Raw genomic sequence first — 144,179 nt, 5'->3', positions numbered from 1 at the left:
TCATGACATATGATCATCATGAAACTGTTATTACTATGAGAGACGTTTCAATAGTACACAGCCTGTATTCATTGTAGTTTTCGTGTCATGATTTTGATATTGTGCTCCTATAGCGTATGATAGTGATTGACCCCGAGTCATAACTTTTTTTGTCTGCCAGTATTTATTTTTCTTTACAACAGACTGCTATACTAGTGAAATAAATAAATACCTAAGACATCCAGTTTCACTGAAGACTGGGAAATCTTCTGTATCTGTACTGAAACTTTCAGATGATATTACATTTCAAATCTCTAGGTACAATAAATAAGGAAGTAATAGTACTGAGCAGGATTTCTCAGTTTTCTCGCTTAAATTTACCTTATGAAATTGTTGCATTTTTTATGGGAGCAGCCGTATTTGTTCGGTTTCTTTTTAACTCATGATTACTCTGCTGAAGTTTTCATGGCATCTTGAGGCTAGGAGCGAAAATTTGTTGTAAACAAGTTGTACCTTGAAAGCAAATGATACATCAATTTAATATTTCTTTCCATTCCATACCATTGCAGACAGAACTTGCAGACATTTGTATGAGATGTGAGCGTTATATTGGAACTCAGGGTGGAGGCATGGACCAATCCATCTGCTTCCTTGCCAAAGCTGGAACGGTATGGTGCTAATTTTTAAGTTTTAGTTATCTCATTAAATGGTCATCATCACAAAAATATGCAGAAACAGGACTCAGCATGCACTGCAACCCTGGGAGCTTTGCAATAATAATAATAGTAGGCATTTGTATAGCGCTATCTATCTAAAAATAATCTATTCCGAGGCGCATTGTTATTATTATCATTACTACCCCAGCTTTAGCTTGAGCTGCCTTTCAGCGCTTGTGCATTCAAGGATTTAATCCTGTCGGGTACCCATTCACCTCACCTGGGTCGAGTGCAGCACAGTGTGGATAAATTTCTTACTGAAGGAAAACACGCCATGGCTAGGATTCGAACCCACGACCCTCTGTTTGAAAGGCAAGAGTAACAACCACTAGACCATGACGCGCCCAATTAGTAAATCTGTTTATAAGTTACACATGACCTTACAAACTACTGGAACATGTTTTTGTGCCAAATAATGTACTCAAAATTTCCACAGGTGATTCAAAAAAGTGGTAATGAATTTCCATAGTCTTGGTCAGATTTGAAAATATTAATCTTTGCATATTAAACTTTGAAAATATTACACTTTGCATGAACCTTGTTCCTGGAGCAAAGTTTAAATGATGCCTTGATGTCAATAGCTAGTAAGCAGCTACTGTTCAAAAAAAAAAAACAAGAAGTTTAACCAATAAAGATCATCTTTAAACTTTTGCTGATTTGAAAATCTGCATAAAATAAAGAAAAATGATTCAGGCATTTGTAAAGTTGTGCCCAGCTATAATTTTTGAACAGCTTTATGAAAACAGCCACCTATTTCACCTGTTAACTGCTCTTTTTTTTAATTAATTTTACGCTTTTTACAGGGACCACTTTATTCCTGGAGCAAAGCTGCAACAAACCCTTGATGTCACAAGTTAAATAAAGCAGCTATTGATAAAAAATATTTAGTTTGATTGGTTGAAAAAACTTTATTGTAGAGTATGCAGTTGAAAAGAAATTCAAATAAAAGTCCATGCCATATCGTTCAGTGAGAGTCAAGCTGAACTTTTTTTTTATTCTACTGCTACCATTTAGCATGCACATGTACATAAAAACAAATGGCACGGCTGTTTTGGAAAATGCTGAATATGCATTCCTGTGCAGAGAAAAAATGGCACCAGGGGCTGGAATAATCATCAATCAAGTACCTTAATAGAGGATGGTGTGAATTTAATTCATGTATGGCCCTCAACTGCAGTTATCTCAAGACATAATTTTTTGCTTATACAATGAACTACCTGTGGAATATCACTGCAACTCTTTGATAGTCCTGTTGATCTCCCAATGTTTTCTCTTTAGCTGAAATCTGATGATTAGAATGGAAAAAGCTGTGAGCTGTTATATTGAAAAATTTAATAGAACATCCAAAACTAAAAACAATATTTCAGAAGATGAATCAAAATGTAAATTACAGTATTTACAATAGGATCTATCTCACATATGAGGTCATCAGCAGTTTACTGCATGTACTGTAGTACTAGAAAAATCTACTATTAAAGATGGGCAAGTCAGCATGGAAATGTCCCAACAGTCAGCCCCCACCCCAGGCTTGATGAGATCATGTTTGATAGCCCTTTTGCTATGCTAATCCATCAATTTACATATCTTCTCCCATGTGATTGACATCCTACACCAATTGGCTTTGCTTGTATACCCTTACTCCAGGCAAAGCACATCGAGTTTAACCCCATCAGAGCCCATGATGTCAGTCTCCCAGAAGGTGTGGTGTTTGTGGTAGCCAATAGCTGCGTTGAGTTGCAGAAGGCTTCAACATCCCATTTTAATATCCGGGTAGTGGAATGCAGGCTGGCTTCACAGGTTTGTATCCTTGTGTAAAGGTCATGTAGATGATGTAGGGATATAGTTGTATTGAACTCCTTATTCTTTACCAGTATCGAGAGAAACTATTTCCCCTCTTTTGATAGGATAAGTACTTAATGGATATTTGTTGATTTCTTGATATGGGTTACGAGTAGGGTATTAAGGTTAAGCCCTTATCAGACATGGGGCCCGTTGCAGCAAGAGTTATGATCCAAGGCATCTGGAAAAAAAAAAATCAATACAACATGATGTGGAGCAAATGAAACATGCATATTGTTAGGGACTTGTGCTTCATTTTTTTTTTAAGTTTAAAGGAGAATGAAACCATTGGAACAAGAAAGCTTGTGTGAAAACAGAAAAATCAAAGAAACAGATCAACGAAAGTTTGAGAAAAATCGGACAAATAATGAGAAAGTTATGAGCATTTGAATATTGCAATCACTAGTGCTATGGAGATAGCAAATTGGCAATGCGACAAAGATGTGTGATGTCACTTGTGAACAACTCTCCCCATTACTTTAGTATATATTTCACTAGAATTGCCTCTTTTATCACATCTATCTATAAATCATGTGTTCTGTCTACATGAGGGCATGTAATACATATTTTTTAAGAATACATCATGGATAAAGAGTTTGTATCATCATAAGAAAAAGCAAAAAGAGACATTTTGAGGGTATTTTATAGTCCACCAAAGGGAAAGTTGTTCATCAGTGACATCACACATCCTTGTCGCATTGCCAATGTGAAGATCTCCATAGCATTAGTGATTGCAATATTCAAATGCTCATAACTTTCTCACTATTTGTCCGATTTTTCTAAAACTTTCTTTATTCTTATTCTTTGATTTTTCTGTTTCTACACAAGCCTATTTGTTCCAAAGGTTTCATTCCCCTTTAATGTCTAATGCAACTCTTTCTGCAATAGGCAACTGGTGTGACAAGCCCAGCAACAAACTTTGTATTGTTCAGACATTGTTTGGAAAATCACTCCAACTGTGTGCATTACTCATGTAAAGTCTCAAAAAACTGTCCAGAGTTATTCATGACATGCTATGATTCCTTTGTGATGTCACAATAATGCCATGACTGTGCACATCTTTGTACAAAAGTTCCTGTGAACTAACATGGAAAAGCATATTTTTGGCAAGTCAAGCAAAAAACAAAAGGTCTCCTGCTTGTTCACTATTCCTTATTGCCTCATTATCCCATCTACATTGTTCATATAATGTGGGTGAGATAAATTCTGAGCTTTTTCACATTGGCCTGAATTCACAAAGGTGGTTTTGAAAACCCACGATTGAGTCCATGGTTTATGCAGATTTCCTGAATAAATTATGCTTATTTTACCGCGTATTTAAACAAATGTCCAATGCTTCATCCAATCCAATCACTTCAAATGTGTGCATTACTCATGTAGAGTCTCAAAAAATTGTCCAGAGTTATTCATTACATGCAATGATTCCTTTGTGATGTCACAATAATGCCATGACTTGTACAAGAGTACAAATATCTGTACAAAATTTCCAATGAACTAACATGGAAAAGCATGTTTTTGGCAAGTCAACAAAAAACAAAAGGTTTCCTGCTTGTCCGGTATCTTCATTGCCTCATTATCGCATCTACATTGTTCACATAATGTGGGTGAGATAAATTCTGAGCTTTTTCACATTGGCCTGAATTCACAAAGGTGGTTTTGAAAACCAACAGTTGAGTCCATGGTTTATGCAGATTTCCTGTACAAATTACGCTTATTTTACCGCATATTTAAACAAATGTCCAATGCTGATGCACGCTTTTGTCACAGTGCGCCAAATTGACACCTGTTGCCATGGTTATCCACTTTATTTTATTCATGAGTCCAATGTTTTTAATGAGGCCACTCTTCAAACAGTGGACTCATGAATAAAATAGCGTATCTAACCATGGTAACAGGCATCACTTTGGCGCTAAATTAAGCGTAATTTATACAGGAAATCTGTAAAACCATGGACTCAACCATGGGTTCTCAAAACCACCTTTGTGAATTCGGGCCATTGTGTCTGAACAATATTTGAGGATCATCATGCAGGATAGGGGGTAAACTAATGTAATAATCAAGTGGAGGATGGAAATGTTCGCACCATTATTCTGCGATTACTGTCTTTTTTTTGGAATAGGGTCAGTCTTATAGGGAAAAAAAACCTCCATTCTAAAGAAACCATGCTTCATGCACAACTTGGAAAGCTTTATTGCATTGTATCCGACTTTGTTAGATTCATATATTTTTTAATCTCTGTTCAAAATCTAGACCTTAGTTTTCTGTTGCCAGAATGTGATTTCTTATAACAAAAGATATATATTTATTTCCTCTGTGATTAAGGAAAAAGGCATTTTGAAAAAGATACATGTATTAATTGTAATCTATAAAGGGATGACCAATCAGCTTTTTCAAATTCAAGGTTGACATATATGTGATATTTTTTTATATTTATAAACATCCTATTTTCTATTGTCAGATTCTTGCCAAGTCCAAAGGTCTTGATTGGAGGAAGATGAGACGTCTTGCGGATGTTGAGAAAGCTCTTGGAGTCTCCCTGTCTGACATGGAGGAGATGGTAGACCAAGTCTTGCATCCAGAGCCTTACACCAAGGATGAGGTGTGTGGTATTCTAGGTGTGTCTACTGATGAACTCAACAGTGAGAGTCTGAGTCAAAACACTCTTCATGGTAAAGAAGCATTATTTATAATGAATTCTAACTTTATTTTCTTTCATTATTTTCCTTATTGTATGTGGTTTCGTGTTTCGCTCTTGTTTTCCTTTTTGTCTTTATGTACACTTATTTTTTCCCCATGCTGTCTTGTCCCGTCCTTCCCTCTCTTCTCTCTGTTTTCCATTTATTTGTCTTTTACTCTCTTACCCCCTTTCCCTTTTCTCTCATTCTCTCTCCCTATTTCTCTCTCTCTCTTCTCTCTATCTCTGTTCTGATCTTTCTCTTAACTTATTTCTTCTTGCTTTTCCCTTTGTTTTCAATATCTGTAAATTTTTACTTGTGTGCACTCGTTAAAATGTTGATTTAGATACATTTTTATTCTTTCCATATTTACAGTGCAATCTTTCAAGCTCCACAACCGAGCCATGCATGTCTTCAGCGAGGCAAATCGTGTATTGAAGTTCAAAGCCTTGTGCAATGACTCCAGTGTGAAAGACACTGCTCAGTTGCTAGGCAACCTGATGAATGACAGTCACGCTAGTTGCAGAGACCTCTATGAATGCAGTTGTCCAGAGCTGGATGAACTGGTAGAAATTTGCAAGTAATAACATTTTCTTTTTTTAATTGTTTTTACTGATTTGTAAAGATTTTTGATGACTGTATATACATGTAGATAGGAGAAAATCTGTCAAGAAATGTGTGTCCATCAAGAAAAATGGTGTAAAATGGGTAAATGATGTACAATGTATCTCATAGTCTCTAAATAATGTAACAATGTGTCACAATGATGACAACATTGACAACACAATAACAGTTAAAATTATAGTGATAATGGTCAATAATACCTTGACAACACAATAACAGTTAAAATTATAGTGATAATGGTCAATAATACCTTGACAACACAATAACAGTTAAAATTATAGTGATAATGGTCAATAATACCTTGACAACACAATAACAGTTAAAACTACAGTGATAATGGTTAACAATACCTACACCTTCCCTTGTATCTCCCTAACCATAACCTGTATCTCTTTCTCTGTCTCTTTTATTCTTTCTCTTTCACCCCCCCCCCCCTGTTCAAATCTCACTATTCACACAATCTCTTCCTCTCTCTTTACCCCTTGATACTCATCAGGAAGGCAGGGGCTCTGGGTTCCAGGCTGACTGGAGCAGGATGGGCAGGATGCACCGTTTCCATGGTACCCAATGATACACTCCAAGCATTCCTCAAGCAGGTGGAGGACGAGTTCTACGCCAAGGACCCGAACAGAAGGTCAAAGGTCGCAGAAAGTTTATTCGCAACACAGCCAGGCCAGGGTGCAGTAATATATCAGATATAGGGGGTGTTGCAAGAAAATATTTGTGATCAATTGCAAATATTCTGTTGCAATTTTACAACTGATAGATCAACATTAGTTATAGCATATCAGATTAAACTTCTTGTTTCAAGGAGCAGATTAGCAATCAATCACTAATTTGCAATTAAGTGCAAGACAAATGATTGATTTAGGGACCAAAAATAGACTTGCAATTGATTGCAAGTTTCTTGCAATGCTCCAATAGTCTTTGTATTTGAGTAATGATAAAAATGGTTCTTTGAATGACTCCTCGGTATGTGTTGGCATTATGATCATCTGTGAAGTGTTATCTAAAATGCTTCCCAGGGAGTAGAAAATGTATGGTTATATTTCATTATTCGCAGGCACTCCTGAAAGGTTAACATCATTGGGGCCAATGACTAACGAGCTATTGTAGTTTATATTTATAGATTGTTTAAAGCAAGTAATACAGACAATTATTAATCAAGTGCACCGTTACTGTTCCCAATGCTTTAGTTTTTTTTTATTATTATTCATCAAAACCTGTCTTAAGCTTTCATTTAGGTCCAATAATATGACTTTATACTTGAGAATCATCCAATATTCCAATCTTACAAAATTTAGTGGTAATGAATCATTATTTCTTTGATTCTTAGGAAAAGGTTTTATATGTGAGGATATTGACTGCCCTATCTCGGTAATGTGTTGTTCATACAGGACACAAATAAATCCACCCACCTGACACCTGAAGTTGCAACCTTTCTCTCACACACGTACACACACTTCATCATCCTTCAGGGATGGCGGCAGTGTTTTAGTTTTTTTTCTTCCCTTTTTTCTAATTCATTGAAAGAGTACTTATCCTACTGTGCATTTTTCATCATTTGCAAATAATGCATAAATGTGCAAAGATAACATGCATGTAAAACAAAGTGCAAAATAATCAAACATAGTGAACACACATGTGAAGCATTTCTATGTTTCATGTAGAATAATGGACGATATATAATGGACGATTAGTTACTACTAAAATGCCCGCAAGCCTTTTCCCCATTCTCATTTGAACATGTCCACAGCATTCAAGTTTTGTAATTGTGAATTTTTTTGTAGATATTCACTTCAGCTGCATTAGAATATGACTTGCAGTCACCATCATGTGTCCAGTGTCAGCTTGGTTTGCTTTTTTTTGATCTCCTGAATATGTTTTCCATAGCTGTTACCTCCATATTCCCGGATGATCTATCAGAATTCTTATTACTTTTGTGCATTTCATACCGTTCGGTTTAAGTGGCATCATCCGTATTCTTCCTGCTTTTCTTACACATGCTACATTGCTTGACAGGATACAATGTCATGCACTTTGGATTTTGGGTCTATAACGGTCAGATGAGTCACAATCCCGTTTTTGCTTTAGAAGTCTCTGCGTTGCCAGGTGCCCTCACAAGACAAAGTTGCATGTACATCTTTCATCTCATTTTTGTCAGCATCTCGTCTCATTCCAAAGGATATCAGGGGAGGAAGCAATTTATTGCTTGGTCACGGACAGTTGGGAAATTTTTCTCAAATATAACCAAAAGGGTGCATGAAATCGTTCAATTTCCCTAAAGAAAAATCCAGAAACACCCAAATGACAAGCCCAGTCACCTCACTCCCTTTCATTTTTCTTTGATTTTGTGTGTGTATGTTTGTCTTGCCCCCATCCCCTGAAAAAATTCTGGGCACAGCCCTTTAGACTGTATTTTTGTTTAATCATTCATTTTTGTAAATACCTTTATCGGTGATCACATACTGCTTGAAGGATGACACTGTGCAAACTCCTATTATGATAGTTTGTTGCATGTTGTAGGGGGCAACGATGCATCCCATCTCTCTGGGGAAAGCTCTTCACCTCAAATCCTTTGAGAACTTCAAAGAGAAGCACATTCTTCGGGACTTTGATGAAAAGTGGTACTGATCTGTCAACGATTGCCCTGCATGTTGAATTTACAATCGTACATGCTGAAGACCTTCCAACTCCATAGAGATACGACAATGTTCTAAATTCCACATTTGAAGCTAGCCTCCAAAGAGTGACAGCTTATCTTTTTTCTATGGAGACAGCTTTCCTTTATTTTGTGTCTTGTTTTTGGATGAGATGTCTAAGTTCATGGCACAAAAATTGAATAGTCTCCTTGTTAATTCTGAAAATCTTTGTCCAATAGTTGGTGAGATTATGTTGGACAATTTCCCAAAACGTATCACAATCTGTCTTCTAAACTGTTGCAGTCTTTTACGTCTCTCCTCTTCAATGAAATCCTCAATTCGATCCATCTTGAAAGTTCCTCTGGAATATATATACCACAAATGACAATTTTAAAGAATTCACCGCCGAAAGGAGCAAAAGATTTGGTCAATACACATACACCCCGGGCATTCACCACTCGCGAACGAAAAAGAATCACGGAACAAAGTAGTTTGTATGCAATATTTACCTACGCAGGCAAGAGTCGCTTGTAGCATTGTTCCATGAAACTTTTGACCGCACTGAGAGCGTACCCATAGCAACAAGATCACTTTCCATGAAGCGACCATGAAGTGCTCTCCCCCCCCCCCCTCTTTCTGGGGGCAGGAGGGAGGGACAAGATACAACCCCCAAATGTCATTATCGGCATGTGAAATATTATGTCAGGATTTTAACTTACAAGTGACTCTTGAAAAATTAAAACTTTTTCTGTCCTAAATGAGGATATTAACAACTGTAAAAAATCAAGAATTCAGTATTGCCCCCCTTTAATTACATATATTCCAAAATTATACCTGTATATGCTGAGCAATCAGTGTCATCAAAATGCATAAGTTTGCAGTACGGTATATAACATTATTCTTGGCTAAAACAGGGGCTGAGGGTAATCTTAGTGAAGAGGAGTATATCTTCAAACCTCTCTGACATGATAAGAATTGTCAAATATTTCTTCCATAGCTTGAATTGGTGAAGGACCACAAGGTGACTTTTCTATTGGTGTCCACGAATTAGCAATTCATAATGGTAGGCTGGTAATACTTGTTACATCATTCCATGTCTGTAAAATTGAAAATAAATAGAAAAATAAACCAAATATGGTCTGGTGACCAGTGAGAAGACTATTGGTGTAGAATGTGCAATGCATTCTCTACAAAGTTAACAGAAGCCGAATCCATTGTGGAGTGCAACTCTTCCTCTTCATTCTTCTTTTTTATGGAACAATAACTTGTCTTCATGCCAATATAGATCAAGTAGGGCTTACAAGTTTAAGTATGGCATATTTGTTTTTATGGTAAAACCGGTTCTTGACTGCTGTCTCTGCCATAAATAGATTAAATGAAATCAATCAAATGCCTGAATAAAAAAATAATTGAACTTTTTGTTCGTTTACTGGACAAATCTACTTCTCTTTAATATCCCTTGTTTGTCAAGTGTAGGCAATGCAGTTGAAAACTCTACATAAAAAATATATTGGTCAACATAAATGAAACCTACCATCTCAAGAAGTCCAATGTTAAATGATTATGTGATGTGACCAAGCTGTTACCAAGGTCGTAAACACCCACCTGGATACCAATCCCCCAAACAATTACTTCAGATCATCTGAATGGAGTTCATTAGTTGCACCTATGCCATGAGATTGTACAGTGTATATAATACACAAGCAGCATCTGCAGTCGAGTCTCTTAACAGTGGGTGGCCACAGCATAACATTCGCCCAGCAAAACATCCAGTCTTTGGGATCGTACACAACTAGTCTCATTCATCAAGATGTCGGGGCATGGAAAACGAGGAAAGGGTCTCAGAAGGGTGCACATCGCAAGGTTTTACGAGACAACATCCAAGGTATCACAAAGCCTGCTATCTGCCGTCCAGCAAGAAGAGGTGGAGTCAAAAGAATCTCTGGTCTCATCTACGAAGAGACACGCAGTGTACTGAAGTCTTCTTGGAGAATGTCATCTGTGATGCCCTTACCTACTGTGAGCACGCCAAGCGCAAGACTGTAACATCCGGAGAGGCCGAGGAATGGAATTATAACCACTTTCTATTGTTCTCCTGAGTGACTTGGCTGTGTGATACAGTGGTCTCATATTAGCCATTACCTTCACTCAAGCAAAAACAACAAATTATAATTGAACATTCATGAAAGGACACGATTACACATAATAATCACAAATGCTGAATATCTCTGATTCAAACTGATCTGATTTCAAGAAAAAAAATCAGGAAAATATATAAAACGTTCAAAAGACACATTCATAGGTAGAAATATTGAAAGTCGTTAACGCAACCATCAACACTAACACTGACAAGTACATGTATAGAACTGCTGTTTAAAACAATTCAACAAACAAGAAGCTAAGAATCATGAAACAATTAGTGCACATGCCAGATTAAAACATGACTTTATAATTATAACGTAATATAGTAAGTTTAATAACTTTAAAGCAAAGATAATACACACAAGAACACCATGTAATTTTACCATTAAGGGTGAAAGCAATTAAACGTTAAGGAAATTAAGTACCAAAATTACTAAATTGTAAACAATATAATCAAATACAGTGTTTTCCATACATATTGACAATCATGATAGTGTTACGCATATACATTTCGTTTATAGTATTGAACACTTAGTAAAAAAATACAGGTCTTGTCAATTTGAAGAAGAAAGGTTTATTTTAATTTCTCTGAACATCTACTGTCACGAATGGGTTAACAAAGAAACAAAATTATTTTTAAAAATACAAACCTCAAACATACAACAACTAGCAAGACAGATTCAACTTCGTCCTCTGTATCTGTGACGTTTGACCAACATCGTCCTGATTTTGAATTGTATATACAATGGTTCAATACATATAATAGGTTTTATAATATGATACAGGGTCAACATATAGATTTTCATTAGTTGATATCTGCAATTATTGATCTTTTAGATTTAGATTTAGATTTTATTCATTTTCCGTTCACAAAGCACAACAAAATCAAACAATACATAGTCAAATTCAAAGTACAACATCAATCGAAATAAGGTATAAACAATGAGAATTAATGCAAACTAAAATAACTTTGACTATAATAACTATATAAAACAGAACGGAGGGGCTTGCCAAGAAAAGCGAAGCTTGTATGGGAGGCAAGCCCCCGTAACTTAGTTTCAATACGTATATTACAAAACTATAGTATAAAGGAGAGACGGAAGACAGTTTAAAAGGAGGCTTTGAACTAATGTATCTTATCTCTTATCAGAACATTTATTTAAGGTGATGCATACCATCCTAAACATTTAAGATTACGTTACAAGTTATTCTTGACACTTGAAATTTACCCTACATAAGAGTAGTTTGAGTTCTAAACTTCCAGTGGCGATGGTCACAAAGTTCAAGAAATATAATGAAATCAGAATCTCGAATTACATGTATAGGCTACATTAGCCGACCTGGGCATCTTGACGTGTGTAACTACGTAAAATACATTCAGATATTCTTCTTGTTGCGAATACATGATTTCGCAAAATATCACTTAAACTTTTTGTTCTAAAACTTGATAAAACTGCGACCCTGAAGGCTGACCATGTACTTTATGTATTTCATCAGCTTGTCTTTCTATGGTGATACAATTTTTCCCTAAAGTTTGAAGTTTATGTATCCACTGGTTCTGAAGAAATAACGATAACGAGCAAACTGAACAGACAGGAAAAACATGATTTATGAGAGATGTGTTTATGAACATAATGGAAACAGTTGGATTATCACAAAATTTTGGCAAAAATAATCATGTGCAGTAACAGAAATGGAGGCATCAACTGAAAATATAAAAATGGCATGTACAGTATGGATCCTTTATCAGTGGACTATTCATAATTATGTAACCTGACCGAATAAAATCAAATTACTCCAAGGAAGCGTAAATGAGAATTATAAACCAATGAATTTACATCCGTTAGACCATGGATATGTGTTTAACTAAAACGGTGTTTACAGTGCAGACATGCGTACATGTATGAGGTACATGAATGATCAGCGGGTAATCTTAAGTTATTATAACTTATGGATAACAATGTATTCAAACAACCTGTTATTGAATAATGAACCAATATTTTCTAATCCAGTTTCCATAGATCATAGTTGTTGCTAGGTGGGACAAACATATTGTCCGAGATAACAACTAATGCATGCAACTGGATTCCAAATACTGTAGATCAGCCTGTAACAGCATGAACAGACTGTTTGAATCCTAATGTACCCAATATTCAGAAGTCTTGTTTATCTTTCAAAACTACCATGAAATGGAGTTTTGTATCTGTCACCTTCATTTTCAAGTTACTCGATTGCTGTATCCCTGATCCCAGAAAAGTAATGGGTTCATATTCATAATATCTACACAATACATCGCGGAAATAGAAGACATTTAAATATGTTACCTATTTTTGATACGCAATGTACAGCAGGAGCGCAGGTTACAAGAGTAATAAAAGGAAGAACAGCAGACATGAAAAATTCCCTGCCAACCATATACATTACAACAATGTGAATAGAAACTACTTTGACACTACATCAAATTAATTTGATGAAAGACAAGTTGAGTATCACTATTCCGAAAGTTATAAATTATTTTGATCGTTCCAGAAAAATGTATGTAGAGATAGAATAGAGTCCCGCATATATAGTCAAAAGAAAGCCGTGCAAGAAATAGTTGTGCTTAATGACATTATGATATGAATAATATACCAATCCGAAGGCAACATAAAAATGATCAATATGTATTCAATTGGAGTTGTGAGCCATGCCCCTCAAGAAATCTAAAATTTCTCTTTGGTCATAGTTTGTCACCAGCCTGACGAGTCTCCTGGTAACATCTTGATAGACCCTCCTACGTGGTGGTGGTGGCAATCCCGCCTGTATTTGGCCAATCTGGACTTCGTTGACTGCCTGTTGTCTGGGGGGTAATTGTCCTCCGGGGTAGTTGCCCGGGGGGGTAATCGTCCTCGGGGGAAGTTGTCCAGGGGGTAGTTGTCCGGGGGTAAATGTCCTCGGGGGTAGTTGTGTAGGGGGTAATTGTGCGGGGGTAGTTGTCCGGGGGTGATTGTCCAGGGGGTAATTGTCCTGATACCCCTCCCTCCATCCCTCGTTCGTCGAAATTCGGTCTCTTCAAGGCCCTAAAGGGTCTGTTCAATACCTGGTTAAGGGTGAGCTGGAGCTCATTTGAGGGCCCTATATCCATGCTTCCAAGTCAGTAGAATGTAGTGAAACCTGACTTGATTCCCCAGGGGCGGAAAACTAATCATATGAGAGACGGCTCTGAATTTTTCGTTGAATCCTGTCCCAGGGGTGTGAAGGTTGGAACCGTAAACCACCCCTCTGATTCAATGAGGGCTGAATCTCCACCCTCTCCCAAATAGCTTCCTTTACACACCTTTCTCGAACCACATGGTTTCTCTGTCACCGCGTCCTTGTTATTGAAACAGTGTCCCGTAGGATTATAAAGGAAGATGTACACTGCAGATTCTGGAATAGCCCAGCAACCACTGGATTTTCAGTGATGGTACATGTGAGCTTTCAGTGACTGTTGTTTTTCACCGATGTATGAATCCTGACACCAACTCTGTTCACACCTGATACCATACCAGAGCTGTCTCTCACAGTCAAAGCTCACAACAAAAATTTTTGAAGTGGCATTATCCTACTTAAATTATATTCGCTGGTGTTGTGTATTTGTATGAATTATTTGGCACTACAAAGCTCATCACCAACACATACAAAGATTAAGTCCAAGCTGGTATTAGTGATTCATGTCCAAGGCTTTATTCCGGCACCACCGGTAACTAAGGCAACTTCCATGTTGTACACGTCACAATGCTTTTTACTCATTTCCATAATGTACGATCAATACTGATAATGATATCGATAATTAACAATTACATGACATCCCCTTTCTCTGATAAAAAAAAGAAAGAAACTGGTATCTCTATTTTTTCTAGTAATCACTGTTAACAAACGAAAACTGTTGGGGAAGAAAATTGTACCATTTTTTTTTTAATCGCTAGTGAAAAATATATAATCACATCCTTGTTCTTGCTTTCATATATGAATCATTTTGGTATGTTTGCAACGATACAGTATTTATTGTTCTAGCATTAACAACGTATGAATAGAATACAAACTAATTTCCTTTGTTTCCAGAGCTTTCTTCCCTCTTTGTGAGAAAAATAAAACCTTTTTTTTTTTTAATAGTTACAAATCAAAACAATGCACTTTTAAACATCGTTCATTGGTAAGTATAAGGCAAAAAGAATATGTCACCTTCTATGTTGTCCATCAATTATTCGTTTTCACCAAGAATCACATTTTGTAAAATCTAAACATTTGAGAAAAACTCAATCATAGGCAAACACCAATACAGTTAACGAATTATTAATGGTATTCAAATTACCAATACTTTGAACATAAACACATAAATACTCATTCTTCAATAAGTCGTCGTGGTCGCTTCACATGATAACCACTCCTAGTTCTGTCAATTTGTCTTGCTGTGGTTAGTGTTTTGTCTGGTCGATACACTGTCTTGAAGTCATAGGGCTGTATCTTGATCATCATTCTCTGCAGCCTTGGCGGAGTTTCAGCAAGGTTCTTATGCTGTATGTTTTCAAGTGGCTTGTGGTCTGATTCGATGATGAAGTTGGACCCAAATACATAGGTGTGGAACTTCGTACAGACAAAAACCACAGCAAGTAACTCTCTCGATATTCGCATATCGTTGTTCAGTTGGAGTCAGTGCCTTGCTTGCAAAAGCCACAGGCTCATTGTCCTGAAGAAGGACCGCTCCTAGCCCTCTCTGAAAAGCGTCCACTTGTATCACTGTTGGCTTTGATGGGTCATAGTATCTCAAGGTGGTATACTCTGTTATCTTGTCTTTCAGACGCTGAAATGCCAACTGGTGAGTGGCATTCCACTGCCATTCGCTGTCACTTCGGATTAGGCTACGGAGGGCATCAGTATGCTCGGCTAACCGTGGCAGGAATGGGGACAGGTACTGCATCATCCCGAGAAATCTCTGGAGATCCTTCACATTTTGGGGGGATGGCAGTGCTCTAATACTGGCCACCTTGTCTGGGTCAGGGTGTACACCTTCTGCGTCGTAGTAGCATCCGAAAAACTTCACAGAGGGAATCTTACATTCACACTTCTCAAGGTTGAACACTAACCCAAATTCTCTGGAAACCTTCATGAGGTTTATCATGTTCTTGTCGTGTTCCTTCTCGTTCCTGCCGAACACTACAATGTCGTCTGCAATGCCTATGGTACCACCACAACGCTCTAAGATGAGGTCCATCTTCTCCTGAAAGATGTCTTGTGAAACTTTGAGTCCAAAAGGCAATCGCTGATACCTATAACAACCGTATGGGGAATTGAAGGTCGTTAGCAGACTAGATTCTCTGTCAAGAACTATGCTCCAGTATCCATGTCGGGCGTCCATCTTGGAGAAAACCCTTGCACCACTTAACTTGTGGGTAATCTCTTCGAGTGTTGGAGTCTTGTGATGGGTGCGTCTGCATGCTCTATTCAGATCCTTGGGATCAAGGCACACTCTAAGCTTCCCATTCGACTTTCTGCTCACTGCTAGGGATGACACCCAGTCTGTTGGCTCAGTTACCCTTGTGATAACTCCTAACTCTTGCATCCTGTCAAGCTCTTCCTTAAGCTCTTTCTGTAGATGGATGGGCAATTTCCTGGATGCATGTACTACAGGATAGGCATCCTCCATCAATGTGATATGGAACTCTCCTGGAAATTGTCCGATTCCAGTGAAACAGTCTGGAAACCGCTGCTGAAGATCTCTCTTATCACGGAGTGGTAGTTGCTCCTTCTGCTGTACTGAGCAGTTCAGAATCACTAGCTTCATTGCCTTTGAGCTTGGCAGACCCAGAATAGCTGGACTCTTGGTGTCCACAATGTAGAAGGTTGTATCCATCCAGTCACCATCCTGTTGTACACGTCACAATGCTTTTTTACTCATTTCCATAATGTACGATCGATACTGATAATGATATCGATAATGAACAATTACATGACAGCTGGTGTATTAATATTTAAGTTGGCTTTCTTTAAAATCTTCAAACTTACATCAAATCGTTGTCTTCGGGCATGCTTTGTGACAATCTAAGCCCCCTTCCCTGGCAAATGTGAAAGACATTTCCCCCCACCACATCGTCTGTGTTTCAGCTCTCAGTTCTGCAATCAGAAGTAATTTAGAGAGGAAGCTCATAAAGTTATCTGATTTACATAAATCACTATATGTTAATCACTAATTATGGCACCTTTCATCATGGATGAATCATGATATTCATGGATGATATTACTGACATTTCCTGTAGGAACTGGGTATGATCTTCTTCTGCTCAGTCTTATGTGTAAAAGAGATGGAGTATTATTTTAATTATGTTCTAGGACGCCTTGCTCACACCTTTGCGTTTTGGGGCTTGCATTCAGCTGCAGATTGTTTGAACGTAGACAAATGCAGTCAAAACCAACACAACGCAGTGTTATTAGCTAATGCAAGGTCATTACCCAGACTAACGCAGAAACCTTGCATTCTAGCTGATCGCAACCAACATCGCAAACCAAAAATACAAAACCCAAATTTAGATTCTTGAATAGTCCTTTGTAAATAATCATGGATACACATTCTCCATATTCCACAATGCTAACACAAACCGATATTCAGGAGTCTAAAGGATATACATTGGAGAAAAAAACTCTTCTATGAAAGAACATCTGTTATTGCAGGGGAAAAAACAAAAGTTGTTGTAGTTGTTAATTTTACATTACACTTTTGTAAGATTGGAATGTTAGATGAAAGTACAATCCATGTTATTTTTCTTTGACCAAAGCTTTATAAAGGATTTAATATTAACTGTATGAGTGTACATTTATTATGTAATTTTGAATGTGTCTTTGTAAAATCAATAATGAATGATATATCTCCGGGGTATAATGGGAGAATTTCATGAAGTCTTTAGATGGTGATCATCACTAACCATGTTCATATACACCAATACCATGATATTAATATATTACCAATGTACCTCAATGTGAAATTTCTAAAACCCAATTGATATATGCCCCACAAATATTACTGTGATTTTGCTTTATTCTACCCGAGGCATGTATAAATGGGGTATCAGTCACATGCTGTAGTCAACCCAGCCAAGGTACGTCATTGATCTAAAATAGAGCATCATCCTCTTGAGGTCCAAAAGATGAATATTTTGTTGATTAACATCACTGACAAGCCATTTTGATGATTTTCTCCCTGGCTTTGTAATGAAACCAGTCTTTCATTATTCTTTTAATGCATTCCTTTACGAAAACAAGTGTTTTTGATTTGTCTGTAGAAGAACTGGGAATTTTCTTTATTATTATTATTATATATGATCTCAGTACCTCAATTTGTGTTCTGTATGACAAGAAAATGTTTTCATAAAATTGGAAGAGTATTGTAAACTGGAGCTCTTGAAATGACAACTCATGACTTATTTTGAGCTAAACCTACTTGTATTTTCTCTTTTTTTCTTCTTATTTGCAATCAGAAAATGGTATGATTCTCCTACATGGTGTGTTTATAATATTCTTGTACTCTGAAAATGTATTAAAATAGTGCATATTTTAATATAGGTGTAGACTTAGAGAGATAAAGTGGAATATACTACCATGATCATATTGATTTAAAACTATCAACTGAAATAAATAGGAAGTTTGTATAGTACTTGTATGTGTAAAACTAAGAATTTTTGAATTTGAATGGTAAGACATGTTTTTTCATGTCATTGCCCTATGTCTCCAAACAAATATTTTGTATCAGTGAAATGTGTTCAATCATCACTGCAATAAAAGAAATGGAAGAGGAATTAATACCGTAGAATCAAAGATATATATGGTACTTGGATTGATGCTTCTTTTTTGTCCTTGTATCGTTGCCTCATTCTTGGCCTTCATCTCGGCCTCAAAACAGATTGGCACATGATTCACTGCACTGTCGACACCGTTTACACAGTCCTAATGTCTATTCTCTCATTTCTTAGCTCTTGCTTCTCTACTCAATATGGAAACAAAAACAATAATTCTGAGATAAAAATTACACTTTTGAGCAACATACATGGAAATTAAAAATTATCACAAAACATGAATTTAAACTTTAGTTTTCTTTAGCATAAGCTATATCAAAAAACGTATACTTACTGTGGTACATACACTTCCACCTGCTCTGCCTGCACTTGCTTTTGCCTGTATCAGCAAGTGGGGGTTGAAGATGAAGCATTACCTCCTGTATCTCTGCCTTATATTGTGTGTTCGGTTGCCTTCTCCTTTTCATCCGTCCCCTGTCCTTACCACTGTGGTTCTTGGGGGTAACTCGGAACCATGAAATGGAGAAATAGTTCAGGTGTTTTCTCATTAATTAAAAATACTCTGATTGACCAGAGATGGTCAGAGAAAACCTTTGAATTACTCTATAGCTGAATGATCCATATTAGATATTAAGAAATATTTGCATCTCCCCAGAAATAAGAACTCTTTGCAAGTGTTGAAAAGTATCTGTTAGTTTACTTGAGTTGAAAGAACAATGAGTCAAATTATAAAGATAATGAATATCACCCCCAATGGATACTAGTATCTGCATTTGGTTGTACCTCCATCTTTATCTGGTTTGGTTTGTAGGTGACTAGATTAAAGGATCGAGGGAGTCTACATAAATTTTATTTTTTATTCTGCACTGGAACACAACATTTTCAGAAAGAAGTTGCTTGATCATTCTATTAGGATGTAATTCAAAAGGGAATCAAATAATATATTGAATATGATATCAAGCATGCTTTGATTAATACTGAGAGATGTAAGAAATTATCAATTCAGTCAGATCTCCAAAATTTCCCAAAGATTTTTTTAGCAGTTGACTAAATAAATGTAAGATCTGGAAATGTAACATAAAGAGATAGGCTTTATATTTTTAATCAATTGTAACTTTTGTACATGGTTTGTCATAGATGTACAGTTACACTTTACTTGTACAATTGATTATATCCTTGATGTCTCAGGGCCCAGCTGCCCTCACCATATTGTTTCATAATTATTTTACTGATTCTCTACCAGTGCCTCTTACATGCGTTTTTCATTTGATAGAAAATAATATTATGAACAATCCAATTGTTATATGTATTATTATATTGTTATATGTGCTTGTAATAAAATCTAATCTATCATTCTGGTAAAACATATGCGTATTCTGGTTTCTTTGTTGTTTTCATGATATTTTATAATATTGTAGTTAAATCAGAAAACAAGGAACTTTTGTCCTGGTCAAAGGTATGCCTAAAGCAATTATTTTTAATCATTTGAGTTTATTACACTATACACTCTAAAAATTATTTTTAACCAACCACAAAGTTGTTTAGAATATTAACTGTCCATTTGTTGGTTAAAAAATTGGTTTTAAACAATAGTTGGTAGATTCACATTTGAACCACCTTATAAAGGTTGGTTTAAAAATGTCATTGTATATAAAAAGGGGCATTCCAAAGAACTTGCAATCGATCACATGTCAAATGTGGTCTCCAAAATTGAAATTTCCTGTCATTAGTATGTATTACTGTGAATGCTGTTGGACTATTATTCTTTATTAATAAATTAAGACTTTATCTTTAGATACACCCTGTTTAGTCTTGCAATTAATTGCTAAAATGTTACCAAATGCTGATCTACTTTGTGCAACCGAAAGTGTGAATTAATATGCTACAGTGATCTATCAACAATTGATATTTGCAATCAATTATAAATCGTTTTCTTGCAATATCCTAATTGTGGATCTAATCATTATTCCCATCATGAATTGTAGAAGATATTAAATTAAATTGATACGAAGTATTGTCAGATTGAACAGTTGATTTTCATTAAAGACCTGAAAAAGTTCATTGAGAAGGTAATGTCCCTCAGGTCAGAGAGACTGACAGAGAATTGTGATCATTTCTCTCCCCTTAAGTGAATTGTTTTACTTGTATCAGTGTGATTGGATGACAGTCCCATGCGAATATCAATAGCCAATTACCCCTGGCAAGAAATCAAAGCAATGTTATTTACAAACTAATGGGCAACAATCTGTTTGAGGTGGATTGCTTTATGCCGACCACACAGAAACGCTGTTGGCGCTAACAGTGCACAAACAGAGGCACTGTTACAACCGGTAATTTGGCGCGATGCCTAGTGTTACAACAATGCATTGCTTAACATTGAAAAAAAAATTGACTGAACAATCTGAAAGATGTGACTGAGCTTACTGTTAGCACTCTGTTAGGCCAGCTACGTTTCTGTGCGGTCGGCACAGACCTATAAGTAATCCATCTCAAAATCCATGATTCAAAGAATGTCAAAGAATACATTCAATGAAAATGAAATTAAAAAAAACACCTCCCTAAAAGAAAGACATTTCTCGAATGTCTTAAAAAAAACTATAGAAGAAATACAGTGAAAGGCGATGCGTTGTGACTAGATGTGTGCTTTGGCAAGGGGTGGAGAAAATCTGTTACCCAAGGGAGCAATTAGAATGCTTCATGTCCTTTACTCGGCACAAAAAAAAGATAACAATAACTTTGATAGTTGCATAGCTGAGTCAAAACAAAACCAACTTTTTTAATCACTACTTTATAATTGACAAAAGTGTATTTTTCTTCGTGTATTCTTTCGTTTATTATGACTTATTTGTTTTGTATGTTAATAAGTATTATCAGACAATACAACTATACATAAGTGCAATGGGGTTATGCGGCTGGTTATTTGGAAGGTTGTGGAAAAACCTGATCGTTTTCTCTTTAACTCAGTCTTCATTTTTTCATTGTTTTTCACATTCTCATTAAAAACGTATATGTAAATGTACAAAGCACAACATTATTATTTTTTTTTATTTTACAAAGGAGATTACATTTTTTGAAAAAAAACCTTGTACACATGATCCCAAATCCAATTAACATAAACAAAAGATTAGCATAATAGATAAATTGAGAGAGTTTCTTAAAATCTAAAAGAGGGAAAGGGGAAATAAGGGAAGGGAAGCACAAAGTGTTGCGTCCCACCCCACTCCCCCACACCCCGAGGCCGTTGTGACGATACTTGCTTTGTGAGCTGTGATTTACATGAAATGGCTTAGGCTTGATTTTTATTTTGTTAATCATTGTCAAGCTGGGGATAAGTGTGGAGAAACAAGTATTAAATGAAAATCGAATGTGAGCCAACTTTAGACGATAAAAACTCAGTGAAAATATGCTGGAGTTGTCTGATATGAACTTTTGTTCAGATTCAGTTATGTCCTCAGATCCAGCTAGCACAAAAAGGGTAAAGGTTGTGCTTACCATAGGCGGGGGGACGTGTCCCCCCCCCCCCCTAAATTTTAAGCTGATGACCTTTTTTTTTTTTTTTTTTTTTTTTTTTTTTTTTTTGCTTGTCAATTTTTTTGCCTGTGTCCCCCCTCAATTTTTTTTTTGCTTGTCCAAAAATTGTGGTGGTCCCCCCCTAAAATTTTTGGCTTCCGCCGCCAATGGTGCTTACCAAGTGTTAAAATTTAAATTTCGGCGGCAAAATTGTTACAAAATGCTTGAACGTATTCGTTTTATTTCAATTGACTAAAAGTGCAAGGGAAATGTATGAGAAATGTTCCGCAGGGTAAGTTTGGTTATACGCCCTTTCCCGTTGACACAGCGTGAAAACGAGCATTTCTGCGGGATTTCTGCGCAAGCGGATTTCTGCGAGCTTTAGAAACATGGACAGTGCTCAAGTGTAATATTCTGTCAAAACTTTTACTTTCATTGTATAGATTAGACCTAAACCCAAGATTATATGTGAAAAAATCCCCTCATGTTGTATATTTTTTTATTCCTATAGGGCTTTTTCAAAGTGCAAATTTTTTTTATACAAAATGTATATTGCATTTAGCAATAAATACTCCTTAAACTTTTTATTTTTAATATAAAAAGATGGAACTCATAAAACTCTTTTAATCCTGGTATGTTATTCCAGAGAAGGGGACATTTTCTGAGAGATTTCTGTACCATTTATTTGTTTTGTACAAAGTGACGTGCAACTGAAAGATTGGATTCCCAGTAAATTCCCCTTGGCAATTTTTATTTTGAAGGACTAAAACCATGCATGGAGAATAAAAGAAAACAAATAAGTATGGTAAAATCAAAAGTACCGAAGAGGAAATGTAGAATGAGAAATCAACATGTTTGATAATAGTCAAATATACTAAAAACTTTTTGTTACTTAATTACACATTACAGAACCAGATTTTATTGAAGTGAGATAACTGATTCAATTCAACTTGACTCGAGTTATAAAAGTAATTTTTTATTTAATGTTGACTGCAACTTATGATTTTTTTTATGCAATTCATTAATTAAGCATCATTAAATTGAAAGATCAAGGTCCCGTCTTACAAAGAGTTGCGATTGATCCAATCAACCGCAACTATGGAAAGCCAGCAAAGTCAACATAAAATGCATGCTTGTTCAAAAAGAATTTATAGATATGAATGTATATCCATAAATTCATTGATTTCTTGACAATTTGGTGTATTCTCCTATGTTTACAAAAGACACTGCGAATTTCCTGTAGAAAAAATTATGACGCTGATGGATTTCTATAGAGTTACGATTGATTTGATCAATCGTAACTCTTAGTAAGACGGGGCCCAGATATGATGTAAAAAGGTAAGGTAAAGGGATCTAACATAAACACTGTCTTTTGCAATGGAAGAGCCGTGGTGTAGTGGTTCTGACTCTCGCCTTGTAAACAGAGGGTCGTGTGTTCGAACCCCACCGCGGTCTAGCGTTGAAATGAATCCAATGACCGGGGTAATAATATGCTGTAACGCGCTTTGGGCCATTTCTGGGAAAAGCACTTTATAAAAATTGGCTATTATAATGGAAATGTGAACAGAGTTGCCTCCAAGTCCATTCGTTTTTTCCATCTCTGAAAACAATCATATAACATGATATTTACACATTTCATTCAAAATAACAATATCAATGATGGTTGGTCTTGAAAAGGAGTTGTTTTTAAGCAGGAATCCGGTTTGCATTATCTAAATATTGATAGCTATAGAATGTAACATATTTAAATATTAATTATCACATCACAGTAACCAATATAGATAGACACCCACAATTTCTAATTATTATTTTTTATTCTTCGGCAGATAAATTAATAAAACGTAAACATTTTGGAAAAATATGTAAATATAATCATGTGATATCATAACAAAATTAATGTAAATTAATGAAATTATAACAAGAAAAGGGTAATGATGGAAACTTTAGAGGCACATTTTATTTGCAACCAATGAGCATAAATCGGCTCTCTTTGACACAGAAAAATGACTATGACACAGACGTATGAACATTCCAAAGTTATTTTCCCTTTATTTACCAGTCCTACATACTTAAATGTTTAAAGACAAGAAAACTGATTTTTTTTTCATTAACTAATAAATCTCACACAAGGACTTCTTCTCTGTAACTCACATATGAACTAAAATGTTTGATACTTAATTCAGAGTTCTTTTACATCACAAAAATAGTCTATGGTGTATCTTCGTGTTTTAGCACAAGTCAACGAAACCACCCTTCATAGGCCTATACATCTACCCACTAATGTTAATGGAATCATAAATTGAATAGAACAGGAATACCATAGAATTTAGAAGAGAATCCATTACCATAGAGTGATGGATAGTGAAAAGATATTGTAAAGTCGCACAATTTAGACAGAAAATACCAGCTTATCGTAAGTATATTTGGACAAGAAATTTTGATAGAATAGTTTCTGGGGAATTGACCAAAAATCAAATAGTCTGATACCATGAAAGTTTCTTTTGAAATCTTTTGATGTGATTATGACCAAGTCGAAAAGAACACCATGAAATCCTGTGCACCACTTTCCCCAACACAATGGCATCATGAAATTATTTTATTCATGCATAACCAAACACTGAGGGGTTGTTTTTTAGGATTTAAAAAATGGCTTGCGCCAAAGTGAATGAAATGGACACAATTCAGTCTGAACTAGTTCTCACAAGTAAATGATTGCTCGTTGTAATCATTTATGACTAATTTTGATATCGATTTTATCCAAGAATTTAATTTCTTGTTTGTTTTATGAATGATTAAGAATAAGGCATAATAGCTTAATAAGTCTAAGCAAGAACTTAACCTTTAACTTGAAATTACACAAATGAAGAATTAGTCAGACGCAAAGCACGTCAAGAACAAATATACAATTATAAATCAATCATTTTGTAAACGATTGTCCAATAAACTATCTTCTCACAAAATGTCATTAAAAAAACTTCCCTGCCTATAATTTAGATTTAATTATTTAACGACTCTTATTGATTGATGAACGGCTTTCATTAAAAATGCTGAAAAATTAGTCAAATTCCTAATCACGGATGTATTCATTTTTATGTATTCCCTGCAAGCTCTTTTGGTGTAGATCAGTAGAGCAAAACACCAAATAGAATATAATGACCGTGATAATGTATCGACACATAATTCAAGCATAATCACAAATGAAGTACTGAATTCAGTTTATTTACACCCTCAACAATAAAAAGCGCTGTTCGGTATTGTAAGGGAACTTGTCAAAGATTAGCATTTTGTGTCAATTGAAAGAGAAGATTGTACACCATCATTTTGAATATCAAAAAGTTTCCTTAAAATTAGAAAGCACAATTTTGACAGCTTTTCCAAAATGTTACTTTTTTTAGTGCAGCTTTGAGAGTGCAGCTCTCAAAAACAGTGACTGAGAAATATTGTATGCCTCATCTGGTTATAATAAACTTTGGTTTTGGAGGCTGCCAGAACTCAGAAGACTTTGGAGAATTCATCAAAATATATAGAGCGAAAATTGAGGTCGAAGTAATCCGTTTTAAGAGGATTTGAGAATCAATGGACACCAACAAGGGCAGCACTTTACTCGTTGATTCTAGGCAAATGACATGTTTGCAATATCTCCTCAGCTATAAAACCTTGGACGAAACTGCTGTTCGGGTTCCCCAATTTTCGAAAAAGTCCTCTGCTGCTCTTCGTCCTTGCCATTTGACAATTCATTAACTTTGCTGAATCCTCCGTTCGTCGCAGTGCGAAAACTAGGGCATTTTAGCAACCATTTCGCAAACGGTTTTTATCAATTACGCTGATAATTTTTTGTCCAAAGCTCTTCATAACAAAGCAGCCATTGCCGAAAATAGGTATGTCGTCCTGGACTCTGGACAAACGACATATTTGCAATTTTTCACCCGGTCAGAATCTTAACACGCTAAAGACGATGTACTGTCCGGTCCACAAACTTTCGACAATGACCTCTAATCTGTTCATTGTGATTTGACGGGCAATTGCTACAGATTGTCAAAGTTCCAAAAATCATATGCAAAGTGAAAGTTAAAATACGCTTTACTCTCTAATCGCACAACCCGTGACAGTATATATATAACGAAAACTATGCACTGCATCGTTAACTTGAAACCTCTATTCATTGCACTGGTCTAAGGCCGTTTGCATATCATAACAGTGCTCATGAGACTGACTGTACAGATGCTGTGTTCAGTAAAACCCTTTCTCTACGATTTGGATAATACCACCTCAATCACCTTTTTTTCTACATTCCACTTAAATAATGAATAATTAATCAAGAAAAGAAAAAATATCACCAATCATTGTGAAAGATTTTTTACAACTATTAACATAACCCTCAACCATCAGGATTACCTTTTTTTTAATCTTTTTCAAAAGAAGCCTCGGAGACATTATTATTGCAAATAGTTAAAAAAGACAACACGAATTATGATAAAGATGAGAAAGAAACAATTACACAATGTATATTAGTTCTCATTTGAATGTCATTTCATAAAAGGCATAGATAAAAGATGTACAGATCTACAGAATTACAATTATCATAATTTTGAAATCATTGGGCCTATAAAATCATTACATCAATGTTCACTTTGGCGTACTGTAAATGAATAAGTTACATAAAAAAGAATGAATCCATCATTGGTTGATTTATGAAATGGATTAACGAACATATTATTGAACGAATGAATGAATCCACCAACCAACAAACCAAGTGACAGTCAAATCTACCAGCCAATCAGCACAAAACAACTTCAAACCAACCACAAAACCTACTATACCAGCAAACCCATTTCCCGCCCATTTCATAACATATGAAAAAGAGAACAGTTATAGTGCAAATTTCCTATACACGAAGCAATAAGACAACCATCTACTGAAATACCATGCAATAAACGATACCAACCCACAATCCGAACCGTACTTTACCAACCAATCCATCTACCTAAAGACTAACTATCCAACCATAATGGTAAAAATGGGCATTTGAATAGCGCCATTTATCTAGAAACAATCTATTCCGATCGAGGCGCTTTGTTATTATTATCACTAACCCGGATTTAGCTCGAGCTGCCTTTCAGCGCTCGTGCGTTCAAGGAATCTATCCTGCCGAGTACCCATTCACCTCACCTGAGTCGAGTGCAGCACAGTGTGGATAAAGTTCATGCTGAAAGAAAACGCGCTATGGCTAGGATTCGAAACCACGACCCTCTGTTTGGAATGCGAGAGTCAGAACCACTGGACTATGACGCGCCCAACCATTAAAACATAAAAGCAGTCATGCTTTCCAGGCCTACTCTTAACCTACAAGTTAAAGCCAAACAATCTACCTATAGGTACCTACCATCCAAAATAACCAATTAATACCAACAAAGGAACCATGCAAACAACCAAACGATAAACCAACATACCTCCCTTCCACCTACAACCAACATGACCAACGTATACCTACCAACCAACTTCCCCACTAACCCACCCATCAACCTATCAACTGCACCTCCCAACCAGCCAACTAATCTACTAACAGTCATACGTCTTCAATTATCATCAGGCAACCAACCAATCAATAAAGCTACCTTCCAAAAAATACAACTATACCAAGCACCAGTCGGTATCAACCAATCAAACAATTTTCCAACTAACCTACCCACTATCAACTTTAGTATGTATCTATAGGCCTACTGAGTTACTCATCAACCACTAATCAATCATCAAAAATGAAGCCGACCAAACATCCAACCCATAAAATCATCAACCAACCAACCATCTGGCCACGCAAGGGAGGGATGATACTAGCAACGTATGTGCCGGGTGCCCCCGCCTCTGGGGGGGGGGCAACCTATTGCTGTACATACGCGTGACCAAAACACGTATCTAAAGGGTTTTTCTTTTTTTAGTTTTGGACGAGGGCCGAGCGTGCTTTTTTTAAGGGTATCAAAAACACTGATTTTCAAAAAAGGGTGGTTTTGAAAGGCTGGTCAATCGTGTGGTCAAACGTATATAGGGAAAGTTTTTTTTCCAAACCTTTTTGAAGACTGGCCAAACGTGTTTAGGGTTTTTATTTCCCCCCAAGCTTTTTCCCTGGGGCCTTTTCCTCCTCATTTCTGAAAAGAGTTCGGGTTCTTCCTTATTGTACAAAGCTTGTTTCGGGGTCATATTCTGGCGACGACAACTTGTTTAGGGGCCAAAAGTGGAAATGAAGCTCGAAAAAAACTTATTTAGGGGGTTATTCTGCACAAAGAGATAAACTCATTTAGGGTGTGTTTGGAAATAATTTGGTCACGTATGTGTACAGCAATATATATGACTGCCTCCCCCCCCCCCCCGCCCTGTATAGCACCTCCCCCAATCAACAACATAGGCTGTCAAACCCCTTCCCTGATACACAAGACTTCCCTGCGATATTGATCAGGGATGGTGACTAAATTCTCATTCATATCTTCTTCCGATATGATGAACGTCCTGCTTTGCAGTCTCTCCTTGATTTTAGGTCCTAGTCTTACTTCTGGTAACTCCAGACGATACACAACTCTATGGTAAATTGGGGAGGGTAAGAAGAAGATGAAAAGGAAGGATCAAAAGAAGAACAAAGGTAAGAACATCAATAGGAAGAAGAACAACAATACAAACAAGAGTGACGGATGGAGGGAAAAGGGAGAAGAAAATGGGAAAATCAAATATCGAAATCCGGTTGTATTCAATTTCTTACAAGAAATACAAAGCCATTACATTTTATTGTCACAAAGTGCAAAAAAGGCAATGACTGTTATTGTAATTTTTGTAAGCAACTAACATAACGTGACCAGTCGATGTATGTGGGTGAGACAACGAATTCATTTTCGGGGCGGTGGATTCTTTTTTTTCATTACAATGCACATTTTCTCATCGCCTTTCTTTAGAAAATTTGAAATAAATATTTTATTTGATTGACCAATTACCTTCTACCCCACCCCAATCTTTTGCGTACGACCACGGATGAGGAGAAGAAAATCCGATGAATATATAAACCTACCTAGGATTGTCTTTTGTGATCAATCTTTTGATATCCGAGAGATATTTTCTAAACTTCTTTCGACACATCCTTGGATCCCAGAAACCCTAAATTGAGTAGAAATAGTCAAATCCATAGCAGGAGTTAAGTCAAATCGGAATACATCATCTATCGCACATAAAGATAGTCAATGGATGAGCTATTGGATGAGCCTGCGCCTTTGAATGTTTTTAACAGATAAATAGCGCAATAAAATGCTGTGGATCATCATCATCATCATTGAAGGTCGTTGGCAAAGTCGGAAATCCTAGAATAATCTGGAACTAAGTTAATAAATGTACTTAAAAATGTACATGAAATTATTTAAAGTTCTCATAGCCCTGGGGACGTCGCCAAGAAGAGGTGTTCAGGCTGCCGTAGTAAGAGTTCTGGTATTCATATTCGATCCCCCTATTAAATTGATTTGTATGTCTATGTATCACTAATTAATAAAAGGGATAATACAAAAATAAAAATGAAATTGGAATCGAAATTGAAGAATTAAAACCTACACCAGACATTCCAGGAAGGTCTTCAACCTTCATCGTTTTGACCGATTTGATCTGATGTGCTCTATCATCTCTCATACCACACAATATCTCGGGAACACCTGCTATGTAAGCCTGGGACCACCATCTCATAGTATTGTACCTGCATGAGAAGAATGAAAAATATGATAATAATAAGATGGAGGAGGAAAGGGGGTTGTTGAAGGAGAGGAGAGTTTCATCATGACACATTTAACTCTTTAATTGCTCCAATTGCGATCAAATTTTGATCGCAATTGGGTTTAATGCATATCGAATGGTTGCCTTGGTAGACTTTCTTTTCTAAAAATGATCGCATGCGGAGAAAGCTTTTGCCATCCAACTTCATGGGATAGAAGTGACTGAGGCATCCCTATAACAAAGAGAATAGTCCATCGAAAAGAAGATGATAAGAAGAAGAAGGAATAGGAGAAATGGAAAGGGAAGAGGAAGAGGAAGATGAGGAAGATGAAGAAGAAGAAGAAGAAGGATATGAAGAAGAAAAAGAAATGCAGGAGAAAGATAAAAGAAGCTAAAAATACGAGGGAGAAAGTTGAAGATAACAAGAATCTACAAGACAACATAATTACGGGGCCTAATGGCCTATAGCAATTTCAATTGCTCTTCTCGCTCACATTTTTAATTAATGAGATTTCCTGTTCATGATCATTACCAGACACTGAAGATATGTTTGTTTTTTCAAGTCAATTTATTAAAAAATCGTTAGTTTGCAACGTGAAATACTCATTATGTTTAAAAAATTTACAAAAGTACTGAAACATCCCTATTCAGATCTGAATATGAAGCACATACAGCTCGCGCTTCGCGCTTGAATTTTGTTTTGTAAGATATGTATCCTGATTATGAACTCCTATAACAGTCTTTAAAATGTATATTTTTTTCGATAAAACTTATGTATCAAAAACAACTGGATGTGGTTGTTTTTTAAGACTCAGAACTTTGTCAGACGAGGTCCCCCTTAGAATGTTTGAATCAAATCCGATAGATATATTGACCTATTGAAGTTCATCAAAGCTTTGCCATCAAGATGGGCCTTCTTGGTTCTGAACAACACGCAGTTTTCTGGCGATGTCATAACAGAGTCGCTCCCGTGGCTACGTTCGGCATGAACCTCGTTACTTTGGAGGATGATGTGTTCACCAAACTTCATCTTTGTCACGGTCATGTACTTTGCGTACACATTTACCGGTTCGTCACCGCTAGGCACTCCGCCATCATCAACTTGTAAGAATCAAGAACACAAATAAGAGGCCGTTGTGGGAAGAACCAAATCAATGAATAAATGACAATATGACCAATTATATATTAAAAACAGAAAACAAAAACATTAATATTTTATATATTAAAATTAAGATCTTAAATTCATGATAGGAAATTACAAGATAACAAAATACTACTGTACATTCGGCAAAAAAATATGTAGTCACTAAAATCGGCATAATAGCCCCATATCATCTGATTGCTTCACAGTGGTGTATTCCTAGATAATACCGGCTTCCAAAAATAGCGTCAAATCAAGTGGAACCGTTTGTTTAATTCTGCTTCGCACGTCAAAAAAGTGGCGTAATGAGCCAAAAATTTTAGAAGGTCAGATATGGCGTATCGGGCAAATTTCGACATTTTTAGTCAAGATATCAAATTTTGTGATGGATTTTGACATATTCCAAAAATAATATCATATTTCACACTTTTCTCTTCCATTTCTTTTCTTTTCTCTTCGACTCTTTTTTTTTACTGTATGCCAGTGATAGATAAAATAACGTAAATCAATCTTGCATGATGACTCACTGGTCGTTACACAAGTTGAAAATTTCTTCCCAGCGAATTCTGCTTTTCTTTTCTCATTTGGCTCTGGTACCGTAAGAATAGATGTTCTTCGGCTCTCTCCTGATCTCCGTGCTGGTCTTCCTACTGATCTACCTGCTCGAGCTCCCCTCGTTGACCGTGGTGCTGGTGCTCCTGTTCTTGCTACCGGACGTCTTCCACTGCACCTCATTCGTGGATATTGCGATTGAACATTCTACATAATCATCATCATAATGATAACAGTATTAATAATATGATTATGATAATATCAATAGCAGCAACAACAACAATAATAATAATAATAATGAAAATAATAACGATAATCATCATCATCATAATAATAATAATAATAATGATAATAAGAATGATAATAATAATAATGATGACAATAATATTAATGATAATAGTAAGGAAGATAATAGTAGGCCTAATAATAATAATGCAATAATAATGATTATAACAATAATAGTAATATTTAAGATTAATCATTTTCGTAGTATGAGGAATAACTAGAATTAACATTCAAATAAGAAAAATGTTCATGTTAATTTATTTTAAAATGTAGTTTGTAAGGTATTGTACTGCATAATAACGATTATATTTATATAATGCTAAGAATAATAACTGTAGTAGCATTAATAGAAATTACAATAAGAATTGACACTAATGTGTCTATGAAAAAAAAATTCTCGTTAATTTAATGATAAATGTATTTGGAAAGGATTTTATTTTTGCAACTCTTGTTGTAGGTTTTGACTTTACTGACACCTAGATTCATTCATTGCAGTCATATCTTAGGCTTATTTGGCACAAAGAATTTCATGTCACATTAAAAACATACCTCAAGTTTTCTATCTAATCGTACATACCACATAAAAAGTTATCAAAATTATTATGGGACAGATACTCTCAGGACATATAATAAAGTGTATGTATAAAAATGCTGAAGATATTTCATTATGATTTTTTTTCTTCATTAAATTGACCATTTTATAGGTAATCTTTCTTTTCTAATTCACAGCCCATAAAGCCCCCCCCCCCACCGAACCGCGCCTGCATGTCCCTTCCTATGAGCACCCACGCATTTACCTAAACATACCAGGAGATGTTTTTGACTCACCAATTGCGGTCTAACGTGCAATAGGGGTTGGGGAACCCTGGCCTCCCTCTTTTGTGGGTTCGAACGAGTGCTGGTCTCGATGTACAACGTGCCATGATCACGCCTCACAAGAATCTCTACGAGATCAATGGTTTCGCAAGCCCGGAGAAGAAGGCTGAATACATTTCCACTACCAACGAAATCGACATTCATTCTATATACAGTAGACAAAAAAGAAGGGGATAAGACTACTTAGATATAGGAATAGAAGGACTAAGAGTTTACCCCCAAAAATGATGTCAGGTGTCAAATTAACTTCTAGAAAGTTTGCTTGAAGCTATATTTGGACATAAAACTCCAACAAAGTGCAATGTTATCCAAGATCAGTATATCCACACCCTACCTTATATGGATCCAATCGAAAACCTGAATTAATGAAATTATCTTTAGGCCTAATTACTGTTTTCCTGATCAGAGCTAAAAAAAAAAAAAAGAAAATATCACACACACATGTCTCAATAAATTTCTATCATTTCTAAGTCCATGAAACAATTTGATAACGATTATTCGCATAGACCTCCAATTCATATGCTCAAGAGCGCATGGTGCAAGTTGGCAAGTAAATAATGTGCAGTGTCGATTAATAATAACTATACGATGTTTTCTCACCACGACGCAGAATGCTCCCAAGACAAAGAAAATCTATTGCCAAATGCCTTTCATGGCAAAGGGCAACCAAAAAGTCTTTGTCGAAACTTGGCCAAATCAAAACAGCAGTTTTATTCGTCGTGGACTCTGGAAAAACAATATGATTAGCAATTATTCGTCCTTACCGAAACGAAAGATACTGTTCAGGTTTACCAATATTCGACAAAGACCTCCAAGTTGTGTATTGTTATTTGAAGGGCATTTTCAATGCATTTTTTTTGTTCTTGAAATCGTTCTGTCGCGATGCGAAAACTCTGTACTCAGGTATTAAAAAGAGTAAGGTGCTTTGGGAGTTCGGGATCATTCAAGTTGGGTTCAAAGTACAAACTTACAAAGAAATACTATATGACGTCAGGTAAATTCTTCACCAATGCATGGTCGTATCCAGGCTTTGATAACAAAAGGCCTGCTCTCAAAATTGTCTTGGCATTATAACCTTTACACCTCCATATACTATGTCACTCAAACAGCAATCAAAGATCAAAGGTATTCTCCGATGTCCTCAAGATTATGCCACTTACGGTACCCCCCCCCCCCCCGATCCAGTTTTAGACTGCAGATCGCTTCATTCAACATGCTCATCAAAGTCGATTCTTCAGCGATGTCTTTCTTTGGAGACAATAATTTCTAACCCATTCCATTTCCCCATACCAATGGCTCTTTAAAGTATGGATCTAGATCAGTCATATAGTCTGTACCCCCTGCAGGGGCAGATCCAGGATTTTCCAAAAGGGGGTACATTTTTCGGAGGAAAATTTTGACAAGCAAAAAAAAAGGTCTTAACCAAAAATTAATAATACTTCGTCCCCGAAAAAAAAATTGACAAGCCAACCCCCCCCCCCAAAAAAAAAAGGGCTTTTAACCCAAAATTAAGGATAATGCGTTCCCGAAAAAAAAATTAACAAGAAAAAAAAGATCTTCACTTTCAAAGGGGGGGGCACACTTCTTTTTTAACGGCATTTTTTACATTATAGATTTTGATTTTGTTTCTCAAAATGGAGGGGCACGAGCCGGCTGTGCCCCCCCCCCCCTTCTAGATCCGCCAGTACGTACTCCCAAATAATTTGCGAGGGAGAAGGATGCTTTAAATTCAAGTTTATAAACTAAACAAATTTGAATCTAACTTGAATGCCAACTTACTTTCTGGTTCCTCCTACTTCATTTTCCAGAACTCTATTCTGAATTAGCTCTTCATTATGATCCTGGATCCATTCTAGGACTTGTGTCAGGGGCGAGGATGTAAACTTTCGTCGCTTCCGAGCAATGTAACCATCAATACCTTCAAGAAAGTTGAAATCGAGATGGTCATTAACAGATTCAACAAGAAATCTTCGTTGACTTTTGTCGTTCTTGTAATGGCCCTCTTCGTCGATAGAGAATGCTCCCAGGACCTCCCACTCAGGCTTGCTGCTTGCCATGTTCCACTCGCTAAATTTCTGAGTATAATGATAAAACTAGAAGCTGACAGATAAGTAATGTCAAATGGAATATCATTCAGCTAGTCCATAAGAGGACATTGCAGAACATGGATTAGTATTATGAATATCGTTGTTACAGTTTTCGTTCTTATTTGATGAGGTATAGGTCGACAGGCTGTCTCATACACCAGTTGCAACTGCTGAAGAAAGTACGTATAGATTTCCTTCAAACGCAACGAAATATTTTGGATAAATAATGTTTATTGCTCATGTTAGTCAGGTTGTTGTTCACAGAATTTCATAATGTGATGATTGCCATAATAATTATTACGACAGGTTGGAATTCCCCATACGCGTGGGCTTTCATTATTTGTTTTCGCCTATTTGTGTCTTCATAAGAAACCCCTCAAATTGTTTGCTCATTGTTGTTTTGATGTATCAAATCAATGAACGCTAACAAAAAGATATTGAACGATACTTCAAATTTAAAACGAATTTATGTACATGTAAAAAGTATTAGGAAGATAAAGAAGATTGTGTTCGCTACTGTTGTTTTTATTGTTATTATTATTATTATTATTATTATCATTATTTTATCATTATTATTATTATTATTATTATTACTATTATTATTATTACTATTATTATTATTATTATCATTATTATTATTATTATTGGAATATGTGGAAATTAAACACGGGGTCCACTGAGAGATTAATAATTTATAAAATTAAAATCCAAATAGCGCTAAGAACCATAACTCTGATGTAAATATATCTTATACGGCTTACATAACGAACAAAAAGGAATATGACCGATTACCGTTAAAAAGAATCACCTTCCCTTATTTTATAATTTTCCCTTTGATGGTCATTTCTATTAACCTTGTCACCGTTCGGTGTTTTAATAATAAATTGCACACACACTTTATATGTATCCTCCAATGATTAATTGATTTTTTTTCTCAATATTGCAAAATTATTGCCTAGATGCTATCCCACTGCCTGCATACACTATAATAGACTATTAGAGACTTAATATAGACTGCACGAATATTAACTTTACGGATGCTCATTATCATGACGGCATCAACAGAAACGTCATGGAGTATTAAAATGTTACACATCCTAGGAAATTTAAGTCAAGTAAACCCTGGAAATAGACATCACACGCTCGCTTTGTAATAAAAAAAAATGATTTCACATAGTACATTGTATATTCTATGCATTCGCACATTTTTGAAACGCTAAAAGGATCAGACCTTAGTGGTGCCCTTTTGCCAGTAACTTGTCATCAATGACGTTAAAATTCTTAGCAAAGGAGGGGAATCCCCATGATTTATTTTTGCTTGGAAGTTGACACCCCTATTAGGTGCTGATCTAAATTTATCTCAAGGGATATGCATGACGTCATAATGTTAATGATCTAGACTCCAGAGCCATAATATGAAATAAACAGATTATAATATTTTTCATTAAAACATTATAATTATCCCACGGATGTTTTGCTGCAGTGCTGCAAGAATTATGCCCATACATGTCGGATACCTTTCTCTGAGCATCATGCTATAAATATCAAACATCAAATATGGAATTTCTCAGTTGCTATTTCTTATGTTTCTAGTCAATCGAAATTCTGGAGTGAATAGGTAACTATAATGATAATAATAATAATCCGCTTTTATATAGCGCTTAATCCATCGGAACGACGTGTCTAAGCACTTTACAGATATATGATTACCCCGGTCGTCGGATTCAATCAGTCATTCCAGCACACAATGTGTACACATCCTCCACTCCCTGGGGGAGTATTCCAGTCAGTCGCCTGTGAGGCGCACACATTACTGGACAAGCTACAATGACTTTCACATCCTACCGGGTACCCATTTAGCACCTGGGTCGAGAGTGGCAATGTGTGGATTAACGCCTTGTCAAAGGACGCCAGACCGCGGTGGGATTCGAACACACGACCCTCTGTTTACAAGACGAGAGTCAGAACCACTAAACCACGGCTCCTCCACATAATGAAAGGCCTGTGATTTTAACCTTTCTTACATTTCTATATCCGTTAACATTTTAAGGCCTGGTCATTTGCATTTTTTCATCGTCGTCGGCCCTTGGTGATATCAGTAAAATTTCAAATACACTTTCTAACCATAACTTGGTTTGAATGTATCAAATAGGACCATATGCAACATATTCTTAGATTGGATGGGTAGAGGTGGCTACGCTAGGACGTGGCCATAACATGGTGATTTGGATACTCGTGTAATAAGAAGTTTAAATTTCAGCTAACCCTTATGGTCAAATCGGTTAGAGGCAAGTTACATAATATGACCAGGTTTAATTTGAACTACCAGCTATTGCACAGTAGTAAGAAGTTCCAAATTAATCAATAGCCTATTGCATATATATTTTTTTTCGTCCATCACTGTTGAAAGGGCGAGTACGACAACTTCCGGTTGAATACCCATTGAATATCCCATTTGGCAATTGGTTTCAATTTGGAGTACATGGAAAGTGAAACATTGGTTCCCTTAACCATCATTCCCGACCTTTCGTTTGAGGATGCGGACGCTAATTTACAACGGTATTTGATTTTGGAAGAGACTTTTTGGGCCCGTCGTAAAACTCTGGCCGGCAATGCAAATTGTGTGACATGAGATTTTTTTTTCGTTTCGCATCTGCGACGGAAACGTTCAATATGCGTTTCGTGTGCAAAATTCTGGTTGCTACTATGGTAACAGCGATATATCCGATCGAGGACGACTTTAAAAATCAACATTTGACTCCTCCTAGATCTCGAGAGGCCGCCCGGGGGCCCCACTTCCATTGATTAGTGGATACCAAGAGCGACCACGCGTTAAAGGGGACAGAGTGGGCAAGTACATTACGTATAGACCTATGTAACGTTATAAAGGTGTCAAAACGATGTTTAAAATGCTGAAAAAAGGATACATATCCAATACTTGTAGGGTTTCACACTCGTTAAGAGATGCATTTTCATAGTCTGGAAAATAATTAATTGCTTCCCTTGTTTAGCGGGATACTGTTCGAAACCCCATGGTCGTGCCTGGTATCCACTCATCAATGGAAGTGGTCCCCCCGGAATTTGGATCTAATCCACATTTCTGCGGAAAGTAAAACATAATGCCCATTACATCGTGTGCTAGAGGCATATCGTTTGTGTTGAAGGGGTTAAACAAAAGAAACAAAAGAAACCCGCGAGGTCAACACGTCTCTGGTCAAACGTATTGCATGCTGTGTACATACGTGTATCAACGCATGCGAAATGAAATGTTGGCTGGAGAGGTTGATCTAACCCATGAAATCAATTGCCAGTGATCCACCAATAATCCACATTAAATGCAATATCGATTCGATGGACTGTAATGATCTATATCTAAGCCTTCATTCAGTAAGTTTTTCCTCTCTCAATATGTAGTCGTTTTTTTTTGAAAAACCACTTTCTTATCCATGTCATAATTTATTTTAGGTCCTGCATTTCGAAAATCTCCAGCCATCAGTCGTAATATACATACACATATGGTGCGGGTGTCGCGGGAAAGGATTTTGCACACGAAAGGCAGATCTGTAGGGCCTGTAATCCCCCGGTAACACAAAGCTTAGCATTGATTGTAGAACAGTTTTCTACGTTTGATTCTATTGACTACAATGTACAATCAATCTTAAAAATCAAGTGTATGATTAAGCGTTAACATTTGTGTTAGGGGACCCTAATATTAGCGTCGGTGAGAATTGCGAAAGGTCCCAATTGACTATTGGCATTGGCCCGAATTGGAACCAATCATTGGTTTCAACTGGAAAAATAGCCAATTAGTCTCATTTTGGAAACCAATTAGGATCCAATTCAAACCAACTACAGTCAATTGGTTTCAATCGGAAGCAATGGGAACTTCTAATTAGCAAAAGCAAAATTAGTGGAACAAAATTATCTTAGTTGGAAATTGGGAAATTCCACCAATATCTGCTCATGCTATACCGAAGCTTGATATCTGTCTGCATGAATATCAAGGGCAAAGATATCGTGCAACATTTTATTCCATCTGGTGAAGAGCGTGTGTGTGTATTTGAGTTTTGTCAGACGTGTATCACTCAATCAGATATGATTATTTACGTCTGGGACCGACGCGTCCGAAAGACGTGACCAGTGCTCGAACCTCTGCATCAATTTGTAACTTCCCCACAGCTTGGATTACAGGTGCACGCCAGTAATGGTGAAGAGCAGCTGCTAGAAGCATGTACATGTACCTTATTTTTGTGTGGCTTGGGTACGGTTAGTGTTCTACTAATAAACTTTTAATCGATTGCAATTGAGATGTTTATCATTTATGGGTATTTCACTGTTTGTTATTCATTCTTTACTTGTTTCTTAAACTAATGTATCACTGGAAAATTGTAAATGATTTAGAAATACATTGCAAAACCAATTGAAACCGATTATTTATTTGTCCGTATTGAAACCAATTGGCTATTGGTCCCAACTGAAACAAATTGTGTCCAAGTGGCTCATGCAGTGGGGTTGAAACCCATTATAATTTAATTTGGGACCAATTGAAGACCCATTGAAGACATATTGGGATCAAATGTCCCCATTAGACATCGATGTGTCTTCAATTGGTCCCCCATTGAACTATAAAGGGGCCAGTTTGCCCAATTAAAACCAATTGACCCTATACAATAGGAACTCATATTAATTTGGACACATTGGGCCTATTGAAACCCACTGACACCAACTAAATCCAAATTGAAACCGATCAATGGGTATTGATCTTCAGTTGGTCCCCCATATTGAATTCTAATGGGGCCAGTAGGCCCAACTGAGACCAATTGACCCTACGTACAATGCGACCTCAACTGGTATCTAATTTGGAACTATTGAAACTCATTGATAACAACTGAATCAAAATTGACACCAATTGAAAATTCAGTGGGTGTTCAATGGGTTTCAATTAGAATTTTGGTCTGGGTGGTGTACGTTTCAACTCAGTGTGCTTATAAACTTGTGTAGAGAGCTTATATGGCATTAGAAATGAGAGCTGACTGACAGTATGATGTTAGATCAAAATATTTAGTATTCAAGTGGTATCTAAACATTCAATAGGTACGAGAGTTGTATACCAAACGGTGAAGTATAGATCGGGGCCTAATCCCATCTCGTTGGAACGATGTATATGAATGAATAGTAGACAATGGAATCACTTAATGCTGATTGTGCGCTTAATATGTTATGAAATAACCATGTCATATAGGATTTTGGGTGAAAATAAACCAAGACCTTTAGAAAACCAACCATAGTAAATGGTGAATTCACATAGATAATTGTAAGTAACAAGAAAGAGGTTGTGTATTCCACAAACTGTACATAACAGGCTCTCTTGTTTGTGAAAGTTGAGAAGATCATTTCATCATGTTCATCAGGGTAAATAAATAGATGGTGATTGATATGGTACATGACATGTGTAGAAGTGTAATTATTTGAGTCTCCATAACAATAACGTTGAAGCTCTTTTGTGTGTGTATTATTGCAATGAAACAAAAATTTATTTTGTTCAACGATGTTTGGACAAATTTGAATGCCATGTTTCCCTAGACCTTAATGTCAAATGCTTAGGAGCATCTTCATGCAACGAGTCCGAAAAAATGGGTATTTTTACAAGGGTGGTCGTGTCTGTTGTCACAATGATATAGATAACAAATGCAAAAATATATCGCAGTCTAATGGAAACTTCTTAATCTGCGGCTACAACGATTATGATCAGAGTCCATTCCCGGACAATACTTTGATTGGAAAATCCCAAGTTTGTCAATATATCCGATGACGTCATGATTGGGAACGTAGCAAAGGAGATTCAAACATTCCATCACGTTAACAAATATTGTATAAATGCACGGCACAAGACAGACAGAGAGAGAGAGAGAGCAGAAAAGAGAGAAGGAGAGATGCAGGCCAGGGTATTTTATCTTCCTTAACTTTCTGAAGGCTTCACTTATTCCTACATTTTGTTGATCGTAATCACCGATTACCATCGGTCTTGATACACCCGGAATTACCTGTGTGATAAGCGGAATTGAAAAACAAACATATACTTGTCGTGAACTGCATCTATCTCAGACTTCATTGCATGAATAGTTCTACTCATAGGAAGGAAACAGGAAAACTAAACCTCGAAGAAACATGTCCACGAGAGTATTGATTGGTATCTACTGTATATCCATAATCGCTACACTCTCACGGGGAGACGGTAAGTGGTTCACTGTAATCATTAATATGCACTATACCAGATTATAAATATATCGATAAGCAAATTACTGATATGTCTTCATGGGTATGTTAACTTTGTAGACTATAATAATTGGTTCAAAGATGTATTTATTAGAATAATATGTTGTGTTTGTCATAGTGAGTAGAAATCGTTACTTAGTGATTTGTAAATGATTCATAACTTGATATAGATCCAAATGCTGGTGGACTTAACGCCCACCAGATTGATACTAAAATAACAAATTATTTGTGTATCATTACACTCTTTTGGAAAATATCTGTTTAAGCAGATTAAGCAATATACAATCAACATGTTAAAATGAGTAATGAACATTATCATTTACATCATCAATAGTAGTAGCAGCAGCAGCAGCAATATAGTAGGCCTAGTAGTAGTAGTGGTAGAAGTAGTAGAAGTAGCAGTAGTTTTAGTAGTAGCATCAGTAGTGGTAGTTTCAGAAGTAGTAGCAGTAGTAGTATTAGCTGCATCAGTACAGTACAGTCGTCGTCGTCGACGTAGTATAGTTGTAGTAGTAGTAGTAGTAGTAGTAGTAGTAGTAGTAGAAGTAGCAGTAAGAGTACAAGTAGAAGTAATAGAAGAATAAGTAGAAATGTAGTTTAAAAGTAGAAGAGTCTTCATTTAGTAAAGAATCAAAGTAATAATACAAAAAGGGCTTCTACACAAAAGGTAGGTCGTTTTTGTTACATTTCTCCATTGTGTCACACTTTCCAAATTTCCAGGAAAATATCATGGGTGCTTCAGCACTCCCATTGACTTACCATGGTCATGCAATACCCTTACCATTATTTTCATGTTTATCATCATCGTCGTCATCATCATCAGCTTTATTATAGTTTTGCAAAAACTTTGATATATTGATATATATATATATCTTTTTCATTACCATCCATTCTTTCTCTTTTTCTCATACACCTTCTCCATCTAGAAGGGAATTTTCTCCACATCTCTGATGTTCATTATGACCCTCTCTATGGAAATGGCGCGTCTCCGAACTCTTCTTGTAGCGAGGCCGTTGACTCAGCCCAGTACCCTTTAGGAAGTCATCATTGTGACTCCCCCTGGGCTCTGGTAGAGAGTGTTTTCCAGGCCATGGCTAATACCAAGACAAGCGACACAGATTTTGTAGTCTGGACAGGGTAGGTGGCTCACATACTTACCTATCCCCATAATCGGGGGTAGGCTAACAAAGTTCATAAGAAATATAATAGTATGTATATCCCCCCCCCCCCCTCGAAATTTGCATTGCCTCGGTCCTGAAAGTGAAAGGTGTCATTTCGTTATTATACGTTAAGATGCAAGAATGTGCTCATCTTGTAAACAATTGAGGCAGTTATCTTATTCATCTGGCAATTCATGGTTACAGACACTAAGTTAATTATTGAAAGGTGATCTACGTTTCTTGTCACTTTACACACCCCCATCTACAATGTGTTCCAGTAAATATACATGTAGACCGTGTAAAATAATGCTTCTCCCATTGTCCACTATACTGTATAGATAAAGAGTCCTTGCCTCTATGGTGCAACCTATACGCATCAGTCATGTAATTCTGTCTGATTTTGTTAAGCGCCGTTCAATGAATAAAGTATAATCTATGAACATCCTGGGTGCTTATATGCATGAAAAAGATGTTGATCTTACTGAATTTCCCTCAAATTAAATCGATGTCGTTGTATCGATTTACATACCATACAACCCTTACATGAATGTATACTGTATATTTCAAAAATGTTGACATCGAATTCTTTCTGTTTTATTAAACAATAATGCGCCACCAGAGACACACCGGGTGCTGTAGACCTGAGTCTTCTAAATTCTACAAAAGTTCTCAACATCATCCAAAATGTGACCGATGAGATGAGGGAAAGGCTACCTGGTCTGCAAGTCTTCCCATCAATTGGTAACCATGACAACTATCCTCGTCACATTCTTGATCCCGACCCGAATGACTTCCGGGACAGTCTGGCCGATGTTTGGGACCCATGGCTTGCTAATTATCAAGATGCTAATAAAACTTTCAAAGCAGGTTAGTTTGTTTCGTTTTTTCTTTGGCCATTTTGTTGAATATTTTTGTTCAAGATCAGAATAGTAAAGGTGAAAATCATATGCACCATTTTACTGCCTTAGGCCTGCATGTTACGGGAGCTTCAGAGTACGATCTACTTGACCAGATGACATGATATCCCATCATGTCATGTCGAATTAACAGAATTATTATGTCGACATGGCGAGACAATTTATCATGCCAAGTCGACCTATAAAGTTAAATGTCGACAAACACTACAAAGGGATAAGGATTATCGCGTCAAGTTGCATTGTCGCACCATAGAGCTATCCATGGTCGCACTGTCTCTCATCGCCGAATCTTATCATTTGGAATCAGAAATGACATGATTACAAGTAAATAATATAGAACCAGAGTTTGAATTAAAGTGGTTTGTATTGTTTCAACAGGCGGCTACTATGTCACGCCAATCAACAGCAACTTATGGATGATAGTACTTAACACAGCTATGTATTACTTCAAGGATCCACTGACAGAAGGCATTACTGATCCAGCTGGTCAGTTCGACTGGCTTGACCACACACTAGAAGCCGCACAGAACACCAGTAAAAAGGTAAAAAGATTCAACATCTGATCATGATTTGTAAAGACATAACATAAACTTTTTTCAACTTTGGATCACCAAATACGATGAATGTATATAGAGGCCTAAAGAACTCCGGCATTCAAATCTGTAAGAAACACATAATGGTAATATCTGAAGTTGCAAAGCATCCGGTTGGTAACTAAATATTATTTCAACCCGATGCATAAGAATAAAATTGTTATTTATCGTCTGTTGATATGTTAGTCGAGCCAAGTTAGGATTCTTAGGAATTAAATGTTAATGTTACAAATTGCACAGTACATTGCATATTGCTATAGCAGAAAGTATATACATCAACCGTAACGCTATACTCGGAAACGTTAGAACAATTGCAAACATGCTGTTTTCAGATCAGATAAACATTTCGATATTAAAATAATATCTTTGTTTTATAAAATACCTTTTGTATATAGGTATTCATCAGTGCTCACATCTTACCTGGGTCTTTGGAAAGAGAAACGAAAGTGTCTTTTCAAACCAGCTTTAATGTGAGGTATCTAGAAATTATTAGAAAATACAGTGACGTGATCAAAGGGCAGTTTTTTGGCCATCACCATTACGACAGCTTCAGGGTTCTTTACGACGACACGGGTGAGTTCATTCTTTTAACGAGCACAAAAGCTGGAACTATCGTATCTTCTTCCCAAATTTTCTCGGCAATCGAAATGGTTTTGGTGCATGGCCAATTAGTATTGGTTTCTCTCAGTTATCGTATTGTGAGATTTTTTTTTCTTCAAAAATATCAATTTATCATGTTTCGGCAACATTAAACATTTACTATATATGCCCATCATCATCTTCAGTATAATCATCGTCACCTTATCAGCACAATCATCGTCATCATCATCATCACCATCATCATGATCATTATCATCATCGCCACCATCATCATCATCATTAGATCATCACCATGTACCACCACCATGCATAATTGATATCTTTATTCCACTGAATTTATATTTAATTAAGATAACACGAAATCATTCCTTCCCCGATGATGTATGATCTAATACTTCCCAGGTATGCCTATCAACGCTCTCTACGTCCAGACTGCCATTACCCCTCGCCAAACACCGAGTCCTCGATATCCCAGCTTCCGTATGATAACCTACGATCGTGAAACGGGCGACATCATCGACATCGATCAATACTATCTCGACATCAGCACCAACAACCCGACCTGGGCGCTAGAGTACCGCGCCACCGAAGTCTACGATATCGACGATCTTAGCCCCCTATCTCTGCACCAACTTGTTGACAAGTTTCGTGGTGACGGTTCGATCTCGGATGCGACTACGGATTACTTTGCTCGATATTACACTTACAACACGGCTATGGCTCCTGCTGGCGATTGCGATGACGATTGTAAAAGGTTACATATCTGCGCTATTACTGAATTAGATGTCCCTGCTTACGAAAAGTGTCTAGAAGGAAATGGTAATGTTGTCAGAGGAAGTATCCGTAATATTATCATTATGTTCAGTATTAATCTCTTAAAATCTTTGTTGTCATGATCTGTAGATATCACTGATGGTTGTTGAGTGTCAATTGAAAACAAAACAAACGCGCATTTATCTTTTTTTTAACCAAAGCGTGTTGAATCATATCTATTTTTAAGCAACACTCTAAAAATTCAAATATTAAATCAGCATTTGAAAGGTTGGAGGAGTGACCTTTTCCAAATGTTACATCCAACCTTGTATAAAGCTTAATCCAACATTTTAAGTGTTGGATAGAACCGTTTAAAGTGGTAAATGCAACATTTAGAAAATGTTGTCACTCCTCCAACCTTTCAAATAACATTTCTTGTTTTTAGAGTGAATAAAAGCGAAGCAGATAAAAATTGTCAATTCTGAAGAAGAAAAAAAACCTCGTGCACAAAATGGACTTTCATGATTTTTTTTCCATAATAAGCCCATAAATGAATAGAATAAATTCCAATAATCTTTAAACTAGTTTCTATGCATTTCATTGCTCCAATTTATTTTCTCATTTGCTCCTCTAAAGCTGTGCATGGACCAGGTATTTTTTATGGTAATTTAACAAACATGAATTTTTAAGTAACGTATCAAAACATCTTTTCAATGTTTTGGAGGATAAGGGCGTTGTTTCTTTCAAACCATGATATAGAGATGTACGTGATTCCGTGTTTGCAAAGATTTAATTACATCGCATATTCTTTTGTTCGACAAGTCATGTTGTGTATCATATAAGAATATTTACCATTAAAATTATCACCATATTCGTGTTTTTTTTTAATCAAGTTTAAATCAATTGCATATTGGAAATTTGATATGTACATGTAGGTGTACCTGGGTTATTTAATTTAGCTTATTTTTTAATTTTCCCGAACGTACTTAACACATTTTCTTAACAGATGACGAGTATTTGACAAAATCATAGTAATATATGTTTATATATATATATATATATATATATATATATATATATATATATATATATATATAGCTTGTATCCTTGTAGATATCAGGTAACAGAGTATTTAATGTAGAGTATGTCTGCTTGTTATTTAACATAACTTTTGTCTTCTAATGTTATAATATATAGAATAACCATCAAAAATTGCATTCTTGTCATACGAAATTTAACTTACCATCTGACTTTTATGGGTTCCATGGAATGAGAAATCTAATGGTCAAAGGGGTCATACTGTTGACAGGTGCAATCAAATGAAATAGTAGGCAGTGTTTCTTGGACTGGAATATAATACCCCCATTACACCAACGCTACGTCCATGCAGTTCTCGCTACGTCAAAGAAAAATTGCCATGACGCAGTGGGAACTGCTGCAGCGTACTGAGAGCGTAGAGAGAACTGTTATTGACGTGGCAAAGTCTGCATGATCTCCGAAAACAAATTTTCCGCTACGTGGACTTTGAACATGTCCAAAGTCCGCGTAGCGGAAGCGCCGTCTAAACCGAGCGTAGTAATGACGCAGTAAAGACCTACCAACAGCTTCATAGACATAGCGGACACCGAAAGAACCTGGCAACAACTCTGTCCATGTCTACTGTACTGTCACTACGCGGCCACCACGTAAACTCGGTTGGCTCTACGTCCAAATAGACGAAGGTACAGAAAGTCGCGCAATCTGCTGGATGTAGTCGGAACGTAGCGGGAACCGTTTCGACGCAGCATGGACCGGCTCTGCGCGCAGAATGAACTTTGTGGGCACACTACACACGCAGCATAGACGTCACATTAATGTGATGCGGACGTAGCACGCACGTGAAAATTTCACATCTTTCGAGAAATTCAAACAAAGTTGGCGCCACGTCCCAGGGTTTCAAGAACTTCAAGAACGTAGCGGGAACTTCGTCTGGTGTAAAGGGGGTAGAAAAGGGAGTAAGGGCTGTCTTTACGGGGACGTAATTGAGAGGGTATAGATCTTTTTACATAATTATTTAGTCTTTCGTTTAAAATTGATTTTATTTGATACAAGACTTGGTATGAACATGTTTAACTCTTCCCAAATTTGTTACTATATATCTGAATAATATAGTAATATGAGAAATGATTTCTGTTGTTTGCAATGAATACGACATCGTACGTGAATTGTTTACTGAATAAAACTCGCACAATCTTTAAATGGAATATTTTTGCTTTTTTAAACCGTTCTTAAAACCTTGAACATGATGTCGCGTTCATAATACAGCTCCAATGCGTACAAAAAGGGTAATCTTGATTCACAGAGCTGATATTCAGACATTTCTGAAGAAAGGAAAAGAAAAGGCAAAAAAAGAGAACAGAAATGAAGAAAAAGAACAAGGGAAAGAGGGGAGAAGGGAAAAAGAATTAAGAGAGAAAAAATATGAAGATCATGGCACAAAAGAGAACAAGAAGGAAAAATGTATCAGCTGTCATGAAGATCTATAATTGTGATTATATAGTTATGATTATATAAAGTTATTAAAATTCAAACCGTTTTCTCAGTCTTAAGGTCTTCTCTTACCTCTCTCTCAGACTTATTTTCCCCATTCTTTCATCCCCTTTCCTCAGACTGTTCCCTCTCAATCTCTCTCACACACAAACATCCTCTAATATATATTCTGTTTTCGCTTTATTTCACCAAAATAAGTTGAAGACTTGTTTTGGACAAGATATTTTTTTTCAACTTAAAACTAAGAATCCGACTTGATTGGTCAGTGGAAATAAATAATGGCTATAGGTTACTAAATAATTTGGCTTCATGAGGGGGGGGGATGTCATAAAAGCTATTTCATATTTTGCAATTAAATCTATTTACAAAGAGAAGACTAGATGTTCTGATAGAAACGACAAACTAAGAGTCAGCAAGTCAACACATCAGTGATCTAAAACTAGATGATGAGTTGCTTTAACAAATAATTAAGCAAGTCAACTTTGTCTCTTTTAATGACTTAAATGCACATACTTTTATTTCCCTATAATTACCATAAGCCAGATTTCATGCCATATATCCAAAAGAATCGAAAAACTTTTTTTTCCTTTTAAATGAAATACAGCATTTAATTTTAATATAAAAAATTAGGATATGTAACAAGTCATAATAGGAAGCCTTAATTCTTTATGCTTTGAAAGCATGAATAAAACTTTGGTTAAAGTTCAATAATTGTATATAATATTACATGCAATTGAGTGGTATATCAAATACAGGCTTCTAGCTCTATTTGTCGTTCTCAATTCCCATAAACCTGATTGTTACCATGGGCGGAAACCCCAGGGGGTACACGTTCCCCCTACCCAAAATAGTGGGGGGTGATAACCTTTTTTTTTTTTGCTTGTTAAATTTTTCAGCCCTTGGTCCCCCGTAACTTTGGGGAGAGATTTCCGCCCTTGATTGTTACACTTGCAGTTGTAATGCTTTTTTTTTGTTTTTTACCTTTAATTGTTTCTGATAATTCTCCTGTTTATGTACACATTTTTATGGCAAATTAAAAAAATAAACTTGAACCTGAACATTGCATTCATCAATATGAATATTGTACGAGTTGAAAATGAATGCAAAATGAAAGCAATATACCCGATGTATCACAAAATAAATTTCAGTGTGAAAACACTTTTTTGTGCAAAAACTGATAATACATATGAAGAAAGATTTGAATATTAGAGTTAAATATCAACAAAATTGCACTCTTTTCTTTTTCTTCATTGGTACAGATAATGTAAAATACATAGGACAGGTATTCAAGCAGACAAACATCTGAAAGGATAATCAATAAAGGGTTTAAATGTAATATTGAAAAAAAGTGGCTTGTATGTGTAATAATGCAAATTATTAGAGTATTATCTAACACTCCAATCTTAAAGAAGTGTGATGACCAATAAATATTTTCTTCATTCATTCTTCTTTTACACAGAAATAAGTTAACATTTGAGGATGTAAGAAACATCTATTTAATGTTTTTATATTTGTTTTAAAATGCCACTTGAACACTTATCTTATAAATATATCAGTTACATATCTGAAACTTAAAAAAAAAGCATTTACTCAAGGATCATATACACTAAGGGTGACCATAATTGATGCAGAAACAATGAAATGAGAGCAAATTGAGCAAAAACTTTTATGTAAGAGTTTACCAGAACACAAAAAGTGATTACTAGGTATCTGCATAGGGGCTATTCCACGGTTACTCACGTTACATTTGGAGACACCTTGACTCATACTTGGAGCTGTAACTCCATTATTATTGATAGGAACTAAACATCTCCTTATCACAACAAAGTACACAGTCTGACTATCCTTTGTATAAAAACAAAACTTGAGAAATTTTATTATGCTCCTGGTAAATCTTTGAAATGTGTCGGTTACTCACGTTACATGATTTGGACATGCACAAAATGAAAAGTCGACATAAGTGAAAAGTCTCCTCATACAAGGCTTTTATGAAAGATGATTATATCCATTTCAAAGAAGTATATTAGGGAGACAAACTTAAATAATATATATAATGTATATAATTAAAAAATATATATATATAATGTATATAATTAAAAAAATAAAGAACACATGGTTTTTACTTGGGGTGCAGATAATATGGTTACTCACGTTACGGTTACTCACGTTATATTTTGTCCATGTATGGTTAACAACACACAAGTCATTAAAAATTCAATGTGTGTAAAACTCACTGCTAGGAACATCAAAAAGAGATTTTATACCAAAAATTGTAACAATTGGAGCTTTATTGGGAAGTAGGAGGGAAAAGTATGATTTCGCTTACTAATTATGCATAAATTAGCATAATCGCTTAATACCAATTTGCATGAAATAAATTACTGTATAGTATTGTAGATTATGTCCAAGACAACCTGCGCGCAAATTTTCGGCGTGATCGTGCGGCCAATGGCCGAGATCTCAAGGGGGCCTGGGAGGCCCCCGGGCCATATCAACTCCCAAAATACCCGGCCTAGATAGGGTTACAGGTATAAAGGGCATTCAATGTGTTGTTCGAACACTCTTTAAAGTTTGGTTAATCGAAACCAAGTCTTACTAATGCACTCTCGCATTGTGAATACTTCTACTAATATTCAATTTTTTGTGTGATTGTACGACCACTGATATTTTGATGAACAAAGAGTCACATCAAAGAGGTGTACCCTCATTTTGCTTTTAATTAATCAAAAATAACTTCACAACTCACCATGAGACTTAAAATTTGACATCCCACAGAAAATGTTACCTCACTGAATAATTTTTACTGGTTACTGACATTACATGATGGTTACTCAAGTTACAAAGTTACTCACGTTTCAGTTTTTCTTCATCTTTTTTATTAAAAAATTGTACTTTTTAATGATTTAGATAGTCATCACTGTGTCAAAGATTGTTTGAAGGAAGAAAATTTAAAATCCCACCAATCAACTGTGAAGAATATTTCTCTCAGAAAACAAAGTCCGTTTTTTCGGTTACTCACGTTACATCACCTGAGCAGGTTGCAATCAGGGTGACCAGACGTCCCGTATTTCCCGGGATTGTCCCGCAATTTGCTCCTGTGTCCCGGCGTCCCGACAAACCCTTCCCGGGACGCCTATTTGTCCTGTATTTCAGAATATTGAAAAGTGACGAATTTTCATTAAATAACCAACAGCTGACGAAGCAGGGACAGCAATTAAATCGATAACTGTAAACTTTTGCAAGTTCTGCGGTGATTTCTTGCTAACTTTACAACCTTACAACCTTGCTAACATTACAAACGAACTGGCCTCCTACCTGTGTGTGGCAGGCTACTAGCTAGGTATGTAGGATCGAAGCAAATTCTCAATGGTGAAAACAATCTCACATGATAAACAGTTTTTCCACCAAAATATTCACAAAATCGGCGGAAATTCTTATTATTATACTATGGATTCTCAGATTAATGATTTGGAGATGTAATCGGAGGAACAAGTTATTGACTTTTTATAGATCTAGTTGTTTCAGCTTTCGTTTTTGAGTCTTGGTGTGCAAGATGCCGCGATGTTTCATCTAATTTTTAAGTTTGACAATATGTTTCACTTTGAAATTTTACTCATTTCTAAAACATTTTATTTCTTAAATTTTAAAAATACATTAAAAAAACACCAAATAAAATTATGATTTTTATTAGATGATTGGATTTTTTTTGTTTACTTGAATTTTGAACTTTTCCCTTTTTCTTTCTTTTATATATACCCTATCCTTTCTGCTTGCCCTTTTTTGTTCCATCTATCTTTATTTCCAATACCATACTTTATCCGTATTATTAATTTTGTGTGTGTATTTGAGTTTTGTCAGACGTGTATCAATCAGATATGATTATTTACGTCTTGGACCGACCTTTAACGTCACCATCCGAAAGACGTGACCAGGGCTCGAACCTCGACCCTCTACATCAATTTGTAACTTCCCCACAGCTTGGATTACAGGCGCACGCCACAACGCCCAGTTGTAATTATCTGTGTTATTATTTGAATATTTTTTGTGTCTTTATTACCTTGTGAATACATGGCAATTCGGCCTAGCCGCGATGTCTTGATTTTTATTAATAAACCATTTATCTATCAATATCCTACTATTCTTTCCAAGACATTTTCTTTTCTCTCTCTCTCTGTTCATTTTTCTTTCTTTCTCTTGCTTTCCTTATCAAATATCCTTTATTTCCTTCATTCTTTCTTTCCTTATAATTACCTTGGCTTCCTTCTCTCTTCGTCTCCTCTCTATATTCTTTGTTTCTTTTCGTCCTTTCTCTCCTTCCATTATTTTCTTTTTTCGTTCTCCCCTCCCTTCATTCTTCCCTTCCACTCTTTATTCCTTTTTTAAAATTCTTTCCCTTCTTCTTTCTTTTGTTTCTTTCTTTCCCTTCCTTCCAGTTTTCTTCTTTATTTCTTTCAAAGAATGAAGGAAACATGTTTATTTTCTTCATTATTTCTTTCCCCTTTAATTCTCTCCTTTTTGTCTTTCAGACATTTATACAGCTTTCCTTCCATTCTTTTTCTTTCTTTCTATATTCATTTCAAAGAATGACGGAAACCTTTTTTAATCTCTTTTATTATTTCTTTCATCCTTCTTTATTCTAACTTTCTGTTATTTTTTCTGTTTTCCTTTATTTTCTTTCCTTCTCAATCATCTCTTTTCTCTCTCTCCTTCATTTTTTCGTTCACTTTCCCTTCCAATTCTTTATATTTTTTCACTTCACACAACACTTTGTGTGGGCTTCTTTGTTGATCTTCGTTTGTCAATTGTCCTGATATCATTTTGTGAAATTCGGTCATCCTGGTTGCAATAATCATTTTTGAATGAGTACTACAAATTCACTTGAAAAGCTGTTGTGTATTTTAAGTAATTTGACTCTTCTAAACTTCAGAAATATATAAAGGGGTATGTTGTTGCAATAACAAAATGGTAATAAGGTGTATTTCATTTTTCACTATTTTTCTTGTATTTTGGTACAGAATGTAAGACACAACTTTTGACCATTTTTTTTTTTACAAAGTATACGTATGAAAATAAACTTTTTATTTATTGTTCCTTAAACTGTCATGTATGAAGAACTTAAAATATTAAAAATTCAAGAAAATATTGAATTTGAATTTTTAAGCTCATGTCCACCAACCTGTGGAATTGCCCATAACTTGGTTCAGTGAAACAAAAAGGTGAAATTATAGTACTGATCAATGTTAGAAGATTTTAACTACAAAAATATATTTTTGGTCACACTTACTGTTTGGCAATAAATTTGAACAACTTGCCAGAAAAGATGTGATCCCTATTTGCATTAGCATCTATATGATGATTCCTGAGAACATACATTGTCATATGCATACCAGTTCATACATAGTTTGTGTAATGTTTCATGAAGTAAATAGTCAGCAATTTTCATTGACGAAAATCCTTGAATCTGATTGGCTAAAGGCAAGTGTATCAGTGAAAATCAATGGCTAATTGCTCAATGACACCACACTTTCCAGATTTTGTTACCCTAGTGGATTAGTGGCTTTAACAGAGCTGCCAACCTGAACAAGAACATATCAGTATTTTCAAGGCTGAAAATCAGTATTTTGGTGAGGAAATTAGTATTTTCACAGGAATACTATAGGAAAACGCAAATACTGAAACTTAAGAAATCAGTATTTTGGATGAAACCATCAGTATTCTTCTCTTTTTTCAGTACTTAATATGGAAAATCAGTACTACTTGGCAGCTTTGCTTTAACACATCCCCATCTAATCATTTCCCACTGACCTGTAATAAAGACAAACTGGATACCTCATTGCCTATGAATTGTGAAGCATTAAGGGTGCCACGTTACCGCACCCAAAACCTTTAAACATTCTCCATCCGTCTGTGAATAAACTCCCATAAAATCACCTAGCATCACCTACACTGTACTATTTTTCATGGAAAATTATAGAATTTTGAACACGTGATTGCATAGTCAAGGCTTTGGACCAAGAATTTACAATAAATCAATCAATATCAGCACAAACTGGTTTGAACAGGTTTGGGATGATTTTGCCACCAGAGTGCTCAAAAGAGCCCTGTGAAATAATCTTGTAGACCCAAATTAGTTGTGAAAAGTAGCCTCCATAAATATCAGGGTTATATACAAAGCACCTGAATTTGGATGTCTTCATTGACTTAATTACCCAATGTTTACACAAAATAACATTAGAAAATAAACGATATTATACAGCAGGTGACTTCAATTTTGACCTTCTAAAGCACACGTCAAACGACAATACTCGGTTATTTTCAAATACATTCCTTTCTTATAACTTCAGACCTCTTACTACCAAACCTACAAGAGTGAGAACAAGGTCATGTACGTGCATTGATAATAGATATACAAATGAATTCCTAAACCTAATTTATTCTGGCTACAATACACCAATTACCATTTTCCCATAATTTTATTACAGATTACACAGTCCAATGTTTCGCATTCTACCGCAGCAGAACAAAATTCAATACCGAAACACAATCTTAAAGTCGATGCAATAAAGGAAGAGTTAAAGGTCTGTTGATTTTACTGATGTTATGTTATTGAATAACAGAAGCATATGATTATTTTTTAAATACTTTATAGACATAACATGTAATAAACATTCATTATCACAGACTATTCAAGCGAAAGAGATATTACCTGAGAAACCTTGGATAATGGAAGGAATTTGGTAATAGAAAGGCGACATAAGTTCTTGTGCAATAGCTCCAACCATAATGAAAATAATCATAGAAGAACAAATTGAAAAGTATTGACATACAGTTGTTCAAAAAATTATTGCCCCCTTATCATTCAGTTGTGAAAAAATATTATGCAAAAAGATTAAATGAAATTTGTAATAATATCAAGCAAACTCAATTCAATTTAGTTTCATAACCATTTCTGCTTTTGAAATAGACTGCTAGTCCTGAAAGAAAAAAAATCATTTGAAGTGGATAACAAGAAAGTTATTACATTCTGCAGACAATTCAGAGTTTTGGTAGGCTAAAAGAAAAGCTTGGCTCATTATGTTTCAAATCTTGAAAGCAGACTAAATATTCCACATGGTATACACATCATTCTTTTCCATATGAAGCAGTTTTCTAAGTAGACCTGCACAAGTTTCCAAATCCTTCATGATGTATTCATTTAACGGATCTCTCTGCTTCGCTTCCAGACTGAGCATGATGCGCTGTGCATACCTCACTAACACCAGGTAATACAGCAAATTTTTCTCAGTGATGGGTATATTTTTCTTCGAGAGGTACCCTTCAAGGAAATGCCTAGGAGCAGACATCCCGTGGGTCACAACAAGTTCTGACAATGCCACGGCAATGTCAAAGATGAGACAGGAGTACTCGACTTCACCAAAGTCGATGATTCCAGACACAATGAACTTCTTAGAAGACTGTTTAGGGATGGGTTCCTTTGAGATGATTATGTTATCATCATTAAAGTCTCCATGAATGATCCCTTCAACATAAAAACAGAAAATTACATGACATTATAAATTGGTCTAATTCTCTTCAAGGCAAACACACTCTGTATGATATAAAGGATCAGAAAAATTGATGTTGCACTGTACTTTTCAGCATTATTTCTTATAAGGGTAAAGATGTTTTAAAGCTACAAATCCCATCAAATATTTTGTTTCTTTCAATTTGGCTTGACCCTTGCCAAGTCTTGTAAATAGTTTGACTCAAATTATCACTCATAATGGAATTTCAGCAACACCATGATCTGTCTTTAAGTCTACATTTGTAGACTACTACACTTTAGGTAGCATTACTAACCTTTCTTGAAAAGATGACGAATGGGTTCAACATGTTCCTCATAGAGATCAATAGTTTTTGTTATAGCATCTTTCAGCAAAGTATCGTCCACTAGATCCAGTAGATGTCTTTGACCACTCACTTTCTCAAGTGACCACTCTCCACTACAGAAGGTAGTTGGTTTCTTATGGTTGTAATCTTGAAATTCCTGTTACAGTAAGAATATAAGGCAAATTGCTGTATGAATGTTTACTGTCCAATTGTGCAATTACAGGTGAATCTCGCTATGTTGAATCTCTTTCATAGTACTGATATATCACACAAATCTGTTTAAATTACCAGAAACAAAATTTGGACTTTAAAACAGGACCTAAACATGCATGTTTAATTTGTTAAATTGAGACAATTATTTGACTTATAATACGCAAAACTGATCAGACTGTTGTGATGCTAGTATGTAAATCCAAGGATCACAGGTTTAAAGACAAATGCCAGTAGTTGCAGTAAACACTGATTTCATGAGAAAGACTGTAAAACAAGGCTTAATTGTCAGTATATCATCGAGGATCTAGATCTGGTATAGTTACATAAACTGAACTTTGTGGAATCTTGAAATCTACGCTGAAAAATGTTCACACTGAAGATCACCAACACAGATAGGCACACGTGGGATAGTGTATTATTATTGCTGGAATAAAGACCCGACGGAAATGACCGAATCCGCGCTTATTTTGCTTATTTCTCAGCAATTACACAATTTCTTCCAGAATCCTTTGGCACATATTTTTTATTCATACAAGCAGACACTCGGGTGGTCATTATATTAGATTCTGTAAAAAGTCATTTTGAGATCGTTACCAAAACTGGAATTTATCTTTAAGTTTAGGTGTTTTTTCCATACACCCTTTGTTTTTCCTTTCACTCCCCAAATTTATTCAACCCCAGTATGCTCCCTTGTGTGCTATGCCTATCTGAACTACATTATCAACATGAAAGCGGCGTTGATTTTCTGATTTCATGATGTATGTACTCTATTGACAAACAACTGAAATGTATCATCTGTTACCTTATTCAAAACGAAACTAAAAGCTTTCCTTTCTCAAGAGTTTCAATAAATAAGTCATTTTTTTTTATATTTGTGGAGACAGTAGTAGGCCTACGTTTCCCCCTTTCCGGTAATTATAACTGAATTGTATTATTTGTGTACTTATCTTGTTACAATTTCACCTTTAAAGGAGAATGAAACCATTGGAACAAGATAGCTTGTGTGAAAACAGAAAAATCAAAGAAACAGATCAACAGAAGTTTGAGAAAAATCAGACAAATAATGAGAAAGTTAAGAGCATTTGAATATTGTGATCACTAATGCTATGGAGATAGCAAATTGGCAATGCGACAAAGATGTGTGATGTCACTTGTGAACAACTCTCCCCATTACTTAAGTATATATTTCACTTAAATTGCATCTTTTATCACATCTATCCATAGATCATGTGTTCATTCTACAAGAGGGCATGTAATACATATTTTTTTAGAATACATCCTTGGTTAACTATGGATAGAGTGTTTGTATCATCATAAGAAAAAGCAAAAAGAGACATTTTGAGGGGATTTTATAGTCTGTCAAAAGGGAAAGTTGTTCATCAGTGACATCACACATCCTTGTCGCATTGCCAATGGGAGGATCTCCATAGCATTAGTGATTACAATATTCAAATGCTCATAACTTTCTCATTATTTGTCCGATTTTTCTCAAACTTTCTTTATTCTTATTCTTTGATTTTTCTGTTTCTACACAAGCTATTTGTTCCAAAGGTTTCATTCCCCTTTAAGGTTGCAATGCGCAGTTGAGTATATACATGTACGTATAGAAATTGCATATTATAAATGTACAACAATTATTATTATTAATACTAATCGCTCTCAGCATGGGAATCTGCACATTCAGCCTATTAATAGGATGGGGGGGGGGGGGGCAAGATGGCCCCCACACAATGCTTTGGCCAATATTTCCAGAACACAAAAAGAAAGCCCTGAAAAAAATTGTGATGCCACGTGACTTTTTACGAGACAATGTCATGGCAAAATCGGTTCATTTCATACTTTGCATACAAAGTTTATAGGAGACGAAATTCAAAAAGGGTGATTATTTCTAATTCTAATTGGTCTGCTTTAAATAATTTAGGATTCAATTTATCTTTCAATGGCCTGTCATGATTTGTATTAATCTAAAAAAATTAAAAAACAAAGAAATACATAACATTAAAAAAGAAAAAAAAGAAAACGTCTGGAAACATTAAGAAAAGAGTTGGCGTTGGCAATTTTACTTTGTCAGAAACTAAGATAACAAAGACGACAACTGGAAGAAAAAAAGAAAATTTTCATCTGAAGTGAATAGGGTTTAATGGTAATACGTGCAATTAATATTTCCATAAATTTGCATATCAATAATATTAATAAATCAAAAACTAAAATTTAACAAATTAGGAATAAATAATTGAACACACATACAATATGAATATATATGAATTATAGATAGGCCTTAGTGACTGGATAAATACAAAATACAACATGGATGGATGGAAGGATGGATGGATGGGAAGGTAGATAGATAGAAGGGTAGATAGAAAGGTAGATGGATGGATGGATAGACAGACAGACAGACAGATAGATAGATAGATAGATAGATAGATACTGTAGATAGATAGATAGATAGATCGATCTACAGATATAGTTCAAGAAAGAAATCAATAACATGGAATGGTTTAGTAGTACCTTTACCAACCTTTGAAGATTTCGATCTTCATTACAAAATCCATCAAGGGAGGCCTGATTGAAAATAATACAAGTCAAAACGAAAATCAGGTTATAACTTAAGTGTGTTCATTATTAAGCATTTAGAAAAAAATTGAGAAACATACATATACACATAAACTCCTCAAAAAAGGTTTGGAAATCTGACTTTGATCGATTATCCCTCCTCGGTTTTAGTTAATTTAGTTTTAGTGAATATTAATGTGCAATTGATACCAATGAATAGATCATTTAATTCTCTTTAAAATGATACCCTACATGATATGATTGTGGTTCACATGGAGGTGCAGTGCCTTAAAATGTGGGGCACGGTCAAAATTCATAACAAACAAACATGCATGGGTATTTCAAACCACAACCATGTTATCTCACATAACCATCACTATATAAACCACAACAAAACATAAACAAGTGGATACCTCTAGCGGTCTCACCTGCATCACGCGATTATAGCAGCAGTGCTGACTTTGAAAACTACTATAAAATAATTATTTACAAAAGACACCATTCATATAATGATACAATACTATAATGTCAATTGACATTCGACCTTGGTCAAGTGACCTAAAACTTGTCAGTGATACTTGATTACCCCTATATCCACATTTTATACACTATATCTATAAACTTTGAAAGTTGTGACAGCAATCTAATAATTACCTCTAAAATGGCCAAGGTTCAAAGACCAAATGACCTTTGACTTTGGTCATGTGACCTGAAACTCGCACACATGTTCAGTGACACTTGATGACTCTTATGACCAAGTTTTATGAACTAGACCAATATACTTACAGAGTTATGATGGTAATTAACAAATACCTCCAAAATGGCCAATGTTCATTGACCTTTGACCTTGGTCATGTGACCTGAAACTCGCACAAGATGTTCAGTAATACTTGGTTTCTATTATGTCCACGTTTTATGACCTAGACCAAAATACTTTCAAAGATATGATGCTAATTTAACATATACCCCATTATGGCCACAGTTAATTGACCTTTGACCTTAGTCATGTGACCTGAAATAATCATGGGATGTTTAGTGATACTTAATTACTCTTATGTCAAAGTTTTATGAATCAGATCCATAAACTTTCAAAGTTATGATGGTAATACAACAGATACCCCCAATTTGGCCAAAGTTCATTGACCCTAAATGACCTTTGACTTTAATCATGTGATCTGAAACTTGCACAGGATGTTCAATGATACTTGATTACTATTATGTCCAAGTTTCATGAATCAGATCCATAAACTTTTAAAGTTATGATGGTAATTCAACAGATACCCCCAATTTGGCCAAAGTTCATTGACCCTAAATGACCTTTGACCTTGGTCATGTGACATGAAACTCATACAGGATATTCAGTGATACTTGATTTACTTTATGTCCAAGTTTCATGAACTAGGTCCATATATTTTCTAAGTTATGATGACATTTCAAAAACTTAACCTTAGGTTAAGATTTTGATGTTGATTCCCTCAACATGGTCTATGTTCATTGACCCTAAATGACCTTTGACCTTGGTCACGTGACATGAAACTCAGGCAGGATGTTTAGTAATACTTGATTAACCTTATGGCCAAGTTTCATGAACTAGGTCCATATATTTTCTAAGTTATGCTGCTTTTTTTTTAAACTTAACCTTCGGTTAAGATTTGGTGTTGACGCCGGCGCCGCTGTCAAAAAAGCGGCGCCTATAGTCTCACTCTGCTTTGCAGGTGAGACAAAATGAAGCAGGGGCTTGATTTGAATGGATTTTCATCTCTGAGACACAGACAAAAGAATCATGTTCTTTATTGACCCTTCATGACTATTTCTGCTTGTTTTGCAGCTTTTCAATTCAGACCTCATCTGAGTCATCTCACACTTTTGAATCTTGCTCTTTTTGTGATGGCATGATCATAACAAGCATGGTATCATTTTAAAGAGAATCAAATGTTATTTTGAATGATTTCAAATATGCAATGTCTAAAATTGGTAGTTTTGGGAGAAATTAATGGCCAAACTCAGATTTCCACACCAATTTCTGTTAATTTTCCTCTTGACTATTTACTTCATTTGCATCTAAAATCAATTTATCATGATTCTTTTCATCAAACTACTTAAATTCACCCAAGATAATTGAGATATGTAGGGATAAACAACATCATACATGTATAGGTTAGAAACTTAGAATGCACAAAAGAACCAAATTACAGCAACATCATCATTACTGACAGTTTGATTAGTTACATTACTACTAGTATCACATTGTATTAATATTGCATGGTAAGATGGCATTTGGGGTGCCCTTTATCATAAATGCACGATGACAGCTTTATATAATTAAAATAAATCAATAAAAAAGGCATTGAGAGCAGTGCGTTCCAAACGTACATGATGCCATTAAAGTTTGTTGATATTTGATAATTCCACTATACCTCTAAAATCTTGTGCAGGTGAGCAAGTTTTTTGCCAATATCTACTAAGATCTCATCTGGAATAGTGTTCAATGACCCAAGAGGATGACCAGGCAAGAATGACAAAAGAGTTACCATATACACACCATGTTTTCCAACGAAACCTGAAAATATCCAAGTAGATCTAGATTTATACCACGGTCACATTTACATACGGCAAGTCGACAACATCCGTTTTATTCATTTTTGCTAAAACCACCTATATGTAGCTGGTCCAAACAAATGTTAAAATTGCTGTTTTCGACTCACCGTAGAGCAAATGTGACCAAAATATTATGCATCATATATAATACCAAATTCATGTACAATCAATAGAAGGTTTGTAGTACTTGTTACAATGGCAGTAATTACGTTGAGGCTTAGACAAAGATTGGCAAATAATCTTTGATTTGACAGGCACATTCTTTTAGAATAGGTTGCTCTTACATTTATTTAAATCCTATTGGATACTTATACCTTTGATAAAGGTGATGCAAAAATATTGAAATGAGAGCAAGTTGAATAAAAACATTCAACATTTGTCAACAGACTAACAGAATGCACCAGCCAACTCACAATCGTGTTACCATTTTAACTTCATCATAAACTGAAAATGGTAACAAGAACATGATTAGCTGGCATATTCATATATGTTGATTGTTTAGTTAAAATAATAATTTTTATTCAAACGCTTTGTTTTCTCTTTCAAAAGGGAGAATTACAGAGTTATCAAAGAGGGTGCACTGGCATCCTGTTCTCCAGAGATGCTGTAGTCAAGCGTCGGTCAAACCTTAGCCACTACGAGCCCAATGTCCATCATCGGTCTATTGATGGAGGGGATACTGCAGAGACAGACAGTCTCATCGGAGCATATCCCTGACAGAAATAGACAAATTTGTCGGTCTATGTCCAGTGTAAAATTGAATAGAATCATCTTACCCTTTCCGTCATTACAAGAGATAGCCTCAAGATGCACAAGTTTGCCATGCATATTACGGACTGGACGAGGGCAGCAAAACTCTTTATTGGACAGGAATGCCATGGTGTTGACTGCCAACTCCACCCTGTTTCCATCTGCAGAGTCTTTGGAGTTGTACAACTACATGTATGTAAGGAAATGAGTTGGTAGATTAGTACAACTTGTATTTGTCAACCAATATTAAGCATCAACTGTTGGCCTTAAAAATAATAATAATAGTTCAAAGATCTTTGGCATTCTATTCCAGGTAATGTTGTTTTGATGACATAAAGAAGTACACTTAGGCCTACAATTTTTAAAAAGGGTCAAGAAGATACTTTAATAATAAAAATATGAAGTGATTTAAATGACAGTTCTATGAAGTTTTTTACTTGCGTTGTGAAAAATAATCATAGGGGAATGCAAGACTTTTTTTTTCCTGTGACAGAAGTTCAGAGAATACATGTACAGTTAACATAAAAGGATAAAAAAACATATAGGGGTAAATTGTGACAGTCGTGATAAAATTTGCATTAATAATTCCATATATGTATGTTATGTAAGACATATTAAAATGGGTTTTTGAAAGAAAAAGCGGTTCCAAGAAATACCTTTAGAATAAACTGATCACATCTCTCATCCTCACTGCCACCTATATCGATGGGACTTTCTAATCTGATGTAGAAATTTTGGTCTGCAAAACTTTTCAGTTCTTCTAATTTTGAAGCTTGGATATTATAAAGCTTGGTAAGGAGTTTGTCAGCTCCATGCAGGTCCAAGAAAGGTCTATTAATGAGTTCAGATCCTTCCATAATCAAGTCTTCTCAGGCTGTAGCATAAGGAATTAAAAGTGTAACAACATAGCTATTAAAGCGTATCTGAAATGAAACAGTGATAAATATACTTTATATGGTTCTGAATCTTTTATCTTTTAAACCCGCTCAGGCCTAAAATTTCCTAATTTTTAAAATGATGATGATGATGATGATAAAGAAGATAATGATGATGATGATGATAAATGATGATGATGGTAATCATGAAAATAAGGAATGATTGGGTCTAAAATCTAATAAAATTCTAGTAAACTATCATGAATGCAAGTGAGTAAAACTAATTACATGTATTAGGGAAATGTGGGATGACTAAAGAAGTCGGCCCTACAGGAAACGATACGGATCAGAGTCCTACCGTAATTAAGTAATAAATGAAATCTGCCCAATTTTCAATTATTAAGCTACGTGTAAGAGTCTTGAGGCTACCAAATGAAAACTCTCTTTATCTCCTTGCCTCATGCCCTGTATTCTTGGCAGTGGCTTATCAAGGGAGGGGGCAAATGCCCTGGGGGCCACTTTCAGGGGGTGCAAAAAAAGGAAAGGGGGCACAAATAAAGAAAAGGAAAACAAAATATGAACAGAAAAGGCAAACTTAAGGAATAAAGGCACAGAAAAGGAATTCCAATGAAGGTAATTAATACCCAAATCCAATGATATTACAATGGTAATACAGTTTCCAACTCATTTAGAAAAATTAGTGCATTTTTAGCCCAAGGATGAATATTCGTGCCAACTTTTTATTTGTGATATAGATCTACTTCATTTCTTTTAAAAGAATTCCAATAAACAGTTCTTAAAATATTCATATTTCAAATGCATAGCACAACTTTTCATCTCTATTGCGGGTTAGAATTTTGATACTTTACTCTTTATTAATTCTTACAAACAGTTCAATTTTTTTTTCTGTTTTTTGTTTTTGTTTACTTCCATAAAAAATCATAGATAAAATACATGAAACTCAAGAAAATATTTACAATGGAGAATAGCCCATTTTAGCGATATTTACAAAATATCAGTTCTTCCATGGGGTCCTAATTAAACAAAAATAACTCAAAAAGATGTAAGATTGAAAATTAAACAAAGCATATAACACAAAACATTAATTAAATTAGTATTGAACAAAAATAAGATAAACAAGCATAAGCGATGTTGTGTCTCACCCAATTGTGAAAATGACCAGAAATATCATGATTTGCAAGGGCACGCAACACAATTGAGAATTGTAAAAGAAAAATGTCCCCATAACAAGGACAATCTCAATTTATCAAGACACGATTTGTCTTGGTCAGTAGAGGTGCAAGGCAAATATGGGAGACTCTCCAAATTGGAGACTTGCTTTGCAAGAGAAAACAAAAAAAAAACATCAACAATTTTTTTCCACCCAAAATTTTGTCTCACTGAGGTCAGAAGCCCATTTGTTTTCTGTGTGGATGACAATGAAAATCCTTATCAAAACAAGAGTAGGTGATGGTGAATTTTTAAAGTAGAGAGTGAATAGGGTTAATTTTTCATGAGGAATCTGCTTATCACATTTTTATTCGCCTCCAAGGTAATCCTTTTGCAGCAAATGTAAATAAAGGAAATTGGTCTCCTAACCTGGAGTCCTGTTTCTGAAATAGGATACCCAAATTCTTTACAAAAGTCTCTGATATTGGAGATAATCTCTCTCTCTCATGGGAGACAGTCATGAAAGTCTCCCATATTGGCTGAGCTGTGAGCCTCTACTGTGTTGATTTATGACTATGAGGATATCCTTGTTTTCTGGGACAATCCCAATTTTTGGACTGGTGCCTTAATTGGCTCTAGCCTCTAGTTCAACTCTAAGTCTAGTCTAACGACATTAGATCATGACCAAAGCCAAAGGCAAAAATTACAGACAAATCCAAGGATGATGACCCTATGCCTGGCCCAGCCGCCCTGGCTCCGATATCTTTTCAACCTCCATCCTCATGATCCTCTTCCCCTCACCTCAGGCTCAGTTTCATGCCTCTCTCAACAACTCAACTCTCAAAGTCAGCAAGACAAGCATGACAACTCAGAGTCAGGCAAGTAAAAGTCCAGTCCCAGCTAGGCCAGGGTCAGGAGCTCCGGCCCGCCTTAGGCTTAGCCTTAGCCGAGGCTTAGGCGGGCCGGAGCTCCCTGCCCTGCCCTGCCCTAGGACTCGCGGTGCAGATTTCCTCTTCTCAATTATTCTCTTGTTTAAAATTCACCTTGACGTTCGGCAACATCGTCTGGAAAGGCTGATGAGAAGCTTCACAATTCCAACCAACTAAGACGGACAACTGCGGTAATATCCGCACCAAGGCTAGAAGAAGTACACACCGGAAACGTTCCATACAACTACTAGTACTACATGTTCAAGATAGTAATACAGCTACAGCTACAGCTAGCTACAGCTGACCATCAGCGATCGATCGCGAGCGAGCGAGCGCAGGCCTATATACTGCACTGTATACAGTGTGCAGCACAGCCCGATTGAAAGTTAAATGTCCCAATTAAAGTTTATTCGATTATAAGAGAGGGTATAAACTCTCATTCTTAAAGATCATCATCAAATGATTATAGAGTCACAAATGATAAAGTGTACATTATTGCAAAATATAAGAGAAAGATATATACAAGAACTTTAATAGTAAACGGTATTTCTCTTGAAATACATTGTAATGTGTATATTTTGAATGATAAACTCGGCTAAAATTTGTTCCCCTACTCATACATTAGATTTTTCCGGAAGTACTTGTCTGGTCGCCGCGAAATATTTTTGCCCTTAGTCACGTGACTCCGGCTTTGTGAACCATCGGATCTCAATTTTGTGAGAAAGGTAACGTAAACTTAGTAAGTATTGCGAGATGATTTATTGAAAAGTACTTTTCTGAAAGTGTTTATGAATAATATAAATAGCTATCCTTATTAAGAAATTATTACAGCACAAATTTTTGCTATTGTTAAAAGAAATTTTCAATGTTTAATTGAGGGAATCGGATTTAATTCTTGTCTTGCACGCGACATTTTTTATCACATTGTTATTGTTCATTCTGTGTGTGTAGAGCGTGCATGGAGAATGCGTGTATGCGAAACGTACACGTACACGAATAGAATTGGTTCCGTGATGCATGATGCGAGTCGTGCATGCACATGCATGTTGACTGGTGTTGCTGAGCCTGAGGTTCGCGAGTTGATGTAATTTAGACTCGTTGAGTGTGAGATAAGAATTGTTTGGGTTATAGACTCTAATGCTTTTTTTGCACCGGCTAATTTTGTGAAAATTTCCCCACTATAAATGGTATGCCAGAATAATGTAAGCAAATGACAAAATGTCAACTCAGCTCAGTCATGATGATTGATGGGGTGGACGTCCAAACTTTGCACACTTTTCAAAAATATTTTGACATCAGGCTTAAATTTTTTCACAAAATATTCATTTATACAAAACCAATTCAATAAATAGTTACGACATTGACGGGAAGATCATACACTATAAAATCACGGACGAAAATGTTAAGTAGGTCAAGGGGTTTCGCCTGTGTCGCGATCTTAAAATTCTATTCCGATCGGCGAATGCGCGCTGTGCTGGAAAACCGTTCAGAAAAAGTGTGACCTAACTTCGTGGACCAAAATTTTTGTGGAGATTTAAACAAAACCTCAAGCTCAAAAAGTGAAATATTTATATAAGATTGATGGCAAAATGCTATGAATTGGTTAGTACCACATTTAAGTCACATTTTTGAAGAATTCTACTTGCAAAATGGTGATATCGTGATGCTTGTTGAGAATATCAGATTTCTTTAAATGGGCGCTAACGGTGACAAATTTGCTGATCTTTTGCCAATATTTTCATGAATACTGAACTCATCCTACATGTAAACACCAAAGGGTAATTTTAGGTCGCTTTTGACGTTGATGGTGTCACATTTTAAGGATATTGGCTAGTTTTTTAGATAATGACCGTCCGCGAAGTATGGACACGCGCAAAGTTTGGACACACTGCCATACATGTAGGCATGGCAAGTGCTACCTCGGGCGAAGTTCGTGCAAGCTCCACTCCACTACCGGGCGCTACACTACAGTCCACCTACCCGAACTTCGGGACGGTGAACTCGATCGGATATTCCGAGTGACAAAGGTGGTATGGAAATGTTATTTATTGTAAAAATTATAGAAAAAAATATAACGAGAAAGAAAAATTGCTTAATTTCTTACTCCTCACCCATATTCACTCCGTGTCCATCCTCCGGCGATCCGGTAATCCTCAAAATTGGTGATTTTTGGCCAGTATCAATTTCCTCACACGTACTATTCACTGCCGATTTCAAAACATCGTATGTGATCGGTCGCAGGTCAAATATTTATGCTGTTTTCTAATTATAAATCGACAACTCTAAAATCCATTACGTAAACACGTTAGTAGTGCGAGGTTAGTACATGTATGAGGTTAGTATATATATTTACTAACCTCGCAATATGTGTGAGTGGGCAAGTGCCAGTCTCCAGGAGTCCTCAAACAGTAATATGCACGTCGTCATGAATATTCATTAGCTGGCTGATGATGTCACACCCCCACTTTCCTTATGTTATTACATGGAATTATGAAATTGTTTCATTTTTTTATGAAATAAGTTGCAGCAATAAATAACTAATGCACATAATCAGTTGTCAATCCAACTGTTCTTGGTACATAAAAATATTGAATAAACCTAATTTTGTATAACAAAATACAAAAGAACAAGTGGAGATATAACATCATCAGCCCACCTCATGAATAATCATGAAGACATGCTTAGAACTGTTTTACCAGAATAATGCAAATCTTTAAAATTCAATAAATTTGTTATTGATTATCCAATTTTTGTTCAAATTTTCAGCATATTGCTGTGTGAATTTTACTCTATTTATTCAAATATACAAATATCTTCAGCCTGGAGCATCCCTCTAATACATCGGAATGACGTCTCTAAGCACTTTTACAGCTCATATTATTACAGTCATCAGATCCGTTCATGCCTGCATTCAATATGCATATTTTCCACTACCTGGGCTGGGGAGTATTCCAACAAGAGTTCCAAGACTCAATTGCTAGGCATATATAGATCCTAGGCTTTCTCATCCTACCAGGTACCCATTTAACACCTGTGTGGAGAGTGGCAAGTCGCGCAAATTTGTCTTATTTTTGCAATGTTTATATTCTATCTCGTATTTCATAAAGATAAAATCTTGAAATGTATTGCCATGTTTTGCACCCGCCATTCGATAGACCCCGCCTTACGTTAGGGTTGGACGTACATGTAGTGCAATGCATGTGTAGGGACAGTGATTTTCCGCAATCGCGGAAAACAGACGGAATTCACGGAATCGGCTGTTTGAAACGGAAAGTGGCTTTTCAAACGGAAAATCACGGAAAACACGTTTTTTCTCAAAATGCACAAAAAAGCAACAGAAATTAATCCCAAATCCTCAACAAAATACTAATATCAACTGTAAAAACACGATCTCACTTTGCAACAACAATTATGACAATCAACACATCGTAACTACACTCGAGCCTCTCCATCACTCGATCGTATCCAAATTAGTTTACACTTACGTCCGCATAGAAGGCAGAATCCGGCCGTGTGTTGCTGCCCTCTGCGTTCGGTCATAATATAATGATCACGGTGATTCATCAAATCCAAAATGGCGGATATTCGGAAGTCGTCGACAGCTCAAAACGATGTCCGAAAAGTCCCCAAATCAGCGATAAAATCCCATTTAACAATAAAATAATGCTAATAATATGAAAGGTGAGAATATATTAATGTTGATTATGTTTCCCTAATTTTTTTTTAGCTCGAATCTCTTCGATTAAAATGGATTTTAAAGCGATGTTAGTACATTGGTAGATGCAAATTTTGAGCAGCGCTAGCATTTTGACATCGCTACTCGTTGCGTATTGGTTTTCTATGTAAACGGAATTGTCATTTTTTCTTGTACACAAAGTCTATGGGGAAACGGAATTTCCGTTTCCAGACATGCTGAAACGGAATTTAAGATTTTCTGAAACGGAAAAGGCAATTTTTAGAAACGGAAAATCACTGTCCCTACATGTGAGGGCCGCTAAATTGCACCAAACCATATGCGATATGCAGCAGCCATTCACTCGGGCCCCACTATGCTCTGATCCCATGTGAAGGCCTGCCGCTAGTATGCTGTCAACTTGCTTTAATAGTTGATATCTGTGCAAATTCTATGCTGTACACTTTCTCAGGTTTTTCTTTTTTGAATAATCATTTTGAAGATAAAATCCTATATTTGTGAGAACGTTCACATACTTAGACCACAACCACAGATATCTTCATTTTTAAGCGAATTTTTTGGGGAACCTGCTTCTTGAATTTGAGCGGAGTTGGCATGTGCTCTAGAAATATGGCGCAGATTCTGCATTTTTAAGGGCAACATTTGACTTTTTAAAGGGGATTTTAGAGTTGAAATCAGGTTTTTCATGTGTTGATTGTTAGTGCCTGTGTATAAGAGCAATGTGTTTGGTGTACAGTGAGTGAATGTACAAGATATGCCTGGTAAAGTTGCACAGTTTTTTAGTGGCCTCGAAAATTGAGACTGAGGTCATCAGTTTGCCACTATTATTTTTTTCCTGCATGCAGTACTGTCTATTCCGATTATTTTGTTCTCTTTTTTGTAATAGATTATTTCTACAGAAATCATAGACATGTATACTTTGCATGTAATGTTTGTGTTGATGATGGGAAGGATCAGTGTTTACGAACGCAATGACAATGGTTTTGCAGTGCATAATGTGGGGGTTATACATGTATCTGTCTGATCAGTTGTGATTCTGTTATTTTGTGTTTTACACCCAGTGGGTGGGGGGGGGGGGGGCGGTGCAGATAAAAAGGATTCCAGAATACATAGTTTACATCTGGTTCGAAATGACATTCCCCGATCATAGAGTGAATATACAATGGCACAATAGCCAACATGTACATGTTAGCTCTCTTGATTGAACAATTTACAAATTATGGAAGCTTATAAGTGCCACCCAGATGTTCATGTGGCAAGATCTTGGATCTCGTCATGTCTGCATCTTTTAGAAGAGATGATCAGATGGTAAGATCTGGGATCAAAGATCTTGCCATCTGATTATCTCTCACAAGATGTAGACATGATGAGATCCAAGATCTTGTCATCTGATCATCTTATCTACAGGACGTGAACATGATGAGATCCAAGATCTTGTCATCTGATCATCTCTCACAGGATGTAGATAAGAGGAGATCCGAGATATTGCCATCTGATCATCTCTCACATAGGATGTAGACATGACGAGATCTAAGATCTTGTCATCTGATCATGTCTCCCACGGGATGTAGACATGACGAGATCCGAGATCTCATCTTATCCTTTTCCCTAAGAGATGTAGACATGGCGAGGTGATTAAATATGAACATCTGGGTGGCACTTTTAAGCTTCCATAACAAATTTTTAAACAAATTATTTTGCAATCATTCATCATTGACTTCACTTTCTTTTCCCCTCGCCCATTTCTGTTTCTCTAGACTATATTAGCTATTTGTATATACCTGCTTTGTATATACCTGTATATGATGTCCTCTATGGGATCCTCAAGGGGCAACGTACGGTCGGGAGGTAGGGCAGACAAGTCCTCTTCTCAGAAGACCTCTGCTCAGAATGTCACAGCAAAATCCACACCAACAGATTCACAGCAACCAGTTGGTAAAAAGGTCAGTTCATTGACACCTGTCAGTACTGTAGTTATTAAATAATTCAGATTTCTTTCTTCATCAGTTATGGACTCAGAAGTATATGGCCATAAAATTCTAAATTAAGATCTGAATACATTTGTTTTTAATATGTTGTTTTAATTAGATATTCTCTTTTTTCTCTCTCTCTCTCTCTGTTATTGTTAATTGGTTCTGAATACCTTTCGTTTTGTTTTTGACACCTGAAGGCTTCAAAACATTTTCTTGATATTCTCAACATTTTTTTTTACTATTAACGCCTTTTTAATGTTTATTTCATTCTTTTAAGGGCTACCTCAATTTTCATTTCTATTTTGTACCCATCTCATAGAATTATGAAAGACCCTATTTAAAATATAACGAAAGGGAAAAGGAAAATTGTGCATTCATGAGCAACAGAATCATGCACCGACATGTGCATGTATACTGTATGCCTCCCCCACTATGATAAAGAATTTTCTCTTATTTCTTCAATAAATGTCATCTACCCATTTTTTTTCACAGTAATATCTGACAAGTTTTTTAAAGCCACCTTGCTTTGATATATTAATATAAATTGATTAACTTTATGCAAATCTGACGATGAGATAAACAAGGTAGCATCTAACATGTGTTATAATTTTGTTTTTCTTTTGCTAAATTCATGAATTATGATGGCAGACCTTTTGGTTAAGATGTTGTACTACTACTGTTCTGAATTCATACACCTGAATGTTCTTTTCCTACAGTACTTTTTTGTTTGATATTATTTCTTGATTTTTTTCAATCATTAATACATGACTGTCATATACAATGTATATCTCATTTTTTGCTATAGGCAACCCAAGAACAGATGAGAATGGCCCAGATGATATCTGATCCTCGCACAGAAGATAATGATGTGGTCAAAGAGAAAGTCAAACAGGTAATGAATAATTCTACTTCACACTTCTGATTAAACAAATCCATGAACCTGAGCTGTGGTGCATTGTTACAGTTCTTGTTATGCTACTTTTAATTGCATGTTGTCCTTGACACTTCCCTGCTTGTTTTCATTTTCAATCAAGTAGTGTCATGATTACCGGTATGAAAGTAATAAAGTAGGGGAGAGTGGGTGAATATGCCTCCTTTACCATAATTCTAATCATATCTTTTTAATGCATAGCCGACAGGCCTCTTCAATTTTTTTTTCCATCACTTGCTCTGTCAGGCATTGCAAATCATTGAGCAGTAAACATTGATGTCAGGGGGCCTCATTTGCCCAATTTCAGTGGGGCAAATGAAGCCCCTTGATTAAAAACTATTTTGTGTTGCTATATTCAAAGTAGAAATAGTTAAGTTGGTTTGATATAACCATTGAACATTTACTAGTGACAATCATAGGATTATTATTTAATTATTTTTGCAAAGGCCCTCATTTATGTATTTACTTGAATATTATGAAAAATGATTGTTGGATTGTGTTTTCAACTGTCACAAACTCAATTATATTATTATGTTTCTACATGTTCTAATGGAAATGGACACTATCAGTACATATGCTTGTGTGGAGATGTCTACACTGCATTTTACTGTTTTAACAGTTGTATTATGCAGTGTTAATTATGTTTTTGATCTTGGAGGCCTCATTTGCCCCATCGGGCATGTTAAGTTCATCGGCTTCCAGTCGGAAAGAAAAGGAAAGGGCGAATTTTCCTACAGTACTGGTATGTACAATAGTGCCTACATACAAGAGTTCACTAAGATAAAAGTTATTATATTTCACATACACAGAATCTTTTTATAGGATTGGCCAGAATTTGGTTATGTGATAAAGGGTAGTTTCCCCATCACTCACAGTGATGGACCTTTTTTGTTTCGCCAATCTTTTTCAGCCCATTGGGTCACATCGCGTTATGAATTAGTTTGAGTACGCGGGAATTTTGCCACTCAATTTTTATGGTCCCATCATTCTCCAACTGCAGTGACGATCGCGCAAGATCTAGATGGGCGCACGCAGTGTACATGTACATATGCTCAAAAAAGTGCATTGCCCCTTAATTGTTTTGTTGTGATGGTAAAGTTCCTCTGTGACGTCACAATAAATCTTGTTAGAGCAAGATCTCGGATGCTTGCGCACAGTTTACATACATGCTAGCATTAAAACAAGATGGATCTTTTTTTCAAGGGAAACCTTGATTTTAAGAATAAACTCTTACAAAGACGTATTGATACCAGTTTCTTTGTTTATGGTTCTCAATGCGGAATATAAAGCATATATAATCACGTCTTGATTTCAGGTAACGAGGCAAAATTTCACTTTCTCTACAAGCTGGATGCACTAGCTATCTTTCGACAGTTTGGCTTCAGAAAGATAGCTACATCCAGCTTTCCTCATGAGTGATACATGTACATGTAGCTTGCCCATTACCTTCGCCAACGTGATTATTTGCCTAATAATATGCATTACTGGGTGGGTACAGTAATCGCCTCTCTGTGGTGATGCTACATGTACTTTCAAAAATTTGATTTTGAGGTGCTGCTAACAGATACATGTAGGTTTGAGCTCCTGGCAATGTGCATTGGTTTATGAGACATTGAATGCTTACCGTAACCCTTTCTAGGCGGGGGTATTTTGAGAGATCATATGGCAGGGGGGGGGCTCCCAGAAATTTGGAACACGGGTTGTCTGAGACATAATCTACAAAATTATTATGAATTCATTTCATGCAAATTGCTATTAATTGATTATGCTAATTTATGCATCATATGCAAAATCTTACTTTTTCATGCAACTCTCTAAATAAAGCTCAAAATGTGCTTATTTTTGGTGTAGAAACTCTTTGTGGTGTTCTTAGCAATTGTACATGAAAAGAATTGCAATATCACATCAATTTCTTATTTTTTTGCAATTTATTTTGTTTTGTTTTTTTCATCTTTTGTTTTTCATTGTTTTCGATGAATTTTGTTGGGGACTCTTTTGAGATCATAAACAACATTGATTAAATCCATTTAGACCAGCAAAACTAAAAATAATCATACATGGTACGTTATCATAGTAACATTGAAATCCAAAACGGTATTTCCTGGATTTGATATGTTAGGAAAACAATCAAATAAGATGTGGTTGAAATGTAATTTGGAATAAAATAAAACATGCTGGTACATGTACAGTACATGTATCATCATGTGATGTACTACATATTAGTATTGTTGGAGATGAATACATATTTGTCCTGTCACAGGAACTGTATATAGTACATCATGTACATTAAATGTAACCTTCTACAGTTTACAAGTGTGTGGGATGATCACTTACAAATTGGAATTTTTGGAACGGTTGATCAACTAAAACCATTACATTAGCAAATATTTCAAAACTTCATTTTATTTGTGTGCATGTGTGTTGTGTGAAAATTGATAATGTAATGAAATCTTTAATTTTCAGGAAAGCTATCACTTGATTTATATGTATTTTTTAATACATTTTACTGTATGTACAAAATTGTACGTACAGTATGTTAATTTGTTGTATCATTTTTTCTGAATTTTAGTTCGCACATGATTTTGCAGTAAATTATTAACAGATCACTCCTTAGTATGATTTAGAACTTTTTTCTCATTCTTTTCTATAAATGATGCTTCCATTCATAGCAATTTTTTATGGGGAAAAATGATTTTGAAAAAAATAATACTTTGGTGATTTTTGTTTAAAAGAAACTCACACTAGTAAACTGTACTTGTTTTTGTGGCAAAACCATACAGTTTATTCTCCCAACCTCCATGAAAATACATGTATCTGTTGTGTAACAGTCCTAATGAGTGGGCATGCTTGTGATACATGTATGATGTACATGTACCCTCCATGGTGAGCTACACGTTTTTCATTGGATACATGGGTATAATAGACCTTTCCTTGGGGAGGCGGGAATGGGAGATGATGTGTGAACTTAACCTGGATAAAGTCTAGGGTGGTGGTGATGCAACATCATAGCAAATCAGCCAGTGGGAAATGATAGATTGTGTGTGGTGAAGTCCATCCCCGATGTTGAGTTGGTTCTTATGAAAACAAAGAAATGGTAATACGTGACGGTTTACATGTATTTCTGTGATTTCAATACTTGTGCTAGCTGCTTTCTTGTATGCATTGCATGCTCTCTTGTATGCATTGCATGCATTTTAATTGTACAAACTGCCATTTTTTCTGAAATATTAAATTTACTGTACAATAAAAACATGTGCTCAGCCGTAAAGCAGATTTCAACTCCTGTTAAAGTGGAATTTTGATATGGAGAAGCCAGCAATAGAATTAGAAGTGTACTTGAAAATAAATACCGGTAACACTGTTGTTAATCCAGAGTTTGATTTTCATTAAAATTTTATGCTTTCAATTTTCTCTGCGTTTTTAGAATGGATTTAACCTCAGGGTGATTGTCCCTGTAAATGATTACAAGTACCCTGCAAAGCTTTCATTTATGGACCTAGGCCAAGTGACATATACAGTACATAAAAATTATTTCCTACCTTTGCCTTTTTTCAGATTTGTCTGTTTGCTTTCTTTTTCTTCGACTGCTATTGTGTACATTGTAAGGGGCACGTGTAGATAAACTAAAAGCCTGTATTTGCAGCGAGTAATAGATTTTTGAAAACGTTTTGTTAAATGTTTCCATAAAGCAAAATGTACTCAGCTGGTAAGCTGTGAATGGTCGCATGTCATAAGGTGGTGCAATTTCGCGAACAGGGTAAAAATGGTCAAAAATTTAATTTTTTGATATGTTATAGCTATTACCATTCTCTAAATAATGAAAAAGTTTTTCAAGTCTCAAATACTTTTATTTTTTCATAAAATGACTAATTAACAGCTAATTATTACATAGACGTCAATGTAAATGTGAATTTTGAAATGTGTTTTTCTCAAATTGGACCTGCTGCACATAAAATGGTGTCAAAAGTTAATGCAATATTGGATCACCCTAGTATTTTACAGTTATAATCTTGAAACATCAATAATTGAATCTGTACCAATAATTGAATAATTATCTATTATTGTATGCATATTAATTATACTAATTAATTAACAGTATTTAATTTCACATTTTTACCCCCAAACTACCTGTCACTGTATATATTCTTGGCAAAATGACTACATCTACATGTAGGGACAGTGATTTTCCGCGATCGCGGAAAACGGACGGATTTCACAGAAAGGGCCTTTTGAAACGGAAAGTGGCATTTCAAACGGAAAATCACAGAAAATGTATTTTCCCTCAAAATATACAGAATAGCAACAGAAATTACTCCAAAATCACAACAAAATGAGAATATTAAATGGCCACATACGGGTAGCCCCAGAAAACACGATCTCACTTCGCTGCAATCATGACAATTCACACATCGTGACTGCACTCGACATCAGCACACTCGATGGTACCCTGCGCCCGTACCCGGCCGGCCGGGTTGGGCTTCACTGTACCCATATCGTTCCAACTACACCGTCGTGTATTGCTGCCCTCTATGTTTGAAGATGTAACAGCACGAAATCGTGGTCTTAAAATCCAAGATGGCGGATTGGCAAAAGCCGTTGACTGATGATAACGATGTCAAAAAAAACCAAAAATTATCGATGAAATATCATTTCACCGTGAAATAATGTTAATAATGTGAAAGGTGAGGATGCATGCATGCTAAATGTCTTTGTATAAATATTTTATGCACCCGCATAGATCCGATTAGAAAAGATTCTATTGTGTTGTTGGTACAGTAGCAGGTACAAATTTTGACCAGTGCGAGTGTAAGTGTGATTTTGCTATTCAATGTGTAAACGGAATTGTCACTTTTCCGTGTGTACAGAGTCTATGGGGAAACAGAATTTCCGTTTTCTGATATGCTGAAACAGAATTTGAGATTTTCTGAAACGGAAAATCACTGTCCCTACTACAATTGGTAGAAATACTAAATTGCAATGATACACAACATTTGTACTAAAAATTAAGATTACAAATTAGAAAATTAATCAAATTTCTCCAGTTTACTAATTGATTAGGTTGCAGATCAGAGCTGACATACACATGTATTTCATTGATATATTTTCAAAATTGTCAAATGTTTGACATTTAGCTGTTCCCTACTTTAAAACGCCCAGAAATATGAGGATAACAGTCATATAACCTATTATAGTAAGTTGTTAATTAAGTTTAATTAATATTCTATCATTCAGCGCATGCACCGGCTCTGCCACCCCTGATACTTCAAACTTAATGTGCTATAGTTTTTGTTCCTAATATTGAATTGATCTAATTCATAGTAATATATTTATCTTATATTTCTACATGTAGCTTCAAAATGAGATCTTACTCAATAAATTTTGTCAAGATGCTGTGATGTAGCAACAATTTATCCATGGCACCGTGTGGAAAATTGTTCATACGCCACCCTTTTTGCATACCCAACTTATGAAATGCGACCGAATATAAATGAAACCTTCATGTCATTTTAGACTTCCATTTGTGGATATATTCGAAATTTTTCATCATTTGACAGGGAATAAGTTTGCTTTACAAAATTTGAATAGCATTTTTGGTCATAAGAGAAAATCTTTCAACAAATTAATGTATAGTCTTATGTAAAAATATGCTATACAAAAGACTTTATGCGTAGCAGTCTACAAACAATGAGGAGCAAATTGCAATGCAATACCAGGAAAATTATCCCCTGTTTGATTATGAAGTTCTTGAATGATATGTTGACACAATGAAAGGAATGTTGGTACAGAGTGTCTGCTCCTTTAGTATAAATTTCACAACCAAATATTGTTTCCATGATCATTCCTGTTGAAGGGGTAAATACTACATGTACATGTACATTGTAGGAGTGAATAGTCTATTGAAAAAATAAAAACAACCGCTCTTGCAATATGAGAAGATAATGTACATTAGCCAATTGTTTACTGTATGGAATCAAATCTTTTTGGCATTTTGCAATACTGAGTTCCTGTTATGTTAATGAGATACATGTACTCTACTTGCTAGTTCAATTTGGGGAATTCCCTCTTTATGTGCAATGTACTGTACGTATACTTCATTGCCTGAACTGCATGTACATATACACTACACTTACAACTATTTCATATCTTTGAAAAAATATTCATCTGTATCAGTTTATTCATTTTCATATACAGTACTCCATTCATGGGGTTTGTTTATTTTGAATTCAATCACATATTATTGGAGGGTAAATGATGTTCAGATTGATGCTCTATGGCATCCACATTCTGTCTGAATATATAGACATTGAATGTGTAACCTACATGTTTTTATGTATCCATAAAATTTTATAGACTGCAATAAAATATTGGCAGTCTATTTTAATACTCTTAGATAATTGTGTACAGAAATTCACTGGAAATCAATGTACATGTAGAATCTTGTGCACGGTGCGTAGATTGTGGACAAGGAGAGACTGCATGTTGATGTTCAATCTATTTCATATCTTTCTTTCCTACCAAGACCCAATCACCATAAAAATTGGCATATTACAATAGCTAGGGAATATTGCTGGAACCCATTAGCTGATTAGGTACTGTAAGAGAGAAAAAGGCAGAATATTCATAGAAAGTATTTTAATATGCCTTATTTATGAGCGAGGCGGTTTTATATCACATGTTCTTGTACATGTACATGTTACAGTTACTGCAGTGCTTAGCACAGAGACACATGAAACATGCACAACATGTGTTGATCTTCATCTCTCTCTCTCTCTCTTTTTAAATACATGTTCATGTAAACATTGTTCAAATTACTATGCTCTATTGGTTTTAATACAATAATATGTACCTACATGTATCGATTGTTCATTGGTAGTTTTTTGTAGACAGTACAAGGTCAACTTCTGAACATGCACATACATGAACATACATACATGTATGTACAAGTATTCAGTGGATATATATATTGGATTTACAAGCAGGTTTTTTTTTATATTCCATTAGAATGTGATTAAACAATGCACTGACTATTGAATTTCAGACAAATTTTCTAAAGTGCAATAAAGGGAGGGGTATTAATGTTCTTATTTCATGCAATGCCTTATTCTCTTATCCCCCCCCCCCCCCTCTCTCTCTCCCCATCTGATGAGACAAAAATGACTCATAATGTAAGCTCAGAAGCATGTTGTATATATGTACAAAGTTAATGGAATATGATGAGGCTGGGAAAGGGGGGGGGGTCAAGACTCAACAGGGAGCTATGCCCCTGACCCCCCTCCCCCTTTAGTTGTAAAAATAAAATGTTGAACAATGGTGGTTAATTGTTTTTTGGGGGAAGGGTGGGGGCTTGCCAAATCATTTTTGTTTTTTGTGTGTGTACAGTACATGCACCACTTCCTTCATCACTGGTCAATCCTGGGAGGGACATGAGCAGTATTTATCTCGTGGTATTAAATAGCTGTTGACCAAATCAATTTTTAGAAGTACCATAAGATATGTTATGTACTTGTGCATACATGTATGTCTGTTTAGCATACATACATGTACAGGAGGTTTTTATTAAACATTTTTTCCCCAACAGCTTGGAAGTTTTATAGACATTGCCCAGTGTGCACATTTCATGCTTGAGTGAACTCCAAACCTATATCTTGTTTTCTCATTCTTTGAACTTCTCAAATAAATTTCTTCTACTTTCAATCAAATACAGTTCTTGTGTTAGTTATAGTTGATCAAAATTTTGATATATCATTTTAAAGCCTACATGTGAGACGTGCTCTATGAAGCTCAATAACAATCTCTAAATTCATTTTGAGTGACTTATTGTTGCTTTTGGGGTGATGGGTCACACGCCATCTTACAATGATAAATGCACGTGTACTGTACATTGTTGGATGTATGTGTATGTAATTAAAATGTAATTTTTACGTTTTCTTTGCAGGTGCATGAATTGACCAACAGATCTGAAGATGAAATCATGGTTGCACTCCACGACAGTAATTATGACACAGAACAAGCCATTATCCTTCTGCTGGAGAGGGAGGAAGGTAACCAGGTATGTTGGTTAATTTCCATTATCTGTAATCTGCCATGTCAAAGGCTGTGAATGAGACAGTCAATATAATTGTTTGTGCTGTTTTAATTCAAGACTTTTTTTTATTTTAAGTCTTGCACTTCTTTTGAGACCAAACTTGCGATGCCCAGAATCTCAGTTCTGAAATCACACTTTATTATGTATAACGTGCATATCAGACCCCAAATTGATCAAAAACGTGATTTCAATTATTGACTCATTATTTTTATTAGTTTTAATAATTGAAATTATTTCATTAATTTTGTTTATAGTTGACATAATGTCACTGATGATTTCCATCACAACAATATAAAGAAGCAAAAAATTCATTAAAAAAATCCTGAAATCAATGAGAAACAAAAGAAAAATCTTTTAAATATTCTCTTTTTTTTTTAAATTCATATTCAATATAAAGGATCCTTATGAGCAGTTTAGGAGCTTTATCTTTACATTTACAGTCAAATTTTAATTCCATGTATGAATTGTTATAATTGATTAACTAAAATGAATAGAATGATTTAGGAAAATCAAATGTAAAATTTTGTATATTACTGCAATGTTTTACCTGTTTTATAACATACTATAACTCTTTGTCTTTCTGTAGAAGGATGAATGGGAAACTATTAGCAGTAAGAAGAGCAAAGTTCGTGGAATGCCACCATCCATGCGTAACACAGATTCATTCAACAATCATCAAGACAAAGATCACAAGAACGATGATGATCGCAGAGACAGGGGAGGGCGGGGCCGTAACCGTGACAACAGAGAAAACAGAGATGGTCATGATGGAAGAGGAGATAGAGGAGACAGAGATGGAAGCTACAGTAGGGGGAGAGGGAGAGGAGGAAGGGGTAATCTTCCACCCAGAATGACTAGAGGTAAAGTAATTCTCTCAGGAATATTTACTGAAGTAATTGTCAGTAAGTTTCACTGACAACTGTTAAGAAAGAACTGAAATCTGTGCGCCAGATTGATGATCAGGCTTGATAATTTCATGGGCCTTCGCGGATTTCCACTCGTATGCTATTTTTGGAAAAAAATCCACATGGTGAGCAGAAAAAAGTGGAAATTTAAAAATTCCAATATTTTTTCGTCTGAATTTGTATCTTAAATGCTACCATAGATATTGCACCGCGTGGCTTTGCGTGTGGATGTATTGAGAGCAATTTGCAAGGCAGAGCTTCCGGACTCATTGTGACCATGCTGGTGCTGGCTGCCTTGAGCTGGCTGGGCGAGCTTCCATGCGGCTATGCACTTGTTTGTGCTCGTATTTGTTCGCGGTCGCGGTAAGAATTGTTTCTACCTTGTGGATTTTTTTTCAAGGGGAAATTTGCAAACCATCTGAGTTGATTATCATTGTGTTATTTGCCAAGTTTAATGTGATCATGGTCATAGATATGGACATGCAAACAGCATATAATTTTTCTCTTATTTACAACTTCTAAGCTACAGCTTAAAAAGTTTCATCATCTTCACAATGTTGTTGTTGTTATTTTGAATAGGCAAACTAGTCAGTTTTGACTATTGTTGCCTTATAAATATGCTTGTCTTTTTTTCAAAAATATGATAATTTCTTTGTTCAAATTATGTCAGTTTGAAAAGTAAAAGAAAGAAAGGAAAGAAAAGTTCCCAGGAAAATGTGCAAGACCACCTCTCCTGCCCTGTATTAGTACGTTATCCTGACAAGCCCGATCGAGGTGCATTTCGAGGGCGTCTCAGGAGTACAAAAAATTGTATTCCCTATGTCTCTCAAACGTGAGCAGGGGGCGCTCTATCCAATACCTCGTGGAACTTGATTTAAATTCCGCAGGTGCAAATTTATGTCAAATCGATCGGAACCATATCAACATTATTATTTTTTTTTTAAACGAAAACATTTATAGTAGAGTAAATACTGACATTTAAGGGCCATGTGATAAAGTGAAAGTGACAATAAAGGTGCATACATAGATTAATTCGGTGAAAACATCATAAAGAATTACCCCCGAAAAATATGAATAATTATAAAAACTTTGCTCAGCAAGGTATTCTGGTCACGAAAGTAATAATTTGCTAAAGTTTAGAACTCTTTACTCTTGACTACACCCTGTTAAGATGGTTGCCATCCGGGCAGCCAATTTGAAATCTATGAGTCCTTTTGAAATATCTGATTAGAGCACTTTGTGTCTTAAGTGTGAGATTCTCCACTTTACGTTCCGCATCTGGGATATTGTTAACATTTAATTCAGCAAGTAATAGGGCTCGTTGAATAATAAATTTAGGGCAAACATATAAGAAAATGGTATATCGTTTCTCTTTCATTACAAAATTCACACAATCCAGTCGTGTGTCTTCCCTTCTTATGTTACAGGACAGGGCATTTTATTGGCACCAAACTTTTTGTATTAGATTGCACTGTGATTTGCCATTTGTTTTTAACAAGAACTTATAATAAATGGTCCTTTTTTCTACTTCAGTGTACATGTACATGAGTGGAACCAATCTTTAATCTACAGGAACTAGAACTACATTCATGATATTTCATGATGGCATTTTCTGGCATTGTAATCAGCAGTAAAGACGTTGCTGAAAGAGGCGATGATCAAGGAGAAATGAAAACTAGCTGAAGACAAAGAAAGTGGAATTATGCATTTAATAAAATATATGTTATGGTGGGGAATCTCATGAAAGAATGCACTAGATTGCTAAATTGCGATCCCTTAATTGAAAAAATGTCCATACCGTGGGATGGGGGTGTTCCTCCTCCTACACCCTCCACCCGCTTGGTTGCTCCACTCCCCCCCCCCCCTTCGGTCACTTGGCACCGTCGCTGAAACTCAATATTTTATTTATTTATTTTTAACTCACTTTTCATGCCTGGGTGATGTGTCTCTGATAACATACAGATTTTGTGTTTAAAAGGACACCAAGCCACCTTTTAATGTGCAGAAATAAAAAAAAAGAAATGTATTGTGGCAGAGTACCTTTATAAATGGAGGAAGAATTACCTATTTATGTAGGGCATTTAAAAAAAATGTATCTCCTATGTATTGTCTGATTTTTCATAATGAAACAATGGATTAGCTAAAGGTGAACTGTGATAATCAATTATTTTAAATATTTATTTCATTTCTTGCAGGGCGAGGAAGGGACAGAGATAGCGACTATGATCGAGATCGCAATGATCGTAACGAGTCAGGTCGTGGGCGTGGCAGACGGAATGCTGGTATGTAGGAAAGCTGTAATAATAATTGAAATCACATAATTTTTTCTCTCAAAAGCTTTCTAGGACAATCATGATCTAGAGTAGTCTGAGGATTTTTTTTTCATTATTTTCTTTGAATTTCATATTCAGATTTAAAAGAAATAGTACTTCTTGTTGATAACTTTGGTTGGAAATGGTTATCAAGCAATTAATCATTTGAAAAATCTATATTTGAAATATACATTGAATGTTAACATTTCTGAGAAAAAGTATTTACTTTTCCAATTGTTCAGAGGTGATTGTAAGCTTAGTTGATTTTCAAAAGCATTATGTGAATTACCTGAGAATACTTTTTAAATTGTTGTGTACTACAGAAATATGGTAAATGTAATTAAAAATATTTTTTCCAGTAAAAAAATGAATATATGTATGTCATCTGAATCTGATGCCTGTCTGCAATGCATTTATCATCAAATCACAGAGATGTAATGTGAGCTTGTGATGTGAGACATTCATTAATGTCAACATCCAAATTTCTCATCTTGTTTTTCCTTTCAGAAATGAATGGTCCATCTCGGCGATCAAATCGCGGAGGTGGTGGTGGTGGTGGTCAAAGGTCATTCACAAATTCTAAATTTGGGTAAGTTCCCTCTCCCTATATTAGATGTGTCGTGTTGGAAACCCGTATAGAGACTCACAGGAATCACCACTCTTACCTCGTCAGAAATCTTGTCAAGAAGTCACCATTATCAGTAACTGAAAATGTGCAATTTTATTGGCTTTGAAAAATATGATTTGTCAAGATTTTGCATTTTATTAATTCATTGTACTACATTTATTTAGTTCCATAAAAGAAAAAATATATACAATGATTTGAGTGATTCCTGAATAGAAAAAAATCAATGGCAATTGTAAAACTAAGACAAAATAACAAAACATCTCAAAATCAGCTGAATTAACAAGTTCGGTAAATGATCCAGGTTTGAAAGACCTTAGAAATATAGATATAAGAAATATTAATTTTTTACTCTTGCATACAGCAATCATAAATTCTTAGGTAACCTCAATTTTATTTGCTTAAGTATTACTTGGTATTGATATCAAAGATGATTTGTCTTGTATACTTTAATGTATAGTAAGGTATTCTGTTGTTTTTTTCCCCTATGTAATGTTATAGGAATTTCCAAGAAGAAGATGCTTTCAAGTCCACAGACAATGTTTGGAGAAATCCTCCAACAGAGTGTAAGTTGTCAATTTTTGTTTGATGGAGGAAATCTTAATGAGGTTTGGTGTTAAGTGGTTCATGCCAATTAGGGACTGATTTGTTTGTTTGTTAGTATGGTATTTAAGGAAAAGGATTAATAGTGAAAGAAAAAAGAATGAAATGAACAGTTATGACAGGTCTCTTTATTTTCTTTACCATCTTGAACAGAAATTTTTTTCGATTACTGTCCTTTGATATTGAGTTGTATGCTATGTTTCATTCTAGGTTTCTTGATTCCTTGCATCTAGCTGTTTAGATTTGTTTTTTTTTTTAAATCCAACAGACTCTCTCTATACAAAAACCAAGTGTTAATGGCACCTGCTAGAAATGTTTGCTTGATTAACACATTGCTTTTGGTTGTCATAGGAGTTTATCTTACAAGTTTGAGGAACCAACCCAATTGGGTCAAGTGAAGTTGGTGTGTGTGATCAGTGATGTCATTTTGTATTGTAATTCTTGGCAATGTCTTTATATATCCTTACATATCTGTGTACAGCATGGGATAATGCAGTGAATTCCAACACACAGCCAGCCACAAAGACAGGAGAGTGGGGTGCAGAGGAATGGGGAGCAGAGGATTGGACTGGGGATGTAAGTACCATCTCTTTATTGCTTCTTAGTTCATCTACCGGTGTAAGCCATTGTCTAGTCAAGTTTATTTATGCTTCAATTTCAATTTATTCACCATCTTTAAAAATAAGCAGGGCTCAACATTAGCAGTGGCCCGGTTGGGCTACCAAAGTTTTGATAAATTGTAATGTTTTCTATTGTTTTAGGGCCACCAAAAATATGAAATTGATGATTTTGGTAGATTGTTTGGGCCACCAAGAAAAAAAGTTAGTGTGGAGCCTTGAAATAAGTATGCATAAATATCTGACATGAAATACAAATACATATTGTTTAAAAATGGATGGATACCCGTAATAAGCACAGTGCTTGTAAGCAGGTTCCCAACATACTCTATGGTATACATTTGAGGTTAACATTGTAATACAAATTGTACATTATAACATTATGATACAAATTATACATTAAAAATACATATGTAACAATAAACACACACCCACATATGTAAACACATAAACTAGAGAGAGAGAAACCGAAAGAAAGGGGAGACAGAGTAGATGGAAGGGGTAGAAAGAAAAGAGTCATGATAAGTACCATTCACAGTTAAAGAAAAGAGAAAGAATTTAACATCGTATACATTGTAACTCTTAGAATTGTTTGTGAGAGTGAGCTAAATGGAGTAAATGCTATTCATACAAAGTCAGTTCATATTCATTATATTTTGGATGTATATAAGAATGCATTTGCAATAGTTTGGTTAGGAAAGTACATTGCTTTTTCTTTATGTTTGCTTTGTGCAGCTGGCTGAAAGTCAGGTATTTACAGCAACCAATCCCGTCCCACCCATGCCCCTGGATCCCATCTCCGCAAGCCCATCATCCCAGATGCAAGCACCTGTTGGTCAGCCGCCATCATCCGGTCTCTCCAATCAAGGCATGCCCCAGCAACACTCGATGGATGTCCAGTCCTCGTTAACCGGTCCCCCTGGGGGGATGTCGGCTGGCAGCAGCTTGTCGGCGGGTGGAAGCATGCCTGCAGCTGGAACTATGTCGGCTGGTGGGAGCATGCCAGCCAGTGGAAATAGGCAACCTGTTGGGGGAAGCATAGGACAGTCGTCTGCTGGTAACATAGGGCAACCTCCTACTGGCAGCATAGGTCAACCGCATTCTTCAAGCATGATGCAAGGAATGGTTGGACAACCCCAAGGTGGTATGCCAGGAGGTATGTCTACTGGTGGTATGTCTACTGGTGGTATGCCTACTGGTAACATGTCTGCAGGTGGAATGTCCAGTGGTGGTATGTCAGCAGGAAGCATCGGTCAACCCCCTGGTGGTGTGGCTGTAGGGGGATCTGTGATTGGGCAAGGAGGAATGAATTCTAGTATGCAGGGTAATACCACCATGCCTGATATGACCAGAAGGTAAGATCTGATACCTTTCAGATTAACAAATGTTTAATAGTCTTTCCATGTTTTTTTGCCATTTAGGACAGACTTACCATTTTCTGAAACTTTCTGTAGGAACACAGATATTGTTAGATATTTATGTTGGTGATTAAAAAGTTGAATATGATGCATTTTCTTTCAAATTTGAAATTGTTTGGCTATATGCTATGGAATAAATGTAGGTGAATTATGTTCTGTATATAAAAAAAAACATTTTATGATTATCCACATTAATGTCTGATGTTCAAATAGATATCTTTATGTTGATTGACACATCCAAATGCTTGTTTTTATGAATGGATTTGGTCATTGTTAACTCCAAGCATTGGTAGACTTGCACTTATTACTTCTGCCAATCTTTTTTAAAAATAATTTTGTTTCTACTTAATGTGTTTATTGCAGCATCGACCTTGCAGCTCTGTTTGGCAAGTCTGTCCAGGCCCCTTCAACCTCACTCGGAGTAAGTGATCCAGCAGCTAGCGGGAGAGATAGTAGCAGTGTCTTCAGTCAGTTCCGGGATCCCAGCAAGACTCAGAATATGAATTCCATGGCAGAACAACAGAGTAAACAAGTGCAGGTCAGTAGAACAAACATTTTCAGAGATTTCACCAGAGCCTATCATGGTATTTCTGATTACTGTTTATTGTTATAATGCTTTATTCACCATGATGTGAAGCTTGCACAACTGATTGACTATATGTGGGACCTCCCTGAATGTTTTCTATCTTGTTTTCTAGTTCATATGAAGAAAAGTGTTCTCAAACAAAGAAGTGAAGTAAGAATGGAGAAAAATAGGAGTCATATGTACAAAGATATTGTTTTATCAGGTTTCCCGAAAGCAAAAGCCCCGCATTTTATCAATGTATGTGAGCATTTTGAAAAACATGCTAGTCATAAGATGAGAGGTTTCACCTGTAATAGGATTATACATGTATATGTAGGCACTAATTCCTGTGTTCTGTAACAGGTTATGCCTTTTGAACATGAACTACAGAAACATCCACGCTGTATTGTATTCCTCTGTGTCTTTTAGATGGGTATGGACCAATCACAAGCAGGACAGCTACCACCCTCATCAAGGGCTCCAACGCAATCCAAGCCAACTCGTAAAAAGCTTCCCCCTCCTTCCACCAAGATCCCTGCTTCAGCCGTAGAGATGCCCAACTCAGCCCGTGGTCTGGGTGCTCTGGACGTCCAGTTTGGAGCTATGGACATCACCATGGATCCAGCAGTGACTGATTTTGGGCTCTCCTCCAGCTCGATGCCTTCGTCGATGTCGTCCACGCTCTCAACGAGTGGGGGACTTTCTAATAGTGCTTTCAGGCAAGTCTTTGACGGTCATCAACTTGTTATTAAAACCAAGTTACATGATAAGACTTACCAGTCAATGAAAGGATCAATTATGGTCCTTGGTAATTGAGCAGACTACAAGTATCTGTTCCTTTTATTATGGAACAGGATGCCCTAATTGGTTGCAGCCAAGATAATATCCTCTTAGGAGTTTTAATCCTCTCTTTGTTACCTTCAATGATCTCTTTCAGTGAAGTTTTATTGTGCTGTTACACGTATGTATTGACTCTGAAAGTTGGCCAGATCAACATGGTCAGATTGTAAATATTTCATAATGTATTCTCAAGCTTAACATGTAATTATTCTATTCCTTAACTTTAAAAAAAATCTGAAAGTAAATATTTGTTTGGTTCTTATCAAAATCTATGGTCTGTCTGTCTTTGAAAGGATCTTACTTTTATTCTGCTAACTTTGTTGTTATACAGTGTTAATAGTCCAGGGACCAGTGCAAACCATCTATCGTATAGTAAGAGTAATGAATCGCCGTACCCAGCATCAACGGGAATGAGTCCAGTTGGGATGAGTACAAATACATCGGTGAATACACCACCTTCTAGTGTCCCTCAACAGTCATTGGATCCTACACAACAGAGAGGACCACCCCATTATGGGCAGAATTCACAACAGAAACAGGTATTACAAATCTCTTTGGAAGCTTTTGCATTTCTTGCAAAACATGTTTTCTATACATAATCAAATTGTTTCGATATTAATCCATCCTTATGTAAATAGTACTTGATACTTTGCCTTGAAATTCTGGAATCTAATACCCCTTTCATAAACCCAATTACTATGAATTAGGCGGCTGATAGCAGCATAATTTGGTCGTAAAATTGGAGGAGGACAAGAGTTATCCGCATTACTCTGATGCTGCTATTCGCATAATAGCGGCATCGGGATAAGATTTTGAGTTTATGAACGCATTTCCAAATAATGCGGATAATTGCCATGGTGCGGTCACAAGGTCACCCTTTTCCAACACAACCGCATCGGAGGGGGCGTGTCCAGTTGTCATGGCGATTATCCGCCTTTTTCAGGACGGGTGCTCGTAAAAATAATGCGGCTTAATTTTCGGAGTTTATGAACGCAATTTTTATTGAATTATCCGCATTAATCTTAGGCGGCTAATTGGAGGATAGGTTTATGAAAAGGGTATTGGTGTTCTTTTCATTTAATGATATTAATGAGCAGGCATTTACAATTTAACATCATCTTCAAGGAGTTTCTTCCTATTAGATGCCCATTTACCTCACATTCAAATGACCCTTGTCACTTTCACACTTGGTAGAGAGTCTATTGCAACCCCCAATGATTTTGTTTTTATGATTTCAGATGACACCAGACCCTATTCCTCTACCAAACCAAAACGATATGAAGACCAATGCATACCTCACATCACAGAAACCCTCCTCAGTACAATCTATTGATAGTAAGTACACTTCGCTTGTTAAGCCATTTTTTAATCAATCATTTGACCCTGATCGTGTAATGTTTGTTTTGAATGAATGATTGTTTCTGACGTAGCAAGGGAGTGATCCGCAATATTATACAAATAATGAATGTTTATGAGTGCCATGGACAGAATACTTCTTGAGGTGACAGATTAAATGATCCATTCAACTCGGCTACGCCTCGTTGAATGGGTCATTAATTTCATCTTTCACCGAAGGGAGTATTCTGTCCATTGCACGAATGAAAAGAACATTCATTATTTGGTTTATATGATACCTAAAAAATCATGTGAAATTCATGAATTTCGATGCAAAACATGCCCATGCAGTGCGAGTTTGGTCTGTTGATTGTTACATCTTTACAACATGCGCACTGCTGGTGCATGAGTTGCAGTCTTGGTACACGAGTGCAATTGACAAAATTGTGTGGATCAAAAATTGCACAATGAATGGATACAAAATTGCATGGTTGATGACGTCATTGCAAAATGGGCTGAATGAATATCAAACAACCAATCAAATCACAAGGATCTATCTAGGTGTCATATAAATCTTATTATTTGATGGTTATTTTATACAATGATTATTATTATAAATCTTAATTACTTTTCACTAACCAAGTGCAGACTTTTCTCTTACACCTACACTTACTTGCTATAATTTCATTAAAGAAATAAAATGTAAAGTTGCTAATCCGTAGGATTTTGTAACGGGAAAACTAAGCTCTAGTGAGAAATGAACATCAGAAAAAATACTGACATTGAAATGTTTTGCTTGTTTTTGTTTGCAGATAAAGACAAGACAACATCCCAGTTATCACAGCTTGCCAGTCTCTCATCATCATCAGGCTTTGGGCTCTCAACGAGTCAGTCTATTGGTGTAAACAGACAGGTATGTACCAATTCTGTTTAGTTTATCTTTTTAAATACTGCTATATTTGAGAGAAAGTGATTCAAACTGCATTTTATTGGGGGGGGGGGTGCTGTAGTTACCATTTTCCATTTCTCTATTAATATTTTTTTAGAAGTTTGAGAGAAAAATGTCCATCCTGTATTTTATTGTTGGAATACTTATCCATTGTGTTGTAACTAATTGTTTGATCAAATGTATAGGTTTGATTGCCATGTGTTCCATCACTAGAAGGTATTAGCATTTTATCTATTGATAGAAGTGCAACATTTATGAAAGTTTCTGTCAGATAGTACGTGCACTCACTTGGCAGTTATGGAAATACGACACGTTTGCCTGTACCCATATTCTGAGTTTGTTCTGCCGTTTCTTAGGTACCAAATTCATATGGTTCACCGGGTATATCTGGATCATCAAGCATGCCAACCACATCCAGCTCCCAATACCAAACATCAGAACTCTCCAGCGGTGGAACCAGTGCATTCTCAACCCCCATGGGGTCATCGGGCCTTTCAGGAGGACTATCCTCTGGACCTAGTACAATTGGTTACTCCTCGCCGTCTCAGACAGCAGGCAGTCTGAACAGCGGAGGGGTCTTATCGTCGTCTGTGGTCAGCGGTGGCAGTAGCAGCGGAGGAACGGTAGGAGTGTCGGTAGGGAGTAGTCTGTCAAGTTCTGGTCATTTGTCCAGCGGGATGAGTGCAAGCAGCAGTGTGTCGCAGGCGACTACCACGTTGTCCAGTACCAAGCTGGCGGGTTTAGATACCAGACAAGGACAGGTAAGTTACCATCATTTCTCAAACTCAAATTCTTGTCAACATCTGAGATCAGAAGCAGTGAAAATGATTCCCTTTTAATAGTTCCATACACACTGGAGATAAAAGAGCACATTTCACAAGTTTCTAAATCATTTCTAATTGAATTTTAACTTGATACTTATTCTGTATTCTCAGAATGTGAAACTAATTTTAACTATCTTGTCAAACTATTGTGTCAATTTCTACCATCTAGAATACAAAGCTGTCTACTGTTTGAACAATTTTCATCCATTGCTTATTTAATATGCTGCAGTTTTTTTGCATGAAATTAAGACTTCAAAGGAATATATCATCAGAATTCTCATTTCATCCAATATATCCACATTACAGTACATTTTATAATGTTAATGATAGTGATAATTGGCATTCATAAAGCGCTATTGGTCTAGAAATACTTTCATTTTTCTGAGGTGCACCGAATATTACAAAAGTCTGAACGATTGTCAGAGTGCCAATACAAGTATATGAGTTTTGGCAATTGTGTTGAATATTGTATGTTTCAGTATATTCAGGGTTCAGGATGAATACTTTGAAATATTTTTGGAATTCTTACAAATTGTTTATTTATGATATAATTTTTTTTTTCTGTAGTCTTCATTAGGGTCAAGCAATCTTGTATCAGCGACGCTCAACAGTGTATCTTCTTCTTCAACGTTGTCATCAGCGTCATCGGTGCTGACATCGTCATCGTTAGGGTACACAACAACCACGGCGGGACTCGCGGGATCAAAATCAGTTTCACAGGGATCAGGTGAGTATGATAAGGGACAGGGCTTATATTTACCAAGTGGCACGTGGTGTCAAACCATTATTTAATTATGTAGTTTAATTATTGGTAACTCTAATTGTTAATGATGTCTTATTTGTTTTGTATTTATATGTTTTATTGGGTCCACACTGACCAAAAATAAACAAAACTAACAAATCAAACATAATTAAAATATTTACAAGTGATCATAACATCATTAGAAAAAAAAACATATATAATAATAAAAAGAGTAAATAAGAAAAAAGTAAATAATAAAGAAAAAAAGAGCGGAAAGATTTATGCAATGGCACAGACATGATAACTTATACAACTTTGATGGCAAGTATTTGTATGCATATATACAGGGTAAACATGATACATATAATGATACATGTAAAGATGACAAAAATTATAATTCAAACTTCCATTTCTTAAAATGAGCCGTGAGTTTATGTCTTTTTTTGGCCACACAATATTCAATTTCCCTTTGCTTTTTAACAAATGATCTGAAGGCTCCAAAGTTTGGATCAACTTTGCTGAATTTACAAATGAAAATGAAGTACTTCAACAATAAAAATAAGTAGGAAATGAACTTGTCATCCGGATCACCAAACATTTTACTGAAATTAGATAAAGTAAAATTGGAATCAAACTTCTGTATTAAAATAGTCAATAAATCTTGCCACAGGGGTAAAACCTTTTCACAAACACAAAATATATGAACCGATGTTTCAGGGAATTTGTTGCAAAATTCACACAACGGGGAATCTTTCCTTTTTATCTTGAAAAGAAAATCATTAAAAGCAATGCATTTGTGAAAAATTTTGAAATAAAAGGAACGAATTTTAGTGTCTATCGAACATTTGAAGTTATTGCAATGTATTTTCTCCCATGAAATATTGTCAGGAATGGGTAAGATACTGCTCCAATATTCATAACGTGCGTCAGGGCTAGATTTGCCACTCAAGATATTATAGGCGTAGCTGGGTAATTTTTTAATACCTATCAATTTGAGAATTAACATATGATGAACATCATCATTGTCATGGACGTCAGCTTTTTGAAGATTGGGAATAAGCCAGTCTTTAGGGATATTTTGGATTAGAAAATTAAATTTTCTTCTGTCAGAACGAGGTATATTAAAATCCAAGATAAGTTCTTCAAACAATTTATGGCCAGGGAGGGGTGGATTAAGCAAATCTGATATCGTGTGAACATTGTTATCATACCATGTACCATAATAAAAATATTGTTTGGATTTAGAACGAATCAATCTGTTAAACCATAATGATTGACATTCCCCTAAGTCAGAGAAACTACAATCAAAGATATCAAAAGTGGCTTGTTCTCGATATATATACCAGGTGCGTAAAGAATCAGCAAGTTGTGTACATCCCAGAGATCTTAAAACACATTCAGGGGCATATGCTTTCCAAAGAATATTTGAATCTTGATGAAAAGATTCCAAAAAGGACAACTCAATATATTTCCATGTCGAAGTATATCTGTCATCAAGAAGATATTGCACCCAATACATCCTTTGAGCAAGGGCAAATGCATAAGGGTCTACCATTCGAAGGCCACATTGGCTATAATCATTGCACATCAGTTTTCTTTTAACCCTGTCCTTGCCTCCTTTCCAAATAAATCTAAAAAACATTTTATTCAAGTCCTTATAAAATTTAGAAGGAACTTTGATACCAAGAACAGAAAAAAGGTATAAAAGTTGAGGCAAAATAAGAGACTTGATAACACAAATTCTACCAATCAGAGAAAGATTCCTCATTTGCCAGCAGTTAATAGTCTGTTCCATTCTTTTCAACTTTACCTTATAATTGAGATCAAACAGTGAACCAAAATTAAGTGAAAAATGAATTCCCAAAGATTTAAATGTATTTGTCTTCCACGTTATTCCCCGGTTAGCAAGGGGAAATTCTTGGCAACCCCGCTTAGAACCAATCCAGATGGCTTCTGTTTTAGATAAATTAATTCTACATCCAGAATGCACTCCAAATATATGTAAAGTATCAAAAAGGTGATTAAAAGAGTTATTAGAACCGTCCAAAAATACAACAGAATCATCTGCAAAAAGAGAAATCTTTACTTCATGCCCGTTAACAGGAATTCCTTTGATTTGATCATTTTGGCGAATAGAAAGAGCCATTATCTCGATTACAAGAAGAAATAAATATGGTGAAATCGGGCATCCTTGAAAAATACCTCTTTGCATAGAAATACGGTCTGTTAAAAATCCATTATTTAAAACATAAGTCTGCCGCGAAGAATACAGAGTCTTGATCCAATTTATAAAATTATTCCCAAAATTAAAATGTTGTAATGTTTGAATTAAAAACCTGTGGGACACACTGTCAAATGCCTTTTCAATATCCAAGAGTACAATTGAACCAGGAATATCTTTAAAATCACAGTATTCAATAATATCTAAAATCAGGCGAACATTACCACTTATATTTCTTCCCTTCAAAAATCCAGATTGGTCAGAATGGATAAGAGAATAAATACAACGTTTTAATCTATTAGCTAGACATTTTGCTAAAATCTTATAATCAACACTTAAGAGGGTAATGGGCCTATAATTCTTGATAAATAGGGGGTCTCTATCCTTTTTCGGAAGGAGACTAATAACACCATTTCTTTGGGACATGGACATCACTCCATTAAGCAAAGAAAAATTAAAAGAATCTAAAAGCATATCACAGATATCAGGCCAAAAAGTCACGTAAAATTCAGCAGGAAGACCGTCAAGTCCGGGAGTTTTATTTGCTTTCATTGACTTGATTACATCAAATAGTTCTTGCTTTGTTAAGGGATTGTCTAAAAGCGATCTATCATCATCAGACAACTTTTTAATTTCTATTTTCCCAAAAATATCTTCGTTAAAATTTTCACCTGAGGTTCCAATAGCAGGGTCATGATTGGCATAGAGTTTACTATAAAAGTTTTGAATTTCCTTTAATATTTCATGTGGATCAGTAATAAGGTTGCCTGAAGAATCCTGAAGTTTGCTTATATTTTTTTTCTGCCAAGATCTGTTTTCTAAATTACAAAAATACTTAGAATTCTTCTCCCCTTCCTCTAACCACCTAGCTCTAGATCTTATAATGAGGCCTTTTGTTTCATAATCAAAAATTTTGTTCAAATTATTTTCTGCCTCTTCAAGCTGTGAGAAAATAGAGTTATCAGTGCCAGAGGATTGGTGGGATAACAGTAATTTTAATTTTTCTATATCTGCCAGTAACTTGACTTTTTCCTTATTTCTTTCTTTCTTCTTTCTTGCTGAATACTCGATGCAAAATCCTGTTAAAAAACATTTGAGTGAATCCCACAATAAATTTGGGTTAAGTCCAGAGTTTTCATGTACTTCCTTAAATTCTTTAATTTTGTCCTTAATCAAGTCAATAAAATCATTATTGTGATCAAGAAAATGGCAATTCAATTTCCAATAACCCCTACCTCTAAGTGGTTGATTATCTTTAAATTGCAAAAGAACAATAGAATGATCAGACTGTACCCCGGGTAAAATTTTGGACTTCACACAATTATTCAAAAAGTTACTTGAAACAAAAATATAATCCAATCTAGATAAAACTCTTGGAGATTTTTGATGCCTTGTATACTGCCTTAAATTAGGGTGAAAATTTCTCCATATATCATGTAAATCATATTCTTCCATAATAATTGACAGCATTTCGCTATTTTTCTTATTAAAATGTTCCCGCTTAGATCCTTGGTAATCAAGGGGGCTGATTACAGCGTTAAAATCTCCACCCACAATTAAAATAGGACTATATAATTTGTCAACTTCTGCAAAAACTTGCAGTAAAAAATCAGGGTTATCTTTGTTAGGGGCATATATATTGACTATTGTAACATTCAATTCATTTAACACTGCCTTCAAGATCAAAAATCTACCTTGTGGGTCTTTAAAAATGGAAATCACATTAACACTAACCGAGTTCCTAATAAAGATACCTACACCCCTACTGTTAGAAGAATAATTCGCAAACCATGCTAAATCACCCCATTGAGATTTCCAGAGATTCTCATCTCTGTTGTCTGCATGCGTTTCCTGTAACAAAAATATGTCGCTCTCAATACTTCTCATATAATGAAATATTTTTTTCCTCTTGTAGAAATCCTGTAAACCGCGACAATTGAAGGAGTGTAATTTTAAAACCATATTCTCAAATATAAAAATAAGTCACACTTGAACATCCTGTATATAAAAATGTATGAAACTATAATACCGCCATTCTCATTAATGGACAGCAAAGTCAGGAAAAAACCTAAGTGCATACTTGTACCTATGACATCACAAGGATACCTATTATAAACCTGAGTAGAAAAATATAGATATGAAAAATAAATTCCGCTATAATAAATGTAACAACACAATAAATATGTAAAAAAACATAACAAGTGAATTAAAATCACAAAAAGAAAAAGAAACGCAAGCGTGCAGGATGGAGAGCGGGGCTTCAAATCAAACACAGCCCCGCTCGCACGCGCAGCATAATCTGCACACAAAAAAGTATTACTCATGTTTTCGGAGTAGGTCGACGTCTCTAAAAAGTAAACAACCTGCACGGACTTTCCAAACACATTGACCAGAGTGTGCACAATCATATGACAAGAAATAGAAACATGATATATAGAGATTATAAACATAGTTGTCATGCGCACCATGAATTTGAGCCAAGATAGCTAAAACATTATACATGTAGAACACATCTTTAAAGTAGAGCATCGAGCAGTGAAATAGAAAAAGTATTAATCTAGAATGACATAAAACAAGTCACATTGGCAAACATTATTGATATTGGTTTAGAAAAGATAGATACAAGTAAAAATCTACAATGCCAGCCTGGGGAGGGGGGGGGGGGGGGGGGGAAGTCAGAGAAAGTTACAATTAAGAAAATTTAGACATCCAAAAAGAAAATTAGATCAAAGCCAAATAAGGCCTACAGAGCATATTTTGACGGAAACAATTTTCAAGTTAAAAACAAACGAACAAAAAAAAAACCAAAACAACAACAACAACAAAAAAAAAAAGTTGCACTTCTCAATTAAGCACCTAAAAAACATATATGAAGCTACACTGAGTGGAAGTGTGATTTTTAGATATCAAAACTACTTGACAAAGTTTAAGAAGCTAAACAAAGTTCATTTTTTAGGCTTTGATTCTCGGACCACAATCTTCGCTGGAAACACAAAAAAGGCATTCTTTCCTTGTTCCCGTAGTAGTTTTAACTCTGGCAGTTTTTCTTTCCTTAGCAGCTGAACTCTCCGAGAAAAATCATCAGACACGAAGAATCTCTTTTCCTTCTCTTTCTTGAAGCATTCCACTAGGGCCTTTTTACTTTTTTCCTTTTCCACATAAGAAGAGAAGCCGACATGAATTGGTCTTGGACGTTGGTTTTTTCCCGTGGATGTTGCAGACTTGGCATCATTCTGTGGTCCAGTTCTGTGAGCTCTCTGAATAGTAGCTAAGACATTGGATGACTTCAGAAAATTTGATACAAACTTACTGCAATCAGATCCCTCTTGCCCTTCAGGAACATTGTAGATAACCAGGTTGTTGCGCCTGCTTCTGTTCTCTAAGTCATCAATCTTGGATTCCGCCAAGGCAAGCTTCTTATTAACTTCAGTAACCTCCTCCTTCAGTGTATCCATCTCGAATTTCAAGGCTGCCTGTTCTTGTCGAAACAAATCAACAATACGATCGAGTCGTGCCTGCTGCCGCTTTTCGAATTCTGCAAACCAAGGAGGGGGAGTATTCTCCACAGCAGCGCCAGAGCTAGCGGCCGCGCTCTCGTTGTTGGCATCGTGTAAATCCCCCAAAATCTCATAGCGATTCTCACTACTCAAAGAAGGTCTTTTCTTTACAGGTGACTCACCTGGATCCCTTTGGCTTTGGTGTTTAAGGTGACTCATGATGTTTAACAGAATATATCTAATAAGTTAAAGGTCCGTGAAAGTGTAAAAAGAATAAACTAAGGCTGAATAAAAACAGACGTCCACCGTGCGAGACTACCTCAGCTTGCCGCCATGTTCCGAATCTGGTAACTCTAATTGTTAATGATGTCTTATTGATTTGGTCTTTATACATGAAAGCTGTAATGGTCAAAGAAAATGTTGAACCTCATTCCTAGGGAATTTTAATTGCTTGGGTTTTAAAAAATGCTAATAAAAAAAAATCTACTGTTATGGATTTCACAAACATAATATATTTCAAGCAGACCTCTGATTGAAGCTATGGCTTAAGTTAGTACACCTTTGTGAAAATAAACCTGAGTATCTTGTTGATGATCTCATTACAAGAATGATATTTGAAAATATGTAAATACCACTTTCACTCTATCCCAATTAATACATTTAGAAAAAACATTGAGATGACATGCTTTCACGTGAAGGTATACTAAAGAGAAGTAAATACTTTGACTGAGGAGACCAACATGATGTAACCAACTGATTTTCAACTTTCGTTCTACTGAAACCTGATGATTCAGGTGGAAACACTGATTGGTCTTTATACTGAAGAACATACAATGTCTTCAAACTATCCCATGCATTATAAAAAGTTGATTCTTTCTAAAGATAGATTCGGGCGATTTAATGAAGTACTTATATCTACCTCCCTATATATATAGTGCCTTTCTAGATGCTTTGTATCTGTTTTTTAGTTCAGATGAAAGGTTATAATGTTCTGAAATTATGATGGCTTTAGCAGTATGAAGTAAAGTAAAATGCATATAATTGGGGGCGGACATTAAAAAAGGAATTATTTAATGTAATTGCCCATGTTCTTCCTCGGTTGATCCAATTCATATTTTTTTAATTTAGAAAATATTTTTATTGGCTGAACCAAATCTCTCCCTTCTTTCTTTGATTTTTCAACAAATAAATGATTTTTGTTTGTTTTGTTCTCAGCCAAACTGCCACCCAACTTGCCACCAGGGATGCCCTTTATGTACCATCCAAACCTCATTGGTGCAGGATTTCCACTAGTCAATCCAATTGTAAGTTTTACCTCTCATTTTGATATTGTTCCAGAATATTTAGCAATGTCTGAAAAAAAATCCTCACAGAAAAATTCCAGTTAAGTTAGTAACAAATTGCACAATGAATTCAAAGAGGATCCAAGTTAATTTTATATTTTTAAAGCATATGTGAGAATTCACTTAGTTAATTAATATAACTTGTTTGTTTCTATCAAGAAGAAAAAAGTACCAAATCCCAAACTAAACATCTGTGCTTAAAAGACATGTACATTAAATTTGTAGAATTTTTTTTACCCTTTCAAATGATACCAAATGTCTTTAAAATATTATTCAACAGAATGTCCTGGACATTCCCTTCTTTCATTTGTGGTAAACGCAGAATGAAACCCTTGCAAAATCTGCACGCTTACAAATTACAAATTTTCATATTTCTTTGCCCATGCAGCCAGCACATCAACCTTACATGTATGAAGATTTCCAAATGCAAATAGGAAGATTACCTATGGTGAGTCATCAGAATATGATCCATTACTTCAAATCTTTATATTTGCTTATGTCGCTTGGCTGAAATGATGTTTGATGACTAATACTTTCGTTCTTCAGAATATATTCTGGTGATATCTTTCTAAGTCTCTGATCAGCCCAGCACACACTCAGACATTACACCATCCTCTCTGAATTGTAATGTAGTGATATGAAATTTTAACTTGATGAATTCATAATTGCAATATTGGTAATTGATTTTCATTTTCATTCGATATTTTTGTTGTAATGTGTAGCTCAACTTTTCTGTCTACATTCCCCTACATCCCCCTCTCAGAATTGTGCAAGCAAAATTATTTGAATAAAGTTGTTTAGGTTTATAAAAACTAAGATGTTCAAGTTGATTTGTCTCATTCTCTCAGCCATTCCAGCAGCTGGCTACAACGACATTGAACACAGGTCGAGATACAAACTCATTAGGGAACACACCATATTCTGTCACAGAGGCAAGTAAGTTTCCAAGAAATGATGCAGCTTCACCGGTAGCTACATCCCTCTCAACGCAACAACATCAACCAACAGCAGGTTCAGCGTTAGGTAAATATAGATATCATCTAGTAGTGACTCGTATCCACTGCTTAAAGGATAAAACTCTCCTTAATCAATATTGAGCATTTCCATGTTTCTAATGGTTTTAATTCATTCATCAAATAAAGAGAAACAATTTAGTAGTTAAATTTATCAAGTTTTGAAAAGGACAGAAAAGAAAAGAGTAAAAAGTGTCATGCTTGGGCCAGGGCTCACAAAAGGGAATTGATTTCTGTTGGCCAGAAGTATGCAAATCCTCAGAGAAAAACTTTGAGCATATATATTGCACAATCCGACAATCCTAATTTGTTCCAAAATCAGTGTCTTAAGTTATTCTTATATCTTATTTCTTTTGATATGATTAGCTGCAGGACAAGGGGCACATCATCAGACACAAACGCAACAGCAGGCGCCTTTCTTAAACACGACGCTACCCCCTGGTTATCCAGGCTACAGCACTCTACCTTACTACGCAGCGGGACCAGCAGGACTTATGCCACCTGGTCTTCAGTATCCTGCAGTCTTCCCTGCTGTCAGTAGTGTAAGTTAGCTTCTTAATACCCCATATTTATTTTTGTTTAATGTATATTTGACTATGATAGGAGCCAAATCAAGCAACGATTGAGGATACTTGCATGTAGTCCTGCGTCATTCCTTGATTTGGCTCCTGTCACACTATTATTTAAAACTCAATAGCATCTTTTTAAATTCATCATCATGATATACATATATAATGATTATGAAAGATACATTTATAAGAAAATCTTTATAGTATAGGTAGGTGGGTGTGTGTAAGAATGTTTGATATCTGCATTCGATGTGCATGAATTGGTATTGATAGTATTTCCAGGAATGGTTGTGTTCAAATTCCTTCCCTTGCAGTTTAGTAAGCAAATCTGTTTAAGGAGGAAGACTAATGCCAGGTTGACATTTGCACACATTGTGTTGCCTGCATTCCCCCTTAAGGCACAATTTGCGCAAACTATGCAGGAACCACAATGCGTGCAAGTGTCAACCGAGCTAAAAAGTAGAAAGTGAGAAGTACATCATCTAGATTTTAAGTCTTTGTCTCATCATTCACCAACGTGGAGACACTTTCATGTCTTTGTGAAGTGAGTTTGACTGCATCATTATTCATAATTCTGCTTGTATACACGCAGGTGCAACCAACAAACCGAGCTCAAACAGCAACGACACCACATTCTGCCTTCCAGCAGAGCGGTTACACACAACCAGCATCACATAATGCTTATGGTACAGGTAAGGTTAACTCCATGCAGCATTGGTTGTATGCTACCCTATAATGGTGAAAGGAAACATAGAATGATGTTAGTTACACTGTCAGTACAATGGCATCCACAGTTACATTTTGTTAGGATTAATCTTGTTGATGTCGTCAGGACAAGGAGATGTTGATTTCATTACATTATACATCACTTGTGATATTCTGCCCCATTGATGTTTCATAAAGCTGTTTGTAAGTTATGTACAACTTATACACACCACTGGTTCTTGTGCTCAATGAGATACCCTCCCCCCCCCCTGCTTAAAGACAATATGACTGTAGTCAAATGTTGACAAATTTGAACTTTACATCTAGATGCCTGTTAGCACCAAAATATTATTTTACAACTAACAGATTATCATGTTTAGCTGATTGGAGTCAAAATTATTAAGATTCTCCTTTAGCACTCTAGAACAAGTCACCAGACATGTGTAAATTTGTGTGTAACTTAGGATGGGCTTTATGTTACCACCCAGTTGTTGTTCTTGTACTAACTATTATCCAATAATGATTCATTTATTGGATCTCTCATCGATTCTCATTCTTTAATTGGCTGAAATGATGATGACTTATAATACTTTCGTTCTTCAGAGCTCATTGTGGTGACTTGTTTAGGTCTCTGATCGGCCAACATATTTGACTATAAGGGTTGAACATGTTACTTTAGTGTATTGAATTGTTATCATAATTATGGTTCCTATTCATTTATTCTGGGATACTTTTGGGCTATATGGCAAAAGGAAAAGGATAAGATATTTTGCCCCACTTGTTTTATTTAAAAAAAACATTTTTTGTCATTTGCAAACCTGGTTATAGTATCAGTCCACATCTCTATCAGACTCTAAGAGAAAGGTTTCAAGAGGGATATACTTAGTCTAAACATGATGTTCACACATGAGTAGCAAATATGGCAACTTTCTTTGGAAGAGGCTAGGTTACTTATATGTTTTGCTTTACCATTGGTCTCGTTAAGTCTGGTTAACCGTCATACTAACATTCTATCATCCCTAACTATTTTTTTTTTCAATAGTTTTGGGTAAATAAAAATAAATTAAAATGTACCTAAAAAGGGTATCCATCCCATTTGACTACCCAATGTAACAACACTGATTCAAACATGTTTTAATTTAGTTTAACCAAAATGTATCAGTGGAAGTTGTTTACTTGGTCAGTCCCAATCATAGACATTGGTGTTGCTATGATACTGAATGTCACCATCATCTCTAACTCCGGTGTGTGATTATGGTGTGGTTACTCCTACCAGGTTATGATGAACTAACCCAAACACCTGACTTCAGTAAGGGAGGGTACAACAGTGTTTCACAATCACAGTCTAAAGGCTCAGGGGTTACAGGTAACATTCATTACGTGATCATCACCCCCATTCATACCAAGCAATTTTTTTCTGTTGAACATTCATAATCATCTTTACGTATTGGCCAGAGAACAGGGAAAATGATGTCTCTTTCCTTCAATTTTGAGAATTGTTTTGAGAACGCTTCTCCATATCCTCAATAGCTCTCCTTTTCTAACAAAAAGCTCAACATTATCACCAGGTTTCAGTTACACAAAGTTTTTTTAATTTTATGATTGCACTATTTATCATGTGCGATCAGTCGAAAGAGAATTCAGTCGGAATAGATGAAGACTTCTTGGACACGGTATGCAATGAGTACCATTTAAGCAATGATTTACTCTCTGGAAGAACAGTTCATATTCTTCCCACCAAAAGTGCATGGGTCCACAGATAGAAAACAGATACAAAATACAAAATAGATACAAAATTTTGGAGGGGGAGAATTGTAAATCATTTCTTTGCCGATGGTTATGAAATGGTTGGATGTGAATTAATTGCATAGTATGAATGGGTCCTCACATTGGTGTGTTGTTATTTTTTTAATTATTTTTTTTTCAATGCACTTTAATGTTCTGTATCATATCCAGCATTAAGGGCTTGAATGATAATGTATTGAATATAATCTTTATGTACTTAATAAGTATCATGTAACACGTGGGCCCTGTCTTACAGAGTTGCGATTGATATGATCATTTGTAACTCTATGGAAATCCATCAGTGTCATAATTTTTTCTTAATGAAATTTGCACAATGTCCTTTGTAAACAAAGAGAAGCACAGTGAGTTTTCAAGAAATCAATGAATGCATGAATGTACATCATAGCTAGAAAATATTTTGAACAAACATGAATTATACATATTGACGTTGCTGGCCGTCCATAGTTACGATTGATCGGATCAATCATAACTCTTTGTAAGTCGGGGCCCTGTTTTACAAGAAAATTTGTGCAACAGCCAGTCTTAGTATCAACTCTTATGAGAGACAAAAATCTCATGCCAGGTTCTTTTGGGTTCTTTTTAACAGAGGTACATACTCAGTTTTTTGTTTACATGAATAAGTGTGCTGCTATATACACACTGCTACAGAGATCACTTTTACTAGAATTTGTATTCGATCATTGATTGTGCAACTTGTCATTGCAAGCACGCTTCATGAAACGATGCCATTGTACAAAGAGAAAGAATGCTGTAATCTGTTAAACCATGTATAGGCTGGCAGTTGCAGAACTTTATGAAAGGATTAGTTGTGTATGATAGTTAATACTTGATGTGATAATTCGTTAGCTGAATGGTAGATGATTTATGGTAGCTTTCAGTATAAAGAGCATGATAAGCATGAAATTTGCATCATAAATTGTTTGCATTTTAGAAATTCTAACTAAATAGCATAACCACAGCATGGCAATACAGCTGTTCATTTTTAAATAATGATGGTATAGCATATGTTAACAAAATTAAAGATGAATTTCATTAGAACTGTTTACATTTAAATAAATATTTTATAATATTATTCACCATGATTGCTTGAATTTTGCTTTGATTAGACAAACATTTCTGTATACAGAGCTAACAGGACATTCTGAAATTACCATTAAGAGAAATTAAAATTAACATTTGGCTTAGTTGTAGAGAAGTTGTCTAATCATTGCAAGAAGTATTATTGGCAGACATATGGCTATATTAGTCATTGCAACTATTTTGTAATGCTTAGAGATTGCTTCAAGTCGATACTAGTTACTGCATTTACAATCATGCCTTACAATAGAACTAGATATTTTTGGTCACTCACATTAGATTTTACCCCTTATGATTATAACCATGTGTGTCAACTAAATCTGTCTTTTGGTCTTTTTTACCCACATTCTCCCAACATCTTTCACTTCTTTTTTTCACCCCCTTTCCTTTTTTTTCCCTGTTTTATTTTTTCTTCATTTAATTGATTTGTTCATCTGTTTTTCCCTACACCTTTATTTTATTATGATTAATTATTACACCTCACTGTTCTCCTAACATTACTTTTTATATTTTCATTTTCATCCATCTCCCATTCCCCCTTTTTTTTCATGGTTATGAATAACTGAAATAAATTTAATTTGTCCTTCATCTACTCATTCACTTTCTTCTCTTTTTTTTCTTTCTCTCTCTCCCTTTGTCTTGTTATGACTTGCTGTGACCCCAACTCCTCGTTCTCTCACCCTTCTTTCCTTTCTTCTCACCTATTACCTGGTAATGCCTTGCTGCATCTGGTTTGCATCTATCTCTCATCTGGTGTGATGTGTTCAAACTAACAGGCAGAGTAACAGGTATAACCACATTATTAGCTTATATTCTAGTTTTCATACAGCCATTAGTAGTGTAGAAAATATGCTTTACATATCTAGGGTCTACAAAATGGCCAATGAGTGCAAATTTGATTTGTCTTTTTTTTTCAGACCAGCATTCAAAACACTAGCAAAACTTCACATTTTTTAAATTGAAGTGTCATGTATGGCATTGTTCCATTTGACAGACATAGATGTGCTTTTGATGGAACAGTCATTCTCCGAAAATGATGAAAAGCAAACTCAAAGTGGAGTGCCCATTAAGGCAAACACATTTCAATGAAGGACTCAAGATTATTAATTGGATACAATTTTGATTTGTCATCAATTTGAATCCTTTCCTGCATGTAGTAGTTGATTTTGTGACTTAATGGCCTTGTGTAGTGGAGGTCATATACATCTATGTTCTTAGATTTAGCACCATTGAATATTGCATTCAACCTTCAATTAGTTTATTCAACATAGATTTCACATGTACAAGAAGTGCATGCCCAAAATATTAATGTGATGGTGTTTGTCTCTTTCATTATTAAAATGTAGTTTCATAATTTATAATTATTTATTATCTGAATATTTAGATTCTAAAATTGCCAAATGTGTTACTATAATTCAGATTTGAAAATTATCAAGTTGGTCGTAAAACATTTTTCAGTGAAAGTATGTAATTTTTCGCATATTTTATACTCTTGATTTTGTTTTAATTACTTTCAAAATTACAGATTTTAGAATACTACAAGCAGAGAAAGGCAGTCTTTTTTATGATAAAATTGTGTACTAAATTGGTGAAATCAATTTGCTGCTATGTATGAATATAATGTAGAGGAATATCAGTAAAGGGGATAATGCCCTCTTCCTCCAACATAGGCATCAAGCAACCATGGTTAGGTTAGATTCTGTGCCATTGCAATATGTTGCAATATAGAATTATTGCTAGTCATAGAAAATGCTGCTAAATCTTTAATTCCCTTTTGATTGTGACAGCTTCAGTGAGCTCAGCATCGACAGGCCCAGCTGACCTGGCCGGTTCATCGTATTCCAGTAAGTCACACACCCAGCCGTTTGACAACAAGGGAGGCTTTCATACGGGAACCCCACCCCCGTTCAACTACCCCCTGACGGCAGTAACACAAGCAGGTGCATTGAACCCAGCAGCAGCAGCCGGTGCAGCCCAACAGGCCCATTACCCCCCATTCGTACCCATCCTACCGCACCACTCCGCCATGTTGGCTCATCAGCTACCGGGTGACACCCAGGGTGCAGGATCAACTGGACGATCGCAGGGTGGGGCTTCACAGAGCTCCAAGACCAGCAAACCATCATATGGTACCAACTACTGGCCCAACTAAGATCCCAACTGACCACTTTCACCACCAACCTGCATCTGATTTATGAAAAAAAAGGGAAGATGACACAGTAATACTGTTCTTTTATCATTCATAATCACTCACATTGATTTGTATGGTGTTCCTTATCATCAATCTTCAATTTTGGGTTTGCTTTCACAAATTGCTATTGATTCATCTAAATCTATTTTCGACATACCTTTATATTTTGTGTGATACGCAGAATACAGTGTGTGCAGGTGCAGTGGTGCATAAGCTATCCTCATTGATCTCTTGTTATGAAATTTAAACCTTAATTTTAGAATGTGCTCTACATTTAATGCAATTAATTTTAGTTCAAAATCCATGTTTATACTATGTTATAACTTAAAAAAATTGTAGTGTGTGTCTTTATGGAGCTTTGTGTCATGAAATAGATTGGAAATCTGATGTAGAGTATGTATTAGCTTTCTCTATTCATCCTTGTAATATCTACCAAAGAATTAGTCACTAACTTTCTGCAATATTTCCATTAACATAGAACATGTCACAGGTTTATATAAAGAATTGTATGTTCCAGCTTATCACAGGTGGAGAATTGTTAATCATTCTTGCTTGTGTTTAGTCTGTGAGAGTTGATAATTTCATTATTTTGCATAAAATGCAATGCTAACTAGCCACACAAAACTCTTATTATTGATGACCTTCATACACCTTAATTACGGTGAAAAAACTATGAAGAAAAATGTGCTGCATTAGAATAGAGTTAAAACAAAGTATAATTTGAATGTGAATTAAACCAAATTTTTTGCTGCTTTGTCCATCAATATTCCTGAAAACCCATATAAAACCTCAAACCAGAGAGATCAGTATGTCCTTTGAGAATCTAATTCAGTATGCAACAATAAAAGAAAGAAAAAAAAAAGATTGAATGTCAGTTATTTTTAATTTCTGTTTCATGCCAGTTTTCAATTGATGCTCTTAAACCATTGAGATAGGCAGATTTGAACCATCAGTAAGAGTATATTTTTGCATGATTAAATCCCTTCTTCGTAGCATGTTCTTGGGAACAGGTATGACTCTTTCATTCCTATTCAATCTTGCTATGTGATCATAACCTCAGCTTGTCATGTGTGAATGCATAAATTTCTGCCTATAATGATTCATATTGATTCATTAACATACTATGTATGTTAAAACAGATTGCTCCTTTTCTCTTTGTTTTCCCATGGTGATACTTTAGCAGATGTCGTATTTCCTGTGTACAATGGATTTTGCATTAAGGTAAATAATATATGAAACAAGTTTTTTTATTAAGATTTAGACCCTATTCATATGTGCATATTAATGGTTTTTAAAAAGCCAACAATAAACGCTATCGTTTTGGTTGATGCATTTTCTGAATTCTCCAAGATATCATTTTTCTGTTTGTTAGTAAACTGATATTTGGTATTTGTTTGAATTCCATCATCCTTTTACAGAAAACAGCCTGCTCTATTGATGACTTGTGCTACATAGAGGTTATCTTCCATTATTCACATTGTGCTATTTTGATATCAGTTTGTTTATGGTTCCTAATGGAGACATGGGGGTGATGATTCACAAATATTTTAGTATGACAAACAGTCGTGCTTAGGTGCCAGTGCGTAAATGTACATGTTATCAACTGAGAATTTAAGTGTGATTTTTAGTCAGACTTAAATCTTTGGGAATCGGCCCACTAGTGTCTGTCTGAAAGGTTAATTACTTTAGAAGCAAGCATGTGTCACATGGTTGCCAAATTATCTATCAGTTCAAATCCCAGCACAAGAGAAACATTTTCTGTTAATTTGAAAGATAGAGACCAAAGCCAATACTGTGAGAAAAAACTGTCTTGATTTAGTAAATCATCACAAAAGCTAGAAGTGGTTGCAATCTCTATGAATCTGGGCTCAAAATGCAAGATTTGGGTTTCAATGAAGAGTTGATTCTTACACATGATCATTCATCCAACCTTTTGTTTGTAGGGCCAATAAGGATATTATATAGATGATTTCTGTGCTGTAAATTCTTTTTTCATACAAATATTTATAGATTAATCCTTATTTAGAGGCCTGTTTGTTTGATCAAAATAAAAACCATGAAATGGGGAAAGTGTATTGAAGATTCTTGTATTACCCACAGGAGGAATTTCTCACATTCTGGTCAAGTTCCTGTGCATTTTCTCCTTTTGAAGATACAATAGAGTGATGCATCGTTGTGATTGATATTCTGTCTCGTCGCTGCTTTATTTGACCATTTATTGCTTCCTTATTATTGTGTGGACATTGTCATTTGGTGCAAAGCATTTGTAGTATGGGTTGGGTGGGGGGGGGGTAGATAAAAAAGAAAGCCGCCTTTAAAAACCAAGTTAAAAAGGAGGTTGGCCAAGCACTGGATGAGTATGGGTACATATAGTAGGACATCAAATATTCTATTGAGATGCAGACTGCATATTTAACATAGTCTGTGTTTGGTGTCTTAGAGCATTATTTATAAACTGATCTGTGTAAGCATTGTATCAGGAGGCTTTATTTTTACTCATGTAAGCATATTAGGGATATTTGTACATGTTATCAGAGGCCTGTAGAAACAAGTATCTTCATTTTTCCTCCTCTGGTGTAATTTGTGAAGTGGGTTTGATTGTGTATAGCATCTAGAATTATAAAGTCTATGTTGTGTATGAGAAAGGGGGTGATTTCCACAAAGCTTGCCTTTTTGGACATAGCTGAGTAGATATTTCCCTTTTTTTATTATTACTATTATTTTTTATTATGAAGAAACATTTCTACTCTCCAGTTGGCAAGTTGTACATTGAAACTTTGACAGAGTGTAATATTATACTTGATGGTAAATACCTAGTTGTTATAGTGTGTAGCAATGTAAACACAGAAGATGTTTCTATTTTGCGTTCAGGTGTTTTTTCTGATATGTAATAATGCCCTGTAAATGAGATTTAAAAAGTCTTGGCTGTAAAGAAAACAAAAAGAAGTTAATTACACCGAGTCCTGTTGTTCTTTCACAAATATATTTATTTGTCAAATATCGTAAGTAGGGGTTTAATGGATGTGTTGATAGTCAATTTACGATTATAAAACATATACCAAGAATTATCGAGAGAGGGAGAGAGAGAGAGAGAAAGGAAAAGGACAGGAGGTGGAAAGTGTGAAGAAATAGAACATGTAGGTGTAGATCAGCAAAAAGAAAATCACTTGGGCTTCACATTTGACCTTATATTACTACTGTACAGAGTGAGTCAGAAAAAATGTCCCACTTTTGTAAAGTTGAATTGTTTAAAATATGAATATTTAATCATTAGTTTCATGATATGTCTTGATAGAGGTATCCTCCAAGTACATTCAGGTACCATTTTCATTTGATCCCGTGCACGCATGACTGAACATCGGACAATCTTTAGAAGACTGTCAGATCTCACTTGCGCCAAGTTACTGGGTGATGAATAAAACAGTGCTTTAGACACAGACAGACTGGAATGCTCTCTCTCTCACATACGCACAACACAAATGGCAACAACTGGTTCATAATTTTCTCTTTTCTGATTAAGCATTGATTTTTAGCAACATCGCTGAATGTTTAAGTGGCAATTCCCGACAATCTTTCCCTTAAAACACATTCACTACCACCATCATATCATCATCCTCATTGTCATCATCTTGATCTTGATCTTCATCATCATCATCAAGTGCACATAAATCCAATATGCTGGTTATGTCTTTTGTTGGTTAACAATGAAAATTCACAATGGATGTCTAAGCTTTGTTGCACTTGCCTATAAAAGGGCTTGCCTGATATGGCAGCAGTCACTTGAGCCTCTTTTTACAGTAGCAAATGTACACGAATAATGGTTCGTCCTCAATTTACACCACAACATAGGTCATTTATGGTCACCGAGTATGCAAGGACTCGGAGTGTAGCAGTTGTTTTGCAAGGGTTTCGCCGCCGTTACCCAGATTTTCGGTGTCCCAACAGAAAGACTGTTCTCCGGAATGTTCAGAAATATCACCAAACAGGAACGAGTACCAACCTCAACGCAGGGCATTCAGGTCGTCGCAGAACAGCAAGGAGTCAGCCCAATTGTGTATGTGCATGTTTGAGTGGATCTGCCAGTGCGTGTGCATGCATGTGCGTACGTGTGTGTGTTTCAGTCTGTCAGACTGTCTTTGTTCAAAAGAGTGTTCTATTCCCCACCTTGTATCTTGGCGCAAGTGAGATCTGTCAGTCTTCTAAAGATTTTCCGCTGTTCAGTCATGCGTGCAGGGGATCAAATGAAAAAGTTTCCTGAATGTACTGGGAGGATACCTCTATCAAGACATCATAAAACTAATGATTAAATATTCATATTTTAAACAATTCAACTTACCAAAAGTGGGACATTTTTTCTGACTCACTCCGTATAAAGCTGATAACTGGAAACATTAATTTTTTTGGGAGGGGGCATTATCAACATTAAGGTAATAGTCGTAGATCACAACCACAAAAAATAGAAATGAATGGGGATGTCAGTTTTGAAAACATGAAAAGTGTCCCAAAAGGGATAGGAAAAGAATTGATATTACACACAATTTCAGTATGCATGTTTGAATCAATGTAAAATAATCATATCATGCACTCTACCGCCTCGGATTAGAGGTGCCTCTAGAACCACAGCGTGATATAAATTTTTGCATTTTTATGACCATATTTCTGCAGAACATGATAGAAACCTCCACACACCAAATACACGTATGACACAAATTGGTGGTTCATGGTGCCCGCAATATGGTCAAATTCATATCAGATTTGGGTCGAGGATGAGTTTATTATGTCCTGCTGAGATATGGTATAAAAAATATGCAGTACGTTTTTTTCTTTTGTGACAGAACTGTTACAATAATTGTACAATATCTTCTCTATTCCCCTCTGTGACATTATAGCAGAGGGTCCCAGTGACAAGCTTCAGAAGGCCTAATAAAAACACATTGTCAAAACATTTTCAATAGATTACTGATGACCCCCTCCTGTCCCCTCTTCAGCAACTCTGAAGAGGGGGCAAATATGCTTCTGAATAGTGCATATACTGTAGTAAGAGAATAGAAATGAAGAACAGAATTCAAGAAATGGTTTCACAGTACGTGTATTCTTTCTTGGGTATCTGTTGGTCCTGAAAAGGATCACCCAAACTTGACGTTTGACAAATGTTCTGGTCGTCTTCAGGAGGATGTCCATGAAAGAATACATGGTGTACCACGTAACCACTCTTTGCTATGGAAACATTTAAGTTACAGAATTAAAGATGAGAGATTGGACCTTTCATCCACATAACTTTACAGAAGAAAATTAAAAACACAAATGAGACAGATTTTGCTTTAACTCATATTCTCTTTTTATACTTGACAAATGCATACTAAGATACAAATTGCAATGTAAGATATTTATGTTGCACAAATAAAACCAACTCAAGGTGACACAGACGACTAAAACCTACAAAAAAATTTGACTGAAAAAGATGTTTATTTTCATGATGCTTGTTCATTCTGATAGCTATTTTTTCCATCAATTTTTTTTTTTTTTTTTGGGGGGGGATATTTCAAATTTCTAAGCCCAGTACACACTATGCGATGCAATTGCAGCAAGTTGCCAATCCCAAATAAGTGCAGCCGTATCACAGGCCAGCGCACACGTTGCAATAGCTCTGCAGCGAGCTGCATCTCGTGGCACCTATTCTTTTCTGTGTATGTTGTCTGCACTTCAGCAGCGCAGCATATTGGCCATAACGTCATTGTCTGGGACAAATCTGGGCTCCGTAACACAAAGGTTGCAACGGATTGCAAATATGAAAGAGCCTCATTGATTGGTCCCTGGTCAGTATTTTAAACCAAATGTGCATGTAACACTGTATTGATTGGTCAGTTCATTTAGCGATTGATTGCTAATATTTGTGTTATGGAGCCCTGATTGGCTGAAATTAGAAAATCACAGAAAGATTTGACGTGTCAAATGTCGAGATTTGGTCTGTGATCCAACTGCAACAAAGCAGATAGCAGTTGCAGCATGTTGTAGATTAAGCGCGGACAGTGGTGGATCGTGACCCGGAGGAGACAAAGCATTGAAAGGGCACAGCATTGTTCACAAACAATACAGTGCCCCTTCCATCATTGTCTCCTCCAGGTCAGTCCGCCACTGGGCGCGCACTCTGTGATTATGTTGCAATAGGATCTTGGAGCAATCGCAGTGCATAGTGTGCACTGGCTTAAAGGGGAGATTTCCTTTTAATCTTGAACCACATGGAGCCATCCAATCAAACTAAGCATTAAGTAATCTGATGCAGAGGTGTAAAAGGAGTGTCCATGATGCAACAAAAGGAAATATCGTTGGAAAACACTACACATCATTAGAGTAACAAGAACCTGTATCTCAAATGTTCAATGGAAATTGCGTTGCATTGAAGGGCAGGCTAACACACAAATTTTCGCTCTTCCCATTTAGAGGACCAAAGTTGTCGCTCAGTCAGGCAGTTGCTGATGTGGTTTATGGCACACCATGTGGAGTGTTATAGAAACAGTGGATAGAAGAAGTGGAAAGTCGAGAAAGTGAAGATTCCTGAAGACGGACAGTCAACCTGTCCAAAACGTCAAGTCTCTACTACTCATCACCTCTACTCGCCGACTCAAACCAGCATCTCCTCATCAGCTCTACTACTCAAGCTGTTCTCACTCAACATTCCTTCTGGTTTACAGTCCTTTTCAGGACTACTTTTAAGAAAGAATACTCTACTCTCAAATCTCCACTTTCTCGCCTATCCACTTCTTCTCTTCTTCTATCCACTGTTTCTATAACACTCCACATGGTGTACCGTAAACCACATCAGCAATTGTACATGCCACCATTTAAACCTTCAAACAACATCTCAGTCAGGCAGTACATGGTTATTACATTTTAACAGAAGGTTTAGTTATAGACCTTGTTAAAGTAATATGATATTCAAAACTTTTCTTGCTTTTATTTCTATACTTTGAATATTTAATTCCTAGCCTATCCACTTCTTCTCTTCTTCTATCCACTGTTTCTATAACACTCCACATGGTGTACCGTAAACCACATCAGCAATTGTACATGCCACCATTTAAACCTTCAAACAACATCTCAGTCAGGCAGTATATGGTTATTACATTTTAACAGAAGGTTCAGTTATAGACCTTGTTAAAGTAATATGATATTCAAAACTTTTCTTGCTTTTATTTCTATGCTTTGAATATTTAATTCCTAGCAAGCAATTTAAAGAGACATCAAACCGCTTTTTTAACATTCCAGGTGCATCATTTTGTGCTATTGAAGCTACCTTACTTATACCTTCCTCTGTTCACGACTCATTCCAATCTGTTGCTTTCTTCATTAGCAACTATCTAAACATAACGTAAAATACAATTTGGTTTTCAAGTTTGCATTACATTCTTAATACCAGTAACAGTGAAGAACAAAAGCATACAGCAATATCAACTCACATTAACACCACAAAAATGCTATCAGCAATCAATGGATGAATAAACTGTATACTATCAATAATAAATACACATATAAAGAGTGGTACGTCATGATCCAAATCTAAAAGGATTCTTTCATAAATATCTAATCTTTATCACAAATATATATACAGCTCTAGTGAAAAGAAACATGACTTGCTTGAATACACACACTTAGATTGCACATGATTACCAGTTTATATAATAGCATCATCATTATTTTTATATACAAATCATAAACTACATTTGTCCTACAATCTATAACGATGTATACTTCCTTAACTACTCTGTCAGACATCTTTGGAATGTACATTTAAATGATTTTTTTTTCAATTGGCACATAGATAGTCATGCATTCATTTTTAAGTACTTTTTTGGGGTGCAAATGTACATTTGAAACTTCATAGTACTTAAAATACACTTCATTTAGTACACTGATTTTCTTATTTTACAATATGAAGTGCTGTCTTGCACTTTTCAATATTTCTCAACATACCATAATGCATAAGTGGCTTTGAATTAATGGTGGATAATGAACATCATATTGTTAAGTAGCATTGAAAATCTGTCTAATAAAGAATCCAGGAGCCAGTAACACAAAGATTAGGAATTAATTGCTAACTTAAAAGAACATTTTTGATTGGCTCCTAGTCAATCTACTGTGCGAAATGCACATGCAACAACAATTTTCATAGGCCATTTCAACTGGCGATTAATCGCTAACCTTTGTGTTACAGGCCCCAGATGTAAATAAAGGGTCTGCAGAAACACAGAGATCCCAACCTCTTGACATTTTACATGTGAGTAGCCCTGAAAGGACTGTCGTTATTAAGTCATTAAATATCTAAAAAAACATATTTCAAAATATCTTCAAATAAATATATCATTTTTACAAAAGTGAAATTATTATTTACAGAGTAAACATCAAATATGAAGAATATTTTTTGTTAGTGTGTATGTACAACAATATACTATAAATTTTTATGTTAAAATACTGGCAAGCTCTGAGGCTATATTTTCTTTTGATAGTCATAAGCAGTTAACACATATTGAAATCTACATGTCTTCAAGTGACCACAGTCACTTTTGCAATGCGTGCGACTCATAGACTTGATTTGATATAATTTTGGTGATACTAAAATCCAACTGCATACACTAATTCTTCGGCGATAAATGTTATTTTTGATCACTTTGAAATATATTTTTCCATCACTGAACCTCACAAATCACAACACATTGACATCTTTCTTTTACTTTTAGAAATTGTTTTTAACAAGACTTCAAACCAGGTCACCTTTATCAAGGTCAAACTTGGATCTGAGCACACGGACTGGTTTGCGTTCACTCTCCTCTAGGTTAGCATCTTCCTGCATCTCAAAACGATGGGATAGAAGGGAACGGAAACCAGCTTCACTCAGCCCCAGGTCGGCCTGCAGGAGTTTAGGCCAGTCGTATGGATACTCAGCGATGGTCTCATGACTGAAGGGAGAATCATCAATCCGTTTGAAAGAGAAGAGAGGGTTGAATGACATTGGTGTGGGTATGTCCGAAGGTGTCGTTGGGGTGGTATCTGGATTGAAGATTGGTATTGTAAGTGTCTCTTCGGTCTGTAGAAGTGGAGGAATGTCTAGATGATGCTGAAACCAAGCCTAAAACAACAACAGCAGCAGAAGTGTTATGAAACGAACATTCCCATTTGAATATAAAGACTGAAGTCAATGCAAAAAGAATGAGTTTTGGGGTGAAATGTCCAGGAATTCACTTAAAATTTATTTAAACAAGTCTGAAAATCATCTAAAATGACATCTTTCCTTCATGGATGAAAAAGTTTGAATTCAGGCCTTAGTCTGGAAAGTGACATATCTGAAAGTCATACATTGTCTAAATCATTTAGACATTATTACATTGTAACCATGTCATAGTACTATCATTAATCTTCCAAATTATTATCTTTCATGTCATGCTATATTGAGTATATATCTTAAAAGAATGAATTTGACCTCTTCCCCAACAAGGTTACAAAATGATTCTGCTAAGAGTATTTTTTTTTAATGTGCATAAACTATGGGCTTACTTCAAAACTGAAAAGACAAATTCAGGTATGAAATGCAATACGATAAGATTTACATATGTAAAGAAAAAAATTCATTGATAAAAAGGGTCAGATGAAAAATATAATTTATGAAGCATGCATTTGGACAGAACGGTAAAATATTTTGGCTCAAATGATAATTACAGTAGTTTTCCCATGCAGGCAATGGTACGTTTCAACCCTCTACTCTATTAAGCACTCTTCCTGAAATCATTAGTCTCTGTTTATTTAGTTCATATGTATGAGTGTATTTTTCTTTATGATGGAACTGGCAGTTCATGTAGTGAAGTAAAAATGAGAAGGGGAAAAGGTCAGATGAAAAGAAGGTTGATTATTTTATGGAATTGCCCAAGTGTAATGAATACATGAAAATGTCTTACCAGATTATTTCTGAATAGGATGCTGATTTTCTTAAGTCCAGCAGCACCTTATAAAAAAAGAAGGATAACAAGTTTGAGTAAACCCATAATAACTGGACTCATGTCTAGTCCATAAGGTGAAACAAAATAATTATTTCCATTTCACTTACTTTCCACAAATTAATCACAATACAAAGCAATATAACTCATCCTGAAATAGTATAAATGACTACAATATGTATAGACCAAAAACAAAAACAATCTTCAGTGTTCCTTTAAAAGTGGAGAGACCTAAAGCAAAAGCTTGTTGTGGATATGAACAAAAAGGAAGAATAGTAGGAAATATACCAAAGAAGAGGGAATCTTTGTAGAAAAAAGTTTGCATAAAACATGCCTGAAAGACAAATAAAAGGAAGGGAGAGAGTTATATAAGGAGATAAATCAGAACCGAAGAAGAAAGACAGGAGTGCAATGTTAAAACTGACTTTCGAGGCACATCATCAAAAATACATTTAAACTTACACTCTGTTAGTCTCTTATGGATTTTGGACAAACCTTCATAAATACGCATCTCAAATGCTTTCTGCTCTTATTAAAACCAACACCAGGGTGAACTTGTTTTGATTATACTATAAAAAGACATTTTTTTATGTATGATTTTAAAAAATAGTTGTAATTTAATAGCTGTGGGCGCGTCGTGGTCTAGTGGTTCTGACTCTCGCCTTTCAAACAGAGGGTCGTGGGTTCGAATCCTAGCCATGGCGTGTTTTCCTTCAGCAAGAAAGTCATCCACACTGTGCTGCACTCGACCCAGGTGAGGTAAATGGGTACCCGGCAGGATTAATTCCTTGAATGCACCAAGCGCCTTTAGCAGCTGGAGCTACAGCCGGGGTAATATATAGTGCGCCACTTGATAGGTAACTACATAGATCGGCGCCTCATAAATGCTATATATTATTATTATTATTAATTCTTGAATACATACCATCTTTCATCCTGTTGACATTGTCAGCTTGCACTTTGTAGTAATCGTCTACAAAACCTAGACTAGATTCATCCCAGTTGTAGTTGGTGAGATCACCAAGTGATCTGAAAAAAAAAAACAATACAAGATTATCAAACAATCACTCTGCTTGCCATGTGAGATCTCTTATGGCCAAAGATTTCCTTATGACTGGCCTTGGTGTTGAGACAAGAATTATCACATAATAAGGGTATATATCATCATTTCATAAACCAAATAATGTACATAAACCTGTATTGAAAATTGGAGTAATTACGTGATGAGTATAAATTTCTGAAACCATTGCTATTGCCTTGTTGAATCTATCTAATGAATTATTTGTATGTTATCACGTAGCATTTTATATACTAGTATTAATTGATATCCACATAACTTGTGGTAATATTTCAGGCTACTTTTGTAGCAGGGAAGTCATTACTAACTAGGACAGTATAGCAAAATTATCAGCTGATTTGGAAATGCTGTTGCCAATTTGCGGAGTGCACTCCAACTAATGAATAAATGTATTAATCTGGGTTCCATTTTATAAAGTTTGTTATTAATAACAAATCTAAATGCTATTAATAGTAAAATGTTCAAATTTCTAAACATTTTACTTTTCTTGTATTTTTTCACAAGCTTAATGAAAAGCAACCCAGTGCTAAAGAGACTTACTCATTTCCAAGGTGATCTATGATGATATCAATCTGTTCTTGTAACCAATCAGAGTTTAGATTGATGAAGGTATGTAGAGGGTTAGGTAACTTCTCCTGTGTTCCTATAAGAGAATGATTCAAATCATCAGTAATTGTAACTACATTCTATTTTATTTTTTTTGCACATCTAATTTGACAAAACATTAAAATTTAGCATACTCTTGCTGGGCTGTTAAAACCTTGTATCACAAAATTTACAGTATTTAAAAAAAATTGTGGGCAGCTAAAAAAGATATTTATTTACAGACAGCTTAACCCACTTAACACTCTATTTTAACCCTCTGTTTCAATGTTTTATGGATTTTTCAATATCCCAGTTTGATGACAATGAGTAATAAAAATAGCTTACCATGGTTTGATGTAGCAGTCAAAGAAAGGAAGGTATAATCTCCAAGCTGAGAAAACTTCTTAATAATAGCCTCTGGTACAGAATCTCCCACAATCCTCCTGACTTCCTGCTCATCACTCAATGTAGCGTACACACAGCTTCCAATAATCTGAGATACATTTAATAACAATCATTATTATATTCATTATCATTATCAACAATGATAATGATGCTGATCATCATGTGGCACATTGTTCATAAAGGGAAACAAAAATCATATTACACATTCCGCACCCTAGGGAGTAATCCGGCTGGCACTGTGGCCTTCACAGTGTTTGGAATACTTCTACACTAATTTGATTTTACTAGATTTGGTTTATTCATATTCCGTATTCAAAAACGACATATTTACTAGCACAAGGGTATAAACAAACACGAACAGACAAATAATACAATAACAACAGATAGAATGGTGGCTCAAACAATAAGTTGACTGGAATCAAGACAGAGTAGATTGAAAAAAAAGGATTGATCAATCAGAGTAATCATTCATGGAAATTACCAAACAACACATATCGCAATTATTTCTTTTTCCTTTCCCGGGCAACCTGGGCTTCTATCTTAAGCATCCTCTTTTCCATTTTCTCTTGGTATGATTTCATGTCAATTGCTTTCATTGTAATGCTAAATAAAATACAAATATCAATATTACTACTATTGAATTCTGTAATTCCTACAGACTTTAGAAAAAAAACTCTAGTGGCATCTTCCAGTTCCAGTATAAAAGTAGAAAAGTGGTTTAATGAGAGCATTACCTGTAGAGCCACACAGTTATGGCAGGATCTGATACTATTGCTCTGGAGTCTTTCTTGAAGTAAGAAGAAGAAAACCTTTAGAGTGGTTGGCAGAGCGATTAGATCCTCAGCAATGCATCTGAGTATTGCTTTCAGTGCTCCAAACATGGTATCTTTCTCTGTAAGAAACATACACAATGATATATATCTTGAGATAGATAAACAAGAACAGGTGGTGTAATACAGTTTTTTAATACCACTAATACTTGGTCTAAAGAGATCATGATTTAAACACATCTTGGCTACATGGTATGATACAATTTTTTTTCTTGATTTTAAAGGGATGGTCCAGGCTGACAATATTTACATCTAAATAAATTCACAAACCAATATGCTGAAAACTTCATCAAAATTGGAAAAATAAATAACTCATGCACATAATCAGTTGTCAATCCAATTGTTTTAGTTTTGGGTAGAAAATTGTTAAATAAACCAAATTTCACATAATAAAATAAAAAGATCAAGTGGGGATATGACATCATCAGCTCAGGTAATGAATATTCATGAAGATACATGTATGCCTAGAACTGTTTCACCGTAACAATGCATATCTTTAAAATTCAATAACTTCGTTATTTGTTATCCGATTTTGATCACTTTGAGCACTTTGTTCTATGAATTTTACTCTATTTATTGAGACATAAATATCTTCAGCCTGGACCATCTCTTTAAATACACTGCTATGCTGTATAAACGATGTATACCTACGCATTCATATACATGTAGTGTAAAACAGCATTCTCCCTTTCCCGCAATAGACATGCACAGTATAACCATTGTTAGAAAAAAACATTTTTCTTGAAACCTTTTTGTAAATAATTAACATTTGGCTGTTCTGCACTTTAGGAACTGAAAGTAGACCATCATACCTTGTTTGTGAGAAGCTGTTCCTGTGGTCCTGTGTTTTGGACGACATCCACAAGGGAGCTCTCCAAGTGTCTCTAAGAATCCACTGGTCTCACTGTAACCTCTTGGTTTCATCAGCACTTCACCAGCCTCTAATACTCCTCTACACAAGCAAATAATAACAAAAAACATTAACAAGAAAATATATTTATCTTTAATCATTATTGAATAGTGAGATATTAAGAATGAATTTCAGACATTTAGTTGTATATGTTCATTTAATTGCAGTACAGTCAAAAATACTTTTTTAAACCAAAAGCCTGTTCAAATAAATTAATCAATATGTATTCAAGAAGAGCCTGAAAACACACCTTCTTTTTAGTATAAATTAGGTAAATGTATAATTTGTTGTTAGGAAATGTAAAGCTCCTACATGTGTTGTTTTTTCCAATCCCATTCTTGATGTAATTATCATCTACTGAAAAAGGTTCTTTTCTTAATTAAATGTAATGTAAACAAACATCCAACCTCTGTCTTCTTCTTACCTGTGGATGAATGGTCTGAGAACAGTAAACAGACAGAGCAACCAATCAGGTACAGATGTTGTCTTGCCTGGAAGGCTATCATATCGGAACATCGGCCAATTGTCTTGTCTGAAATGAACAAAGCAAAAAAAGATTTCAATGATTCCATTAATATAAGAGATAAAAAATCCAGAACTGAATTGAAAAAGTTTGCACAAGTTTGGAATTTGTAAGAATTTAAAAATTCCCATTTTCATTTCATATTACCCATTGGTCAGCAGGTGTACTATGGTAACTATTAAATTTCATATAATTTCAGAGCAACATGTATGAATCAAAATAGCATTCTTTATCTCAAAGCAGTGGTTCTGGTGAATATGTAGAAAATCAGCGTAAAAATTCAACAATTGAGTTAGAGATATAAATACCTCACATAGAATTTTACTTATGAATTTGTGAATATGGCCGAGTAATTGAACATATTTCAAGCCACCTTTCAAGATTTTTTACGGTGCCGTGATTGGCACACATAACTCCTAACCAATGCATATAAAATTGGAGTAGTTTGCAGTGTGGGGGAAACCCCAATTAGGAAACACTAAACATGAATCCTGAAAGAAGAATAATCTACCGTGTATATTAGGCCTGGGTTGGAACGGACAGAATACCTGAATCCGTCCAATGTGTGCGAATTCCAGTTTTGTTACGAGACGGATATAGAGGGTGACTGACTCTAAATGCGTCTCATAGCTTAGCTACTAACAGAGAATATGATGGCCACATAAACATCGGCAAGTTTTTTTCCCCTGTCTTCTCATATTTTTTTTTTATGAGTGTTCGTTTTAAAAAAGATGGCCACATAAACATCTGCAAGTTTTTCCTGTTTTCTTATTATTTTTCTTCTTTTTAATGAATGATTGTTTAAAAATAAAATCAATAATGTATAATCTGTGACTTCTTTTTATTTCCCTGTTAGTGAATTCATTTATTGGGATACTGGATTCCTGCCAGCGCAACACCAGCAGATTCCGGAACAAAAATATTCTGACATGACTCGGGCCTATAGTATATCTAGTGGAGCAGGTTGTGAAATGCTTTGTAACCAGAAGAAAAGGAGCAAATACTCCATGGATTAAACTGGATTGGATGCTAAAAAAGGGTGATTTACTTTTCAATGACAGCCATAAGAACTGAGCCAAGAGTTGTAGGGTGATCAGAACAGAGAACTAAGACATCAATGAGAGGCTGTAGGATAGAGGAGAGCTCATATCTCACTGAAGCACCAGTGTTTGACATCATTAGTGTGGCTAGTAGAGCATCTCGAGAGAGCAGAGTCTGAGATGTACCAGAAAAAAGGTATTTTATTAATGCTTTCATAATAATTAATGCTTTCATAATAATTGGTAATTCACAATAAACAGGGAAAACCATCTGGTAAAAATCTATTTTAATGAAAAGAAAGAGATAGAAATCAGAAGGAAAATAATCCAGTGAAATATGTCACAAAATGAAAAATTTATGAAAGCATTAAATGTCACATGAATTTCTGTAATAATCCTCAAATTGGCAATGTTGTTAGAAATAGGTATGCTTTTTTTAGACAACCCTCTGTATGTCTCCTCCTGAAAATTTTCAGGTTTTCTTCATTTTCTGTCAAGATCTGACCTACAAAATTGTGTAGTGTAAAATACATTTTTCATTATACATAGATCTAGAATGGGTATTTTTCAAGAGAAAAACTCAATGTAATACTTATTGCTCGTTAACTCAAGTTTAGACTATTAGCATACCTGCAGAGTAAGAACATCATTAAGAGCTGGTTGGTTAGCGAGGAGTTTCAGCAAGATGAATGATGCAATCTTGTCGGGTAGGAAATTCCATCTTGAATATGAGATAGATCAGAAATCATTTTCAAATCTGAAAAGTGCCATCATCTCTATTTTCCATCACATATTGCCTTTTCTTTTTTTACGAACACTTTGTCAATCTTCTAACTACTCACCATGATGTTATCTTGCTAATCCATTATAAGAACCTCATCCTTATATTGATTCTCATCATGATTATTATGATCACCCAATGAAAACTAAATTGCATTAACCTTTGTTTTGTGCATCCTCTCTTCTCATTCTACCTCTATAAAAGTTTCAGAGATTAATGAAGAGACATGATAGCTCAATAATATATTGATTCACGGTTAAAACCAAATCAATTTGCTTTTTGTATCTATCCATTAGTAAAGCGCTATCCTAACAACATCATTTGGACATGAATATAACACATCAATCCCCTGGTTCCTTTCTCTAAGCATAGCAACATTAATCTAAACTCAAGTGAATTAAATCACAAAACACACACACACAATTCAAGTATTACCCTTGTTCTAGCTGCTCAAACAGGGCGGGTCTAATCCATGCAAGCCACACCCTCTGATCACAGTCCATAGACCCCGCCCCTTCCTTGTCCACCGTACTGCGATGTGTAACACTCTTTTTCTGATAACCCTTCTTGTAGATCTTATAGAGATCTGAGAGGGGCGAGGTCACCACCGCCAGGGCCCCCAATAGGCAGGAGGCTGAATTGTGGATGTTGAGAAGGGATGAGTTAAGGGGGTAGTGAGGGGTGGAGGAGAGTAAGGATTGGGGCGAGACCAGCTGTTGAGGGGTACTACAGGCAGACCAGAGATGTGTGAGGGTTGTCAATAGAACCGATGTGATATCAGCCCTGCACATCAAAAATAAAGAAAAAGAATATGGTAAATTCATTTTGATATAGAATTATTCTTCCATCCAATAGGACTCAATAACATTGAGGGATAGCATATTAGTACACAATGCAAAGTGCTAGTTTTGGAATGCATCCATGGAGGTGTTTTGCAAAAATATTTCTAAAGTTATACATAGCTTCTAAACAATTTTATTTACTAGAAAATGGATGCCAAACATGTTTGTATGAACTATTTGTTACTGCATTAGCAAAGGTCAAATAACAACTGACTTTTTTGCAGATCAAGTTGTATTTGCAGCAACTTAAATAAAATTATCAGAAATAGGGTGACCCCTTGGTGTAATGGTAAGGACAAACTATGGGCTTAAAATTTAATACTTTGTACATAATTTCAGTTGTTAGTAAAGTCATAATAACTTTACAAACAGCTTCATGCAACCTGCCTGGGCCTCAATGCATAAAACTTGAAATCAATTGTAACATTGCCATCAAGGGCAAAAATTAACTAAATCAAAGTTTCTGTGGTAGCTACAATTACAATCATTTTTTTAATTTTTACAATTTCATATAACGGGACAAACAACTGTGGACCCTATGAATCAAAACATACACATATAGCTGCTTCACATCATAATCTTTGTTATCACTCTTGTAAATGGGGATAACATTTATAGAGGAAGAACTGGATAGTAGTAGCAAAATGCTTCTTTTGTTTTTATAGAGTTGACCCAAACATGGGAACTCACCTAAATTGGCGAGTTCTCTTGTAAGAAGGCTTTCCTTTGTTGTATCGATATGAGAGTAGGGTGATAGATTCACTGAGGACAGAGGCAAAGATCTGTTGTGATTGAGATGGAGGGCATACTGTGAACAGCTCATGTTGAAGACGCTGAAGGTAAAGATGCCACATCTGAACGGAATAGGAACATCGTTCATCCTACAAAAAAAGGAGAAACCTTACTTCCAGATTAATGCTCAAATCCACCATGAACACTTGGCCACGGCACCTCCTCTATTTCATTGATTATTGTGTACAATCAAGCATAAAAACCAGCTCCATGATCAGTCACTAAGCTTTAGATTATGGGCCGTATGGAAGTTAATCATTGATAATAGTTGATCATTAATAAGAGCTCACCTCAAAAACGCATGATTATTCCTCATTGATTTCTTTGAGCGATTTCACAAAAATGCATAAAGATCAAGTTACATAAGATGAATTTGGATCCATCCATTGTGTCCTCTTACCTCAAAGAAAGGCCTTTGGTCAGCCCAGTTATGACTCTCAGCATCTTGTAAGATGACCGTCGAGACCACCATTACATGACTTGATATTATCTGCTGCTGCACTACCGTCTCTAGCTGACTCAGCTGCTTCTCAACACCACCAAAGAAACGTCTGAAATCAAAAACAAATTACGCATACCATGAATTACTAACGTATTCCACTGTAGAAATGGAAAGACCAACACAGTGGCTGCTAAGTCAGGTGGGTCTACATGATCTACTAACAGAAGGTCTAATTCTTCAATGATGTAAATACCATCGTGGGTATGCCTGCTCCATGTATCAGTTTGTTCCAATTGTCATTTGGTCCAACCTCCACTTAGTGTTATAGTAACTGGGCTAACTGTCATTTAGTCTCATGCACAGATAGTATCATTTTCACTTCATCTACTTACTTCTTGCACTTTGTCAAAAAGAAATTTGGTTTATGAACATTTTATAATGTAAACTATTGAGTGGTATTCAGTCCACGTGGATAATAGATGAAATGGGTACAGTCTAACTAGAAACTACACAAAATGGTAAATGGGCTATATACTTCAATCAACCCCTATCTTACAACCTCTCTAAAATCTAAACCATACTAGAGATGTAATTGAAAGCAAGTCTGTTAGGTCATTCAAAATAAAGATTGAAGCAGTTCCTATATCTTAAATATGTATAGTTATTTTTCTCTTGTAGATTGACACCTTTTATCTTGTTGTTTTCTGTTTGTGTTTTTGTTTGTTGTTTACATCTCATGTTTAATTCTTTATCTTATTGTTTCTCTATACCATGTCATGTTATCAATGTTTTCGGAACTGCGCTTACACAAGGCCACTTGGCTTTATCTATGCAGTTCCCCATTTCATTTTCATTTTTTATGCTTGATTGTAAATATATTGTTTCTCATACCTTGCTTTATAATTGTCTCTATTGAAAATGAAATAAATGCAAATTGAATTGAATTGAAAAAAATCATAGAACCAAGGTTGTGTAGTTGCTTTACTGCTATACTCAAACACAGGCTCATGGTTAGAGTCATAATTATGGTATTTACGCCATTCAGCAAGAAATTCATCCGCACCCAACCCAGGTGAGTTGAATGGTTACCCAATAGGATAATGAATCAAGTTGAATGAGTGCTTGATTTAGCTCAAGTCAAAATAGAAATAATAACATGCAAGCAAGCAAATTATTTCTAGATGAAAGGAATTATATAAATGTATATTATAATTATTATTTTCTGACAGTATAACAAACAAGAGATACAACATACTTGGCCTCCTCCTCCCCAAGGAGACGTTTGTAAGAAGTGAGCTCCTGCTGGAGCCATACCGATGAAGACAGGAGCACACAGAGATCCCTGGTGTGACCTTGTATGGATCCACTTTCGCTGGAGCTCTGGTTGAAGATCTCAAGTAACTGTTTTGAAAAAAAAAGTGTGATATAGATTCAGAATTCTGACATCCTGACTTGAATTTGAACAGACTACTTGACCATAATGTTCAATTCCAATTCCAATCTTATTTCCACAATAACTGATCCCCCCCCCCCCCTCCCCCTCTGTCTCTCTCTCTCTCACAGAGACACACACACTATCCCTCTCAATCTCTCTTTCTGTAAACCCCTCTTCTTTTCATCTGTCCTTCTCCTCATTTGTCTTCCCTTCCCTCTTTTTGTCAATTCATTACCAGGTGGGTGTTTCATAAAGCTGTTCGTAAAGTTATGAACAACTTTACGCATGACTGTAACATGTTCTTAGGTCATAACTCATTTACACAGGGATATCACATAGCACAAAAAAGGATCACCAGTCATGCGTAAAGTCATTCGTATCTTACGAACAGCTTTATGTAACACCCACCAGACACCTTTCTTTCCACAGAGATACATATACCCCTCTACTTGTGTTACCTTAAACCATTCAATTATATAAATATGCCCTCATTAATCGTTTCCTAATTATCCTATCCTCCTATACTCACTAACCTCTCATGTCTAATTACTAAATTGTTTCCAATATGTTCTGTCTGAACGCTCGAGAGGCTTCAGAGAACAAAAAAAATGTGACGGATGAACAGTCTACTAATCATCCATAGCCAATCATCACTGCCTATTAAGACCTGACCTTGGTTCATCAATACCATAGTGTTGGCTAGATACTCATTGGAACATAGCATTGTATAGTGCATCTAAAGCCACATTTGTCTCAGTCCTTACCAGGATCACGTAGTGTGACCTGTAACTAGATCTCCTACTTTCTTTTATCAATAGTAACTGAAATGATTTCTCATAATACTGTCTTCATTAAAATGCAGCAATACATGACCTTTACAGCAGCATATTTTGTTTAAGGCTAATCAGTAATCTACATGTATGCTATTCTGGAAATACTCCATTTACCTTGTAAATTAATAAACAAGCAAAAATTAATGATTGATTATGGGGCATGCATGATACATGTAGAAGGCTATTAAAAATAACTGATATATTCATTATTAATGGGAATAATGTCCTACGTTAAAGAACTTTGATTGTTTGGATCAATTGAGGTGAAGTACAACCCATCATTAAGCTTATTGGCATAAATATAGAAAGATAAAATAAGCATTTTGATAAAAAAAAACATCATGAAATGCTGATGAGAAAAACACAATTTACTGCCATACTGATCCATCATTTTAGCATAACAAAACCAATTGAAAACTTGAATAGACACCTACATGAACTCATTTATTTTATGTGTTTGATATTGCGCATGAAAATTCATATTGTTATGATATTAAAACATTCAAACATTCAATGAATAAAAAACTCAAGTGTAAAAAAATGACTTTGTCAAATATTTCACGCATTTAAGGAGTAAATGCAGGGAGCAAAAAAAAAATAGTTATACATGTAAGTAATATCAACTAAAGAATTAAAAAAAGAAAATTGTGTGGAAGAACCCTTGGCTGAATCACTTATGCCTATAACTACTAGTTGGAGTAGTAACAAACCTACAAATATAATTTGATTATTTTACATTGATTTGATGTTTATGTGTGTGTACTACATCGGTGTAGTTTTATCTTACTCTGTTTACTTAAATCAATATATAAACTACCTAGACATGACATAGTTCTGTTATAAAAAAAAATTGCAATTTGTTTACAAGCAAAAATTTATTGCAAGTAATTTAGCCAAAAAAATGGACAATAGTTAACATATGAATAAGATAATTACACAAATCTAGCAAGCTTTCAATTGACATCAATGCCAAGTAAACCATAAATTCAGCCAGGAAGGCAGGAATCAAAAAAAGGTTAAAATGCTTTTGAAGTACTGATTACAATAATACTTAATGAAGTGTAACAACCACTTGATATTGAATGAAAAGGGGCTACCATTTTCAATGGACCATGCATGGTTAGTTCTCAATGAAGCACATAAACAATGTCTGTATGACAAAATAATCCATCCAAAGAAAAAAAAGTTTATAGTGCTAAATAAACAGTCCATGGGAGGCTCATTCAGATATGTCACAACAAATTCAATAGGAAATCAGGCATAAAAACAACAACATTGCAGCAGTATTAAAGAGACCTTGTTAGGATAGCAATGTGATGAAAAACTGCCAACCAGTGAAATTCTTTCAAAAATTAGTGCAAAATAATGTTGAGTGCCATGGAGAAACTTTTGACAGCATTCAAAATGACTATCTCTTTTTTTTCCCCTTGGGATGTATCACAAACTGACAAACTTTCTGCTAGCCAATCAGATGCAATAATTTCAGCACCTTTTACAAGGAAAACTGATAAATTTCTTCATGAAACACTCATGAGGACACTAACCTTTGTAAGATGCTGGTAGACTTCCATGATTGATGAACTCATCATTTCTAATACACCAGCTCTAACTGGCTGAAGCACTTTATCTACTCCTAACATCACCAAAGACAACACAGAGCTGATGAAGTCTGTTGCTAAAGATGCACTCTAAAAGCAAAAAAGATCAGATTATAGATTTACAAACTAAAACCTGTCTATAAAGAGAGCATAAGGATACAAAAGTGGTCTTTATGGAAAGGTTCCTTTCAATATATCAATATTCATGAATAAAAATCCATATTTACAGGAAAAATATAATTGCCGCCATGAGAGACAGGTAGATTATAGTCAGGTGGTCATTATAGAGCAGGAGAGTGTTTTAAATGACTATACTTTGAACTGGAACAGAAAATATCAAAATATTATTAGAAAGAATTTCATTTTTCTTTAGCAATGTATGATTTCATATAATTTGATTTTGAATGAGGAAAATCATGTCCATCTACTTTGTAAAAACAAAATAATGTTTTTAATGGTATCATTTTCAAGTACTGACTTTCACAAATAAAAAAAAACCATTGCCAATAGATGCTACATGTACAACTTCAAATATTTATATTGGTTTCTATTATTTTTATATATTACCAGTACTATAGCTCATATGCATAAAATATCTTTATGTGAAGAAATAACCTTTCTTCAAATATAAAAGAGAATTGAAACCAATGAGGCAGGAGCAACACAAACAAATAGTTGTCCTTTTTTTTCTCAATTGAATAATATGGATACTATAGTGTTGCAAGACTCATACCCTATCTTTGTTATGCTCTTATTGTTTCATTTATGTTTCATTTTTTAGGAGGTGGTGGTCAGCCCCTGCCCCCATCCCCCATAATACTAAACCAATGACAAATAAAGTGTGAGAAATAATATGAACATGGATAGAATAACCTTGAGTGAATAATTGGTTATTATGTTTCTTATTTTCTTACCTTACATATCATATATGGTTGAGATAAAAGACCTTTGGAAACATCTGAAAAAAAATATATGAACAGTAGTTTTATAGGTGTTTGCCTTTTCAAATCGGGAGAGCAGTTCATCAACATCTTTATCTGACAAGATGGCGGACTTTCCATGATATTAGATTGGCTTAGAATCACTGTTAGTATGTAAACTGTCAGATTAAATGACCTGACAAGCTCTTTCATGAAATGCCCCCCATTATCTACTTGTGTTAATAACAAATGTTCATGAGTATTATTTGATTTCATTTCAAGTAAACTTTTATTTTCTTCCAATTGACATTCTTTTTCATATACACCTGGGCCCCGTCTTACAAAGAGTTACGATTGATCCAATCAATCATAACTCTATGAAAATCCAGCAGTGTCAAAATTTTTCTACAAGAAATCTGCAAAATGTCTTTTGTAAACAAAGGAGAACACGCCGAACTGTCAAGAAATAAATTAATTTATGGATATACATTCATATCTAGAAAAAAAATTGAGCAAACATGCATTCTATATGTTGACTTTGCTGGCTTTCCATAGTTGCGATTGATTGGATCGATCACAACTCTTTGTAAGATGGGCCCCTGGAGTCATATAAATCAATTATAGTACAAAACTATAGTACAAATTATAAAGAATACGAATACGCTACTTCACTGAAATATTGAAAATTAAAATACAGAGAAATCTGATTATATAAATAATTTTTTTCAACTTGAACAAATTAAAACTGAAAGGGAGAAACGAAGCTGCAAAAACACTGAGGCTAGTATAATTAAAGTATTTATATGGTGAGTGGTGTATACTGAAATGACGTTGGATCATCTAATTCTGTTATACTATCTTTGAAGTGACCTACAATCAAATTAACCTTCCTATTGTGACCTAGTCCTTTCATGCATGGTTTCTCAAATGGAAACTGCTTTTGTTTTCATTATTTACAAAGTCGTCAACAAAACCAAATGAAGCATCACAATGTTTTGTTAGAACATAAAATATGGGCCATACTTTTTTTATATAATACACTGACATATATAAGCCATGGATTCAAGGCAATAGTAATTCATAAACAAGTAGACTGCCCCCGGCAGTCTCGCCTGCATTACCCAATTCAAAAAGCGGCAGTGTTGATTTGTGATTATAAAGTACAAATCATTTTGCTATTTTTATATATCAGCTGAATATTCAACCAAATGGATTCTTGTATCATGCAGTCAAGATTCATGCCTCTGTCATCGCCAGACCAAGAATAAAAGACATATCTAACTCCTTAACTTTGCAAATAATGACCACTTGACTTTCACCTTGTAATCCCAAAATCTACTTCTCATCCGAACTAACACATGCATACAGAGTCAATCAGATGACACTATAATGAATGTCCTGAAAAACACACTGTTCAGTCACATAAAGTGAATGACTATTGCTATTAATTTATTATATGAAATTAATGTTATGATTGGATTTAGGCTCTAATTTTGTTTAAGGTGAACAGGTGAATTAAGACGGTGAAATTCTAACTGACTTGATGAATACCATTTTTTTCAAACCTTATTTCATGTACATATAGAGATGAATATAACATGTGCTTGACCATGAAGCAAGCTATAAATACCTATGCCTTGCTGTTCGGGACTTAGGGATTTCTTCTCAAAAGTGCCAATATTTTGGGGTGTTGTTAAATCTGCGGCTGCTCAGCAATTGGCAAAATTCACAAAAACAAAACCCTTGCAAAATTAAAACGTATACAGCATATATCAAACACTTACCACATTCTACAGCCTGAACTTTCTTCTCCTTCTTCATCTTATTCTCCTCTTCTGAACAGCTAGCCTTCATCATATCTTCAGATATCTTTGTGATGCTTCTTATCACAAGGCTTGTCATATTCTCCACTACACTTGACCAGTTCCATTTACTTCGCTGTATTTATACGAGAAAGGGGTAACAATGAAAATCATCAGCGGAATTCGAAACAATTTCTACTCTTATTTGCCGAAATAAATAGTCCAGACGAACAAGAATGCCAGTCCACACTACTATACAGTGCGTATCAAAAAAAAGTTTACACTTTGAAAAAACCCTGTAAAATTATAAATTTGTAATATCCTGAAGATTTTTCCACATTTTAACATTGGTACAGATCCATTTAAGCAAATGATGATATAACTATCGAAAAATATTTCCACTTGAGTGAGTACCACTTACTTTTGAAAAATTAGTGAAAAATGATTTGCGCAGAACTTTAAAATAGCTATGCGAATAAAAGTAAACCTTTTTCATGAAGAACACGTAGAAATGAGCAAGTAAAATTGATTTTAAGATATCTTTGACCTTTTCTAACTTCGAAGAGTGCATTGCGCCCCGCCCCACTCCCCCACACGCCAAGGCCATCAAGACGATATTTGATTTACACTGAGCTGTGATTTACATAAAATGAATTAGGCTTGATTTTCATTTTGTTAATCATTGTCAAGCTTGGGAAAAGTGTGGAGAAACAAGTATTAAATGAAAAATTAAATGTCAATCCACTTTAGATAACAAAAACTTAGTGAAAAAGTGCTGGAGATGTCTGGTGTAAACTGTTGTTTAGATTCAGTTATGTCCTCAGATCCAGCTGGCACAAAAAGGGTAAAAGTTGTGCTTACTAATTGTTGAAATTTCAATTTGGGTGGCAAATTTGTTTAAAAATGCTTGAATGTGTCTGTTTTATCTTAATTGACTAAAAGTGCAAGGGAAATGTAGGAAAAATGTGTCGCAGGGTAAGTTTGATTTCGCCCTTTCCCCTTGACACTGCGTGAAAACGAGCATTTCTGCGCAAACAGATTTCTGCGAGCTTTACAAAAATAGACAGTGCTCACTCAAGTGTAACATTCTGTCAAAACTTTTACTTTCATTGGATAGATGAGACCCAAACCCAAGATTATATGTGAAAAAATCACCCACATGTTGTATATTTTTTAATTCCCAGAGCTTTTTCAAAGTGTAAACTTTTTTTTGATACGCACTGTAGAATTCTTACTTTCATCTTCGGCATTAAATATCTTCAAAATATAAACACACCAAAGGAATTTACTGAAAGTCACTTCACTATCGTCCCATTCCAATGTAAATTCAACTATCAGGAGATGTTCAATGCTATACAAGAAGAAAAGAATAATTCCTAAATAAGTCTGACTCCATTGTAGTTTTCCGAAGGTACAATAAATATTTTTAAAAATAGATTGTTTTTCACCTGATGTGAGGGACTTTCTAAGACAGGGCTGGACCTTCTTCCTCCATAATCAGAGCCAACCATGCCAGGCATAACACCAAACGGTGGTGGGATAGCCTCTGGTAGAACCCCTCGGCCAGTGTGCTCTGATGGCATCCTGGGATCTCGCATTGGTCCTCCATCACGATTGTGCTTCAATACACCTTTAGGAAAATAATGAAATTAACAAGGCATAACATCAATGTAGTGCCATACCAGTATTTTGGTGCTGGTGGTGATTTTTTTATTACCTCATTGATAAGAAAGCATGAATACTTGTAACAAGCAACCAGAGGACAGACAACTGAAAGTCCTCTCCAAGGAAAATGGTAATTAGGATCAATGTTTCCAAGGCTTCTAATAACCTTTGTGGTATCATTTCTCATCGTGGGATTAAATCCTACTGACTTTAACATTTATCATGAGTCATAAATATTATTCAGGATTATTTATTTACAAAGTTGAGTTAATTGCCTGATGAAAATGAAAGATAATCATAAAATACATTTTGTGAAATATGATATTTAAATAGGGAAAGTTTACAATTACCAGTAAGGTTATTTAACTTTTGTAAGATCCATAATTAAGGCTAACATTGGTGATGCAAGTCATGTTCGGGATTGGTTTGGTTTGGCAATTTTTTTCTGGACTTTAGTTCGGTTGGGGTTCGACAATGTATGCCAAATTAAATAATAAACATATAAAATAAAGGATCGCCAACCCACAACCAGTTTCTTGTAACAAAGGTCATTTCTGCTTTCATTTTCAAAATCAATTAAAAATACCAAAGAAAAAAACATTGAAAACAAGAGAATCAGGATAGAAACGGAATTTCAAAGGACAGAATTTTTTCAGGATTATTTCATGTAGATATGTTTATGATTGATTACAATGTCATTGCAAACGCATCTTCTCCGATCGGAAAGTCGGAACAGTAGACAAACAACCTCCACTCAATTATTATTATACTGGTAAAATCCATATTCCAAAGAATATGAAATGTTTTAGAAAGTTCAATATTTTCTGAAAACTGGTTTAATCTGGTCAATCAATTACTCTTAAATGATCTTAAATATCAGTAGATTCTTTGTTCTGAAAGATCGACACTACGTGACTTCAAACACATTTCCAACATGAAAAGAAGTACATGGGACTGTACTAGGGTGAAATCACTTGATATTCAGAACCAAGATAGAGCTGATAATTTATTATTTCATTTTCAGTAATTGACCAGATTAAATCACTCTTTAGAAAATAATGACCATGGAAAAAATCACTATCGTCCAAGAGGCAATACTGACAAATTTGCCTTTGCCCAACGATTTGTCCCTGACTGGAATAAACTCCCTCTTTAAATAGTTCATGCAGTTTCGCTTGACAGCTTCCAAAAGCTCCTGCAAAATCACCTTGAAAATATCCCTCACTCCTCCTCATAACGTGCGTCCAAGTTTAATCTCATCTTCAAGATAGGCTGCAGAGCCCTTCGAAGATTATAGCAGATGATGATAAAAAAAAACATTTTGAATTCAGAATATGAACTTTACCAATGTAATAGCGGCTGAGATCTGGTTGTTTGGACTTTGTTCAGCTTTCTATATATATCAACTATTTCCGGAACGCGATCAGGAAACATGCGTTGATTTGCTTCGAATTTTTTTTTAACTTTCCTGTTCTTTGGAATTTTATTTCTACCCTCATTCCCTCATCTCTTATTTACTTATTTTGCTTAATTAGTATCAATATGGGCATTTCAGAAGATGAAATATATACTTAACCATTACTTTGTTCGTAACAAGGAATCAAATAATGTCTTCTTTTTCTTTTGTTAAATACAAACGATATCATGATCGATTACGGCAATACGTAATTTAACCACACTTTTATACCGAGTTTAGCTTCAAACCTCCTCTCATTTTATGAAGAAAAAAATATATTCATGTCTATGAAAACTTCTGAAATTGATAATAATTCAATCAAAGACGAGAGAGAAGATTTCAAACCGGTTCAGAAGTGCCAAGTTCAGCAAACTTTCGTTCGGTTCGGCTTTTCGGCTACAGCACTAGCTGATATTTTACCATAACAGGCTTTGAATGTTGAGAAATGGAATATAAGAAGGTCACTGACCTCTGAGGTTTCCCTTGCTATGGATCTGTGGTTTAAAGAGAGGTGCTCCTTCCCATGTTGCATGCTGGGATAGCTGACATAGTCGTTGATTTAGGTCATGTAGAAGGGCTACAATCATTATGTAATGCTTGATGTCATCAAGGCTCATCAGCACAGAATCTATTTGAAAAATAGGTGAATAATAAGAGACACTTGAAATGCTATCTATGAAATACAATACAGCAAGTAAAAAACAGAAATAAATTATTTTTGCCTGTGCAGAAAAATGGTTACAAATATCTTATTTTCAATAAATCATTTCTTTTTATCATAACCTAGTGTTGCATTAAATTCAGCATCAACATGCATCATTTATTGTCAAATCTCTCAAAAACCTCCCGTAAGAAATAAAATGCATAGCTAGTTTATAGCGAAAAGGGAATTTACTGCTATTAATTACAAATACTGTTTGAAGATAAAGTAAGAAAAGTAAAAAGAAATGGTTCTACCATCAACAACGGATTTCTTCTTGGTTTGCTCTTTCCCATGTTCATGGCCTCCATTCAGCCAATCCCTGGCCCCAATGCTCTTTGTTGCACTGCCATTGGACGATGATGTTCCTTTGGCTCCTCCCCTCCTGATGCCTTCACAGGCTTCCTCCATCATAGATGCCACCTCTTCCTGAAGCTGTGATAGATAGATCTCCTGGACAGCCTGAAGGAAGTTCACCTCACCTTCAAAGACATCCGCAAGGTACAGGGCACACTCATCCTCCAACATGACATGGAAGTGAGGGGTCAGTTTCTGGAGTTTGTCCGCGATGGATGCTAGTGTCGCAGGCTGTCTTGGCTCGGCAACATCTACGTTTGAAGTGCTCAGATTCTCTCTCAAGAATGTTGCCACCTACAGAGACCGGATGAGAACATGGAAAAAATAAGGATAGACGAGTTGACTGAAAAAAAAATACCAAAAACAAAGCAGAATTGCTTCACACATACAAAAGAGAAATCCTCGGTAAGTAATAAAGAGACAGCAATAAAACCACTTCTAGGTATCACAAATCACTGAATTACAAAAGTAGTTGCTGTGTAAACCTCTCTGCAATTACATTTTATTCATTTCATTTTTATTCAAACCACCTATATATAGCTGGTACAAAAAAAATGTTAAAACGGCTGTTTTCGACTCGCCGTACGGCCGCCTTAGAACAAATGCGACCAAGGTATAACAGATGATTCAAAATCAAATACAATGGAATCCTATAAAACTCTGATTCAGAGTCTGCCATACACTGTAGCATCTACTAATGATGCAGAATGCAGCATAGGACTACTACCACATTACCTTATCTGATGCCAAGACATGGTAGCTACTCCAGACCTCCTTGATAGGGTACAGAATACACAGACTCTGTAGAGATTCAATACGTTGGACCTGCTTGGCCTTTGAGAGTGGTCCAATCCATTCTCCTGGTTCAGATACCTTGATCGCATGCAGTCTGTCTAGAAAATAGCGCTTTAGGCGAGATCGGATCTCCTCCCACAGCGAGTCATTCTCCTAATCCAGAAAATGAGATGTGTAACATTTTTCTTGAGAATTTTCAGTCATAATCACTTACATAGCACTGTATATCTACTTGCCTACCTTAGATCAAGCTGATGATTCTAGCATTTAGTGCATTCAAGATACTGATTCTGCCAGGTACCCGTTCACCTCATCTGTGGTAAGGGCACCACAATCACACAAGGTATCAACTACGACAGAGCTCAAAAGCAGATCTTCTCATTTTGGAATTTCATTTCCACTACATTGACTTAAAAAAGACACATGTTTTAGAATAAAAGCTATGAGCTAATGTCAACCGACAACTAGGAATAGTTTTCCATTACTGTATGCACCAATATTCGTTCACTCACTTTAATCATTTACACAACCCGAGAATTCGTCACACTGTTGTTGACACAACTGTCATGTATACTATGCCCATTTCTACAAACTTGTCAAGGAGGTGAGAACCCATGGCAATTCAAGATAGACTCTGGAAAGTTGACAAATACCTGTTCAAGCGAATCACCAATGGTGTTGATAGACACTGCAGAAGCAGCTACATAGGATGGTTTAGGCGCACGAATAGGGAGACCAAGACCTTCGTGTGACGCTAAGCCAAGCAGCTGTTCAAAGATGATTGCCTCAGAGTTGGGATGGTTTACTGCATGTTGAAGCTGAAAAGACAACAGAGTAGGTTACGCATTTAGCGAGTAGCTGAAAATGATTCTAGGATCTAAAAGACTAGTTTGCAACCAACAGATAATCATCGTTCATAGAAAAAAATGTTGGGGAACAGAAGAAAATATTGTGTTTTCTGACAGGTGGCTATTTGTCTTACTTTGAGGGGAGTGCATTTCATGGAAGAAATAGTCAAGAGATATGTTATAAGCTATTGAAATCCTTGCTTGTGATTAGCTCAGAGCAAATTAGTCAGTAAAAAATCACTCACAAAATGCTTCATGAAATGCTCCCCTATTCCTGCCAATAATACTTTGTATTAAACCAAGTAGCGATTAACAAGGGCACTTTCAAATTTACCATTTGCTTGTTTTTTGACAGTTAGGTGGTGAATCATTCTTTGTCCCCATGCATCTTTTGCCTGATATACTTGAATACCTTACTACATATTGCATTCTGATCCCATTACTCGATTCAATTCTTTCTTTAATTAGACAAGTGAATTCCTGAGAATAAACCAACTCATCTCAATAGATAACCAACCAACGTGGCATACTAACAATTGCCTTAAGAAGCTTGTTGACATCTTCTGTATCTGGTGTGAGGCAGGCACATTCTTCAAGGACTGGTGTTTGAATCAGACTGTCCATAGCATCCTTGATATTGGTATAATTATTATCCAGTGAAAGGCTGTTTGTTGCTTGCACCAACTTCTGCAGAGTCTCTTCAATCCTGAAGCAGATGCAAATTGTTTCAAAGATATTATCAAATGATCAGCTTATGTACTCTAATCTAAATAATAATCACCAACATTCAGTGTTATCCTTCCTTACTCCAAGTTGTAATAATAGATTTTTCTTTCAAAAATCATCCTAGGTGATAAATTTACATTTAAGCTTGCAACCAATTGGAAGCAGTTTTAAAGTTTCATAAGATCTATGGCTAAATGAATAAGCTATCATAGAAGCAAAGTGTCATGTTATTAAAGGCCTGGTCACACCGCCCGAGCGTTGTTGGAGCGGTCGTGGAGCGGAGAGAAAAAAATCATCACCACTCGCTACCGTTCACCATTTTCGATTTCGATTGTTTTTATTTCATTTTCGATTTTTGTTTTCGATTTTTCCCCAATTTTGTGAGCGAAATTCGACATTCTCTCCCTACCGCTCCACGACCGCTCAAACAACGCTTGGGCGGTGTGACCAGGCTTTTAAGCTTTACTGGGGTTAGGAAGACAACAGCTACTTTAGATCATCTACCATTATAACATCACTTCAATTAAACTGCTACAGGGTGTACAGATTTCATTCAAAAAGAAAAATTTAATTATAGTGATTATGAAGTGATGGATTGTCAATCAGCTATAATGTAAAAACCTAATCTTCTTTCCTTCATCCTCTCATTTTCTTGCCCCTCCCCCTCCTTTTCGATTCATAGTTTGTTTAATATCTTCTATAATGTGAGCTTCAAATATATAGGAAGAGTTCTAAACTGGTTTCAAAGCAGACTCTGGCTATGATTGTCAAACCTATGAATCCATCAATTTCCTGTACATCAGGGGACCGTTTCATCAACATTTTTGTATGACAAGTTGTCAGATCTGACATCTTTCCTTGATTCTGATTGGCTGAGAGACACTGTTACTATGGTAACTGTCGGATAAAATGGGACTTGTCGGATAAAACGTCCGACAAGTCCTTTCATGAAACGCTCCCCTGAAGTCTAGTTAAATAACCCTACTCATAAGCCTACGTTTGAGATCATTCCATAAAACTAAAACAAAGTTTAAATCCCCAAATCCAACATGGCTTGTCAACTTAGACAACTTACACAAAACATGCCCTTGGGGGGGTCTTGTATTATGCGGATGTGTCCATTTACTATAGAGTTACGTAGTATATAGATGATATATAGATGATGTGAAATGAAATCTTACTTCTTATCATTTTGCTTGAGTTGTTCATCAATATCTGTTATGACCATCTCCAGGTTGTCCATGCTTGGCATACCAAACTGGAACATTGCCGTCAGTGAGGGAAGCACACACTGCTGAGACATGATAATTAAAACTTCTATTCCAGTGTTTGATGATGTGTACGATGTATCTGATCACCTCATGTTGTAAATGAATCCCAATAAGCTGACACTGATAAAAAACATAAACAAGAGAAGAGTGCAAGTAAATATTTTTGCGAATGGATAGAAAAACAGCCATCCTGATATTCTTGATTTTAAAAATGTTGTGTAAAGGTCACAGGAAAACTACATTTTCATAGACTTTACATCCACAAAATGGCCATCTATTGTTATCCTGAAATTGTTTTGATTTAGTCACCAAGAAAATTAGGAAAAAAATCATTTCTTTCTCTTGAAGATCAATTTCAGTTTATGCCTAGAAATATTGTCAGCATATGGGACTTGAATGTCATTTTCTGAAGATGCTTTCCATGTAATAATCAGAAGGTCATTTTTATTCCATTCAAATCTCAACTCAATTCAATTGATTTATTTTCCACTTTCATTGATAAACTGCCTGCTTCGTCTCGGTTATAGTAAAGCACATGTACTCCATACTAGATGAAAACAAACTACATGTAGCACATCAATGCTGTGGAGCTCATCCAGCATTTAATGAAATTTAACACAATTTTTCATTTCAGCCCAGTTGACACTAGTGAATAATATTCGTGACATAAATTGATGAAGAAATGAAATATCTAAGCATTTTATATGATTTATGAATAAATTTCGTATGACTAAGCATAAAGAATTTTCGAGTCAAAATTTCTAAATTCTGTGTAGAACCTTGGTGAACCTAATGTAGCTCTCAGATGGAACAAAAAAAATCAACATCAGTCAACAAATAAATATCTTTTGTGAGTTTTGAAAACATGCATTAATTATCTGTGTTTCATAATTCTGTGTTGATATTTTGCGTCCCCATCTAGAGCTACATGTATCATATAAAGCAAACAAAATTGAAATTGATCAACAAATGAAGGAGAAAAAACATTTTTTTGTGTGATTTACACGTGTATGAATAAATTTTGCATAAATTAACATAAATAATTTTCTAGTCAAAATTTCTGAATTCTTTGTGGAAATTTGGTGACCCGCATGTAGCTCTACCAGATGGATGAAAAAAAATTAGAAATTTGACGTGTCCAAAGGACAGAGATGCCCTCGCTTAACGCGATCAGAAATTCTTCAATATGATTGATCTCAATATCGTGCAGAAACCAATATGCATATATAATGAACAAATTTAGACCTTTGACCTAAAGACTCGCCCTTTCCATAATAATCTCTGACAGAAGATATGACAGTCCTGAAGGTCATTTGACATGGATAATCCCTCACTTCATTGTGTCATATGGAAATGTGGTCTTGCTGTAAAATGCCTACAAGTATCATTGTGACTTTGTGAGAATGTCATGACATGATCTGTGCGATTGACCAATCAGTGGTCTCCAAATCGCTGTGTGGAAATGGTCTATCCGTTGTAAACAGTCTACACTGTATGGACAATCTGCCACTGTGTGCGCGAGGGTGCTCCAACCCTTGCTCCACCCTCGCGCATGCGATGTTTTGAAATCAGCAGCAATTTATACATGTGAGGAATTTGATGTTGGCTCTAAGTAACTAATTTTGAGGTGAACCAGAGGATAGATATGGAGTGAAATTAGGATGAAAAGTAAGAAATTAAGCTTCTGAAGCTTGTTTCGGTGTAGGATTTTTATAATATGCATTTTGCCCACCTTTGTGAGGAAAAAATCAAAGTTCAACGCATTTCTGACATACGATCCCGTTATCCAAATTTAATGATTTTGGTATCAAATTAAAGAGAATAAAATGCTCCAAATAGCCTACTCAGTTTACATTTGGTTACTACCATAATTTTGATGTGGCATGAATAAAAGTACCATATTTTTGTAAACTAGAGGGTTTTTGTAGTACTAATAATGGCAAATCCAAAGGAAATACTAATTTTTCACCTTTCCTTTAGGATTAAGTGTCAGAATTGCTTTCAAAATACCCTTCCCTACTACTACAGAAAGCCCGATTCAAAACTGCACACAAAATATCTGCACTCTGTGTGTGGTCGTGTGTTTCAGCTATGTGTGTTGTTTTTTGGGGAGATTTGGTGGAATTTCATTGGAAATTCATTTGATTATTACTCAAAAACTGATTCATGGATTACTATGTCATGAAATTTGGTAGATTTCTATTTTGCACTATTTTAATCAAGATCTGAAAAAAAATCAGACAGTTTGATGAAGTGGTGATGAGATAGGAAAATCTTGCGGTCTCCCTAATCATACATACATGTAGACCAAAAGCTTCGGTCTCTGTTATGTTGGTTGTTCAGCTGAACTTTGTTGGCTTCACTCATCAAATACAGAGACCGAAGTTCTGTACAGGGGACTAAATGGCCATATGTTTATGTACTTAAGATCAGATAAAACGGGGAAGTGAATTTGCGCGACAGCCGAGGTAAGTCACTGTTTTTGTTCCTTTTAACTTCATTTTTCTCCTTTTTTGGGCAATTAATGCCAAGAGGGAATATTAATTTGCATTTTGGTCGCGTTAATTTTCAAAATTTTTATTCATTAAAGACAAAAATCGAAGAGCCCCGACGGGGGGATTTTGCATTGCAAGTCCCCTAACGATGGCTGCACGATAGCAAGCCGTCTGTGTACGAGAAATTAAAAAAAATGTTAAAAAACTCCTCGAAACAGACGGCTGCCAGCTGTTTACTGAAGATGTAGACAGCTGGCAGCCGTCTGTTTCGAGGAGTTTTTTAACATTTTTTTTTTATTTTCTCCTTGTACACAGACGGCTCGCTATCGTGCAGCCACCATTAGCCTTAGGGGACTTGCAGTGCAAAAACCCCCCTGTCGGGGCTTTTCAATTTTTGTCTTTAATTAATAAAAATTTTGAAAATTAATGTGACCAAAATACAAATTTATATTCCCTCTTGGCATTAATTGCCAAAAAACTGAGAAAAATGAAGTTAAAAGGAACAAAAACAGTGACCTACCTCAGCTGTCGCGCAAATTCACTTCCCCGTTTTATCCGATCTTAAGTACATAACATATGGCCATTGAGTCCCCTGTACAGATCGCGCTAGAACTTCGGTCTCTGTATTTGGTGAGTGAAGCCAACGAAGTTCAGCTGAACAACCAACAAAACAGAGACCGAAGCTTTATAAGTTTAGTTTTGGTCTACTGAGGACGTAGACAGCTGGCAGCCGTCTGTTTCGAGGAGTTTTTTAACATTTTTTTTATTTTTTTAATTTCTCCTCGTCGACAGACGGCTCGCTAGCGTGTCCACGCCATTAGGGGAGGTACAACGCAAAATCCCCCCGGCGGGGCTCATCGATTTTTTTCACTAATGCATTATTATATATAAAAAGAAGCTTACCAAAATGCAGCTTGTTATTTCCTCTTGGCTTTGATTGGCATTTAAGTGGTGAAAACTCAATTGAAAAGGAACGAAAACAGTGACTTTCCTCGGCTGTCGTGTAGCTCCCAATTCACTCGTTCCTCCGAAGTCGATAATGTACACAAACATATGAGGTGGGATGAACTTCCGGGTCAACTGCTTATCGAAACCGTTGGCCAATCAGATCATCTCTTTTACGTCAGGCTTATGAATATTAATTTTCTTTTCCTTTTCAACGTTTGCTCGCCCGGGCACTGTATATGTGTGACGTAAAGGTCATAGGGCGGAGTCTAACTTTCGCCGGCCACTTTTTCATGAATGATTCATTACCAAGATGGCTGCCCACTCTCCGAGTCGCAAGTGTCAACTTTTAGAGACAATCCTCTGAATGCCAGTTTCAAAGCGGGAATTTAGGGTAAGAAACTGTCGTTACTTAAACATTATCACCTAAAAGTGCATATGAATGCACAGTTTGTGTAAAATATCATGGTATTGAGGAGAAAAACAAGAAATTAGCCGTGGCCATTGAGCCCTCGTACAGACGACGGTTTAACTTCGGTCTATGTATTTGGTGAGTGAAGCCAACGAAGTTCAGCTGAACAACCAACATAACAGAGACCGAAGCTTTTGGTCTACTGAAGACGGTGCATAGGCCCTGATTTATAAGTTGAAATCTCCCATCTTAAAAACTCATGTGGAATATTAATAAAATATATGTTAAGCCTTCACTTCAATTTCAGGAACTCAGATCCCCCCCCCCCTCCCCCTAAGTCTCGGTGCACAATTTGTGTTCATTTCATTTTCATAAACATTGCACTCGGCGCTCAACACAAATTGAAGCGTATGGGACCGTGACACTGTCTACAGTTAAACGTTGCACTGCACCGGATCGCCAATTAAATGCCAATTGTTTTTAATTGAAAAAAATGTGTCATAACTAACAGCAAGACAGTGCTGGATTTAAGCCTTACTATAATTATAACAATCAACTCACCCAATTTCTAAGATGGGGTTTTACCACTATTAAAGACCTTAATTAACTGTGAGATGACAACTGTTTTTTCTGAACTGTTTTTCCGTAGCTAGCTGGCTGTAGTATGGGAATGACGTCATCTAGCTCTAGCTGTGTTTCCACAGTTCAAAAATAAATTTCCCGAAACTGAATCCCAAATTTCCTGAAATTCATAGATATTTCCTGGAATTTTCAAATTTGATTTTAAACAAAAATCGGGCAATAATGCAGCGAGCCTAAATTCGGCCTAGGTGGCCAAAATCAAGGATTTTAGCATTTTTTTTTTGTTCAAGCCCTAGCTCTTTAAAAAATAGGAACAAAATTACAAATGCGAGGGCGGGGCGCGAGCGGAAAATTTTGAGCTACGTTTGGCTGTAAAACATTATCAAAATGTAACCTGAATATCATCAATATTGATAGTTTCTAAGTTTAATTGTAATTTTCGGATTTCCCGAAATTTCCTGGAATATTTTTATTTCCCGAACCATTCCTGGAAAAAGTCAAAATTTAGAGTGTGCGGTTGTTTACTTATAAGGATTACCATTCCTGCAAAGGTCTAGTAGACTTCAGATTAGATTTTTTTTTCCGAACCACTTCCTCGCTACGCTTGCTCGCGAAAAACTGAAAACCTAAATATATATCTTATCAATCAAAAATCAATTTAAAAAAAAACTTTGCTCAACTTAATTACTACAAAACACACAACTTTACACAGATGATAATCTCATGGTGAAAATATCCGTTTGCACCAAAATGCCCGTTTTGGCATATAAGTGCACCTTTTTGGCTCCCCCAAAGGAAAATACGTTCCACCGCCCTTGGTTAAAACATACATCGTCTTCATGGCAAACTGCAAAAATTACTTAACATCTCCCTTTTAGATCAGGTCAGAGTTTATAATTAAAATTTCTGCTCGCACTTCTTGCTCGCAGCCATCTAGTTACATATAGCCATCTTGTTTTGAAGATCACAAACATATTGCCCATCATATTTTCAACAAAAGTAGAGCTCGTGCTTCGCGCTCGCATTATTAAAAAAAAGGCTTATGTTAGGCCTATAACATTATTACATATTTATTTTACTTCATAAGAATAAAGCTAATTAGATTAGGACTACCCATGCAGGGTCGTATATACAGGGGGAAGGGGTATGGGGTGTGACAAATTCCCCCCCCCCCCAAAAAAAATACTAATAATGATGATAAATTAATAAATAGATTAAGTAAATAAATAAATAAATAAATTAATTAATTAATTAATCAATTACTTAATTAATCAATCAATCAATTGATTAATTAATTTAAAAAAAATTCACTTACCAGTTGGCAAAATAGAGGATAGGGGTAAAAACAAAAAGAGTTAAGAAAGAGAGAAAAAATAAAATGAAAGAAAGAAAGAAAGAAAGAAAGAAAGAAAGAAAGAAAGAAAGAAAGGGAGAGCCTGATCAGAGAGGCTCAATTGTTCAAAACCCACCTACACCCGACAAAGGAAATTATAATTGGGAGTGTCGAAAATCTGTCTATCTGACGGTCAATCGGATCGGGGTCGCCCTAGCCACTAACCCGTCTCTGTGGTCTAGTGGTTAAGACACCGGCATTCAAAGCTGGGGGCCCGGGTTCGATTGTCGGCAGAGAAAGAAAGAAAGACTGCACAAACGAGAAGATAATATCTTTAGCAAAAGGGGACCACAAGATAGCGAAAGCTGACTCGGGTGTGGCACCCTTTACAGTAATACATGGTAAATCTATAATAGTAAATAAAAACAAAACAGAACGTATTTGCATTTTTACATGACTATAGAAACTGTTTAGTCATTTTCATTAATGAATTCTTGCATTAGTTTCTTCTTTAGTGCTTTTTGAAAGGTATTTATTGATATCTTACATTTTA

General features: G+C 35.6%; 6 protein-coding genes across 9 annotated transcripts in view; 3 read left to right on the top strand and 3 right to left on the bottom strand.

Moving 5' to 3' along the window:
- The window catches only part of LOC121416175 (N-acetylgalactosamine kinase-like), a 13,717-nt gene extending 7,109 nt beyond the window's left edge, over positions 1 to 6,608 (top strand). Inside the window, exons 5-9 of the mRNA XM_041609659.1 lie at positions 549 to 647; positions 2,340 to 2,492; positions 4,993 to 5,203; positions 5,585 to 5,789; positions 6,330 to 6,608. Coding sequence (XP_041465593.1) covers positions 549 to 647; positions 2,340 to 2,492; positions 4,993 to 5,203; positions 5,585 to 5,789; positions 6,330 to 6,534 — 873 coding nt within the window. The 3' untranslated portion in view covers positions 6,535 to 6,608. The remainder of the gene's footprint in view (positions 1 to 548; positions 648 to 2,339; positions 2,493 to 4,992; positions 5,204 to 5,584; positions 5,790 to 6,329) is intronic.
- Positions 6,609 to 28,032: 21,424 nt separating this feature from the next.
- Positions 28,033 to 34,654, bottom strand: LOC121414954. Its single transcript, XM_041608000.1, has 7 exons — positions 34,303 to 34,654; positions 32,476 to 32,668; positions 31,338 to 31,569; positions 30,545 to 30,770; positions 29,514 to 29,652; positions 28,984 to 29,069; positions 28,033 to 28,502 (listed from the first exon to the last, which is right to left on the bottom strand). Exons 1-7 carry the CDS (start codon positions 34,578 to 34,580, stop codon positions 28,337 to 28,339), a joined length of 1,320 nt encoding a protein of 439 aa, XP_041463934.1. The 5' UTR covers positions 34,581 to 34,654; the 3' UTR covers positions 28,033 to 28,336.
- Positions 34,655 to 40,426: 5,772 nt separating this feature from the next.
- On the top strand, positions 40,427 to 45,079 carry LOC121414953 (acid sphingomyelinase-like phosphodiesterase 3b). The gene is made up of 6 exons (XM_041607999.1): positions 40,427 to 40,845; positions 41,813 to 42,023; positions 42,666 to 42,913; positions 43,342 to 43,505; positions 43,952 to 44,129; positions 44,559 to 45,079. Exons 1-6 carry the CDS (start codon positions 40,779 to 40,781, stop codon positions 45,050 to 45,052), a joined length of 1,362 nt encoding a protein of 453 aa, XP_041463933.1. The 5' UTR covers positions 40,427 to 40,778; the 3' UTR covers positions 45,053 to 45,079.
- Positions 45,080 to 53,129: 8,050 nt separating this feature from the next.
- LOC121416173 (hydroxylysine kinase-like) lies at positions 53,130 to 64,657 on the bottom strand. Of its 4 annotated transcripts, none has more exons than XM_041609657.1 (7): positions 64,513 to 64,657; positions 62,081 to 62,347; positions 61,451 to 61,610; positions 60,494 to 60,636; positions 58,032 to 58,085; positions 55,278 to 55,464; positions 53,130 to 54,957 (listed from the first exon to the last, which is right to left on the bottom strand). In XM_041609657.1, exons 2-7 carry the CDS (start codon positions 62,279 to 62,281, stop codon positions 54,536 to 54,538), a joined length of 1,167 nt encoding a protein of 388 aa, XP_041465591.1. In that variant the 5' UTR covers positions 62,282 to 62,347; positions 64,513 to 64,657; the 3' UTR covers positions 53,130 to 54,535. The 4 variants fall into 4 exon arrangements, with proteins under 4 accessions (XP_041465591.1, XP_041465589.1, XP_041465590.1 ...); XM_041609655.1 differs by having other exon boundaries at positions 62,081 to 62,298; XM_041609656.1 differs by lacking the exon at positions 64,513 to 64,657 and adding an exon at positions 64,271 to 64,395 and having other exon boundaries at positions 62,081 to 62,298.
- Positions 64,658 to 65,027: 370 nt separating this feature from the next.
- On the top strand, positions 65,028 to 105,526 carry LOC121416172 (ubiquitin-associated protein 2-like). The gene is made up of 25 exons (XM_041609654.1): positions 65,028 to 65,123; positions 69,850 to 70,035; positions 70,871 to 70,957; positions 78,933 to 79,046; positions 79,669 to 79,942; positions 82,183 to 82,269; positions 82,807 to 82,888; positions 83,426 to 83,490; positions 84,009 to 84,103; positions 84,880 to 85,499; positions 85,926 to 86,100; positions 86,557 to 86,846; positions 87,299 to 87,506; positions 88,206 to 88,302; positions 89,115 to 89,215; positions 89,608 to 90,012; positions 90,643 to 90,802; positions 97,751 to 97,839; positions 98,267 to 98,326; positions 98,727 to 98,901; positions 99,258 to 99,433; positions 100,053 to 100,152; positions 101,442 to 101,531; positions 103,825 to 103,836; positions 104,836 to 105,526. Exons 2-25 carry the CDS (start codon positions 69,895 to 69,897, stop codon positions 105,198 to 105,200), a joined length of 4,068 nt encoding a protein of 1,355 aa, XP_041465588.1. The 5' UTR covers positions 65,028 to 65,123; positions 69,850 to 69,894; the 3' UTR covers positions 105,201 to 105,526.
- An 8,383-nt stretch (positions 105,527 to 113,909) lies between these two features.
- On the bottom strand, positions 113,910 to 142,367 carry LOC121416171 (uncharacterized protein KIAA0825-like). The gene is made up of 25 exons (XM_041609653.1): positions 142,273 to 142,367; positions 137,770 to 137,979; positions 136,397 to 136,568; positions 135,668 to 135,832; positions 134,955 to 135,167; positions 134,120 to 134,513; positions 133,632 to 133,790; positions 131,490 to 131,671; positions 130,024 to 130,177; positions 128,234 to 128,277; positions 127,266 to 127,409; positions 124,709 to 124,854; positions 123,412 to 123,562; positions 122,910 to 123,100; positions 121,813 to 122,160; positions 121,227 to 121,317; positions 120,605 to 120,771; positions 119,458 to 119,565; positions 118,936 to 119,075; positions 118,028 to 118,185; positions 117,234 to 117,381; positions 116,844 to 116,946; positions 116,151 to 116,254; positions 115,187 to 115,233; positions 113,910 to 114,363 (listed from the first exon to the last, which is right to left on the bottom strand). Exons 2-25 carry the CDS (start codon positions 137,889 to 137,891, stop codon positions 113,995 to 113,997), a joined length of 4,020 nt encoding a protein of 1,339 aa, XP_041465587.1. The 5' UTR covers positions 137,892 to 137,979; positions 142,273 to 142,367; the 3' UTR covers positions 113,910 to 113,994.
- Between the last annotated feature and the right edge of the window lie 1,812 nt (positions 142,368 to 144,179).

Source organism: Lytechinus variegatus, chromosome 5 (genome assembly GCF_018143015.1).
Source record: "Lytechinus variegatus isolate NC3 chromosome 5, Lvar_3.0, whole genome shotgun sequence".
Lineage (NCBI taxonomy): Eukaryota > Metazoa > Echinodermata > Echinoidea > Temnopleuroida > Toxopneustidae > Lytechinus > Lytechinus variegatus.
The sequence above is the reverse complement of the archived record's forward strand: the minus strand, read 5'-3'. Positions and strand labels throughout refer to the sequence as shown.

Bases quoted from the DNA above. Each gene is read 5' to 3' on its own strand.
- LOC121414954 (XM_041608000.1), bottom strand. From the start codon at position 34,580: ATGGCAAGCAGCAAGCCTGAGTGGGAGGTCCTGGGAGCATTCTCTATC. The intron at 31,570-32,475 runs GTGAGTCAAAAA...ATGATTATGTAG, and splicing joins TGCACGTTAGACCGCAATTG to AATGTTCAATCGCAATATCC. The intron at 29,653-30,544 runs GTCAATATATCT...CTTCTCATGCAG, and splicing joins GCTTTGATGAACTTCAATAG to GTACAATACTATGAGATGGT.
- LOC121416172 (XM_041609654.1), top strand. From the start codon at position 69,895: ATGATGTCCTCTATGGGATCCTCAAGGGGCAACGTACGGTCGGGAGGT. The intron at 82,889-83,425 runs GTAAGTTCCCTC...GTAATGTTATAG, and splicing joins TTCACAAATTCTAAATTTGG to GAATTTCCAAGAAGAAGATG. The intron at 90,013-90,642 runs GTAAGTTACCAT...TTTTTTCTGTAG, and splicing joins TAGATACCAGACAAGGACAG to TCTTCATTAGGGTCAAGCAA.
- LOC121416171 (XM_041609653.1), bottom strand. From the start codon at position 137,891: ATGTCTCAGCAGTGTGTGCTTCCCTCACTGACGGCAATGTTCCAGTTT. The intron at 134,514-134,954 runs GTAATGTGGTAG...CGGTCTCTGTAG, and splicing joins ATGTCTTGGCATCAGATAAG to GTGGCAACATTCTTGAGAGA. The intron at 115,234-116,150 runs GTATGTATTCAA...TTTTTTTATAAG, and splicing joins TGTCAACAGGATGAAAGATG to GTGCTGCTGGACTTAAGAAA.
- LOC121416173 (XM_041609657.1), bottom strand. From the start codon at position 62,281: ATGGAAGGATCTGAACTCATTAATAGACCTTTCTTGGACCTGCATGGA. The intron at 61,611-62,080 runs GTATTTCTTGGA...ACATACATGTAG, and splicing joins GTGATCAGTTTATTCTAAAG to TTGTACAACTCCAAAGACTC. The intron at 55,465-58,031 runs GTACTACTAAAC...TTACTGTAACAG, and splicing joins ATCTTCAAAGGTTGGTAAAG to GAATTTCAAGATTACAACCA.
- LOC121414953 (XM_041607999.1), top strand. From the start codon at position 40,779: ATGTCCACGAGAGTATTGATTGGTATCTACTGTATATCCATAATCGCT. The intron at 40,846-41,812 runs GTAAGTGGTTCA...TTCTCCATCTAG, and splicing joins TACACTCTCACGGGGAGACG to AAGGGAATTTTCTCCACATC. The intron at 42,914-43,341 runs GTTAGTTTGTTT...TTGTTTCAACAG, and splicing joins TAATAAAACTTTCAAAGCAG to GCGGCTACTATGTCACGCCA.